Source organism: Dipodomys merriami, unplaced genomic scaffold (assembly GCF_024711535.1).
Source record: "Dipodomys merriami isolate MVZ:Mamm:240054 unplaced genomic scaffold, mDipMer1.0.p SCAF_2, whole genome shotgun sequence".
In the NCBI taxonomy this organism is placed as follows: domain Eukaryota; kingdom Metazoa; phylum Chordata; class Mammalia; order Rodentia; family Heteromyidae; genus Dipodomys; species Dipodomys merriami.
This window is the reverse complement of record NW_027203381.1, coordinates 313,744-454,840: the sequence shown is the minus strand read 5'-3', so window position 1 is coordinate 454,840 and position 141,097 is coordinate 313,744. Positions and strand designations below refer to the sequence as shown.

Below are 141,097 nucleotides of genomic sequence, written 5' to 3'. Positions count from 1 at the left end.
TGCTGGTGGCCATACTCCATGGCCATAGTGATATAGACGAGACACTGGGGCCTGTCCTCTGAGCAGCTCCTGGCTGGGCTCACGGCTCACTGCCGCACGTGGCACACCCCAGCGGGCCTGCGCTCATGCACTTCCCTCCCTCCCAAGTCTGTTTGAGTGTGCAACCCTGCCGGCCTGCTCTTTGAATCGAGCACGCTCATCTGCCTGTGCATGTGTCTTAGCTGTCTGCTGTGTTGTTAAGAACAAGCTGTCACCTCACACTGTGAGCTGCACTGCCTTTGTTTATCTGGAGCTGGTTGTCTTACTGGTTTGTAGGACACTTTAACTTTCAAGGAAATTAGGCCTGTCTTTATTAATTTTACATCTATCTTTGTTGTTACTTAGATTTGTTTATGTTTTTTTCTTTGACTTCAGAGTGGTAGGAATTTCTAATGACAGGGTTACAGATGGAGAATGACAAGATCTCAGGAAGGGATTTAAAGATCAGAGATACTGGAGTATGAGAGAATTTAAAAAGAAAAAACTTTTTTTTTTTTGGGTCCGGTCGTGGGGCCTGAACTCTGGGCCTGGGCACTGTCCCTCAGGTCTTCAGCTCAAGGTTAGTGCTCTACCACTTGAGCCACAGTGCCACTCCCAGCTTTTTTCTTTTTGCTTATGTGGTGCTGAGGAATCAAATCCAGGGCTTCATGTATACAAGGCAAGCGCTCTACCACTGAGCCACCTTCCCAGCCCAAGAAAAACTTTTTATATGCCTAAGTTATGAATCTGCTGAGGTTCCCCCCCTCCCCAGTCCTGGGGCTTGAACTCAGGGCCTAGGCACTACCCCTGAGCTTCTTTTGCTCAAGACTAACACTCTACCTCTTGAACTACAGCACCACTTCTGGCTTTTTCTGTTTATGTGGTACTGAGGAATGGAGCCCAGGGCTTCATGCATGCCAGGCAAGTACATTCCCAGTCCAAGAAATTTTTTTTTTTTTTAGGCAAAGATTCAAATATTATTTCCATTACTTGCAAAACTATTGGTAGGCAGACTTCTTTTTTAAAATATGTATTTTATTGTTTCTGTAGAGGTGATAGTAGATGAGACAGGTTATGGAATATTTTTGGATAGTGAAGCTTAAAAGTTTTATTTGGCCACATTTAATTAGAACTTAGTAATGTATTATTTTTATTAAGATGGTTGTAAGTTTTCAAATGGTAAAATTTATAAATGCATGCAGTTTAAAAGAAAATCACTTAATTACAAATGGTTTTTGGACAGGCATGTTCGCATCCATACTGGAGAGAAGCCATATAAATGTGATGAATGTGGGAAGAGTTTCACGGTGAAATCTACCCTTGATTGCCACGTGAAAACACACACAGGTAAGGAGCAGCTCCTGTGATATCGGTAGATGCCAGGTGTGTCATATCTGAACAGAACTTTGCCTGAGTATTTTCAAAAATTATAAAGTGTAAAATTCAGGACCTACAAAAATATATATGGGAGACTTTTTATTCTTGACAAGGAAAATGATCTAACTAAGAAAAAGGGAGTAGATCTCAAAAGTCAAGTTGCAAATCATCTTCTTATACAGGCTTACAGATTTTCTTTTCAAACGTGACCTTAGGCAGGCAGTCGGCTGTGGTTTTGTAGAATCTGGGGACGTGGTAAGTCTGACAGTAGTCACTGGGCTGTACACTGTGAGAAGAAAATCTTATGAAGGGAGAACTCACCAGTCATTTTCCTAGCCTTTCTTCCACCGGATTTGAGGACCTACGAGTCAGTTGGACCCATCCAGATGGCATCCTCCGTGCTCGAGTCCACCCCGCCGTGCGTCACTGTGGTCACAGAGTGGCTCTCCTCCTTCTGACGAGGGACCCATCTGTGAGCCTGATGCGGGTGAGGCAGGCTGTGTCCTGAGCTGTAGGCTCCTGCTCTGAAGGGGCTCCGTCACTGCTGCTGTGATGCACCAAGACACACGTGTGACACACGATCCTCAGAGAACATTAGAGAGGGTTGAGAGGATCAAACGGTTATTAACAATTCAAATTGGAACAAATGGAATCTGTGCAAAGTTCTACAATACTTTCCTGATGGGCTCGTTGGAACTGTATGAACAGACATGGGAACATTTAATAAGATTCTTTATTGTAAGTTGAGTGCTGGTGGTTCACACCTATAATCCTAGCTACTAGGAAGTTGAGATCAGAGGATTGCAGTTTGAAGACAGCCTGGGCAGGAAAGTCTGGGAGACTCTTAATCTCCAATTAGACAGCAAAAAAGCTGGAAAGGGGAACTGTGGCTCAAGTGGTGGAGCATCAGGACAATGCCCAGGTCCTGAGTTCAAGCCCCAGGCCTGGCACCACGGAAAGAAAAATTCTTTTTGCAGCTGCTCTAGTCAGTGCTTGAATCATACTATGGTTTCCAGATACTGAAACTCAGAGAGTTGTGAAAATTCAGAATTACAGTTGTGAACAGCTCTGGCAGTTTCCAGAGCTGCCAACATCCCGCTGTGATGGGTCTCTACCGCACTTCCTGGTGGTGTCTGAGCGTCCACTCGCCTGCCAGGGTGTCTGTGAGGGGCCAGTCACCAGCCCTCACTCATTCTTGTGGCTTTTCACAGGTCAGAAGCTGTTCAGCTGCCACGTGTGCAGCAACGCCTTCTCCACGAAGGGAAGCCTGAAGGTCCACATGCGCTTGCACACGGGAGCCAAGCCTTTCAAATGTCCACACTGTGAGCTACGCTTCCGCACGTCAGGGCGGAGGAAGACTCACATGCAGTTTCATTACAAGCCAGACACGAAGAAAGCCAGGACGTCTGTGGCACAGAGCCCTTCGGAAGGACTGCGGCCTGTGAACCTCCTCAGTGCTTCCTCCCCTGACCCCAGTGTGTTCATCATGAATAACTCGGTTCTGACAGGGCAATTTGATCAGAATTTGCTTCAGCAAGGGCTGGTGGGCCAGGCTATCCTCCCTGCCTCTGTGTCAGGTGAGGGCTCTGTGGGGGGTGGACTGGCCACTGATAGTGCATGTCCCCTCATCTGTCTCTGGACAGAAGAAATACCACTTGTAGCAGCTAGACAGCTCCCTTCCTTGAGCCTTTCCTTTGCAAGGCAGCAGGAAGAATTCACATTTCATCATTCACCCGTCCACTTCCCATTCCTTTTCCCATCACATTTACTTCTTAACACCTCAACACATCGATTAGCTTTTGTTTTTGTTTTTGTTTGTTTGTTTTTTGTCAGACATGGGGCCTGAACTCTGGGCCTGGGCGCTGTCCCTCAGCTCTTCAGCTCAAGGCAAGTGCTTTACCGCTTGAGCCACAGCACCACTTGCGGTTTTCTAGTGGTTTTTATTGGAGATAAGAGTCTCACGGTCTCTCCTGCCCGGGCTGGCTTTGAACCGTGATCCTCAGATCTCAGCCTCCTGAGTAGCTAGGATTACAGGCGTAAGCAACCGGCGCCCAGCTAGCTTTTGTTCTTAAACTTATTTCTTTTCCATCATCATTCCCCAAAACTTAGTAATGAGATACATACTTTACCCAAATACAACATTTACCACAGTGCCTTACCCAGTTGTCACAAGGGACTCATTGCTTAGAAAGACTTAAATGTATTCACATACTTAGAAACAAATGTTGCAGCCCTGCCAGTGTTTAGACATTCCTTTGTGCCTTCCCTTTGAAAACAGCTGTGTAGCCACTCCTTAGTGGTTATTCTGTTTTAAATCTTGGACTAACTGGTAGGTGCTTTTGAGCCATCTTTCTGATATGTGTAAAAGAGATTTATTTCAGTGTTTGATTTTGTTATGGTTCAGTTAGTTAGCATAGATATTAGTATTCTTTAACTAGGTCATATTAATACGACATATCAGCCTTGCATATTTATGTCAATAGGGAGCTTCTATGAGTTCTTTCAGACTTTAAAGCATTTCTAACACTCGGTCCTTCGCTTCTCTTCTGGCCAGCCGGTGGGGACTTGACGGTATCTTTGACGGATGGGAGCTTGGCTACCCTGGAAGGTATCCAGTTACAATTGGCTGCTAATTTGGTTGGCCCAAACGTTCAGATTTCTGGAATTGATGCCTCCAGCATTAATAACATCACGTTGCAGGTATGACAGCTGCCATACTTTTTTGCTTCAGTATTGCCTAAATTACATAGATGGTGTCACATTTTCAGGACACATGTCTCTTGCTTTTCAGATTGATCCAAGCCTTTTGCAGCAAACTCTACAGCAGAGCAGCCTGCTCACGCAGCCACTGTCAGGGGAGTCAGGCATGGCCTCACAGAGCAGCTCTGTCCCAACTACTCCAGACAGCACTGTCCCAACCAGCGTGGTCATTCAGCCCATCCCCGGCCTGTCCTTGCAGCCCACGGTGACCTCTGCTAATCTGACCATTGGCCCACTGTCAGAGCAAGATTCTGTGCTGACCACCAGCAGCAGTGGTGAGGGCTGGACACTCACACACTCCAGCAGCTGGAGAGTGTTTTGTGCCGATGACTGCATATTTGATTAGTACATAATGTAGCCATTTTCTTTGTAAAGCTAAAGGTCTAAGAATGAGTTTATCTTAATTAACAGTGCTCATTCAGTATGTCTGTAGATTGCTACATTCCTAGATTTACTTTTCTCATGCTGGCTTCCCTTTTCATCCTAAGGCTTTTGAAAATGGTCTTTATTACTTATTAGTCATTGTTTTATTGCAGCACTGGGGGATGAACTCTGTGGCTTTGTGCATGCTAGGACAAATCTTTTTCCATGACGTAATTAGAGATGATTGCTAGTTTATTTTAGCCTTTATCTTTTTGAAGTAACAATTTGTAAATGAGTAAAGAGAGCTGTGTTCCGTGGTGGAGCTTAACTGTGGTTTGCTGTGTCTGATAAGCAGGAACCCAGGACCTCACTCAGGTGGTGACTTCACAGGGCATCGTGTCTACCTCCACAGGCCCCCACGAGATCACCCTGACCATCAACAACTCAAGCCTCAGCCAGGTCCTGGCCCAGGCCGCCGGCCCCACTGCCACGTCATCTGCGGGGTCTCCCCAGGAGATCACCCTGACTATCTCTGGTGAGTAAGTTACAGACTAGATGATCAATGCAGATCATCTTGCTTGGTTCTCTTTTCCACAACACTCATCTCTGCCCAAGTCATGGCTCATTTAATTACTTTCCAGAGTTGGCTACTTAGCTGTTCTTGTTTAGCAAAGTGAGGAATGGCTTTCTGATTCTTATGTTCCATTCATCGAGGAATGTAATTGGTGTGAGCTGGGCACACCAGGATACAATCAAGCATGATGCTTGCCTGCTTAAGTCTTCAGAATACTACTCAGATTACGTGGGAAAAGTTAAAGTACATAGACAGAAAAGCCATTTGCTAGGAAAATGTCCTTAAAACTGGATTCTGCAGGTCAGCCACCTGAGCCTTTGCTGCCCTGTGTCACGAGGCCCAGAAGGGAGCCTGGGTGTGGGCATGGCTCATAGAAGAAAAGACCAGTCCTTGCCTGATATGTCACAGGTTCGTCCTCTCAGCACTAGCTGCTAGAGGAAATATGGAGAGGTTTTGTTGTCCTTTTGAAAGAAAGCCCCTATGTCATACAAGACCTGTTAGCACATAAAAGCTCGCACAAGCTGTCTTTTGGTGGCATGCCTTCCAGAACACATAGGTGTAAGGGCTGAAGGGAGAGGGGGAACGGAGCTTCCCAGGTTGCCCCGCTGCACTTGGAACTTGGTGCCGGGAGTTGTCTGACTTTTCCTCCTTCGTGGTAGCAGGGGTATCATTTCCCCTCTTCCATGCTGCTCTTTCTCTGCCATTTGCTGAAGAAGCAGTGTGTACACACCTGTAGAGCTACACACTCAGAAAACAAAAAAGTGGAATTCTGGTGCTGTTGGATGTGCAGGAGCCGCTGCACGGCTCTTCTCACGCCCTGGGAAAGTGGCTTCCCCACGGTCCAGTGACCTTCCCTTGCCTCTTTCATAGAGCTTAATCCTGCAAGTGGGACCATCCCTTCGTCCACACCAATGTCGCCCTCAGCCATCTCCAGCCAGAACCTGGTCATGTCCTCTTCAGGCATGGGGGGTGATGCGAGCGTCACGCTGACCCTGGCTGACACTCAGGGTGTGCTGTCAGGAGGCCTGGACACGGTCACGCTCAACATCACCTCACAGGTGAGTGTCCTAGGGGACCAGAGGTGCCCGTGGCAACATCAGCTTCTTCTGTGCTAAGGCTATACTGCTTCCTTTCACAATTAATACTTTTCTCACTAAAAAAGTAATATGGTCAATGTAGAGATCCATAAAATTCCAACCATTAATTTCACAGCACAAATAGAACTAGGATGGACGTGTTGGTGAATATGACCATGTATGCAAGATAACCTTTTCCATATTCTGCATAAATAAGGTCATGTGGCACATTGTGACCATCTTCTTTTATGAGTAATTTTAATAGAGCTGAACTTTGTTGGTGGTAGTTGTAGGGCTTGAACTCTACACTGTCCCTGAGCTTTTGTGCTCAAGGCTAGTATTCTACCACTTTGAACTGTAACACTTCTGGGTCTGGGGGGATTGGAGACAAGAGTTTTACAGACTTTTGTGCCTAGGCTGGCTTCAAGCCATGATCCTCAGATCTCAGACTCCTGAGTAGCTAGGATTTACAGACATGAGCCACCAGCAGCCCGCACAAGGCAGAACATTTAATGGCTCTACAGCATTTAATTTTGTAGATGATCCTCATCAAAGGAATAGTTATTTTGGAGTTTACTAAGTCATACAGAATTGTGAATTCCTGCCAGGTAGGCGCCATCAAAAGCATGTATCTTTTACTATCCTGCCCCAGCTGAATGACTGGAAAGTTTTCAGAGTCTTAACCTAGAAAAATCATGGTAATAAGTCAGCTTCTCAGATGTTCACCATCAGCACTGAGGTGCAGATGGCATGAGTGGCTTAGCAGTGCTCTGCAGTGGAAGTGTTGCACGTGAGTGTGGAAGCAGAGCCGAGAGAGCCAGAACCAAGAGTCACGACAGGTACGTATCACAGAAGGTCCAGGAAAGAGGGGCTGGGGGTTTAGCCCAGCGGAAGGGCGCCCGCCCGGCGCGCGCACAAGGCCCTGGGGAAAAAAAAAAGTCCAGGAAAGAAAATGGTCCTAAAACCATGTCAGTAGTTTACTTAAATTATGTTTTCCCATAGTTTCTGGCCAACAGGCAAAATTGAATCCATACCAGAGTATTGAAGTCCAGAATTAATCCTAACTACAAGAGCAGCACTTTATGTATTCATGACAGGAATTCTACTTTATGAGTTCTTATAATGTTTTAAATGAAGCTACTTATTGTTACAGATAATTGACCAGGTGAAAATATTTAAAACTTGATATGTAGACATGTATATGTGGCTTTGAGAGCTCAGTAAAAAAATCAGAGTTGTGTTATGGGATGTCAGGAGCTGACAGGTCTTATTAAAGACCTGTGGTGTGACCAGAGCCTGCACTGGACCAACAGCCCTCTCACGGCTTCAAGGACCTGTGGTATGGCCAGAGCCTGCACGGGACCAACAGCCCTCTCACGGCTTCAAGGACTGGGGACGTCTGGTCCTGCTGCTTGCAACAAGAAGCCTCAGTAGTTTTGTGTGGCATAGTAAGACTGCGTGTGTGCCTTAAAGGTGCTCTCTTTTTCACATTTACATCAGTAAATGTCATTTATATTCTCTAGTGTCACCTGTAGTTTTTATGGTGGGGTAATATCCTCTGCTGCCACTAGGTGTCGTGGTAGACTGGAGATAATTACAGAGTCAATAACCCAGGGTGTAGAAAGATAAATACTGTGTTTTGTCTCCATACACAGGATTTGAACACACTGACTTGATGAAGTATAGAGAAGAATATGAGCCACAATGCTAGGAAGGTTGAGGTAGGAGAGGGAGACTGCACATTCAGGTGGCATGCATCCTAGAGTACTGCAGCGTGGCAGGTGGTGCCCTTCAGAGGGAAGGTGGGAGGATCCCCCACACTTAGCTTGAGAGCCTACGTGTTCCTTGACATTTCAGGGTGCTCTGTGCACAGGAATGCTGGTTTATAACCATGCAGCTTAGAGACTCGCATCTGAAGAGGTGAACTGTCCACTACAGTGTGTGTTTGTGGAAATCTTTAAAAATGTAAACAGTGGAAGTGGCGCTGTAGCTCAAGTGGTAGAGCGCTCGCCTTGCGCTGAAGAGCTGAGGGACAGCGCCCAGGCCCAGAGTTCAAGCCCCACGACCGACCAAAAAAAAAATGTAAACAGTTCAACGGCTAGTTAATAGTTCAACGGCTAGTTAATAGGGAATTGAATAGTGCTAGAACCACAATACAGATGGTAGTGTACAGGTGAGTGTTTTTAACATTTTAGAGTTTTGTTCACAAAATCTAGTGCTAGGACATACGATTACTTTGAAGAGCAGCCTGGTGTCACTGGTGGTCGCTCCCACATTCTCCTCCTACCAGGTCTTCCCTAAACCTTGCTTTTAGTTCCAGCTTCTGGCAGTTTCTCATCTCCTTTCTGTCCCTGCAGGTTTGTTCTGGCAGTTGATATAATCGGAACAGACAGCAGGTAGTTGTTCCCAGGTCGCAGGACCCCACCAAGAAGACCACCGAGAGTCAGACTCTACAGCTGTTTTAAGGTTTTATTTAGACGGGCTGCAGCTGGGGCCTAGTTCTACACTCCAACACAGCGTAGCCTAGGAGAGAGCCCCGAGCTAAAGATTTGTAGGGCTTGTAAAGGCACACAACCAACCAGGTGTTTGGATTACCACCACGTGTTGCTCTGCTAGACAGAATTTGCTGATCTTAGGTTTAGTTTAAACAAGCAACAAGTGGTCACTGCCTCAAAACTTTAACCCTTCCTTCATTCCCCGCCCTTGACTTATGGTCCTGAGACACAATCTTGTGGCTCTGGTCCAAAACTAAACTCCAACAGCTCTCAATCTTGACTAGTCCCTCTCTGACCTTAACCATGTTGTCTTTTGCTATTCAAAGTTCCCCTTGTACTGAGTGGCTCCCCGGAGTTCTGCAAATGATCAACAATACCAATAGCAATCAGTCCACTTTTCTTTACACGGAGTGATTGGGTAGGATGCTTGGAGACTTCCCATGTTTCCCCATGGTCGTCCAGGGCAAAGGGGTCAGCTGGTCTGGCGTGGGAGCAGTGGATCCAAGCAGCAATGCAGTCCACCTTAAGGGCACTGGGTGTAGCCAGTAGCACCATGTAAGGTTCCTTCCACTGTGGTTCCAGAGATCTCAAGTTGTGCCTTCAAACAAATATCCAGTCCCCTGGTTTAAACAAATGGGGGGTAGGAATAGAAGCAGAATCATATAATGCTCTAAGCTGGGGCCACATACTCTTATGTACCAGCTGTAAATAGTCAAGCTTACACAGAAATTCAGTGTCATCCAAATGCTAGCAATTCAGTCTGAAGGCTAGGGATAATGGGTGGAGGGTGTCCATACATACATTATTTCAAAAGGAGTAAAGCCAAGCTGATAGGGTGAATTTCTTACTCTAAACAGGGCAAAAGGAAGGAGTGATACCCTGTCTACGCCAGTCTCCAAGGCCAATTTAGTTAAGGTCTCTTTTAGAGTTCGATTCATTCTTTCTACCTGCCCTGAACTCTGGGGTCTATAAGCACAGTGCAATTTCCAATCTGTACCTGGTGTCACGGCTATTCCCTGACTTACTTTTGAGACGAAGGCCGGTCCATTGTCTGACCCGATGGTGGATGGGAAGCCATACCTGGGTAGGATTTCTTCCAGTATCTTCTTAGCCATGACGTTCGCAGTCTTATGCTTTGTTGGGTAGGCTTCAACCCATCCTGAAAAGGTGTTTACAAAAACTAGCAAATATTTATATCCAAATTTTCCAGTTTTAATTTCTGTGAAGTCTACTTCCCAATACACACCTGGCCTATCTCCACGGAGGCGAGCTCCTTTTGTAACCGGTTGATTGGGGACACTGGTGAGCTGACAGGCTTTACAATTTTTAACAAGGCCCTCGATGAGTTGATTTCCTTGCCTAATTTTTACTTCTGAGTGTCAGAGCAAGTCCTGCATTCTTCGGGTTCCCATGGAACCCGATGGATTCTCTTAAGAGTCCCCTTGTCCAATCTTTGTGGCAAGATAAGTTTCCCCTCACCAGTTTTCCATCAGTCTTTGTTTCCTTCTCTGTCCTGGCCATGGGAATGTTCTTTATCCACTCCAAGTCTTCTTGGGAGTACTGAGGCTCAGGAGGCAAAGCTCATGGCCCTGGGTCTACTACAGGCAGTACTTCCGCTCTGGGCTGGAGGGCCGCCTCCTTAGCTGCCTGATCGGCCAAGTTATTTCCTTTGGTTATAGAATCAGTTCCCTTTTGATAGCCAGGACAGTGTATAATGGCAATATTTGCTGGTTTCCATGTGGCCCGGATGAGGCTTAAAATTTCTTGTTTGTTTTTAATAGTCTTTCCTCAGCTGTCAGCAGCCCCCTCTCTTGGTAAATGACTCCATGGACATGCACAGTGGCAAAAGCATATCGACAGTCTGTATGAATGTTTAGTCTCTTCCCTTTTCCCATTTGTAGGGCTTTTGTTAGTGCCACTAGTTCTGCTCTTTGTGCAGACGTTCCCTGGGGGAGTGCTTCTGCCCACACTATCTCAGTGGTGACTGCTGCGCCCGCATACCTTTTTCCATCTCGGAAACTGCTGCCGTCTGTCAACCAGGTATGCTCGGCATGCTATAGTGATGAGTCCAATGAGTCTGGCCTCTTTTCCTTGGCCCGGTCTCTATTTTCACGCTCAATTTCACGTTCTCTGTCCTTCCTTTCCTGTCTTTGCTCCTCTGTCTCTCTTTTATTGTAAACCTTTTCCACCGCGGCTACTAGATCCCTAATAGACTTTTCACCAAGTTTGTCTGAGCCTGCAACTTTCGCTTTATGTCTGGTGGAGCTTGATTTATATAGGCAAACATAATCATCTGAGCCAACTCCTGGGTCTCAAGATCATACGGGGTATATTGACTAAAAGCTTCCATGAGCCGCTCAAGATATGCTGCAGGACTTTCACTTCCTCCCTGTCTGACATCATAAACCTTGGCCATATTAGTAGGTCGGTGAGACCTGCCAACAGAGCCTGGCGGTAGACAAGGAGTCGCTCCCTACCTTCAACTGTATTGTAGTTCCATGTTGGTCAGATCTCAGGAAAATAGCGATCAGGGCAGGATCTGTGATGGGTGCTACTGTGGGGCCAGGGATATGTTTCTGGGCCGCCTCTCGGATACGGTCTCTCTCATCAGTGGTAAAAAGGACCTGTAAAAGCTGACTGCAATCATCCAAAGTGGGCTGATGAGTAAAGAGAATAGTTTCAAGCAAACGAATTAAATCCTGGGGTTTCTCAGAAAAGGGGGCATTTTGGGTGTGCCAATTGTATAGATCACTGGTACCAATATTGGAGTTGCTGTTGACCATCCACATCCACAGGACCTATGGCGTGTAAGGGAAAAACAGCTGCATTAGAAGGGGGGGTTGATCCCCTGGCATCATCGAGTGACTGGCCCCTCAGAAACTTTAAGGGCAGGTGCGGAGGGTTCGGCTGCTGGTTCTATAGCTCCCTCCTCCTCTTGATCATTCTCAGGTTCTGCAAAAGGAACCTGGGAAGGGGAGTATGGGGGAGGAATCATTTCTTCTTCCAAGTTATCTCCCTGAAAAACTGGGGGGGTACCTTTTCTTTTCCTCTTTCTTATTTTCTTTTTGTAAGTCTAGGGGGCTAGATGGAGTGGTGCCCATGGTTTCCAGTCCCATCAGTCGTTCAGTCCAAAAAACAATAAACAGTACAAACAAAACACACGCAGACCTGACAGTAAAAAAAAAAAAAAGCTTACGAAGTGGAGATCTCCCGAATTGGTCCGCTGACTCCTGTCACGGCCAGGTTCCACACCCCCGCCCCACAGCAGCAGGAGCGGACCCACAGTGTGTGACTTGGGCCTTTGTTAGGAGGCCCTCTTGGTCAGTTCCAGCCCAACACCGAACAGACCCACGCCCCACAATTCTCATGGTGGGGTTCCAAGGATCCCCCTGCCCCACAATTCACAGGGCGGGGTTGACCCCCCTCCCCCCACAAGAGGATCTGGGATGTCTCCCAGTTCCTTCAGGGTTGTCGTGCAAGTGCATCCGCTTTGACAACCCTTTACACAATACGAATCAGAGCGGCCGTCCTCACAAAGGAAAACGAAAGTACAATCAGACAATGACAGGAAAAGACAAATTAACAAAGACAGCGCTGTTTTACCTTTGGAGTCTGAGGGCTCGGGATTTTTGGGCGGGATCCTGGATGAGCCCCCACTAATATGTTGTGCTTTGGGGGGATCCCAGATGAGCCCCCACTAATACGTTGTTCCCAGGTCGCAAGACTCCCACCAAGAAGACCACCGAGAGTCAGACTTTACAACTGTTTTAAGGTTTTATTTAGACGGGATGCAGCTCAGGCCTAGTTCTACACTCCAACACAGCAGAGCCTAGGAGGAGAGCCCCGAGCTAAAGATTTGCAGGGCTTATAAAGGCACACAACCAACCAGGTGTTTGGATTACCACCACGTGTTGCTCTGCTAGACAGAATTTGCTGATCTTAGGTTTAGTTTAAACAAGCAACAAGTGGTCACTGCCTCAAAACTTTAACCAGTTTCCAGGTTCATTCGTGTTATGATGTGCTTCTTTCCTTCTTAGTGATTCCTGAATATTTCTACATATGGATATACCACAGTAATGATCCCTTATATGGGTATACTGCATCCTTTAGTTGATGGATGTGTGGGTGGCTTCCACTTAGGGCTATTATAAGTAATTCTGCCATCACCATTTTGTCTACAGAGTGTCCACTAGGCCTGATTCTTTGTTTTCCTTTGGTTGTTGGGTTGAGTAGTGAATCTTGCTTTCCAGAGTGGGTGCACCACTGAAGAGCTTTGAAACTACTACTAGACTTGATAATGCTACAACTTCTAAAATGGTCATCTTTTGCCAGGGTCAGCAATTCCCCACCTTGCTCACGGATCCCTCGGGCCAAGGTGGAGCAGGCTCACCGCAGGTCATCTTGGTGAGCCACACCCCGCAGTCCTCTTCTGCTGCTTGTGAAGAAATAGCCTACCAGGTATGATGGGTCCTTTGACCCACACGGACCTTCAGCGTGGCTGTGGCCTGGGAGGTCAGGCTGCCGGGAGATGCCAACTAGGAAATGTAAAGCGCATCAATGGCATCAATGATGCAGCCGCTATCACAAATCTTCTAGAGGCTTCTGTTTGCCCATTGGTCAGTCTTCACAGAGACAGTTATACCTTCTATGTTTTTTTCTTTTTTTTGTCAGTCATGGGGCTTGAACCTGGGGTCTGGGTACTGTCCAGGTTAATTGGTAAATTAAAGATAAGAGTCTTGCCTGACCAGGCTGGCTTCAAAACATGACCCTCCCCTCTCAGGCTCTTGAGTGGGTAGAATTACAGACATGAGCCACCAGCACCTGGCCTGCATTTACTTCTTTTTGCAGACTTTTCTGTAACACTTTCGCTTGGTCAGTCATGGTCCTTGAACGCTGGGCCTGGGCGCTGTCCCTCAGCTCTTCAGCTCAAGGCTAGTAGTGCTCTACCACTTGAGCCACAGCGCCACTTCCAGTTTTCTGAGTGGTTTATTGGAGATAAGAGTCTCATGGACTTTCCTGCCCTGGCTGTTTGAACCTCAGGTCTCAGTCTCCTGAGCAGCTAGGATTATAGGCGTGAGCCACTGGCACCCAGCTTGCTTTTTTTCAAGTCTCTTTTTCACATACACACATGTGAATTTTCACAAGCACATGGATTTGTGAGTCAAGACCTAGTTCTTGTTTGACTAATTTTTCCTTAAAGCGTGTGTATAGCGATAGACACCTTTTACTAGGAACAAATCACCTGGAGCCAGGGCTGAGGAACCTTTTCTCCTTTGGGGGACATTTAGGTGCTCATCGCATCATTCTTGGGTCATACAGCATTATCAGTATGGGCAGAAAGAAGGGCTGTGGGCAGCATATGAGAAGCACATGTACCAAGTCTAAGGCCCGTGGTCTGGATGATCCCTACCCCTTAAAACTGTTTTCCTTAAAAGAGTCGCGGTTAGGTGTGTACAGAAAGCACATGCCTGTAATCCTAGCGCCTCAGGAGGCTGAGATCTTGAGGATCATGGTTCAAGTCCAGCCCAGGTAGGAAAGTTTGTGAGACTCATATCCCCAAACACTACCAAAAACTTGGAAGTGGAACTGAGATAAAAGTGGTAGACTTGAACAAGAAAGTTCAGGGGCAGCACCCAGGCCCTGAGTTCAAGCCCCAGTACTGGCACACATATACACACAAAAAAAGCCCAGATTAAAGCACAGGTGATTGGTAATCTCAGAATTTATGAAACAAGTGTGAAACTTACTCTCAAGCCAGGCACTCATGGCTCATATCTGTAATCCTAGCTACTCAGGTGGCAGAGGGCTGGAAGATTAACGTTTGAAGCTAGCCTGGTCAGAGTAATCAATCCATCTCCATCTCCAAAATTATAATAAAAAAAGCAAGTCTGGCAGTGTGGCTCCAGTGGTAGAGTGGCAGCTGAATAATCGAGACAAGCAAGCTTGAGGTCCTGAAAACAAACCAACAAAGTTTATACCTAAACAAATGAGTTTTGAGCAAGACAAAGATGTTTTCACAACAGAATTAGGTTCAACTAACACTGCCCAGTCCCCATTTTGGCCTCAGTCACCAGAGTTGAGGCGCTCTCCTGGGGGTACAACTTTAACCACTGCTGTTGGGTTTCCTGGGACTATGCTCCAGCTCTGTGGCTGACCACAGAGACCCGAGGGATGCTGAGAGATGGTGCACCTTCACAGTCGTGAGTCCTGTGTCATAGCAGCAGGGGCAGGAAGGCAAGCAGACAGGTGGAGTCCCGCAGGACTCGGGTGTGCTGCGAGGTCCGGTCGCCTCTCCCACACCCCTAGTGCTGTGTCCAGCTGCCCCTCTCTTGGCCCAAGTGGAGTAGCCAGTCTCTGCTTCTCTCTCTCTTACACAAATGCGCGCACATGCACTGTCGTCAGTGTGGTGTCACTGACTGCGCTCCTCGTCCCAGCAGTGTTTGAGGACACTGTCAGTTGTTGATGGCCCATCGGGGAGGCATGGAGTGCCCTGTAGCTGGTGTGCTGACAGATGGAGGGACACCTACATCCCTGGGCAGCCAAAACCAACTGTTGACTATAAATCAGTGTTACCTGTCCGTCTGGAGTTGCTTGTGGTCGTGTCGGCATTAGCAGGGTGTTTGTGTTAGTGGAAAGTGTGCTGTGTGGAGGAGTGCTCTCAGCCCCTTCACATACAGCACTGTGACTTCTAATTTTTTCTCTACTGAGGAACAGGTAGCGGTGAATAAGCTTATCAGGAAGGCAGCATTGGAGCTGGACTTGAACCTGGTTAGTCTGGCCCCAGAGCTTCCCATTAACCACTCTTGTAGCCAGCACATCCCATAGACTTACGGCTGGGAGCAGGGGAAAGAGTGCGGGACACCCCGAGCTCCGCAAGCCAGCGGCGGCTGGAGGCAGTGAGTTCAGAGACCACAGCACGCCCCTCACAGAGCCCCTCACTCCCCACAGGTGACGGACGTCTCCACCCACCTGGCTGCCAGCAGCCAGCCCGAGAAGGAGGGCCCTGCCCACCAGTGCCTGGACTGTGAGCGCAGCTTCTCCTCGGCCGCGGTGCTGATGCACCACAGCAAGGAGGTCCACGGCAAGGAGCGCATCCACGGCTGCCGCATCTGCAGGAAGGCCTTCAAGCGGGCCACACACCTCAAGGTATGCCAGGAGCAGGCAGGGCCGGCCTGAGAAGCATCTCCTGCTCCTCTGAGGAAAGGGTCAGTGCTGCAAACGCACGTACAAGGTTCTGTCACAGTGTTGTGTTCTTTATCAGTGTTGTGTTATGCACACATAAATTGAATTCCATATTCACGCTCAGTACAGTTAAAAACAACATCAATACCGTCTCTCTCCCCAGGCCACGGGAATGTAAAGGTTGACTATTGTCTGTTGTTGAGGCTATAGTGGTTCAAACTCTTATGACCTCTGGTGACTCCAGTGTGGCAGGATGGGAGTGAAGGGCAGCGCACCCCTGGGGAACCAGCCTGCAGGGGCCCAGCTGCACACGGCCACACAGGATGGAGGTGCATGGGGTTCTGGCTGCCTGGCCACTGAGAAGTGGCACGAAGGGTGGGCTCTCTGGAAGCTCCACTGGGCCCTGGACCCCTCCTTCTCCTAAGGGAAAGCATGTGGGAAGGGACAGAAACAGGTGGACCTGAAGTGGAGAGTCCTGATGGTGACTGGCCAGGTATTGACCAGGTAGGAGGACAGTGTCCATAGTCACATGGTGGGGTCTACGAAGAACATGGCACTCTCTTCCCAAAACTGAACTAGGAGAAAAATGTTGACCAGTCCAGGTTAGGTCACATCCTGCAAAAGACCCATCCAGGTCACCAAAGGCAAGGGTCTGGGGAAGTCACAGCTCAGAGGCCCGAGGAGACACGGTGGGACATGTTGAGCTTGTAAGCATGACAAGATGCCGCTGTGCACAGCCTCCAGGGTCTCCCGTATCCAGCGCCCTCCCGGTGCACTCTTCCTGTCTTCCCCGGCCCTGTGCAGGGCTCCGGGTGGAATTGGAGGGCCTGGGTGAGAGAGCCCTGTCTCTGAGAGCCTGTCAGCAGTGCCTGCAGGCTTTTCATGGCGGGCGGTGGGCCATGGTGTCTGGGTGGACCTCAGTCACATGAAGGGCAGAAGAAGGGCTTCACGGGGCTTCTCTCTGGCCAGCTGCGGGAGGTCTGCGTGTCCAGGCGTCCCTCCTGCCCTGTTGGGAAGGTGCTGCTGCCTCGTGGGGGTCAGAGCCAGCCAGGGCTGTGGGCCTGCCGAGCAGCCATGCTCTGGTGAGACTGGGCCTCCTGTCGCCGCCAGCGGGCTGCCGGCCTGCACGCACAGTCACATGGTCACCTGGCTACTGAATTGCGCTTTCAGAGTGATTGGTTTTCCCTTTGCTGTTGCAAGTGTCTAAGATACTTGTGGTTTCTGTGTATTCTGCCAGGAGCATATGCTGACACACCAGGCGGGGCCCTCACTCAGCTCTCAGAAGCCCAGGGTGTTCAAGTGTGACACTTGTGAAAAGGCGTTTGCCAAGCCCAGCCAGCTGGAGCGCCACAGCCGCATTCACACAGGTAGGAGAAGCAGCGAGCTTCGTTTGACTGTTCTTGAGAAGATAGCATGGGGCGTGTACGTGTGCAGGCATACGGTGCTGCATTATGCAGGCCGGCGGGGGTGGGGTGGGGATGGGGGGTTGGGGTGGCTCGGAGTAGGAACCTTGGCTGTCTCAGCTCAGAGTCAGCTTGCACGCCTGTGTCCCCCAGGAGGTGTTCTGCTCCAGGCTCTGGAACCCTGCCCAGGTCGCCCCTCTGGTCCAACATCTCCTTCAGGTGTCTCATGCTGGGTACCTAGGGCTTCAGTCCTGGCCCCCACCAAGCATTCAGTAGAAGTGTAAACTAGCATCTGTGCTGTAACTTCCTAGTGATTTTAGTGAGAAACAGTTCAGAGAGAGAGAGAGACAGAGAGACAGAGAGACAGAGAGAGTGTTGTGCTCCTGAAGAATAGAATGAAGGCATTGTGAAGATACTAGTGTGGGTTTCAGAAGTTCAGTGACAGCTAACTGGCGTGGGTGCTAGGAGCACAGTGACGGCTAACTGAACTGCTGTGGGTGCTGGGAGCACAGTGGGTGCTAGGAGCACAGTGACGGCTAACTGCTGTGGGTGCTGGGAGCACAGTGACGGCTAACTGCTGTGGGTGCTGGGAGCACAGTGACGGCTAACTGCTGTGGGTGCTGGGAGCACAGTGACGGCTAACTGCTGTGGGTGCTGGGAGCACAGTGACGGCTAACTGCTGTGGGTGCTGGGAGCACAGTGGCGGCTAACTGCTGTGGGTGCTGGGAGCACAGTGGTGGCTAACTGCTGTGGGTGCTGGGAGCACAGTGGCGGCTAACTGCTGTGGGTGCTGGGAGCACAGTGGGTGCTGGGAGCACAGTGGCAGCTAACTGCTGTGGGTGCTGGGAGCACAGTGGGTGCTGGGAGCACAGTGGCGGCTAACTGCTGTGGGTGCTGGGAGCACAGTGGGTGCTAGGAGCACAGTGGCGGCTAACTGCTGTGGGTGCTGGGAGCACAGTGGCGGCTAACTGCTGTGGGTGCTGGGAGCACAGTGGCGGCTACCCTCTCTAGTCTAGAATGGAAGCTTCGTGGTGGCCCCACAGCGTGACTAGTGGAGCCCAGGCTGGGAGTGTGCTGCTCTAGGAGCTGTGTCCGGTAGCCTCCCCCGCAGGTGCAGGGCTCTGCACACCTGCAGCTTCCCTCTGGAGTGTGCTGCAGCGTGCATCTGACTGGTGTGCAAGCTAGCTTCTCCAGTGTTCACTGCTACTCAAACTCTACAATTACATAGTTCAGTGTTTCCATTTGATTTTTAAAAAATACTGTGTGTGTTCCTGTCTCTGGATTTTTCATTCTTTTCCTCAGTACAATGTGGCAATAGCAACCAACATACAAACATACAGTATCCTCTAGAGCTGTGCAAACTGTGGATATTAAACTGGGACGATATATATTGACAGAGCTCTGTCTATCTCTCTATAGCTTTTGGCAGTGCTGGGTTTTGAACTTGGTGTCATGCTTGCTTGTCTTGCTCGCTTAACTGACACTCTACTTCTCAAGCTATGCCTCCAGCCTTTCTTTTTTTACTGGTTATTTTGGAGATGGAGTCCAGTGAACTTTTCTACCTGAGCTGGCCTCACAACTGCCATCTTCTGGATCTCGATCTCCTGAGTAGTTAGGATTAGACTTGAGCCATTAGCTCTCACCTTGAATGATATCTTTAAAGATGCTCCAAGAGGAAGGCATTCGGCTTGAATCCTGTTCTTTAATTAGTGGGTTGCCTCGTTCCCTCCATTACTCCTTTGTGATCACATTTTTGCATGTTCCCAATTTGACGTGGGAACATTGGCCAGGTGCCCTCGTCTGTGAGGGGTAGCGCCCCTCCCAGGTGGCCACGGCTAGGTAGCCCAGACGCTGCTGCTATGCCTGTCCTCTCTCCTGGAGGGTCATAGCAGCCTCCCGGGCTGTCCCTACCCACCCCCTCCATGACCTCACTGCCCGTCTGACCTCCCAGACATTGAATACATTATGCTGTCTACCTTGCAGCAGCATCTGTGTCAGCAGTGTGACCAGCAGGGAGGTTTGCATTCCCTGGCTGGAGCTGAGCTGACAAGCCTCTGCTGGGGTGCTCTGGAGAGGGGTGGGGGAACCCAGGCCCTCTGCCTGTGGCCCTGCCCACAGGTGGCAGGCCCCACCCACACATGGCAGGCCCCACCCACAGGTGGCCAGCCCCTCCCACAGGCATCAAACTTTGCAACTTCTACTTCATTTCCACAGTCTTTGCAGCAGTTAAGTAGCATTAAAAATTTTAGCATATACTTAATTATTGAGTATTTTTTTTCTTTTTCTTTTTTGTCAGTCATGGGGCTTGAACTCTGAGCCTGGGCGGTGTCCCTCAGCTCTTCAGCTCAAGGCCAGCATTCTGCCACTTGAGTCACAGCGCTACTTCTGGCTTTTTCTGCTTATGTGGTGCTGAGGAATCAAACCCAGGGCATCATGCATGCAAGGCACGCACTCTACCACTGAGCCACCTTCCCAGCCCTATTATTTTTCATTAAGATTATATTTTGTGTATTCAATTACATGTTTGTATATGGACATTACATAAATGGGAGCTACATGAGCTAATGGAAAAACCTTATGATCTAATAGAAAGTGAAAAATCAAGAAAATACAAGTTAGATCAATTATGTGTAAAAGATTTTAAGAAAATAGTTATTAGAATGTAAAAAAGTTGATAATATCAAGCTAGGCACTGGTGGCTCACGCCTGTAATCCTAGCTATTCAAGATGCTGAGATCAGAGGATTGTGCTTCAAAGCCAGCCCGGGCAGGAGAGTCCATGAGACTCTTACCTCCAATAAACCACCAGAAAAAGAAAAGGCCCCACAACCAACAACAACCGCACCCTTCTCCCCCCCACACACACCAAAAAGAAGATACACAGTATCATTCAATAATTTGGGTGTGTGTATGTGTCGGTCCTGGGGCGTGAACTCAGTCCCTAGGGGCTGTCCTGAGTTACTGTGCTCAAGCTAGTGCCCTTCCACCAAGTCACAGCTCCACTTCTAGCTTTTGGGTGGTTAAGTGGAGATAAGAGTCTCATGTACTTTCCTGCCTGAGCTGGCTTCAAACCAGACCTCATCCTCTGGAGTAGGTAGGATTCCAGGCAGGTGGCTGCTTGGCTCAATAATGATTTAAATGACATTTTTAAATGATGTAAATAGGCTTTGTATGCAGTGGGTTTGATGCTCTCATGTCCAAATGACCTTCCTGCACAGCCTGTCTCTCTGGATAGTCAGTGTTCCCTGACTCCCACCGCTTTTTTCTTCTTCTTCTTTTACTGGTAGCAGGGCTGGAACTCCAGGTCTTGTGCTCTTGCCCAGTGCTGTTGATCATGGCTGGTGCTCTACCACTTGAGCCATGCTTCTAGCCTCTGCACAGTACGTGTGATTGACGTTGGGTTTGTCTCAGTGCTGAGTGGCTCTGAGCCGTCTTGTGTGTGCGGGCACACGGGTGGAGGACGGGGTGTGCACAGGCACACTGAGCGGGCGGGCTCTGCGCAGGTGAGCGGCCGTTCCACTGCACGCTGTGCGAGAAGGCCTTCAACCAGAAGAGCGCGCTGCAGGTGCACATGAAGAAGCACACGGGGGAGCGGCCCTACCGCTGTGACTACTGTGTCATGGGCTTCACGCAGAAGAGCAACATGAAGCTGCACATGAAGCGGGCGCACAGCTTCGTGGGTGAGCCCCGCGGGAGCCTGCGCTCCCGCAGCCCTTTCCCCCAGCCCGCACCCCACCCTCCAAACCCGCCCTCCTCCCCTTCCCACTCCCACAACATCCCCCACCCCCTTGGGGACTTGGGATCTAGGGTGTCTGTGCCTTGGGGAGGCCTGTGTTGCCCTCTCTGCTACGCAGTAGTTGTGCGTGCCTTACACACAGCTGCACCTTACAGACAGTTGCACCTTACACACAGGACACCTTATACACAGTACATCTTACACACAGAACACCTTATACACACTGCACCTTACACATAGCTGCACCTTGCACACAGCTGCACTTTATACACAGCTGCACCTTACACACAGCTGCACCTTACACACAGTACACCTTATACACAGGACACCTTACAGTACACCTTACACAGCTGTACCTTACACACAGGACACCTTATACAGCTGCACCTTACACACAGTACACCTTACACACAGTACACCTTACACACAGCTGCACCTTACACACAGGACACCTTACACCCAGGACACCTTACACAGCTGCACCTTACACACAGCTGCACCTTACACACAGGACACCTTACACAGCTGTACCTTACACACAGTACACCTTACACACAGGACACCTTACACACAGTACACCTTACACACAGTACACCTTATACACAGTACACCTTACACACAGGACACCTTACAGTACACCTTATACACAGGACACCTTACAGTACACCTTACACAGCTGTACCTTACACACAGCTGCACCTTACACACAGGACACCTTACACAGCTGTACCTTACACACAGTGCACCTTACACACAGGACACCTTACACACAGGACACCTTACACACAGGACACCTTACACAGCTGTACCTTACACACAGTACACCTTATACACAGTACACCTTACACACAGGACACCTTACACACAGTACACCTTACACACAGCTGCACCTTACACACAGGACACCTTACACACAGGACACCTTACACACAGGACACCTTACACACAGGACACCTTACACAGCTGTACCTTACACACAGTACACCTTACACACAGTACACCTTACACACAGGACACCTTATACACAGTACACCTTACAGGACACCTTACACACAGGACACCTTACACACAGGACACCTTACACACAGCTGCACCTTACACACAGGACACCTTACACACAGTACACCTTACACACAGGACACCTTACACACAGGACACCTTACACACAGTACACCTTACACACAGCTGCACCTTACACACAGTACACCTTACACACAGCTGCACCTTACACACAGGACACCTTACACACAGCTGCACCTTACACACAGGACACCTTACACACAGGACACCTTACACATAGTACACCTTACCCACAGCTGCACCTTACACACAGGACACCTTACACACAGTACACCTTACACACAGCTGCACCTTACACACAGGACACCTTACACATAGTACACCTTACCCACAGCTGCACCTTACACACAGGACACCTTACACACAGGACACCTTACACACAGGACACCTTACACACAGTACACCTTACACACAGGACACCTTACACACAGGACACCTTACACACAGTACACCTTACACACAGGACACCTTACACACAGGACACCTTATACACAGTGCACCTTACACACAGTACACCTTACACACAGTACACCTTACACAGCTGTACCTTACACACAGCTGCACCTTACACACAGGACACCTTACACACAGGACACCTTACACACAGGACACCTTACACACAGGACACCTTACACACAGGACACCTTACACAATTGTACCTTACACACAGTACACCTTACACACAGTACACCTTACACACAGTACACCTTACACACAGGACACCTTACACACAGGACACCTTACACACAGCTGCACCTTACACACAGCTGCACCTTACACACAGGACACCTTACACACAGGACACCTTACACACAGTACACCTTACACACAGGACACCTTACACACAGGACACCTTACACACAGGACACCTTACACACAGCTGCACCTTACACACAGTACACCTTACACACAGGACACCTTACACAGCTGTACCTTACACACAGCTGCACCTTACACACAGGACACCTTATACACAGTACACCTTACACACAGGACACCTTACACACAGTACACCTTACACACAGTACACCTTACACACAGGACACCTTACACACAGTACACCTTACACACAGGACACCTTACACACAGTACACCTTACACAGCTGTACCTTACACACAGGACACCTTACACACAGCTGCACCTTACACACAGGACACCTTACACAGCTGTACCTTATACACAGGACACCTTACACACAGGACACCTTACACACAGTACACCTTACACACAGTACACCTTACACACAGGACACCTTACACACAGGACACCTTACACACAGGACACCTTACACACAGTACACCTTACACATAGTACACCTTACACACAGGACACCTTACACACAGTGCACCTTACACACAGTACACCTTACACAGCTGTACCTTACACACAGGACACCTTACACACAGCTGCACCTTACACACAGGACACCTTACACAGCTGTACCTTATACACAGGACACCTTACACACAGGACACCTTACACACAGGACACCTTATACAGCTGCACCTTACACACAGTACACCTTATACACAGTACACCTTATACACAGCTACACCTTACACACAGTACACCTTATACACAGTACACCTTATACACAGCTACACCTTACACACAGTACACCTTACACACAGTACACCTTACACACAGGACACCTTACACACAGGACACCTTACACAGCTGCACCTTACACACAGTGCACCTTATACACAGTACACCTTACACACAGTACACCTTACACAGCTGTACCTTACACACAGTACACCTTACACACAGGACACCTTACACACAGTACACCTTACACACAGGACACCTTACACACAGGCCACCTTATACACAGTACACCTTATACACAGTACACCTTATACACAGTACACCTTACACAGTATACCTTACACACAGTATACCTTACACACAGTATACCTTACACAGTTGCACCTTATACACAGTACACCTTACACACAGTACACCTTATACACAGTACACCTTACATACAATACACCTTACACACAGTGCATCTAACACAGCTGCACCTTACACAGCTGCACCTTATACACAGTACACCTTACACACAGTATACCTTACACACAGTACACCTTACACACAGTATACCTTACATACAGTATACTTTACACACAGTACACCTTACACATAGTACACCTTACATACAGTATACCTTACACATAGTGCACCTTACACAGTATACCTTACAGGAGGAAGAAACCTGATTTGGAGAGGCCATGAGTGGGGGTGGAGGGTTAGACCCCAGCTGGATGCCTCTCTTCTCCTCTCCCCTCCTAGACAGGGTCTTGTGATGTAGCCAGGCTGGCCCGCCTGGTGACAGTGGTGCTGCTGGCACAATCCTGGGCTGACGGTGTCCACAGAACTTGTGGACACCCCTGTGTCCTCAGCACTCCAGGCTTTCTCTGCAGAGAAAGTGGTGGATGGGGCCGCTTTGGTGCAGCTCCTTCCCACCCTCTGCCTCCTCAGCACAGACCACATGTGGCGTCAGTAGTCTTGGCTGGTCAGCGAGTATTGGTGCGTCCAGGGCTGACTGTCTGGAGGGATGTGTTCCTTACATGCCACGGCTCCGGCTCCTCCACACAGCCTAGCAGCAGGAGGGCTAGTCAGTACCCCGCCCTGCACGCGGGCCCATCAGGGTCGAGCACTGCACTGTGCCGAGCGTTCAAGGAAAGGAAGCAGCTCACTTCTCCCCGTAGGCTCCTTGCTTTCCTTTCTGTTGGAGAAGTCAGCTGCGTTGTTGACCTGAATTATTCACTGCTGGTCATGGGTTCACAGCCTTTACAGGAGTGGGCACGTGGAACAACACATCCTCCTTACCTGTGCAAGTGGCGGTGTGGCCGTGACACGTGGCCAGGCTCGGGGTATCACTCAGTGGCGGGGTACACGGTGGGCTTGCGAAGGCTCCTCTCCCACAGAATGATTTACCTGGCTTTGTCCCTGGAGTGGCAGGGCTTCCTGTTTGTGCCCTCTCTGAGGCCTGCTTTCTCTGCTGCCCCAGGCACCCTGCAGGCCACCGCCGTGGTCCAGGAGCAGGACGGGGAGGAGCTGAGGGCCCTGCGTCTGGAGGAGGCGGTGCAGGAGGCGGCCGGCGAGTGGCAGACCCTCACCAACGTGTTCTGACGCCATGGTGGAGCCTGCCCGGAGCCTGACCGGAGGACCGCGAGGGTTAAAAATCCACCACAAACGATGTTTAGCTAGACGATTATCTAAAGAATCATTGTCTGTCAGAGACTCACAGGAAAAACTGAGAAAGATGGAAATGTGTTGTCATTTGTCTACAAATCACTGAACTCAGGTACTACAATAGCTTCCTCTCCTCCATGGCCAGTGAATCTAGTTAACAGGAAATTAACTGGATCTTCCTATCATTGTAGTGTGATTTCTTTGTATTAGCAAAGACAGGAGTTAACAGGAAAGGTATGTAAGGTTTCCTTTATGCTTTCTGTGATAAGAAGCCTTGCTTACAACGCATAGGGCAGGTGCATGAAGTCCTCGGCAGTGTCATTACACACAGGGTGTTTCCACTTTTTATTCTGCAGTTCGAAGCTGGTAGCAACTGACTTTTATTCTACCCTAAATTAGTATAGCGGATGCCTTGCGAGATGGCTGGACCCATCTACCTCCTCACAGCATCTCACCCCTGGTTGGAAGAACGCAGGATCTGGGCGCTGGCAGGGTGGGGGCTGCCCCACAGCCTCGGCGGCGGGTCTTCGCTGCGCGGGGCTACGCAGGCCGTGGGCTGGATGCCTGCAGAAGCACAAGCCATACACTGCAAACAGGAAGTGGCAGGCATCCCTTGGGACAAGCTGTCCCTGTCCATCTCTGCAGGTGAAGGGTGAGGACCACAAGAACCCATGGCTTTTTCCTCCTCCCTAGAGACGTAAGTTTTCATTTCAGGGAGTTCTTTATTGTCACCAATGGCGCCACACAGGACCTGTCTCAAACCAAATCCCTCCTGTACTGGGCAGCGTGTGTGCCAAGCCCACAGCATTCCAAAGACGGAAGGTTCTCCACTTGGTGTTAATCCCCTTAAAACTATTTATATGTTCTATATGTAAATACATGTGTACATAGACAGCTGTATGGCCTCCATGTGGCTGAGTGGTGTATTTGTAAATAGCAGTGAGTCCTTGCCGTGGCACGCATCCAAGGCGGCTCTCCGCACACTCAGGCGGACTTGTGTGCGTTTTATTAATAAATGGATATCTTTTTCACTGTAACAGACAGCTGGGGTCTATTTTTTTCTAGGGATGATTGCTCTGTTTTCTCTCTCGTGGCCTCGTCCATTTCTGAAAAGCAGTTTTATTATGGTGTCCAGACTTGGTGCATCGGGAGGGACGCCACCGGGCCCTGCGGTGGGTCTAACCACATCGCTAGCTTTGCGGTGGTCCCTTCTGGCATCTTTACCTAAGTAATGCTGGCAGTGACCGAAACATTTTTATGTACAATATTTAAGTCAGAAAGTTGTTAAATAAGATTACCTTTTTTCAAACAGCTTTGTGTACTGTATATTTTTTTTTTTAAAAAAATAAGAACCTTATTTGACCCCTCGTGATCCTAGACTTGTGTGAACCCCCAGGCCCCTAAATGTCAGCCTTCACGGGCTGTGGTCGTGTTTTCACAATAATTGTAACTGTGCAAGGGCTTTAAGCACTCTGCTTTTAATGCACTTTTCTTTTATGATTGTGTATTCGGTAATTCAGAAGTGCTGGTTCATTTTCACGAAGAGTATCTCCAGGGTCGAATTTACTGGCATTTTACAAAGGTGGTGGTGTCGCTGGGTGGTCATTTTTTGGTACGTGGAGCGTGGTCTCAGGTCGTCGGGCAGGGGTGGTGTAGAGCGGGGTGACAGCGGCTCGCCGCCTGCGGAGCGGGTCCTGCCCGAGGCTCTGCGTTGTCTCTCCTGGTTGCTCTGAGAGCGCACGGCGGTGTTGTTCTGATCACTTCCGGTCCTAAAAGCTGCCTGTCCTGTGCGAAGCATTCCCGGGGAACTCGGGGCCTCCACCGCGGGGTCCCCGCCACGGGGTCCCCGTCTCTGCCTGGGGTCTCCACTGTGGGGTCCCCGCCCCGGGGTCCCCGTCTCTGTCCTGGGGTCTCCACCGCGGGGTTCCCGCCACGGGGTCCCCGTCTCTGCCTGGGGTCTCCACTGTGGGGTCCCCGTCTCTGCCCCGGGGTCCCCGTCTCTGTCCTGGGGTTCCCGCCACGGGGTCCCCGTCTCTGCCTGGGGTCTCCACCGCGGGGTTCCCATCTCTGTCCTGGGGTCTCCACCGCGGGGTTCCCGCCCCGGGGTCCCTGTCTCTGCCCTGGGGTCCCCGCCCCGGGGTCTCCACCTCCATCCCCGTCTCCATCTCGGGGTCCCCGCCTCGAGAACTGGTCGGAGGTACGTGTCGCACGCGGTGGGGACACTGGCCTTCGGGACTTCAGGGCCAAGTCCCCGCTGGGCGGGGCGGCGCGGCCAAGCATGCGCAGTCCCCCCGCGGGGCGCGGGCGTCGGGAGCGGGCCGGAAGCAGGCGGCGCCCCCAGGACTGGTACAGGGCCCGGCCGAGGTGGCGCGGCCCGGCGTGGGCCGGACAGCGGACCGAGGGACACGGCGCACACATGTCCCCTGCGCGTCCCCAGTGCCACGTGGAAGTGCGTGCGCAGGCACAGGCAGGCGCTGTCTGCACGTGCCGGCATGAGGCCGCGCGGGCGGTCCTCGCTCTGCTCGCGCTCGCCTCCGCGCCCTGCTCCCTCCGCGCACGCGCAGTCCACCCTCAGGAGAGCCTTTCCTATGCGTGGTTCATCTGCGCGTGCGCTTGCCGCAGCGGCTGCGCCGAGAGCCGCCAGCCTGCAGGGGAGCGAGCGCTGTGTTCACCGCGGCCTCCTGGTCCGATTGCACATCAGATGGTGAGTACTTAGTTCAGATTTGTATTGGAAATGCAACGTTGGGCCAACAGCCGCTGAGCTGGCTCGGAGATAATAGAGCAGCTTTGTATTGTTTTCGGCCTCAGGCTCGGCCCCGGGAGGTGGGCCCGGCGGGCGGCCTGGCCCTCGGACCCCGGCTGGCTGCGGAGGGCCTGCAGCCCCGGCAGGCGGCCCGGCCCTCGGACCCCGGCTGGCTGCGGAGGGCCTGCAGGCCCGGCCCTCGGACCCCGGCTGGCTGCGGAGTGCCTGCAGGCCAGTCACTGCGCGGACCTCAGCCAGCATAGCCAGCATAGCGGCGGGGCTGGCTGCGGCTCCGACCATCCATCACCTGTGCGCCTTCTCTTCCTGTGTGTCACACTCTGGCCCGAGGACGCATCCCGTGTCATCCATCTGAGGAGCTAGGGCTGTAGGCCGCTGTCGACCTGCTGCCTAGTGCGCTTCCTTTGTAGGAGGCCTAGTTCTGCTGGCCGAGGGGTTCCCACTGTGGTGTCCCTCCCACCCACTCAGGATGCTTTCCCCAGTGAGCCTTGCAGAAGGGCTGGCTGCTGTGGAGCACCGAGTGTCCTTGTGTGGACACAGGATGGAGGGGGCAGCGCATGTGCACCACAGGGCCGAGGTGCCAGGGCAACCTTCTGACCGCCGGGCGTGGCTGCCTGCTCACCTCTGTAAGTTCACACACCAACGATGGCCTCTTTTCTGTGAGGCTCACAGGAAAGCTGCCAGGAGAGGACAGACTTTTCATGCCAGTTGGAGCTCAGCGCTGTGGCACCCACAACCTCTGATTCAAGCAGACATGGGGTGAACAAGTTGTATTTTAAATTGTATCTGTGTAACGGTGCATGTAGGCATGATGTACAGATGCTGCGGTCGAAGGGGTCATGTGGGTTCTGTGTAAACACTAGGCCCTGTGAGTGCAGGTTTGGGCATGGGGGGTGTCAGTGCCATGTGAGCACTGAGTGCTGCTGCCATGGCCCTGCAGGCCCCCAGCAGTGAGCACGTGTTGGAATAGAGGCCCTAAGCCCTTACAGCCCACTCCTCGGGCCTGCACGCCACAACAGCCCCGCCATGCCTGAGCCCCGCAGCTAGGGGTTTTCAGTTGTCTCCCCTGCTGCGTTTGTTGGCTGTGTTCTACTTGAAGGAAAAGCTTCCTCTTCTCCCTCACTTGTTCTGGGCCTGTTGGTTTGAGCCGGTGGCTTCCTGTTTCACCTGGCTGCAATCTGTTAGCATCCCACTCACTCCTGCATGTGTCACAGGTCAAAATGGCATGGCATAGGGAGACTACATGCGTACCGCGTCCACAAAGCCTTTTCCTGTTTGCTGGCAGTCCTGGCCCCGGTCCCCTCCCCCTTGGAGGGGGCTGTGGGGCGGCCCTGGCTCTGCCAGAGCGTGGGCGCTCCTGTTACTTCCTGTGATGTAGCTGTGCCTTCACCACACCCACTACCAGCCAGGACACACAATGAGACACCTGTGCCAGCTGGGTTGCAAGTTTCTTACTTTATTTCAAAATTCAAGAACAGGGTGTGCTCCCTTGACCCGCCGCGCTGGGCTAGGGCTCCTGGAGAACAATTGGAAGGGTTTTGTTCTGGAACCTGGTTCCGGTTTCATTCTGGAACCTGGTTCCTCTTTTTTATGTTTTTCTTACTTTCGTCGTTGATACTATGTATTAATGTGCATTACTTAGACCCACACTGAACATTCAGAATTAGCAGGGGATTAACCAGGGAGGGGTCTGGGCGATCTTTGACAGGACCGGGGCTTATGCCGGTGCTTCAGAAGGTCTCTTGAAAACATGCCGAGTTGCAGGGTGAGTGAGTAGGTTAGGGCAGGGTGTTGGTGGGTGCTCAGAGCTCTTTTCCCCGTGGGGTCGGCCAGGCCAGCCCTGAGTCTGGGTTAGCGAGTCAGCGATGGGCAAGGCCTGATTCATTCGCTAAGGACAGGTGACGTCTAGGGGAGGAAGGGACTGTTAGCTCCTGGCGGGGGTTAGTGTGTGCTGATGGACACTGCCACTGCCAGCCGCTGCCGCTCACCCCGGCAAGAAGAGGTCACCTGAGAACTCCCACAGTCCCCATCTGAGACACGCCCTCTCCCTGGACTCTCCCTGGGCTCAGAGGAAACGGGGTCTCCGCTGTGGCTGCTCTGGCGCCACCTGTTCACCCGCCGTGACCCAGCAGCCGCACGCTCATCCCCAAGCTCCCGTTTCCTTGCGGGCCCACATGGGCCCGCGCATCCCTTTCCTGCCCTCTGCCACACTCAAAATCAGCCGGTTGGTGCGGGGGCCGCTCCCTGCGCAGCCCACTCCAGACTCTCACAGCTGCCCAGCCCACACTCACGTACCGAAAGTCCCACTGTCAGCCCCCCCGTGACTGTCTGATCCCGTTAGGAAACATAAGGCTGAGGAGAGAGGTCGGGAAGAAACAAAGCAAGCCTGGATCAGGACAGTCCCGCGCCGCGTTCTCTGGTGCCTGGGTGGCCAGCCTGATGGCAGTGCCCACAAAAGCTGGGGAGGGGGTGCTGCGCGGCAGAGTCCAGGGTGGGGTGGGGTGAACTCGGAGGGTTGTCTGTGCACTTGAGTCTGCAGAGACCGGACCGGGGTGCATCGGGGTGCCGTGCAGGGACCCCGAGGAAACGCAACTTCCAGCAGAAAAGGATCGTGTGAACCATTTTAGTTTTGATTTGCTCTGTTCAGATATTGGCTGGGGTGGTCAGGGAGGTGTTGTGGGTATGGTCCCCCCGACCCCCAGGTCCAGGGGTTAGGAGAGAGGGCATCTGCTCTAGCTAGCTAAGTGAGGCAGGGGATTAAGGTTTAAGGCAGTTATATTAAGAAGCAAAGGGCAGGGTTTCTAGGGGCGGGGTAGGACTCAGCGCCTCGCCATGGGTGACCCGGAGCGGCTGTCTCTTCCACCCTGGAAAAGGAAGGAACAGATATTAGCTGAGAGCACTGCATCCTGTCCATCCATCCCGTGGGCTGCCGCTTCCCACACCAACGTCCTGGCCACGTCCCATCCAGAAATAACGCTACATGGAATTGATCCTTCCACTCCAGTTGTCACCTGTCCCTTAGCAAGCATTATCTAAGATCGCATACTGTAAGACCATGGCCCCAGGATGCAACTGGACTTGACTCTGGAAGCTGCTGGAAGGCCACAGCTAGACCTACCTCCCGGGTTGCTTTACTGAGTGCCTTAGTGCTTCAGCACCCTGCCACCCACAGACCCCTGCAACCCTGGGAGGCAAAGGCCATGTGTCCCAGGAGGCCTCCTGCTGACAGCACCCCGGGCCAGGTCCCCTCTGCCATCGACAGCCCACCTCACGGAGCCCAGGGGGCCTGAAAGCCGTGAACTGACAAATATGATTTGAAATCAAGAAGATAAGATGAGGCAATATGACGGAGAGGGACCCCAGGCTGCGAGGCGGCAACCTGAAGGAAAGCAGCTCAGGGGACATTTGTTACAAAGCACGTCCACCACGCATGCCTGGAGAGCTGCCGGCACCTGGGGCTGGCGGCTTGTGGACAGCCCAGGCAGAGGAGACCTCGGTCAGTTCAGGGCAGGTGCTGACATCACCCAGAGCCACACACTTCCCAGAGAGACCCCCACACTGGCAGGTGTGGGATTGAGTTTTTGACACTCAGATTTGTCTCCGAACAAACCTGAGGTGTGGCTCCTGTGGACAGCAGGCGGCCCAGCCTGCTTTTCTCCATTCGCCTCATGGGTGTGAGGTTTTTCCTTGCCCCCCCTTTCCTGGAAGTAACGTGCACGCCCCACGCCCGTCCCGCAGAGCCCCCAGGCACAGGGCACTGGCCAAGGACACAGAGTGAGTAGCACCCCTCGGCACCCTGCCCACAGGAGAGTGCAACAGCTCGGGGGCCATGTGACTTTGGATCGGGTGTTGGGTCTGTGAGCATCTCTGTGGTCTGCAACCACATTGTTGCCCACGAGCCAGGAAACCGTGGTGCTTTGCATGGCAGAAAACACACATAAGGTAAGTTGCATCCAACAGAAAACGTCTAGGTTAAATGGAGTGGCTGGGGTGGGGTGTGCGACAGCCATTCTTGAAACCAAAGGCCTGGTGTCTGTTCTTGGAGAGTTAACCTTCCCTAGACTTGCACCCTCTGGAAAGCTGTGCTCTTGGCCGAGGGAGTCAGACGCTGGGATCACCAGCCTGTGATGGTGTGGCTGCTGTGGTGTGGATCTGCCCCTCACGTGGCCGTGGCTGCTGTGTCCTGTGTGCATCCTCAGAGCCTGTCCTGTGGGAATATCCACCTGTCACCCCAGAAAGACAAACAGAAAATCTTTGCTGACTCAGCGCGCCATGGATGGAGTGCGGTGACATTGTGGGGTTCGTGTCTTCCTGTCAGCCGATGGCTCCCATGATCTGCCCTCCTCACTGCCTGCCTCTGGGCTGGATAGGAAGCCAGAGGGCCGGGTGAGCCATTTCAGCAGGGTCATCGTTTGCTCTTGGCATTGGCAACATCCAGCGGGGAGCAGGGTGGCGATGTTTGGAAGGAGGAATGAGAGTGGTGCGTGGCCTCTTCTTCCCGTGGGAGGGGAGAAAGTCATCGGCTTAGACGATGGTGGCACTGTGGCACTGGCTGTGGGGACGCGTGAGTGCCGGCAGAGCCTAAACCGGTTGTGGGGAAAGATGGCCAAAGGCACCCAAATGGAGGGCATGGCGGGATGCTTGGCGCATTCAGCAGATCCAGGGCATGGAGCTTGGCCGCCGTCCGCCCAGTGACTTCCTAGTCTGCCTCCGTTCTCCTGAGTCTGGGCCGGTGGTTGGCACTTCGTCATCAAGACGCAGGGCGCCTGCCCCTCGGCGCTGGGCAACTCCAGTGCCTCCCCCAGAGTGGAAGTGGAGCGCCTCTTCCCAAAGACGTCCTCCTCTGGGGCCAGGCTGTGGTGACACCCTGCTGCCCTCCCACACCCATCCTCGCCGAGTGGGTCTGGCCCTGGGGGCGTCCCCGCCGCCCCCCGGCTCCTGCCCTCCTCTCCTGCAGGCCCAAGGTCGCTTGCTTCCAACCCCAACCCCTGATTACACATGCGTCCCTCCGGTTGTCTCTTCTGTCTCTCTGCTCACCTGGGCACCCGGGCACCCAGACAGCATGCAGGGGATGCTGGGTAAACTCCACTTAGTGGATGGCAGCCTGGGGGGTGCGCCAAGCTGTGGACACCACAATGCTGGCCTGGCCACTGAGGACAAAGCTCCCCTGGGTCCCTCGTGAGGCCTCTACCTGCAGGGACAGGGGTGGCCTTAGTTGGCCCTACCCTGGCCCCAGGGACACGAGGACTTGCTTCGGAGGATGCGTGTTGTGCCCCGGACACTTCACACCAAGTCCGGAGGCTGTGTCTGACCAGGACTGGCCCCTTAGGGGGCTGCAAAAGGCCTTGGGTGGGCTAAGTCTGGCCCTAGAATGGCCTAGACACCAGTGCCTCGCACTGGAGCTCACACCTATAATCCTAGCTACTCCACAGGCCACAACTTGGCAATTCAAGATCAGCTAGGACGGAAAAGTCTGCTAGACTCTATAAGAATAACCAGCAAAGAGCCGAAAGTAGGCCTGGGATGGGGTTCAAGTGGCAGAGCACCGGCCAAGCAGGCAAGCGGAGCAAGCTCAAGGCCCTGAGCTCCGACCAGCCCGAAACGGGCTGAGGCTGAGAACCTCAGGGGTCCATGCACGGTCTGGACGTAGCGCTGCCAAGAACCTGGTGCTAGGGAGGCCAGGGTGCAGGCTGGCGTGGCCAGGGCTGGCCCCGGTGCCCACTGACCCCAGCCTTGAGCCAGCGGGCCCCGCCCCGTGCAAGGCTGTCACAGCCATGCCCCAGGGCAGCCCGCCTGGCCCACACGGTGCCCAGGGACAGACATCTGAGCTCGTCCCGGGCTTTCTGGGTCCCCTGCACAGCCGCAGCAACCCCCTCCCCTCTTGTCTGCTTGACCCCTGGCCATTCCTTGGGACTGCTCCCAGGTACCCCAGCAGAGCTGCCTCCGTGCCCAGCTGGGTCCTCGGCCGAGGCCTGAGGTCACAGCCACCTGAGGTCTACTCCAGCTCCAGACAGCTTGGTCTAGACCAGCACCGTGATGGGGCACCTTTCTAAAATCCTCTTGCTCCACACTGACTCCCCGGGCAAGCCGGCATGGAGGCCGGGGCGCCCCGCCCCCTCGGGCCTCGGCTGGGGGCTGAAAGAGGCTGGGGGCAGCGGGACTGTTAACTAAGCTTCTCAGAAATGAATCCGTCTTCTAACTGAATCAGTGAATGAATGAATGAGCTTTTCCTCTTCCTGACCCCTGCTCTTGTGCTGGGCTCGCTGCTCGGCCCGGGGTCTCGGCACGAGGCTGGAGACCCCGCCTCCCCGCGGAGGCGCCCTGGTGTGTCCCGAGGGTGAGGAGGTTACGTTACCAGCTTAAAGATTTTGGAAAGCGTGCCCTGGGCGTCGTAGGCCCCCTTGGGTCCCTTGTGAGCCGATCTATAGTCAGAAGCTCTGCCTCCATAGCCCACTCCTGGCTTCTGCCCCTCGGCCCCCTGCAAGAGAAGACCAGAGCTCAGAGTCCAGAGCAGATGTCAAGGGGACCCTGGCAGCACCTGTCCCGCCCGGTGGTGTTGGTGCGCTGCCCGGGCCGTGCTGGGGCGGGGAGGTGGGGCAGGCAGGCGCCTGTGGTTTCCCAGGTCCGAGCTGTGGGGTGCAGGTGCCTACTGCCATGCTGGGAGTCTGTGTGAGAAGACAAGGCATCAGGTGAGTAGGGCCCAGGAGCCGTGGCCTGCACCCCGCCTCTGGCAGCTGTGGGAGGGCACGTGGCCCCTCCCCGGGGCCTGGAGCGCGGGGTCCTGCCTCTCCCCAGCCCCTTGAGACAGAGCCACACACTTGGAGCTCTGCTCCCAGGAGCCTCATCTAGAGCAGAAGGCCGATGCCCAGGTCCAGAGTGGAAAGCCACCAGCATCCTCAGATAGCTTGACTCCGGGCCAGGAGCACACACCTGTGACCACTGGTGTCCTGGCTGGATGACCTCGGGGAAGGGTAGCAGCGTCTTTGAGCTTCTAAGCCAGGCTAAGAGGCTAAGGGAGGGTGTGCAGCTGTGCAGTTGTGCAGCCGTGCTGCTGGCCACCAGGGGGAGCAGTGGGGGCGGTCACGGGAGATGTGGGGCCGCATCAGAATCTGTGTTCCAGGACCGGCTTGTGTTCAGGCAGGAGCCTCCACCGTGAGCCCCATGGGATGTGGAGAGGCCAGGGAAGTCCTGCTGGCCTCCGATCTGGGGTGGGCTGCTGAGGCCCCAGGCCTCAGTTCCCAGGACCCAGCCAAGTTTCCGCCTCCTGCTTTTCCAGCAAGACACGGGAGAGTTCAGCGACAGAATCGCCATGTCCTGGCCACTGCCCCCACCCCCCAGTCCCGTGTACCGTGGCGCCTCGCGGGGAACAGCCTGGCCCATTGCCTCCACTCAGGCAGCCTGGCCTGCACTTCACCGCAGAGGTGCTGCCCGGGGAGCCCCGGACCCTGCTTTCAAAAGAAAATTTGGTTTCCATGCGCTCAGATGGAGTAAGAGACAAAGTCAGGTGGCAAAGAAGGTCCGAGCCCCGCCCCGTGAGGCATGGGCACGCGTGCCAGTGGGCACGGAGCTAAGCGGAGAGGCCAAGGCTCTCAGCCTCCCTCGGGTCTGTTTTCAAAAACATGAGATTCTGCAAACGGCCTGCAGGGACCGGCTTTTGGATGGAGCGTCTCTGTGACTTTTCTCACTTCAACTTCTTGCCGCTTTTGCCTCTGGAGAGCCTGGAATGCATCCGAACACATACAACATAGTTTAGGAAAATCAAGACTTCCCCAAACTCCACACACACAGAGGGCCCTGCAGTCTGAAAACAGAGAAACCATGGAAGAAAATATGGAGAAGAGAGATGTGCTTTGAGAAAGGAGAAATCTGAGAAACGCTAGCAGGATGGAAGTTGGAGAGGTTCCAAGGAGAGGTGGCGTCCTCTGCTGCGGGCTGTGGGCTGTGGGCTACGGGCTGCCGGGCTGGCCCCTCAGCACACACATGTGCTGGTTTCGCCGAGTCTAACAGTCCAGGCCCCAGAAAGCTGGGCCAATGAAGCTGCAGCTAGAAAAGAGTTCGGGGTCAAAGTGCATGTCATTCTTTAGTGTTGCCTTTGCATCCTGCTGGCGCAGAAAAGTGGAGACGAACGGGGCTGATGACTGCCAGTCCAGGTGCATTTCCTACATTACTGTCATCGGAGGAAAGGTCGGCCCAGTGTGATCTATGAAACGTGCCAGCAAATGTCTTGGTTCCTAATTCCAATTGATAAAGGGCTGGAATCACCCAGGAGGGTCACAGCATTTCTTGTCTTTCTCGGAAGGGATGATTCCTCCCCTGCCTCCCTTTTCTTGCCTTTTCCTGTCCTTCCTTCTTCCTTTCCCTGCTCCCTCCCCCCCTCCTTCCTGTCTTCTTTCAAACTCCGTTCATCCACTTGTACGTTGCTGTGCAGGTGCAGCAGGCCCCAGACCGTCCTGAGCCCCTGGGCCTCCCCGGGTCTCCAGAGAGCCGCTCCTCACCCACAGACTGGCATTTGTTCCTCCATTGTATTCTGAAAATGCTAATTTATGCAAAGTAAAAACACAGCTACTACTGAAACTTAGCCTAAAATTCCTAAGGAGCTTTTCCCAATGCTCAAAATACCAATTTTAGTCACAATTCAAACAGAAGCAAAGCCAAGAATCCTTAGATTAATGGGATTATTGCAAATTAGCATCTTTTACTTCGACCAGTGGTATTACTTTTCTAGCATTTGGCGTTGTTATGAGGGTGTGGGCCAAGGGGGTCTTTCCTGCCACCTGTGCCTCCTTCCCGGGCAGGAGCTTGGGGGGCTGGCCGGGCACCCCTGAGCATCCAGCAGCATTCAGCAGACCCAGGTCCCCAGCATAGCACGTTGCAAAGGGACGAGGAAGCAAGCCATAGCCGCACAGGGCAAAGAGGTCTGGGGAGGAAAAGAGGCTGGATCGTTAAGCAACTGAAAGAGAGCGGCACAGAAAGAGCAGAGAGGAGAAGGAAGCTGAGGACACGTGTGTGTCACCTACCCAGCTGAATCTGCTCAGGGACAGGCCTCTGCCCTGTGTGGGGAAGAGAGAGACACTGTGAGGGGTGATCGCAACGCACAGACACGGCAGCAGCTGGCGCGTGGACGGTGGACGTGTCCCCCGCCCTCTGCCCCGCGCTGGAGGCCACGGCGCAGCCAGTGTGCGGAGCCCTCGGACGGACCAGGCCTCTCTGTGTGGCCTCGGGACGGCGCCCGCTGGGGCCCGCACCCCGCTTTGTGAGGGAACCCCAGGGCACACGGTCTGAGGGAACTTCCTCTCAGCATGTTCTGCCATTTCAGGGAAAGTCGAGGAGCAAAGCGCTGCTTGGTGAAAACATCCAGAATCTTCCTTACCTTGCCTTGCGATGGGGGTGGAGTGCGTGGAGTCACCTGGAACAGAGAAGGGGGAGCTGCAGGGAGGCGGCCTGGGGTGCTCTCTGCTGCATGGGGGTCCTGGGGCCCTGGGGTCTGTGAGCTGCGCTGTCTGCCTGTCCCGGGCCCCCACCAGTGCCTCCAGGTTGAATCAAGTGCCCCGGCCTGCCTGGCACAACCGGATGGCACGCGCTGCCCCTCCGCCAGCCCGCGCCTTGCTTCTGTCTTTACAGATCTATATCTGTAGCTTTGTAGGAAAACCACGGGCTGTGAATTCCACCTTGCACATGCACTTACCATCCCCACACACCCTGCTCCGCTTGCCACGACCCATTAACTCAGGACTCGTGTTTTTAATCATTGCTAGCACTGTGCTGTTGTTACTATTATTAAGAGCTAGTGTACCCTGGCGCATGCCGTGTCGCATGGGCACCTGCATCTGCTCCGTGACGTGGGACAGATGATGCACGCTGTCCTGAGAATGCCCCGGGCCCTCCCGTCCGCTCCCTGACGTGGCTGTAGAAAGGCTGTGGCTCACACACAGCATGGCCACAGCAGAACTGAGCTGGGCGCTCGACCTGCAGTGCTCTAAGCGGCAGACTAGCCAAGACTCACCGCCTCCCCCCAAGCTGGGACCCAGGGCCACGGCCCCTGCAGGTCAAATCCCGATGCCAGCGGCACCCCAAGACACCCGCCTGAGCCTCGGCCATGCTTGGAGGCCCCTGGGGCCCCCAGGACGCCCCCCTCGCAGCCTCCAGATTCCCGCACCATCACTCACGATGTTCTTGAAGAAGTGGACTACAGGGTTTTCGTCTTGGGTCCGCTTCTGCGGCAGGGAGCCGTAGTGCGCCGTTCTCGCTGTGTGGTGGGAGTCCTGGAAGAGAGAGGCCTGGGCTCAGGAGGAGGCCGGGCCCGTCCTCTCGGGGAGGCCGAGTCTCGAGTCCCAGCTGCCTGGGCACAGGGCCATGTTCAGAGTGACGGCCGGGGCACCCACCAGCCTGGGACATGCGTGGGACACGCCCAACGCAGGAGCTAGGCTCGATGGCGGAGGGGGAGGGAGGGCTGTTTAAGGGTGAGCGCGCTCAGCCCGCACAGGATAAGCAAAGCTGAGAGGGACGCGCTGGTCGCTGTAGGCCTCTGGCTGGGAAAGAGGAAAAGCTCGGGGGGACACAAACCAACCCACCACAGCCAGCGCATCCGCTCATTCGCAAGGCCTCTGCTTTCAGAGTGTGCTGTAGCCCCCGTGCACTACGGGCTCCGGGGCTGTGTGTGTGTGTGTGTGTGTGTGTGTGTGTGTGTGTGTGTGTGCATACATGTGTGGTGAGCATACGTGTGTGTACGCACCTGTGCTGGGACTGGGGTTTGAATGCACACAGGGCCTGGGTGCTGCCCCCCAGCTTTTTCCCTCAAGGTTGGCTCTCTACCATCTGAGCCACAGCTCTACTTTCAGCTTTTTGGTGGGTCATTGGAAGAGTCCCATACAGAGTTTCCTGCGCAGGCTGGCTTTGAACCTTGACCCTCAGATGTCAGCCTTTTGAGCTGAACTAGGACTGTCAGTGTAGCCTCCAGCGCCCAGCTTGCACATTGGTTTTCAAGAGATACCGTGAGCCCTCCCACGGCTGGGAGTGTGCTCAGCTTTTCCTCACATGCCCCGGCCGGCCGCTCCCCTGCACAGAACACACCTTGTCACACACACCCTGCCATACCACAGACACACACCCTTCCACACCAGGCCTCTCCAGGTCCGAAGTTCCCTCCCTGAGCCCCCCTCCTCCTCTGCTGCTATGGTCTCTGGGCTCTTCTGTCTGCCACCCAGTGCACCGCTGAGCTCACTGACCCCCAATCCCCCCTCACCACCCCGGCACGGCACCCCGTCTTGTGAAGAGGTGAAACCAGGACCGCTCCTGAGGGCAAGGCCCAGCAGGCGGAGCTTCCGCAGCACAAACTTCTCCGGATGGCGCCTTCCACCTGGGTTTCTAATCCGAAAGCATCTCTGGCCGCGCCCACTGGAAAAGCCCTGGATGCACAAATGAATGCTCGTGCATGCGGCGCAGGCTTGTGCTGTGAGAAATCTAACGAAACGCCGGCACCACACATCTGTTACCTGTTTTCATAATGAATATATCGCCCATCTGACTTCTCAAGGGGACGTAATCTAAGTCTCTTCAGGAGCTCACCAAGTCTCAGCTCACCAAGTCTGTGGCTGCATTTCAGCTCCCAGAGCTACAAAATCTGGGGTAAGCGCACCTGGAGACAAGGTCCAGGTACACCAAGACCACTGGCAGATGAACAGGCAGACTGCTTAGATGACTTGCCCTGCGGAATCTAACGGAACTATCACAGATAACTCCAGGTAGTCACATAATTCCAACAGATGTAATTATACCATGCAGGCATAATGAGGGTGGATTTCTAATTGGAAGAACATTTAAGCAATCCTATTTCTGTAGATCAGCAGTGAGCAGGACATCATCCTCCAGTGCCTAATAGCACAAAAGAAAGGAGGGATAAAGGCTCGCTCCACCCGACCTCCGCTTGCTACATCCTGATGCTAGTGGGCAGAAAAGAAAGCCAAGCCTTAACCAGAGAGGCACCATGTTCATGGGCTGGAACGTTACACTGGTGCACAGGTTCAGTGCCACTGACAGCAGGGGTTTGATTAGTTCTGGACAAACTTCTGAGCTGGCTGACAATGCAAAGGAATCAAACCAGCTAAATAATGCCAGAGAGAAGAAAACTTGTATTGTTTGCTTTCAAGTTTTGCTGTGCAGACCTAGTAATCAGGCTGAGCATCTCAGCATCTGGGGTGGAGCCACACACATGCCCCTGACTGATTCTTGCAAGGGCACAAGCACAGCTCAGTGTAGAGTGGACTTCTATGCAGCCAACAACACTAAAACAACTAGACACCCTTTTTTCTGTGCAAAAATAAGCCCTAACCCAGTTCAGGGGTCATGTAAAAGTTAAAATGAGACCAAGTCTGGGGTTGCCATGTAATGTTCTAAATTTTTAGAAGACAGACAAACCTTCACAATTTGGTGTGCAAAAAGCTGGCCCAGGAGGAACAGTGGATAAACTGAACCTCATCAAAGCTTTAGACTTCTCTACAAGAAGATTCTCCATTAAGAAGGTGAACAGCAAGCTACCGACTGGAAGAAAATAGTTAACAATCACGTTTTAAGATAATGGATTGAAACGCAAAAAAGTTGCCACCACAGCAACACTCAGCTCTTAACAATGGACAGACAGAAATCACCTTGCTAGAGGAGGGAGAGAGCACTAGGATGACCCTTCACTGCCCTGACTGCATGGGAGCAAATCTGCATGTCACAGGTGTGCAGCCCGCAAGTGGTTAAAAAGCACTGGCCAGAGTGGTGGGGCAGTAACAGAGCATGCGCAGGAGATGCTAAGCGTCGTCAGGGTGTGGAGCACCGGTTGCTCAGCATGGCCACAGCCGTGGCTCAGGAAAACAAGCTGCTTCTGATGGAGTCAGGTCTGCCTGCCAGAGGCTGTGCAAGCCCCTTTCCTGCTTTGAGTGATAGAAAGCAGAAAGGATGTTCTTCAGAAGTGATTTTTATAATGAATATATTGACCATGTGTAATGTATTTTATATATTTGTGTATATACATATATATATGTGTATGTATATATATATTGGGGGGGTCAGTTGTGGGGTTTGAACTCAGGCCCTGGGTGCTCTCTCTGAGCTCTTTGGCTCAAGGTTAACACTCTCCCACTGTGAGTCACCAGTGCCAGCTTTCTGGTAGTTAACTGGGGATGAGTCTCCTGGACTTTCCTGTCCTGGCTGTCTTCAAATTGTGATCCTCAGTTCTCAGCCTGTTGAGCAGCTAGGATTACAGGAATGAACCACCAGCGCCTGGCTTATTTTAAAAATATATGTATTGTTTATATATTATTTTTTCCAGTAAGTGAGGGATCAAACCCACCGTCTCCATCATGCCAACGAGTCACTAGCCTTTCAGAGGAAAACAATTTAAGTTTTAAAATAAAAGCTTATGTTTTCATGCAGACTATGTGTGAATGTAACCACCGAGTGTGTTGTCACTAGGAACTGCAAACAGCCCGAGTATTATTTCAGTGGACAAATGAACAGGCACTCTGTGGTATGTGCGTGCAATCGAATTCTGCTCAGCAAGTAAAAAGGTACAGTGTTTGATATACATAGTAGTTCAGTCAGTGGGCTTCCAAGACCCGACGTGTAGAAAAGCCATATGGAAAAGATTCCATACCGTGTGATCTTAGTCCCGGGGGCGTTCTGAAGAAGATCAACAGCGTGGGGTGGGTGGTGTGAGGCACGAGGAGGCATGGCCTGGCCAGAGCGGGGCTCCTGGTTTTGGGGGTGACATATTCTGACAGCAGCAGTACCACGCAAGTGTGCACATGTGCTAAAATCCACACACCTGCGCACAAAATACCCTCCATATTGTAAGCTAGCTCACGTAGTAAAATACATAGGCACTGCCCGCGGACCCGCATTAGCTTGCTCAGAGTCGCAGGCTTGGCATTGTGCCTGCCTGCTTTCTAGGGCTTCCGCCTCACAGCTCCTCCCGCCTCTCCCCTTCCAGTCACTGCTGTTCGCTAGGTATTGCATTCAGAAAGTGCTGTTGGGGGCTGGGAAGGTGGCCCAGTGGTAGAGCGCTTGCCTTGCATGCACGAGGCCCTGGGTTTCAATTCCTCAGCACCACATAAACAAAAAGAAAAAAGCCCGAAGTGGCGCTGTGGCTCAAGTGGTAGAGCGCTAGCCTTGAGCTGAAGAGCTGAGGGACAGTGCCCAGGCCCAGAGGTCAGGCCCCATGACCAGACACCCCCCCCAAAAAAAAGGAAAAAAAAGGAAAGAAACTGCTGTTAAAGCCATCCGATCCACTTCCCTGCTGTTTCCAGAGGAGGCCCTGGGGTGGAGGACTGGTGGGGTGTCAGGTGGGTATCTGGAGTAGCAGGTGGAGTTCAGAGGTTGGGCTCCTTACCAGGCTCTTGCTTTACTGCAGATAGGACCAGCCTCCAGGAGGAGGAGGGAGGGCTAGGAGGGAGGGCAGGGTGTGGAGGGGGTGGATATGCTGAGGTGCGGGGTGCGGGACAGGAAGGCAGTTGAGGGAGAAGGCTGAATCCGGCTGACGTTCCTCCTCTTGCCGGGCAGTTGAGCAGCAGATTTGACTACTGGGATACAGAGATGTTTCTTTGCTGTCCGTTTCAGGACAAACGCGGGGTAGTGCTCGGATGAACTCTAAACTAACAAAAACTGAGTGGACCGTTCTCCGCTGCTTGCCTGGCTCCACACGCCAGCGTCTCGGGGCCTGCCACAGGGGAGGGGCGCCCGCCAGGACCCAGCGGCCAGCCGGCCTGGCCCGGAGCCCGCCGCCCGTGCAGAACTGGAGCTGGGGACTGGAGACCACTGAACACCAGAAAGACGATCTGCTGTTTAAAACGAGGCACACTCCTAGGAAGGTGTCGGGCTTAGCGCTCAGGATAGCTCTGGGTCTCATGGGCATGCCTGGCTTTCAGACCTGGCTTCCCGCAGACACGCAGGTGAGCACGCGCTGAAGCGACCCTGCCGCGTATGGTGTGCGCCAGCCTGGTTTGCCTCTTTCCCCAGCAGCCTGTCACGTGCAGCTGTGGCCTGCAGTTTTTGAAAAACTGTTTTCCCTCAGCTCACACCACTGCCGGTGCCCAGCAGGGGGCGCTGCACACAGCAGTCAGGAAGGGATTCCCGAGGATTTCCACTCTGCTGGGTAGGCGGCAGGAGGTCAACCTAGCCATGGGTAGCAGAGGTCGCTCCTGCGGCCCAGGTCAGTGCCCTCAGAGCGCGTGGAGACTTGTTCCTTGAATGTGGAGGCTGTTCCCAGACAGCAGCAGCGAGACCGGCGTCCGTACTCCTGGGAGAGGGTTTGCTCTGCCATGAATCTGAAATTGGCATCTCATGGAGATCACCAGCCTGGGCTTTCTCCCCCCAGCCCCCACCCCACTCCAGGGGTGGTCTGCACCACGGCCACAGCGCCTCAAGCACACACCTCGTCCGGGGTGTGCAATTAAATGAGGCCGCTGGTTCACTGAGACAAAGGAGTTGGGTAAAAGCCCCTCAGGGATGCCCTCAAACCAAGGTCCCCGGTCTCAGGGTCCCTTGGGAATAACCTCAACCCAAGGTCCCTGGTCTCGGGGCCTGAGGTGACAGTTTTCACATAGCGTTTTCTTAGTCTAGTCTGCCAGGTTCCTTGGATGCACAACTCACCCCAAGTCTTGAAGACAGTGGTGATTCCCCTTGGTTCCTTGCCCACAGGGGAAACTGAGGCTCAGCACTGCACTGTCCTCAACATCAGCTCATGGATGCAAAGTGTTGCAGGAGTCCGCAGGCCTGGCCTCAGGACTGTAGTCAGGGCTCAGTTATTTAGTATGTGTGCCAGTCCTGGGGCTTGATTCAAGACCTGGGCACGGTCCCTGAACTTCTTTGCTCAAGGCTAGCACTCTACCACCTGAGCCACAGCTCCACTTCCAGGTTTTCTGGTGGCTCTTTGGAGATACGAGTCTCATGGACTTTCCTGCCCGGGCTGGTTTGAATCGAGATCCGCAGATCTGAGCCTCCTGAGTAGCTAGGATGACAGGCGTGAGCCACTGGTGCCCAGCAGAACCCAGTTCTTTAGACCACTAGAGCACGGGTTGGTGGGCAGGACTGGAGGGTCATCTTACAAACTAGACTGGGCAGCAGCCCGTGGACTCACTGGTGGTCATATGGCAAGGGGGCATTTTGTCTTCAAATTGTGTTTAATTGATTAACTCATTTCCGAAGGTTGTCAGCCTACCTTACACTGAGCTGTGATCTAGAAATAAGAATCGGGTTTATCTATGAGAACAAGAAATCGGCAGCTGTTGGCGGAGCCCAATAGACTTGTCAGTTAACATCTGGGAAACTGCAGAAGTTTTATTTGCTAGTTACTGATTAATTTGATAAATGTGGGTAGACCAACAGATGCGAGCCTAGTCAATGCCAGTGTTGTTTAAAGGACGCGTTTCTGTGTGATGGAAGCGAGGGACCCGGCCAGGTCCCGCTTCAAAGGGCCAGTCAGGCCTCAGGGCTAGCAGGTTGGCCCTTCTAGTTAGCATGGTGGGAACCAGCCTGCCAGCACATCTCCAGATATTTGTCCCTTTTCCTGGAGGGACACCGCCCCCCCCCACACGGTGCAAAGCAACTGTTCTCCCCTAAGCCACACCTGCCCCCCAGCCTGCCCCCCAGCCTGCCCCTCTGGCAGGGAGCTTTGCCTGCCACAGGGAGCGCTGGGAGGCTGAGGAGTTCATTCTCCCAGGCGAAAACTTCCACCGTCACGGTCCTCCCTAGAAACTCAGGGCTGGGGAGGCCGAGGATCGGGGAGGCCGGGGAGGTCTAGGGAGGCCAGAGGCTGAGGGTTCACACCCTCAGCTGGGTATAGGAAGGTGTTGCCAACCTGTGCAGCCTGCTTGGTTGTTACATTTCATAACTGCTGATTAATAAAACAAAAAACCCTAAAACAAGCAAAAAATTAAAATCCCAACAATAACACAGGATGAAGCTTCGGATAAGAAATGATTTCTTTTAGTGGGGGTGAAAATAAAACCCTACCTTCTTCCTCTGTTCTTCATATGTGATAGCCACAAGAGGTCACACTGGAAGGGACACAGCCTTTCCTTTCCCTCCAGACTCCTCATGGCTTACGAAGAGCCTCTGTGCCCCTCAGAAGTCTTGTTTCAGGGTGTCTCTTCCTTCAAGCCTTCCTGCAGGGGGACCCTGGCTCTGCCTGCCTGCCTGCCACCCCTGCTTTCCACCCGGGAGCCGGGAGGAGCTGTCCACGGCCTGCCTGCAAGCCACTTCTGAATTGTGGCTGTGGCATCTTTCTGCGCACACTGACAGGTGCGATCAAACCAGCTTCGATCAGGCAGAACAAATAGAGAGCAGCTGGCGCTCTCTCCTCGCTGCTGTTGCCTTTCGCCCTGGCTGCGGTTCTCAGTGGAATTCCACCTGTGGGCTTCTCCCCTCCTCCATGCTCTGGCCTCCCGAGGACGCCGGCTCAGGAGGCAGTGGGAGGACGGGTATGCTCGTACATGCGTCGGTGTGCACACACGTGTGTGCATGTATGTGCTTGTGTGCACGCATGTATAAATGTGTGCATAGACACATGCAGGGTGAACCCCTTCTCACCAGCTCTGCACACAGGCCTGGCCTGGAGGCAGCTACGGCCCCTGCCCCGCCCAGAACAGAGAGGCGTGGAGGCCAGCGACGGCCCTGGGAGACAGGGCGGGACGGAGGCCTCACCCTCTCCCAGGGAGGACTGTGCCTGGGGTGTGTGTGCCGGGCAGCGTGGGGAGGGAGGCGGGGCCGCTGGCGCAGGGCTCCTGCTGGCCCAGGAGCCTGGGCTGTGTGGCCGCCCGGGGGGCCGGGGGCATGCCCTAACTCCCACAGTGCCATGCAGCCGCTGGACACTGCCGTGTGGCACAGGCGGCGGGAGCCCTGTGCCGTGGCCCTGTGGGGTCAGCCTGCAGCCTCTGAGAAGCCTCTGCTTTGGGGCCCGAGGGCTGGGGCTGCCCCCCTTCCCCGCGACCCACCTGTCACTTGCTGAGTGGGGCTCACACCCCCACCTGCCTCTACCGCCCCGCAGAGGAAGCCTGGGCCATCCATCCCCGATGCTCGCCTCGCTCTGGAGGCCCGCGGGGCCCCAAGGCCTCCGGAGGTCCTGAGCCCTGGCCATGCCGGCCCCGGCCTTGCACGCCGCTTGCACACTGGAGGCTGGCAGGCGGAGCGGTGCGGTCTTACCTTGTACATGTTGCACAGCCCAGGCTGGCTGCGGGTATGAGCAGGCAGGGGGCTCCGGCTCTGCTTTAGCCAGGGTACCTGCCGAGGACACAGAGCGGCCGGTGAGTCCACCGTGGTACCACTCACTGACCCACCAGCTCCAGCGACTCTGGGATGGGTGGCCACCCTGGTGGGGCAGGGCAAGCAGGAGATGGAGGGTCAATGGGCCAGAGGCCGGGAGAGAGAATCCAGAAGATGGATGGATGGATGGGTGGACAGACAGAAGGACAGATGGATGAAGGGTGTTTAGAATCAGATTATCCAAGGAGGAGGCAGTGCAGTAGTCGGAGTAAGAAGAAGAGGAAAGACAGGTTAGAGGTCCTTTCTTCTGCCGCCCTAGAAGCGGCAGTCAGGAAGGAGTCTGGTGGAGAAGGGTCGGCTCTCCAGTCTGGGCCGAGGTGTAGAGTAGGCTAATTTGCCTTTGCAGTGATTGCCCCTGTCTGTGCTGGATTTAGAAGCAGAATTACACCTGCCCCGTGCGGCTGTGTATGGAGGATATGGAATCAGAGGAGCCAGCGCTCCAGCTCCCCGGCGGTGAGGGGGAGTGGTACTTTCCTCCTCATACTGGCGGGGCTGAGGCCTTCGGAACACAAAGCAGTGTTCAGAGAACTCCACATTCATCAGCGAGAGCCGTGCTGGGCACAGCGCCCGGTACCAAGCCTGCCAGGTGGCATTTGTCCCTGCTCAGATTCTCCGTGTTCTAGTAGTTACAGGAGAGTGTCTGCCATGTGAATGAAAGCCAGGCTGAAAGACTAGCATTGCAGGGGCGAGGTGAATGGTGTGTAGGAAGTGACTTTTTGATAGAGAGAGAGAGAGAGAGAGAGAGACAGACAGACAGACAGACAGACAGACAGTGAGAGAGAGAACTTACTTTAGTAGTCAAGGAATGAACCCCCAAGAGCAGTCTTGTGCAGGTTACGGGTGGAATGGAGTCTGGTTGGGCCGCTGGCAGTGGCTGTGGCCACGTGGCCGGCGTGACGGGGTTAGCATGGAGACCACACCGGGGGTGTGCATCCCGCAAGGCGTCTGCCCACGCCCAGAGGCACTGTCTCTGGGCTGGAGGGAACTGCTTCGACCTTATCTCCTGATATCAGGCATCTCCAAGAGCGAGACTTGCAGTCTCTGCTCTGGAGTAAGCCTCTGTGGGCAGGCTGGGCAGAGCAGCCAGACCCCAGGACAGCGGGCCAACCCCGAGAGCATGGAGCGGCCCCTCCATGGACGGTCCGTGGCCACAGTGGCCACTCTATGAAGAGCACCACCGCGGGGCGCTGCCCGCAGCTCTGCCAGCTGGTGAGGCCTCCACCACTATACCCTGGCCACCCGGGGCTGGGAGGACAGACGGCCGAGGTGGGTCTGAGGGGACAGACAGCCGAGGGGGGGCGTGTAGCTCACAGGGCTATGCTGCCGTGGGCGTCTGCGGGTGGACTTGGTGGACCATAGGGAGGCTGTGCTCCACGGCCAGGGCGGCCGCGAGGCTGGGGAGGTGGGAAGGGGATCTCACGGGGCAAGCAAAGGTGTGCGGTTCCCAGTAGCGAGTTCCCTGCCGCGCCCTCCCTTGCCCGCGGTTCTGCAGGAAGCGGGGTGGGTCGAGGCAGCGAGGAGCGTGGTGACACTGCAGAGCCACTCGGGCGAGCGAGCACCACGCACGCCACGCACGCCACGCACGCAGTCAGCTGGAGGAATCTTGGCAGTGTGTGAATGTGATGTGCACGTCGTGGTGCTTCCCATAGGAGCTGGGGGAGGGGCTCCCCCCAGAGGGCATCTGCATCTCCAGACGTCCAGCTGCATCCTCCGCCGCTAGTGCTTTAGCCCCAGGGACAGTCAGCAGCGGGGAGGCGGGCGTAAGCGGAGAGTGCGGGGCTGGGCGCGCTGGGCGCTGTCTGCAGCCGTCTGGCAGCGCCTCTCTCCTTCCCCACATCCCGGGGGGAGCCCTTCCCCTCGGGAGGCCTCACCCCCTGGCAGGAGCCGGCCTGCTCCCAGACGCCCTCTGAGCACAGCCTTGCCGGGGCTCAGAGCGTGGCCCGTGTGTCCCGGCTGGGTTCCCTGGCCTGCTGTACTCAGTCCTCCTCCTCCCCCACCCTCGGCAGCACGGTGGCAGGAAGATCAGGACAGCGCATGGTCCGAGGCGACGGCGGTCCACAGCCCCCGGCAGCCCCCGTGCCCCACTTACCTGCTGGTGTTTCACGGGCCGAGGGAACCCCGTGCACGTGCCACTTGTTAGTCAGGGGCACCAAGAAGAAACTTACAACATCCACATGCAATTAGTACACCACTCTCGTGCTGGTCAACGGTTTAATAAAATTCACAAAAGGAAACAATGTACACAAAGCGGGAATCAACAACAAACTCAAACTTCCCTGCAGCCCCCGTGGCTGAGGGCAGCCACGGTTAAATACAGCACAGCAGACAGGGCCTGGCTCTCACGGAGGGCCGCAGCACATCCCCCACACGACACCACAGCCTGCGAGGCCACGCAAGCAGAGGCGGCCACGGCCAAGGTGGCCACAGAAAGACAGTAAATAGTGGGCACCAGGCCGACACATCTGGCCAGCGACTCATCGGGGCACGGACCTTGCGCAAGGAATTCCTATGAGAATCGCAGACAATCCTGGCTGGGGCACAGTGAGCAAATACGCTCGCGGCACTTGCATGTCTCCAGGGGACTTCTGTCTCGTGACCCCGAGTGGCAGGGCCACTGCCTCCAGTCGGGTTTGGCTCCACCTGTGCCTCTTCCCTGGGGGGGGGGGGAGGGGGGGAAGGGGGAGCGCACTGTGGCCCAGGCAGGGCACAGCTCCTCCTGGAAACACTGCTGGTGCCACACAGGTGCTACTGTGTCCTTCGTGTCACCCCTGAAGCTTACGCTCCCGAGGGAATGCAGCCACAAATTAGGACAGCAGTGTTAGCAATGAAGAATGAACTGGAAGACGTTTAATAAGATTAAAATGCAATAAAAACCTAACGGGAAATAAACATGGTGGTTAATTGGTAAGTCTGATTGGAGTGAGCGCAGTTGGTGTCCTATGCTGTCAGAGTGGCGGAGCAAGGCCGGTTATAAATGAGCCTTAAAGGAGAGCGGGCAGGGAGAGGCTGGTGAGGACACACACCAGCAAGGGGCCTCGCTCTAAAAACCCCAAAAGTAGAACGAGGAGAATCGACCCAGCGCCGGGCCGGGCGCGCTCGCTCTGGTGTGGCTGTCTGGCTGTGTCAGCAGTTTGGGCAGCTTTATTTCCTCCCACTGAGTCCACGCTCAAAGTTCTGGCCCTGCGCTGAGCCCACCGAGGGACAGCCCGGGAACAGAGGTGGGGGCGGGGGGGTCTGCGTGGGTATGTTCCTTCCAGTCTCCACCCCGAAGGTCGGCCCCCTCCCATAAAGCCTGATAATCTGAGGAAGGGGAAACCTGCCCCTTCCCAGCAACAATGCAGCCCTTCTTCTGACAACAAAGGAGAAAGGGCTGTCAATGCACTTTTCATTTAGGGCTCTCAGAAGAATATGCCTGCTCAAGGAATGTTCTATGCACTTCCCTTGAAGGTCAACTGCCAGTGCGGGAACACAAAGGCTGGTGCTGTCCGTGCGTCCCCTGGGGGTGGGCGGGAGCAGGGCCAGCGTGTGCCTGGGAGGGAGGGGAGGGGTTGGGACAGCAGCCATTTGTGTGTGTGTGTGTGTGTGTGTGTGTGTGTGTACGTGTGCACTTGCATGCATGTGCTTGGCATTCCGTGTCTTGCTACATTCTACCATGAAAGCCCCATTTGAGCAGATGATGCAAGCTGCATTCCTGTGTCCCCTCAGGCTTGAGCCTGGCCTGGGAGGAGCATTTTGGGGACCAGCACCATGGCATGGGCTTTGTCTGCAGGCTGGCCTTGGGACCGCTTTCACCCCAAGTGTCTTAAGCCCATTCCAGAGACCCAAGACACCTGTAAGAACAGGAGTGTAAAACAGGGAGGCTCATCGAAGCAACATTCAAAGTGTCTCTCCAGGGGCCTGTGTGCACAGATACCCGGATGTCCAGGGCAGCTGTAGGTTTGCTACTCAGCGTGGAATGCCTTCAACCTGCATCTCCAGTGTCTAAGAACACAGTGCGCACAGGAAGCGACTGCCCGCGGCTGGCCCCGCCTGCCGGCTGGAGCCGGACCCTCTATGGCTTCATGTGCAAACGCTAAGGGCATTTGCTGCTTCTTTAATGCACTAAGGCTTCTTCCACTTAAAAAAAATTATGGGTTGGTCCTGGGCTTGAACTCAGGGTCTGGGTGCTGTCCCTGAGCCTCTTTGTGCTCAAGGCCTGGGCTCTACCACCAAGCCACAGCACACTTCTGGACTTTTCTGAGCAGTTTTTAGAGATAACAGTTTCCTAGACTGGCTTGGAATTGCGGCCCTCAGACCCAGCCTCGCGGGCCTGTGTCGCCGGTGGCCGCTCACTTAACACCTTTTGTGTTTGAAACGTCTGGAAGTGAAAAAAAAATCTCAACTTCTTTTTCTTAAAAACCCGAATAGTGAAAGTTTGTTTCAATTTTTTAAAATCCTGTGACTTCTTTGTTTCACGCACCTTGCTAGGCTGCAGGCGCTGTGTGCTAAGCGTGCCCCTTCTGAGCACGAGGCCTTTCCCCCCCAGCGCCTGACGGCCAGAGGTGGCTTTGTGCTGTGGCGGGGGCCTGGGTGAGGATGGGGAGCACCGGAGCCTGTCCTGCTGGCAGTGCTCACCGTGAGTGCTCTCTCACTCAGCCCGAGCCCTGGCACTGACCCGAGCCGCGCTTCAGAGCCAAGCTGCCGGGCAGAGCACTTCCCGCGGGCTTCGGATTCCACCCGGCTGGCGAGCCTGGCGAGGCTGACTGGTGACAGCAGCTGGGCAGGCAGCCCCGCCTACAAGGGAGCCGGGAGCCACGCTACCCAGGGGCTCCACAGCTGCCTAAAGAGGCGCCCCTCAGGGAAACTGGCTTTAGAAATCAGAGACTGGGATTTCAGGCACTAATACTGCTCAGAAACCAAGTGAAAGAAAATGTCTGTGACTGCAGCACCGAAGGAGCCAACCAGATCGCCAAGCCCATACAGAGATGCCAGGATCACACCAGTGTTAGGTACACGAGTCACCAGCACGTGTCCCCGCTCACCCGCCGCCGCTGCTACCCCCGCAACTCCACAGCCATCATCACCCAGAGAACTGGGGTGGATTACAGAAAGTTCCCGGAGCTTCCAGGGGGCCAGGGGAGGAGTGTCCCTGGGCGGGGCCTCTGCCCCACAGTACCCTGAGGTGGGGAGGTCCCAAAGGAGCCACCCCAAACGAGCGCAGCACGCAGGCAGCAGACACCTCAGAGGTCTGTGAGACACCCGGTCACCACAGGCTGGTTCTGAAGCAGCTTTTTCTCTCTCCAAAGTCACCGAACCCTCCGACAGAGTACCGCTTACACACAGTGCCCGGGTGCAGGTGTGAGTGCAGGACACGAACACCTGTGGCCCCGCCGGCCAAGCACGCTGCCGCAAGCCCGCCCTCCGCAGGACGCTGCTCCTCCCACATGATTTACCCCCAGAACATTTGCTTCCCAATAATGACATTTCCAAGAAGCTAGATTCCAATCACTGCAATTACACAATAAGCAAAGTCCCGATTGAAAGACATCCGTTCATTCCCTCCACCATTCCCCAGACACATTTGGACAAAGAAAAAACAGAATCAAGTTTTCTCAAGGCAAATTGACACAGCGGCCCCTTGTCCCCAGCGCCCCGGAGCCCTCCGTGGGGTCACTACAGCACGGCAGACTGACACGGGCAGCCCTGACCCACAGGTCCACGCTGACCCCCCAAAGCAGGAGACCTGCAGAGGCAAAATCTGTCACACCCCAAGCACCGGGGCACAGAACACCGGAAATGTGACCTGAAGATGGCCGGGCCCTGGGACAGCCGAGGAGCCTCGGATCCTTGTGTCCCCACCGCACCGTGCCGGTCTCTTGAGGAGGAGAAAGAAGGCAAAGCAAGCCGCCGCAGCCACGAGCCCCGGGGGCGCCCCCCAGCTCCCCGGGGCGGTGAGCGCGTTCCGGCCCAGCCAGCGCCCCGGCCGCGGGCACGCCCTGGGACTGCCAACCCGGCCGGCTTTCTGCGCCGCGGGGAGCGCACCGCGCTCTACTCGGCAGAGCTCACCTTGCCGGAGCCCCGCTTGGGCGCGCCCCTGTCGGCACCAAAGAAGCGGCCGATGGAGTCGAGGATGCCCGTGTCTCTGTGCCTGGGCAGGAAGTGCCTGGCGTGGTCCATGGTGCTGGCCGAGGCCAGGTACTTGGATCCGTGCCTCTGGGAGGGTCTCTTCTGCGACGCCATCACGTCCGGGGGTTCACAGGCTGCGGTGCTGTCTTCTCGGATGGTCTGGAGCTCGTCGGACTCGGAGGGCCTGTCTTTGAAGGTGTTGTCCTCCCTTCCCGGGGCATCTCGGGAAAAGAGGCGGATCAAGTGGGGGCGGCTCCCCGGGCCGGCTGGGTGGGCACTCCGCCAGGCATTCTTCGGGTCCGCTGTGCTCTTGGAGTCTGTCACCGCCGCGTCCTCGGACGAGGTCCCATTGTTCGGAGTCCCATCTGCCTCGCCTGCAACAACAAGGAGATGTGAATACGGGCCTGTGCCCGGCCACGCAGGACAAAGCCACTTTCTTCCTGGGGGCCTGAACGGGCCGGTTCCTCTAAAAACCACAGGGCAACTGCGGGGGCCCCGGAGCCACGGTGAACCGCGAACGGCCTCTGGCGGGAGCTAACCTGCCCGCTGCACGGTCCACGCAGCCCGGTACCCCACCAAGTCCAGGGCCGCCCTCGTGACCCCGGGCTGGACCCTGCCGCTCAGCGTGGAGCCGGGGCTCCCAGGAGCACCGGTACCTCAAGGCCAGCGCTGGGGCTCGGAGCGTCCCGTCCTGGGAACGCTCACTTGACAAAAGCTGTCTTTAACAGTCTTGGCAGAAAGTGGAACTTCCCACATCTTTTTGTAATGTATGCTTAGATCCCAGAGAAGCCTCTCTTGTGGGAGAGCTGCTTGCTCAGGACATTTCCTCCGGCCTCTCCCCTGAGAATGGGGACAGTTTCCACGTGGAGACGGGTGAGGGGTACTGCGTGCCGTCTGCCGCCATCTTGTCGCCTTCCCCAGACGACACACCTGTCTCACAGGCGGCAACGAGCCACCCATCGCCCTTCCGTCCATTCACCCATCGGCTGGCATTTACCAACAAAACCTACCTGGCCGCCCCATTTATCCATCTGCCATCTGCGAGCCCCTGTCACAGATGCACCCGTTACTTACTGAGCACTTGATAAGCACAGTCATTGCTGAGTTCTAGAGACCAGGCCCTTCTTCTCCTGAGGCTCACATTCCGGTGCATGACCACACAGGAAAACATGCCTTATGTGTCGAGTAGCACCCCTAAAATGTAGCACCCCTAAAATGTAGCACCCCTAAGATGCCATGTCTAGTCCTACTTCTCTTCCTACGAGTGTGTCCGTATTGGAAGCAGGGGTCTTTGCAGCTGAGACCAAATGAAGATGAGCTCCTGTTGCAACACGGTGGCTTCATCCGATGAGCGGGGTCTTGTGAGACAGGGAACTCTGGACACAGAGACACAGATGTACAGGGCCGCAGGATGATGGGGAGGCAGAGACTCTGGTGACCCAGCCACACGGCCCCAGGCACCTAGAAGCACTATTTCCGGAAGGCTGGTCTGTCCTCCAGGCCTCTGGAGTTAGTGTCTCTAAAGCTGTGAGAATCAGCTCAGTGTCCAGGTGTAACCAAGTGCCACACGCCACCCGCTGTCATACAAGGCGGTGACATGGGGACCGAGCACACGGAGGTCAGAGTGGTCCTTCGGAGGTGATGCTTGATGGTGGGCCTGGGCTGGGGAGGGGAGTGCGCTACCCAGAGGCCTGGTGTACTGTGCTGAGCCCATGGGACGGGGTCTGGGGGGAACAGGGGGACACTGTGCTGAGCCCACGGGACGGGGTGCAGGGGGCACGGGGGCCACACTGTGCTGGGCCCACAGGACGGGACCCAGGGGGCACGGGTGGGCACTGCAGGAGACTGGGGTGGGTGTCATGGGCTTTTCATGTAGGATGTGGCTCTCGTGGCGCGCTGGGCAGGTGGTGAGGGCAGCATCGGGCTGGCCAGGGGCTCAGGGTCCCCACCACAGGGCTGAGGCATCGCCTCGCCCCTCCCGGAGAACGAGAGCCACACTTGGGATGCGGGTGAAGGGCGGCGGGCGGCCCGCTGCCCTCAGAGGGGGCTCCGTCTGCTGGCCTGGCCCGCACGGCCGCACTGGCTCTGCGGCCCCCAGGTCTGGCACCACCCGCTGCGCAGCGCGGCACACCGCAAGGTCCTGCTTGCAGGCCCTCCCGAGCCAGGCGGGCACGTGGGAAAGGCTGGCGGCTGGGGTGTGCCCCTGCTGAGGACGTTCTTGGGTGGCCACCGCCCTGTCTGGCGTGGACGGAAACGCCAGAGCCTGCAGGACGGAGCTGCCTGGGACAGGCCCCACGGACTGCCCTCCTCGGGGAGCAGCTAGAGGAAGAGCACTCCCGACACCCGGTCCACGGCCCCCAGGAAGACACCGGCCGGAGAGCGCTCCTGCGGTGCGCCCACCACGGCTCTTCAGGACCAGCAGAGCCCACTACGTCCCCTGACAGCTGCACCTAGGCCGGTGAGGCCCCCGCTCATGCGGGCACACGGCATTCTCTAGCTCTCCACTGGCGCTCGGTGCTGACCGAGCAGGCCTCACAGAGGAGGGGCTGCCTACGGCCGCTGCCTGCGGCACGGCGCGCTCCACGGTGCCATCGGGAAGCCTTCTGGTCCACTCGGCCAGGAGGACCCCGACCCAGGGCGGCCTCCTCTTCACTTCTTCATGTGTCGCCCAGGGCTTCTTGAGTAAATGGAATAAATGATCTATTCTGCACGTGTCTGAGCTCACAGGGCTCAGGCCAAAGGGCCACGGAGAAGATGGGTCATAGTTCTGGGGGACGATGGCTGCCTGTGAAGGCCGAGGTTGGCAATTTCCTTTGACATAATATATATATATACATATACATATATATATATGTATATATATGTATATATATACATGTATATGAACATATACATACAGGTGTATGTGCATATGCACATACATACACACATATACATACCTGTATATCACACATGAAAGCTTGTACAAACCTAACACACTGGATTTCAAACATCAATATCATATGGGTTTAGAAACTGCCCTATCCAAGCCTAAGAGCAGTCAGTCAGTCCCTCAATGCACAATTGATAAACAGCCAATATCAGATCTTATGTCCACTCACACACATGGGTAATATTTATCAGTGACCAAGTGCAAGGCAAACAGACAGCAGAGCCCAGGGCTGCATGCCGCATGGTTTTGCACAGGCTCCTGATAGTGCTTGCAGCTGCTGGGTGTGTTCTGCGGCCACGGTGCTGCAGAAACAGCCGCCCAGGGGTAGAGTGCTTGCCTAGCATGCACAAGGCCCTGGGTTCCATGCACAGCACCCCAAAAGAACTTTAAAGCTAAAACCAGCAACTTGGTGTTAGAGGAAAACACAATAGGCCACAGGATGAGCGAGAAAGAAGGGGTGTGTGCGGAACGGGGGGTGGGTGGGGAGGGGGAGAGGGGAGGGCTCAGGACCACGCGAGAATGCTGATACTCGCGGCACCGTGCTCCGATGCATCGCTGCCCTGCAAACAACCTGAGCATGGTACAAGCTGCAGCTTTCACAGGGATGCAGCGGTGATTTATCAGCGGCAGCAGCAACTGACAAGTCTGATTTCTGTGGCTGTGCTTTATGTTCTGTGGCTGGTATAAAGTAATGCAAATGGGCAAGGAGACAATAGCTCTATTATACGTCATTACATGCATTAACAAAACACAAGAGCATCTGAATACTAATACTTCTACAACAGTTGGCCTTTGTGTCCCTGAATACAGCTATTTGTGGGGCACAGAGAAGGCGTTTTGTATCCCCAAAGTAGCTTCTCCCAACCGGTGGAGTCTAGATCTGGGGGGCGGCGGCTGGGTGGACAAGCCCTTGCATGTGCCCCCAGGCCTGCCCTGACAGAAACCAGAGCAGCACAGAGTCCTCGCCTGGAAGACGATTCTAGAACGGAGCACTTAGGACATAAGCAGTGACACCTGCAGATCTGATTTCTCCAGAATGGGCACCTGCAGTGTTTTTGGTGTTAGTGACTCACTTCTCCAAATACAGGAAAATTTACTTAGCAGGGCCCGGGTGGCTCACAGCTCTGATCAGGAGGCTGAGATCCGAGGATCATAATTCACAGCCGGCCCAGGCAGGAAAGAAAGTCTGTGAGACTCTTAGCTCCAATTCACTTGCAAAAAGCCAGAAGTGGAGCAGTGACTCGCGTGACAGAGCTCCGTCCTGGAGTGAACAAGTTCACGGGACAGCACCCTGGTCCTGAGTTCAAGCCCCAGTTCCAGCATATGCACACAAATGACACTTCAATGTTGCTGCTAGAAGAACTGTAGAAAGCCTTCCGAAGGTATGAAGCTAATCATTTCTTAGGGACACAGAAACATCGCTGGATTTTTAGTGGTGTCTGGAGACAGAAGCACACAGGGCTGTGGCATGTGCGGGTGGCATTTGCTACTCACCGATGTGGGATGCTGTGACCCCAGGGCACCGTCCACACAGGCCATGGCTAGGCCCGTGTGTCAGACGCATGGCCTGCTTGCCGGTCCAGCCCACCGACTACTGCTTTTTCCTCTAGATTGTTCCTATCTGGGTGATGCCAGCCTCCTCTTCTTTCCTTCCTATTTATTTCTGTCCACGTGCTGGGCTTTTGCCGCCTTTTTCCCAGCACTGAGGTTCTCAGGAATGGGTGTTTCGAGGTTCCCCATCTATACACCTGCAAAACGATTCATAGGAGATCTGCCACGAATAGCCCCTACCTCGTGCACCGTTATCAGAGCCTGCATCTGCTCTGCCTTTTGCCCCACATTTGAGGCCCTGCTTGGACCAAAGCTCGCTGTGGTTGCCCCGGTGGCCACGCCGGCTTGCTGTGTGCACCTTATCCCTGCTCAGTGCACGAGGCTCTGCGGGCTTCCTGTTCGTGGCTTCCATTTGCCAGGCCTCTCCCCTGTGGGCAGCCTCCTCTTGGGGGCCAGGACTCTGCATTTGTGTCTATTCTCCAATCTTTAGGACAGCTTCAGGGCCTTGGTGAGGCACAGCCAGCATAAAACTGTTACACAGTGGAATATGCTGGCATTTCCAGAACCTTCTCTCTCCAGAAGAACATAAGATCCTTCGCGGGGAGAGCCTGGAGACTGACACGGTGGCTGTCAGGTTGCTTCTATGCGGTCACTTCAGGTGGGAGCTTTTCTTCTGTCTTGAAGGCGTCCATCCGCTGCGTCAGGAGCTGGGTCGGATGCCCTCAGGTGTGCAGTTCTCTGCGACTGTGCCCAACGCCGCAAGGCGTTCTGCTCATGGACACGCGGGCAGAACAGCGGTCCCCTCTCCAGCCCTGTCCCTGCTCCACTGGCAGCTCTGAAGGTGTCGGCAGGACCCGATGCAGCACGGGCGGGGGCAGGGGCTCAGAGGCCCTCAGGGAGGGTGGGGGCAGGTGCCCCAGGGGCCCGGCGCCCGCTCAGCCTCCTCAGAGACCACATGCTGGGCACCTCTGCTCTGGTAGAGGCCTGCTTGCAGAAACCCCGGGGTTCACAGAGGGAAACATAGCAGTGGGGAACAGGCGTGAGAGGCCCAGGGCAAGCCTGCGGCCGCCGCGGGTTTCAGGGTGGGCTGCCCCCACCTTGACCTCCTGTTCCATGCACCGCCCTGCGGAAGTGCTCCAAGGAGACCCCAGGCTCTGTGCAGTGGACGTCGATGACTTCTTGGTCTTTGAACACATGGAGCTGTTCCTTTGCTCACAAGACACACAAATGGACGACAAGGGGGGCACAGGGTCGTCAGGGGCGGGAGCAGCTCTAGAGGAACACGCTGTGGTGCTCGCCCGCACGCAGGAGACTGCCGAGCTACCCAGAACTCGCCAGAACAAGCACCTGAAGGGACTCTCGCCAAGAGCATGGACGTGTGGATGGAGCATCTTAAACACTCTACGCGCCGACGCAGCGCCTCAAAGCACGCGTAGAAAAATGAATAGAAGCAGAAGGAAGCCAAGGAGCAAGGAACGTGAGGGTACTGAAGCCCAGCAGCTCTGGCTGGAGGAACTCGCGTGGCGAGGGGGCCAGCAGGACCCGAGCCGTGGACCTGGTGCCCGCGTACGCATGGCATCAGTGTGCAGCTGAAAGGCCATGGCGCGCTTTTCAAAGGAGACCGAATTCCTCCACTCCCACCTGGACAGGAGGGCCGCACGGTACCCGTACCTGCAGGTGGAAGGCCGCCCACCCCCTTGGGCCCTGGAATTCGGAGAGTGGGCCGGAGCAAGGCCCTCCTCTCTCGGAATGTTCCTGCCCTTGGCACACTGCTCAAGGTCACTGGGGAGGGCGCAGGAAACAAAGGGGCCATGGTGCGGCCCACAGACTTGCTATGGCAGAAATTCTGCATCAACGAGAGGCATGTGGCCGCACGCCAGGTTGCCCGCTGCGATTTCTGTAAAACAACTCCACAAGCAGGTCTTGTCAACCCACTCGCCTCACGCCAACGCCTCCTTTGTGTGCCTAGAACATATAGTTTCTATTTGCTCTAAATAGCTCAGCCCGGGCCCTCCCACAACAGAAGGGGTCATGGAAAGGCAGGGCTGTGCTGCGCTCCGGGACTCGCCCCCCAGGGTCCAGCTGTGTGCTAGCTGATGACCGCCGTGCACCTGCATCTGCATGAGTAGCGCGTGCTAGCCGCACACGCCCCTTCTCCCAGCCCAGGAGTAGAGACAAGAGAAAAAGGAACTCATGACGGTCAAGATACATCACACACATAAGTGGACATGTTAAATTGACCCTCTTTGTACAACTGGTTGAAGATGACAACGCCACCACCACCAATGATAATAATAAAAGGAGCTTGCTATTCATATGGGTTCTGTTCCTGGGACGATGGTCGTAGCGACTCTGAACCCACAGCGGGCAGACCCAGGGCCGTGCGGGCCCACGGCGCTAGCATACCAGACACCGCCATGATCGCTCCTCCTTGGGAGCGCATGTGGCAAAAGTCAGTCCCAGGTCTCAGTCAATGTTTTGGAGGCCCTGTTCAGTAAATGCAAACTGAAGGCCCTGGCATGGTAAGCATGCCCGCAGTAACTCGAGATGGGGGCTAAAGCAGGAGGCCCTATCTGAAAAACAAACGGAAAGCAAAAGGGATGGGATTTGTGGCAGAGAGCTGCCGGAGGTCCCAAGTGCCTTTGGACGCCCCAGTACCAAAAACAAATGCATAAATACATAAGTATATTTTCCATCCTTCTTCCTGCCAGCCATCCAATCACCTCCATATCCACGCAGCTACTCATGTTCCCATCCGTCTACCACCTACGCGTCCACTGCTCATCCATCCTTATCCGTCCACCTACCTACCCTCACGCTTGCACACGTTCACCCTATAGCCCCTTGCCCCACCCTCTCACCACTTTCTAGCTGACATCTTCTGCCTCTTGCTCCCCAGGCCTCAGATCTACCTCAGATGCCATTTTCCACCCTTCAGAACAACTGCGCCCCGGTGCTGCTGCCCGTCACAGCATCGGTCCTCGGCGTTCCTGCAGCCCTCCAGCTCCCCTGACCCTCACAGCCACTGCCGCCGCCGAGGAGGGCGGTGTCCGAGTCTGCGCTTCCTCTACCATCCCTCCAGCTCGAGCTAAAGGGAGACCTCGCACACACTCCCTACGACACAGCGCCGGTTCTTTATGGAAGCGGATCTGAGATTTCCCCACCACTGCCCTTCTCATATGAGTGTGCAGAGCACGGTGGGTGTAGCCCCCCAAGCTCACTCACGGGAGCGGTGGAGGCGTGCTGACTGAGAGGCAGCTCTGGGAAGGTGGCCTGCACGGGCCCAGCATGGGCTCCCAGTGAAGACAGGTCCCTGGGAGAGGACCGAGACCGAGATGCGCAGGAGGGGCCACCGGACCGCACTGAGGTGGCCACAGCGGTGTCACGGGCCTGGGTGGGGACGGCCACGCTGTGCTCAGCACCGAGAGCTAGGTCAGGGGCGTTGGGCGGGACCGTGGTCTGCAGGTGCCGGGCTTTGGTGCTCGGCTCTCACATCTGCTACCTTCTGCTCCGGCTGTACCCCCAGGAAGCTAACGGAGCGGTGCTCTCCCTGGGCCCACGGAGACACTCCCCGAGGGGACCCTGTTCATCTCGCGTCAGTTCTGTCCTGCGGGGACAGAACTCTGCTCCTGTGCCCCACGTCCTCAGGTACCAGTGCCCTGCCCACGATTAGATGCTGCTCTTCTGGACCAACGCCGCCCTGTGGGGACGCTGCAGGGAGGTCTGTGGGCCCTTTGGCTGCACACCCTGCAGAGCCCCTGGAGACCCACCGCCCATGGAGGACAGGTCCCAGGGGCCGGGCGGTGGCGGGCTCAGCCCCCACATCCCCCCCCCCCCGCGTCCTCGGTGCCGGCCACGTGCGTCTCCCACTCACCCTCCTCAGCCTCATCCCTCCCGCTGTCAGACCTGTGAGCCCCCGGGCTGCTGCCCTCCAGTGTTCCGCACTCCTGCCCTGCCCTGTTTCTTTCCCTAGACACACCAGCGGGAGCTCACCAGGCTTGCGCATCTCCCCCAGGAGCTGTGCACACAGCAGGTGAACACAAGTGCTTCCAAGCGTGTTCCTCGCTCTATACTGAGGATGGTGACGGCACCACACGTGTGGCCATGCGACTGTTTGTCTAGAAATGGGTACATCCACGCTATGCACATAGAGATCCTCGTCCCTGGTCAGGAAGGGATAGGCAGCGGACATGCTTGCAGCAAAGGCACCAACACTACTACAGCATTCTTGGTCTCCGGTGCCAAGAATCTGCAGGTCAGCTCCTGGTGACGGAGGCCCTTTTCCCAGCTAAACTGTGACCCATGTGGCTGTGGAGTCCTGAAAGCAGTCTGTCTGCTAGCTGGTCAGAGCACTTGTGTCTTTGGTTATGGTGGACAACAGTTGGAAACTAAGAGCCTCTGAGCGCCCTTCCAGAGGGAAGCAGATACATTCACGAGCGGGCTTTCGGCCGCTGAGTCTGTCGGAGGGGCCGACAGGGCGGTCACAGGTCAGCGTGCAGCATCTTGCGCGGAGCCTCTTGGGGACAATAGTGTCAAATGTCCAGCCCCATGTAGCCCCGGCCGTGCACAACGCCCCCTTTCAGGGCTGGAGCCGCTCCCTGAGGAAGAGCCGGCCCAGCCCGGTACCAGCCGGCGCTGGCCCCGATGTGCGGACGCATAAAAACAACGTCAAAACGCTGTGAGCTGTGAGCCAGGGCTCATTCTGTGAAGTCCTCAAAACTCCTCAGGCGATAAAATGCGGATAGGAGCTAATGGGATTCAAGATGACACTCTGAGACCCACTCTCACCACCGCCTCCAGCTGCTTCCCAACATGACTTGCTTTGGGGAATGTCTGTTAATTTCTGGAGGTTTTTTTTTTTTTTCTCCATTGTTAAGTGTTGGGAGACAATCATGGTCAGAGACTCAGACACCACTTACGTGATCAGCGAAGGGCACTGAACTGAGGGCTGGAGGCAGGCGCTACACACACCCTCCCTGGGAGAGCCAGGGGTACAGACCAGACAAGAACCCATTTTTATCTTTTGCTGAATGAACCGTGAATAAACGGATGATTTCTTTTACAAGGAATTAACCTAAATGTCAACACAATGCGGGGCCTGGACATCAGCCCTGCAGTTCTCCAAGGCTGGAGTGAAGCCGACCTCCTGGACTTCCCTTGGAGAACTCTTGGTTTTTATTCCCGAGTGTCCACCCCCTCAATGCAGGCTGGTTCCCAGGGGTCTGGAGGCCATGGCGGTGGGCAGGGGGCCGGGCCACTCCTGTTCCTCTGTCCTGAGGGGCAGGAGGGGGCTGCTGTGGACTCCAGGCCTGGCACGTGGGCCGCAGGGGGGATGTGGCTGCCACGCAGACGCCCGGGGCCTGGCCCTCTGCGAACATCCAAACCAAAACACAGCACGAGGAAGGTGCCCTGGAAGCTGACTCCCACGTGACAGGGCTCTGCTGTCTGCGAGGTTGCCAGGGTTGTCACGGGTTGCACTGGTGCCTGATGGGTAATTCAGCACAGGCTTTCCAACACGACCCAGAGTCCAGGGACCTGGGCACCGTCCAGGCCGCCACTGCACCAGCTCTGCTCGGACTTGGCCCCGGGGCCCCAGCCCAGCCTTGTCTGATGGGCTCCTGCCAAGGGCAGCAGTAGCAGGCACACCTCCACCTACGGCTCTTGTCCCACTGTCCCCCTCCCTAGAGAGCATGCGAACCTGCTCCTGCGAGGATGCACCTCTGCTGCCCACGCAGCGGCCGGCACACGGGACAGACACCTACATTTCCCAACCTCAGGCTGAGAGCCGGTGCCACTTCCCTGGAGATGCCACGGTGCCCAGAGCTGCACAGACAGACTCAGTGCTCAAGTGCATGTCAGAGGTAGACTCCCTGTGCAGACCCAGCCCTGCAGGCCCCCAGGGCATGGCCTCCACCTGCATGGTGTCCCAGCTGCGTGGGGCCCCCAGAGCATGGCCTCCACCTGTACCAGCCCTGCAGGCCCCAGGGCATGGCCTCCACCTGTACAGTGACCCAGCTGCATGGCCCCCCAGGGCCTGGCCTCCAACTGACTGGTGTCCCAGCTGCGTGGGGCCCCTAGGGCATGGCTTCCATCTGCACGCTGTCCCAGCCCTGCAGGCCCCCACCCAGCCCTGCAGGCCCCCAGGGCATGGCCTCCACCTGACCGGTGTCCCAGCCGCGTGGCGCCCCAGGGCATGGCCTCCACTTGACCGGTGTCCCAGCTGCGTGGGGCCTCCCAGGGCCTCTGCCCGGCTTCTGCGATCGCCACCCACCCTCACCTTGCACTCAGCATGTCACTTCCTGTCCCCTGTGCAATGACTGACCGGGGCTGCACACACACAGGGTCCACCCTACCCGTAGTGGGCCTGAAAGGCTTAGAGCAAATAACTCTCCACAGGAGGGCACCCGGGGAGCAGGAGCTCTTTTTTGTGTGTTCTTTTTGGAAGTGTGTTCCTTTAATAGCAGTCATGAGCATGTGTGTGTACCTGTGTGTGCCATTAGTGTATGACAAGGCACACATGGACATACTGTGTACAGGTGAGTGTGGAATCTCGCTCTTCCCGATCAAGGCGGCTGGCTTACTTGGGGACTGGCCAGGTGTGGCAGGTGATCTGCCTGGCCAGCAGGTATTAGAATGCCCATCAGTTAGGGGGCATGTTTATGCCACCTGGAGAAAACTAGAGCCAGACGCAGCAGATAGACAGAGACTCTCCAACCACCAGGGCCACGCCAACCACTAAGTAAAGAAAGAAAGCCCGCTCACAAGTGGTCTGCCAATGAGCTGACCAGCTGCAGTGCTGACCTGGGTCGAGGGCCACTGCCTCTCACGGCCCTCTCTGGAGTTACCTGCGCAACCCTGACGTGACAGGAAGTTCTGGGACCTGAGGTTACTGAGGTGCCATGAGTCCATGTGAGAACAGAACAGACGAGACAGACATGGCCCTGGGGTCTGCCTGAGACTCACCCCGGACACCAGAGCAGCACAGTGCACAGCCGCGGGCACAGAAACCCCTCCACATCCCACGTGCTTGTGGACTGGGGGGACAAAGCGTGGCGTGTCACAAGACACGGTGCTGTCCAGAGACAAAGGGACGGAGCAAAGGCCTGTGCTTCCCGAGTGGAAGAGGCCAGGGGGCTGGAGGAAGACCAGTCCAGAAACACCCGGAGGCAAGTTCGCAGCCACTGAAGGAAGGTGTGCTCAGGGTCGCCCGAGGCCAAGTGGTGGAAGAATGGAGGTGAGTGCCAGGGGTCTGAGCTGTTCTTGCTGGGGCGATGAGAGTATCTTGTGCAACTCTGGCTACTCAAAATCCCATTAACTAGCACACATACAATGGCACGCAAGCCCACCACAACAAAGCTGCTAAAAATAGAAAAAAAGATGGTGGCTCAGGCCTTGAGCACACGCATGCACATATGCGCACACACAGAGCAATTAAGGAAGTTCCTACTTCACTGTGTTGCTTAAATACCACTTTTCAAACAAACAGGAAATGAGTCAGGACACAAAAGGAAAGGTACAGGAAGGGCATTCACTAATATTCCACTCCAGGGCCTTCCTAGTACACATCAGTGATTATGAGAAGAGTTGGGAAGGAGTCAGACTTGTCTGCAGAGACAGATTCTGCCAGGATGTTACACTACCATCAAAACTCATTCACTAAAGAAGTGAAATTCTTAGAGCCGACATGTAGTAGACAGCAGTGCAGGCTGGGCAGCCTCCCCTCCCCCCTCCGCCCCCTGTGCACCTTCACCTGACAGGCAGGAGGTGCCCCAGTGCCCATTCCCGCCCCCAGCACTCTGAGCAAGCCTGGGCCCTGTGGCATTCTGAGGCTGACCAGAGAGTCCTGAGGAAGCAGAAGCAGAAGCAGAAGCAGAAGCAGAGCACTGTCACAGGAAATGGCTCTGAGTCATGATTAAGGAGGCGGGTGGAAGAGGAGGAGAGAAAAGAAAGTTTATCATGAAAAGGCAGCTCACACCTGATGTCCTAACTACACACTCAGGAAGCTGAGATCCAAGGATCCAGGTTCAAAGCCAGCCTGGGCAGGAAGTTCTTTAGATTCTTATCTCCAATTTACCATCCACAAGTCAGAAGGGGAGCTGTGGCAGAGCACCAGCCCTGAGCAGAAAAAGCTACAGCTAAGGAACAGTACTCAGGCTCCGAGGTCAAGCCCCCACACCGGCACCCCAAACAAGACAATCTGCAATGGACTTTTCGCTTTTGCTGTGTCTGATCGAGTCCCCGTGTCACAGGGAGCAGGTGTAAAAACAGAGGCTCCTGCACTGGGCACGCTGGGTTGGGCCTGGAGCCTGCTCTGATCCGGAGCCTCAGCCTCACACGGAGCCCTGCGCCCGCTGGGAAGAACTGCTCCAGAAATATTTGCAGAATGAGGACATTCTCTTTCTCAGCACTAGAAAGAAACCTTTGTGCCGGGACCCGAGCGCTTTGCTGGGACGCTGGGACGCTGAGCTCTTTTCTGCATCTCTGCAGAAAAGCTGAGTTGAATTTTCTGCTTCTTTTCAAATTCCTACAAGTTCAAGGTGAAACATTATGGAAGGGGCTCTAGGGGACCCCAAGAAAAGACCTGGGTGGGGGCGGGGCCAGAGCGGAGATCCTGACTCCTGCCTTCTGGGTGCTGACAGTCACTGGCAGGTTTAGTGCACGCGTTCACTGCTGGGCACCCTGCGATGCTAGCCCCCAATGAAGCACACCCCTGAGCTACAGAACACAGCCATGGCTCACTTGAGGTTGAGTATGGATGGTCAGTGCCTTTGTTTTAAAAACAGAAACAACACACATTACAGAGTCTCCCTAGAATCACCATGACCCAACTCCACCCCTAACCTGTGAACCTCGAAGCCCCGTCTTCACGGGGGTGTCTTGCTGGATGGAGAAGCGGCTGTGGGGGGAAGAAAGATATGAAACCCATGACTTAAAATAATTCACCCTCGACTGTTACTATCAATGTGAATCCCCCCACCCCCGCCACCCCCTCAGCTCCCGGGAGGCTGCAGTGGCTCCAACCGCTCTGTGGTCCTTAGTTTTCTGCTCACCGGAGAGCCCTGCCCTGGTGGAGGGCGAGCCGCACACTCCCGGGCAGCTGGTCAGGAGGCCTGGCACTCAACGCGCGTGCTGGGTGAGTCTCGCTGCCCGGGCCAGGCAGTAAGCTCCTCCAGGACGGCCCCCACCTCCCCAGTTCTGAGCTCTGCAGGCTCCCGAGGCCCACAGGCTCCTCACTACTTAGTGTGGCAGGGCCGGCTCTGGCCAGTGCCTTCCCTCTGTGGTGATAAATGTGGTCTGCGGACGCCCGGCACCCATCCTGCATGCTGCACCGCTGCTGGGTCTGGGCCCAGCCGTGCGCAGATGAGCGGGCAGTGAGGGCAGCGTGGCCTGCCGGCCAGGCCTGGGCCCAAGGCTCCCTGCATGGTGCTCCTCTGGTGGAGGAGGATCGGGGTTCAGGCGCGGCATGGGGTGGGCGTGGGGAGCAAGATGCTCCCGAGGACCCCAGGGCCCCCTGCCCAGCTCCCGCTCACTCACAAACCGCCGAGCACTGCGTTGCTTCCACGTGGGGCCGGCGCAGGCCTCTCCCAAGGAGAAAAGGAAAAGGAGAATGAACACAGCGGCCCCGCGGAGTGGACAGCCCCAGGCCGCGAGGTCCCGGCGCGAAGGCTCTGTGTGGAGGGGCGAGGCCCACCTGGCCCGCGGGGCTGCGCAAGCTCACTTCCCTCCAGCTCTGCATTGCTTCGGGAAAGCCGTACCAAACAGCCCTGGCAGAAGGGGGCTCCTGTCCCTCGGGGTGCACCTGAGCAAGCAGGAAGGGGGGAGGCATCTGAGGACGGTGATGGGGGGCCCTCGGCATTGCGGAGGAGAAGGAAGGATGCACTGGAGAGTGGGTGTGCCTGCTGCGGTGGCGCGGCGTCACCTGCTGTCACCCGCCGGGCCCCCCCCCCGCACGTCAGGCCCACAGAGGGGCTCCTGGTCTCTGGGTGTGGGACAGTCCCTTGGGACGCCTGAGCCACCGCGACCGGTGACAAACCTGGGCTGGACAGAGGCGGAGAGCTGAAAACAGCAGCGTTTCCCGGTGAACCCCAAATGGACCCAACCTTACCCCTGTTCTACACGAGATGGGCTCCTGAACTGGGGTCAGAGCCCGTGGGTCTGCACACTCAAGAGGCCCCCGAGGGACTCAGCCCCGCTGGGCCCGGGGTGGACACACTGCTCGCGCACGGGCGAAAGCCCACGACAGCTGCTGTTTGTGCCATTGTGCGCTCTCTGTCTCTCTTTGTTCCGAGCCCCGCTGTCCTATTGTAGCTCTGCTGACCCGGAGTGACTCTCTGCAGCCAGCTCCTCGCTGCGGAGGCCCCTCGGGCCCAGCCGCGCCAGGGACCACGGGGCCCCTGTGCTCGCGGGAGCAGCTCCCCTGCACCCCTTCCTGTCTGTGTCCCCCCTCCCTGGGACGGGCCTGCCCCAACACCTACTCCAGGAACTTGTGGCCTCCTACGGCAAGTTGTCCGCCAGCCCAGGGCTCACCACACTCGGCCCCATGGCCGCCGGCGTGTCCTCTCGGTGACGACCCTCAGCACCAGCACTACGCCTGCTTTCCCTCCAGCCGGGTCCCCGTGGGTGCTAGATGCTTCCTTCTCCACCTGCTCTGGCCTGCAGGGATAGGTGTGGGGAACGTGGCCGCGCCCATGCCCGAGGCATCTTGCCTGACTCTTTAGAATTTGAAAGTAGGGGACGTTTGGTTTCCCGCAGATGGCAGCTGTCCTGCAGGAGTGTCAGCGGAGGCCCGCGCTGCCACCGGGGCCCAGGGAGCCTCGCGTCTCCTGCCCGCTGGGAGGCGGCGGGACAGCGAGGCCGGGCCCACGTCCCACGCCTCCCCCACCTGGCACGGCACGCAGGGCTCAGGTGCACTGGGGTCCCAGACCCCGGGAACCGCCCGCCCCACAAACAGGTTAGGCTGACCCGGTCAGCAACAACAAGCCCCACCGAGGACACCCACTGTAGCAAAACGCTGGAATGAAGAGGGCTTCTGTTCCCAGGCACAAAAGCTACCCAGGTTCTGAGACAGGTCTTTGGGTGAACCAGCCATTACAGATGCACCGCATCACATGAGTACATGCGTGTACTGGCCTGTAGAGCTGCACATGCTCCTCCTCCTCCTGTCACCCCTACGACTGTGGCCTAGTGACCCCATGCTGCTCTGTAGCTGGGGTTCAGCAGGAACAAGGCTACTATCTGTTACTGGGCCAGCACGAGACTAGCATTTCACGACGGGGCGAGGCAAGCCGACAGGGAGCAGCCCCTCCTCAGCACCCCCGGAACGGGGTCCCACGGCACCCCAGGCCAGAGGGCCAGGAGGGAAGCTTTGGATGCCACCTGCTGTGGCCTTGGGCTGCCAGCCCAGGCCTGTTCCTGTGTGAGGATCGGGTGGATCGGGGCTGCCAGTGTGGGCCTGCTCCTGTGTGAGTATCGGGAGGATCAGGGCTGTCAGTGTGGGCCTTCTCCTGTGTGAGGATTGGGAAGATCGGGGCTGCCAGCATGGGCCTGCTCCTGTGTGAGGATCGGGGCTGTCAGTGTGGGCCTGCTCCTGTGTGAGGATCAGGGCTGTCAGTGTGGGCCTGCTCCTGTGTGAGGATCGGGAGGATCGGGGCTGCCAGTGTGGGCCTGCTCCTGTGTGAGGATCGGGGCTGTCAGTGTGGGCCTGCTCCTGTGTGAGGATCGGGAGGATCAGGGCTGCCAGTGTGGGCCTGCTCCTGTGTGAGGATCGGGGCTGTCAGTGTGGGCCTGCTCCTGTGTGAGGATCAGGGCTGTCAGTGTGGGCCTGCTCCTGTGTGAGGATCGGGAGGATCGGGGCTGCCAGTGTGGGCCTGCTCCTGTGTGAGGATCAGGGCTGTCAGTGTGGGCCTGCTCCTGTGTGAGGATCGGGGCTGCCAGTGAGGGCCTGCTCCTGTGTGAGGATCGGGAGGAGCAGGGCTGTCAGTGTGGGCCTGCTCCTGTGTGAGGATCAGGGCTGTCAGTGTGGGCCTGCTCCTGTGTGAGGATCAGGGCTGCCAGCGAGGGCCTGCTCCTGTGTGAGGATCCCGCAGGGCAGCCAGGTCCTTGGTCAGGAGGGGGCGTGGCTTTCACCTGTCTGACCCCAGGGCTGTGGGGCACCCAGGTCTCCCAGAGAGCACAGAAATGCCAGGCTCTGGTCCCGTCTGTGTCACGAGCACAGAGGGCTGGCATGTCCCATTGCCCACCAGGTGTGCTCCAGCCCGGCCTGAGCGCCAGGAGGGGCGGGAGGAGGGGCAGGGGCGGAGCTCCCTCTGCTTCTGGTTGAAGTAGAATTTGCACATTGGAAATGATGTTGACTTATGAGGGTGGGGGTGCACACTGTGTACATGACACCCAGCAACGTGGCTGTGTCACGGAAGCTTCTTGGAAATACAGTTTAAAGACGGTCTGCTCCCCTGGTGACCCGGGGGACTGAACCCCGGCCTCAGGCTTGGCAAATGCTCTGCCCCCTGGGCCACACCCACGTTGTTATTGAAGATCATGTCCATGTGCCCCCACCACACTCGGCTGGCAGAGCGACTGTCCAAGTGACTGTCCTGGGGGACAGGCGGCCAGGGTGGTGGACACGCTCTCTCTCTAGCGACCCCTGGTGGGGAGGAGGTGGTGCTGCCCGCCCCTGGGCGTCCACACCAAGGGACTGTGCTCCCTCTGAGCCAGACGTCATGCGGCTCGGCTGGGCTCAGCTCTGCTCGGCTGGCTGGGCCCTGATCTGCTGGGCTCGGCCTGCAGGACGCCCCCCAGGGAACAGCCCCAGGCTGCTGTGGAGGCCCAGCTGCCAAGGCAGGTCTGCAGAAGGTTCCGGGCCTTGGACCACGGCCTGCGGACTGAGAGCAAGAGAGGGGGCTGAGCTGCGCGGCCCCGCTGGTCAGAGTTCAGGAGCCACGGGAGCTTTATCAGACGGCGAGCGAGGGGAGCCGGCAGCCCCGGGGCGCAGCCCAGGCCCACAGCGCCGGCCGCAGCACCCTTACTACCCATCGCCTCTGCCGGTGACTGCTGCCGAGCGTGGTGCGGAGGTCTGCTGGCGACGCGTCCCAGAGCGTCTCTGAAGAAGGGACAGAGGACGGCGCACACTGTGAGAATCATCTGCTCCAAGGCCAGGGCTCCGGCTCTCCAGGCCCAGCCCGGTCCCCCGGGTGGCTCGTGGAGCTCTGTCTTCTTTGGACCCACATACTAAGGGCAGATGGTACCGGTGTCATCACAGCCCACCTCCACCTGTCTGTGCCCAGAGGCTCCCCTTCCCCATGTGCCCATGCCACACGGGCCCATCCTCCACCACACAGCCTCCCCCAGCTGAGGCTCCATCCTCCACCACACAGCCTCCCCCAGCTGAGGCTCCATCCTCCACCACACAGCCTCCCCCCAGCTGAGGCTCCATCCTCCACCACACAGCCTCCCCCAGCTGAGGCTCCATCCTCCACCCCACAGCCTCCCCTGGCTGAGTCTCCGTCCTCCACCGCACAGCCTCCCCCCAGCTGAGGCTCCATCCTCCACCACACAGCCTCCCCCCAGCTGAGGCTCCATCCTCCACCACACAGCCTCCCCCCAGCTGAGGGCCCGTCCTCCACCACACAGCCTCCCCCCAGCTGAGGGCCTGTCCTCCACCACACAGCCTCCCCCCAGCTGAGGGCCCGTCCTCCACCACACAGCCTCCCCTGGCTGAGGCTCCGTCCTCCACCACACAGCCTCCCCCCAGCTGAGGCTCCGTCCTCCACCACACAGCCTCCCCCAGCTGAGGCTCCATCCTCCACCCCACAGCCTCCCCTGGCTGAGTCTCCGTCCTCCACCGCACAGCCTCCCCCCAGCTGAGGCTCCATCCTCCACCACACAGCCTCCCCCCAGCTGAGGGCCCGTCCTCCACCACACAGCCTCCCCCAGCTGAGGCTCCATCCTCCACCACACAGCCTCCCCCCAGCTGAGGCTCCGTCCTCCACCACACAGCCTCCCCCAGCTGAGGGCCCGTCCTCCACCACACAGCCTCCCCCCAGCTGAGGGCCCATCCTCCACCACACAGCCTCCCCCCAGCTGAGGCTCCATCCTCCACCGCACAGCCTCCCCCAGCTGAGGCTCCGTCCTCCACCACACAGCCTCCCTCTGGCTGAGGCTCCGTCCTCCACCGCACAGCCTCCCCCCAGCTGAGGCTCCATCCTCCACCACACAGCCTCCCCCCAGCTGAGGCTCCGTCCTCCACCACACAGCCTCCCCCAGCTGAGGCTCCATCCTCCACCGCACAGCCTCCCCCAGCTGAGGCTCCGTCCTCCACCGCACAGCCTCCCCCAGCTGAGGGCCCGTCCTCCACCGCACAGCCTCCCCCCAGCTGAGGGCCCATCCTCCACCACACAGCCTCCCCCCAGCTGAGGCTCCATCCTCCACCGCACAGCCTCCCCCAGCTGAGGCTCCGTCCTCCACCACACAGCCTCCCTCTGGCTGAGGCTCCGTCCTCCACCGCACAGCCTCCCCCCAGCTGAGGGCCCATCCTCCACCACACAGCCTCCCCCCAGCTGAGGCTCCGTCCTCCACCACACAGCCTCCCCCCAGCTGAGGGCCCATCCTCCACCACACAGCCTCCCCCCAGCTGAGGCTCCATCCTCCACCGCACAGCCTCCCCCAGCTGAGGCTCCGTCCTCCACCACACAGCCTCCCTCTGGCTGAGGCTCCGTCCTCCACCGCACAGCCTCCCCCCAGCTGAGGCTCCGTCCTCCACCACACAGCCTCCCCCAGCTGAGGCTCCGTCCTCCACCACACAGCCTCCCCCCAGCTGAGGCTCCGTCCTCCACCACACAGCCTCCCCCTGGCTGAGGCTCCGTCCTCCACCACACAGCCTCCCCCAGCTGAGGGCCCGTCCTCCACCACACAGCCTCCCCCGGCTGAGGCTCCGTCCACCACACAGCCTCCCCTGGCTGAGGCTCCGTCCTCCACCACACAGCCTCCCCCCAGCTGAGGCTCCGTTCCTCCACCACACAGCCTCCCCCAGCTGAGGCTCCATCCTCCACCACACAGCCTCCCCCAGCTGAGGCTCCATCCTCCACCACACAGCCTCCCCCAGCTGAGGCTCCGTCCTCCACCACACAGCCTCCCCCCAGCTGAGGCTCCATCCTCCACCACACAGCCTCCCCTGGCTGAGGCTCTGTCCTCCACCACACAGCCTCCCCCCAGCTGAGGCTCTGTCCTCCACTGCAAGCCTCCCCCAAGCTGAGTCTCCGTCCTCCACCGCACAGCCTCCCCCAGCTGAGGGCCTGTCCTCCACCACACAGCCTCCCCTGGCTGAGGCTCCGTCCTCCACCACACAGCCTTCCCTGGCTGAGGCTCCATCCTCCACCGCACAGCCTCCCCTGGCTGAGGCTCCGTCCTCCACCACACAGCCTCCCTCAGCTGAGGGCCCGTCCTCCACTGTACAGCCTCCCCTGGCTGAGGCTCCGTCCTCCACCACACAGCCTTCCCTGGCTGAGGCTCCATCCTCCACCGCACAGCCTTCCCTGGCTGAGGCTCCGTCCTCCACCACGCAGCCTCCTGCCCCCTTGTCACAGTACGAGGTACAGAGGGATGGCAGCAGGGAGGTGAGACCTGGTTAGACCACCCTTGCCTGAACACCTGTCTAGTCCGACTACATTGTGTGTGTGCATGCGAGTGTGCACACGAGTTACGTGTGTACACGTGTGTGATATTCAGCCTCTCAGTGCTGGCTTTAACCTCCAGCCCAATGGGAAGAAGCCACCACTCCCACAGCGCAAGAGCGCCCTCTTCTGGAGCCCCTCGGTGTGGCTGGCTTGTGCTGCTCCGGGGACCCCACCAGCTGGCCGGGTGGGCGGGGCTGGGCACGTGCTTCCTCGCGCAGGCCTCCACATGACAGTTCTGTGTGGGCAGAGGACGGGGTGTGTGGCTCGGCAACGCTTTGCCACGGGCCCACCACAAAGCCCCCTGCTCCCCCAAGCTGGGCGTGTGCTGACCAGGCTGCCCCGCCCGGCGGCATCCTCCTCTTGAGAGCCTGCGAACCATCCTGACAGCAACCGCAGTTCCGTAGAGGAAAAGTACAGCGAGACCGAGGGCACGGGCCAGGTCCTCGGGTGGGATCTTTCCCAGGAGGTGCGAACTCCGTCAGGCTCGTTGGCACACGGCTACGTAGACCTCTGGCTGAGCGCAGGCACACGGAGAGCCAGTGTGAGCTGAGTCTGACTCAGTTTGTGGCTTGAGGCCCGTCCTCCCGCACCTGTGCCCGGTCAGGGTCAGTCTCTGCCCAGAGTCGGCCTCTGTCTCACAGGTCCAGACTGAGTGTGTGATTTTCCAGTGAGGAGAGCATTTTCCACACTAGCACACCTCCCCATCCGTTGCCAGGACAAAATGTTCAGCAAGAGCTAAAAGATGGCCACGGGATGGCCATCAATGACCTGCAGGCTCAGGGAAGGCCCGGACGTGGGGAGCAGCGGGGTAGGCCTGAGAAGACCTTGTAAAGGGGAGGGGCGGCTCTCCCCAGAAGCCACTTGTGCACCACACCACACAGCCGCTAAGGAATCCCTCCGACACCTTCCACCGCCACACTGCACTGCTGGGATCCAGGGGAAAACTAACCATGGTCAAAGCCAGACACCCAAGCTCACAACAATCCTGGGGCTGAGTCACTCTGACTGTGGGGTGCACAGGAGGCCTCCCAGAATTCCCTGACTTACGGCTGAGCGAACTGAGGATGTGCGTAGGCTGTGGCTGCCGAGCCCAGCCCTGGGCTCCGACTATATAATCCTGACAGTGTGTGGCTGGCTGTAATCCTGACAGTGTGTGGCTGGCTGTAATCCTGACAGTGTGTGCCTGACAGTGTGTGGCTGTCTGTAATCCTGACAGTGTGTGGTTGGCTGTAACCCTGACAGTGTGTGGCTGTCTGTAATCCTGACAGTGTGTGGCTGCTGTAATACTGACTGTATGGCTGACTGTAATCCTGACAGTGTGTGGCTGTCTGTAATCCTGACAGTGTGTGGCTGCTGTAATCCTGACAGTGTGTGGCTGTCTGTAATCCTGACAGAGTGTGGCTGCTGTAATCCTGACAGTGTGTGGCTGCTGTAATCCTGACAGTGTGTGGCTGCTGTAATCCTGACTGTGTGGCTGGCTGTAATCCTGACAGTGTGTGGCTGCTGTAATCCTGACAGTGTGTGGCTGCTGTAATCCTGACTGTGTGGCTGTCTGTAATCCTGACTGTGTAACTGGCTGTAATCCTGACTGTGTGGCTGCTGTAATCCTGACAGTGTGTGGCTGCTGTAATCCTGACTGTGTGGCTGGCTGTAATCCTGACAGTGTAACTGGCTGTAATCCTGACAGTGTGGCTGCTGTAATCCTGACTGTGTGGCTGTCTGTAATCCTGACTGTGTAACTGGCTGTAAACCTGACTGTGTGGCTGGCTGTAATCCTGACAGTGTGTGGCTGCTGTAATCCTGACAATGTGGCTGCTGTAATCCTGACTGTGTGGCTGTCTGTAATCCTGACTGTGTAACTGGCTGTAATCCTGACTGTGTGGCTGTCTGTAATCCTGACTGTGTAACTGGCTGTAATCCTGACTGTGTAACTGGCTGTAATCCTGACTGTGTGGCTGGCTGTAATCCTGACAGTGTGTGGCTGCTGTAATCCTGACACCGTGTGGCTGCTGTAATCCTGACATCGTGCAGCTGGCTTCTCCCTGCATCCCAGTACCAGGAACAACACAGCAGGCATCAGGGAGCCGCTGGCCCAGGCTTCTTCCCGAGGAGCACACACCCACCCACGTCTGTGGGGAGCCTGAGCGCACGCTCTGCACTTGCCTGGGTCTACACCTTGAATCACAGACAGGAATTCTCCCAACTGCGGAGGTTACAGATGCCTTGGAAAGAAGCTTCGGAAAGCATCCTGTCTGCTTCATTCGGGGAGGTTCCTCAGGCTGGGGGTGCAGCTCGGGGGGTCGGGGAGGACCTGCCTAGTATGCACGAGATCCTAGGTTCAATCCCCAACTCAAGAAAGAAGAGAGAGGGTCCTGACAGACCATTTATGTTGTGTGTACACATCTGAGCATGACACACGCGTGCACTTACATGCTAGGATGCTAACAAGAGACTGTCATTGGTACAACAGCCCTATACGCAACCAGCTAGGAATGAAAACAAAACCTCACATCTGGCGTTTGTCTCTGTCACTCTCTGCATGTGCTGGTGTGTTCTGTGTGTTCTGCATGTGCCTGTGTGTTCTGTGATCCTCTGTACGTGTGAGCTCTTGGTGTGCACTGGTGACCCATTCTACACACGGCTGACCGTGCACACGGATGCCCCCCTGTGGGCCCCCTCCTGTGGGCCTGGCCCCGCCCCCGCCCAGCTGCTTTCTGCTCCTCCCTCTGCCCGAAGATAGCCACTGACAGCGGTTCCCGAGGACAAGCGCGTGAGCGCTGGGTGGGTCAGCCGCGTCTCTCGGCCATCAGAGGAGGCGCCCTGGCTTGGCCATGCGTGGGAGAGGCTGTGTCTGGAAGCTGAAGAAGAGGGGGTGGCCGGGACACAGCTGTGATTACATGTGCTCGCTCTGGAGGGGAGGGGGCAGAAAGACGGACTTTGAAAAGAGCGAGTGAATCAGAGCAACAGCAACCCATGGAGCCTGCTTTGCTAGCAAGTGAAGTGGACAGGAGCTCAGAGGCTGGGCTTGGGGCGTGGCTGGAGGTCTGAGCCCCTGCAGGCCGGTGCGGGGATGGGGGGGGGCGGCGGAGGGAGGCCCCGCAGGCCGGTGCGGGGATGGGGGGGCGGCGGAGGGAGGCCCCGCAGGCCGGTGCGGGGGAGGGGAGGGGAGGACCTGGAGTCCTCAGGACCCGAGCCGGCTGCACCGCGACACCATGGGTATGTTCCACGAGGCATCGAGAAAAGCCACGGCAGGCACAGCAGTCACGCACCAACCCCCGGCCCAGTCCCCGGCCAGCTCGCCCTGGGGGGGCCACAGCGGTGGCTGATGCCCCACCTACAAGCAGGGGTGAGAGGAGGCGTGCAGAGAACACGGGGCGGCGCTGGCCGGGCTACGGGAGATTCCCAAACAAAACAACAGAAACAGCAAGACAGGGCCCGCACGGGGGTCACGGCGCTCCGGGCTCTGCGATCACTCACGCTGTCCCAGCCAGCGCGGTCGCCACGTGACACACGCGTTCCAAGTCTACATCACACGCCAGACACGCCACACGCCACACGCCACATACCAAACACGTCACTGTCTTCTGAGGCCATCGGGGAGAGCTCGCCACGACGTCTTCTCTTTTCTGGCTCTCCTCCGTCGCTCATTTTGCCAATCTGTAAAAACATGACAAAATCCTTTCTTGAGAATCAGCATCGGCGCGAGCGAGCGAGCGACGGCGCGAGCGACGGCGTGCACGTTCCTCGGCCCTTGGACCACACTCTCCCCTCGCCTTCATGTGGAGAGGGAACTAAGCTCAAGGGTGACTCTCTGCAGAAGGTTCTGGATTTCGGTTTGTCTTCCCTGCTGAAGTACTCGGCGCAACGCTCTGGGGGTGCAGCTCAGGGTAGACTGCTTTTACTGCGAGTGATTGGGCCGGACGCCAGGCCCGCCTCCCTTTGGCCCAGCTTTGGCTAGTGAGAAGCCAATCAGAACTCTGGGGACAGATGGCGAAGGTGCCATCCCACGCTGCCTCCCGGCCCTGTGCTTTGAGTGGCCAGCATGGGGAGCCCCCCCCCAGGGCCCTGCAGAGTGGCTGGGACTCTCCACTCTCGGAGGAAGCCCCGCCCTGTGCTTCGCTGGGTCCTCAGCAGCGCAGGGGGTATCTACTGTGGAGTTTTAAGTTCTCCTTTCCCAGTCTCGTCACAAGCGCGGGGAGGGGCTGTGGCTCCCTATCCTCAGATTGGTGCCATCCAATCACTTGGTTGTGTTACTAGGTCACACTTTCAAGTAAATTAAAATCCAAAGCTCATGGCTCATGCCTGTCATCCTACCTACTCAGGAGGCTGAGATCTGAGGATCACGGTTCAAAGCCAGCCCAGGCAGGAAAGTCCATGAGACTCTTATCTCCAATAAACCACCAGAAAACCAGAAATGGTGCTGTGGCTCAAGGGGTAGAGTGCTCGTCTTGAGCTGAAGAGCTGAGGGACAGCACCCAGGCCCCATGACCAACAGAAAAAATAAAATTCAACAGCCCGGCAGGTGGCCAGCAGCCACATCTGCTCCCTCCTGCTGCGCTGTGGCCGCCCCGGGCCTGCACTGCATCCCGCGCCTCTCCCTCTGTCACCCCGCGGGGGGTTGATTGTCTCAGCACACAGAGCTAGCTGCTCATCAGCCCACATCTGCAGGCCGTGGTCCATGTCGTGAGGGCTCTGCCAGGCTTGTCTGCGTCGCGATGACCCCTGACCATCATGCCCCAGCAGGATAGCCCTGGGCCCAGTGAGTCAATGGGAGCATGCTCCGGGCCTTCCCTGGGGCCTTGGCCTGCAGCGTGCTGCTGCCAGGTGCATCTCCCTCCTTAGCTTCTTCCTCTGGCCCCCCACTCATCAGGAGCCTGTCGGTTCCTGAGCGCCCCTGGCCTGAGCCAGTGAGGTGTGTGCGGCCCCCAGCTCCAGAGGGCAGGCAGAAGTGACAGTCTGGGGCCAGGCTACGGTGCACACTGGCGTGTGGCCTGTTAGCTGTGTGACCCTGGGCATGCCTCCCAGCTGCCCTGGGCCTCCATTTTCTCACCTATCAAAGGCAGGAAAAAGGCTAGAGGCCTCACTCAAAGGAATAGAGCTCCTGCCCAGCAAAGGGTACAGCCGTGGGTTCAAGCCCCCATGTTGCCATAAAACACAGAAACAAACCAAACCAACACGCAAACGGAGGAGGAAGTGCCACTGATTTCTGGCGTGGTCTGGAACACGCCTGGTACATGAACACAGCCACGCGTTCCCTCAGTGAATGGGAATCCTGAGGGAAAATCCTGGGCGTGGTTGGTCTCCCCTTGCACCTCTGTTCTGGGCAACAGGCTGCTCCTCCCCGCCCGCTCTACTTCTCTTCTGGCGGGCTCCTCCCTCTGGGGGCTTCTTGCTCTGGCAGAGCTGGCAGGCTCTGAGCCCTTGGTGCCTGAGAGCAGCACCCCGCATGGGCCCAGCCCCCCCTAGCCTGGCCCGCCCCCCGCATGGACCGTCACACGGGGGCTTGGTAAGAAGAGCAAGCTGCGCCCCCATGGGGAGGGACCACGCGGTGCTGGAGCAGCCAGCAATGTGGCCAGGAGCCGGGGCACTGGAGAGCGGGACGGGCCCGCAGAGGGGCTGCCCTCCATGATGCAGGTAGGGAGCGCTTGCTGCCCAAGTTGCCACCTGATTCTCTGCAGTAGCCACAGGAAACTGACCCAGTGCCTGGAAAGCTGTGGAGCTTCACATGTACAGTCACGATAACCAACAAAGAAAACAAGGTGCACTCATTGTTATAAACTAGTACTAAGTCTCTTTCTCTGAGAGTAGAACACAAAAGCAAACGCCCATCACTCAGCCTCCGGGAGTCAGAGGGGCTCTGCGCCAGCCCTGAGTGGTGGTGGGGGGAGGAAGGCTGGAAGGCCCCCCTGTCGGCCCCAGGACCTGTGGGGCAGCTCAGCCTTCACCAGACACAGCGGAGCCAGAAGTCGCCTACACCACAGACAAGATGAGACTCAGCACTGAGTCCAGCCACGCACTCCACGGAAACGAGTGCTCCGTCACCCCGGCAACACACCTACCCGCGGGAGATTAGCTACGCAGTGCACCTACACACACACCGAACACACGCGCGCACACCTACAGGAACACAGGGCGCTTGTGGATACAAGGCACACACACGCACAATCTGCACACACACGTGTCCACATGCATTATGCACACAATGTGCAGGCGCACAAGCACTGTGCACACGTCCATACACACCTCTTGCACACATGTGCATACACACGTGTATATGTATACAACACACATGCAAATACCCGCATTCACATGTAGTGCACCTGTGCGTGACCACATTCTTGCAGTTTTACAAGACCGGGGCCTGGAGTTGGCAAGCTTTGGGAGGCGTGCCCCGGCCAGGGGGTTTGCTCCTATTCACCGTAGAGCATTCGGTGCAATTCCAGAACTTGTAGCAACGAGTTCTCTGGGGAAGGGAAACATGCTGTGGCCGTGTGGGGCAGGCGGTATAAGGTGTGCTACCGAAGTTCTGATTCAGACGAGAACACACTAAACAAGAGCGAGAAGAGGCTGAGGCATGTCTCGAAGTGCTAGGTCCTGAGTCATGCCCCCTCCACGCTGCTGAGGGAAACACAGGTGGGGGCCGGAGGCAGGGTGCATGCTTTAACCCAGCTGCCTGGGAGGCAGAGATCAGGAGGACTGGAGTTTGAGGGTGGTGCTGCAAAAAGTCAGCGAGACCCCCATCTCAACAAGCAAGCCAGCATAGTGGTATGGCTCTAGGACCCACCTGTGCGAGGGGCAACGTGGTCCGAGACCTTCCCCAGACAAAGCACAGGGTTCAGCAAGAACAAGCTGGAAACCGGTTCTGAAGGATGGGCCCAGGATCGGGATGCAGCGTGTGCTTCCCAAAGCCGGATGCAACGAGCGCATGGAGAGATGTGCGGCACACACAGCCCAGCATGGTGCATGCAGGCCCTCCGGGGCGGCTGTCATAACCACTGCGATGGGGCAGAGTGTGGGAGCAGGCGGGTGCTCCCCAGAAAGCTCGGCAGCAGTTAGCGTGACCGGCTCTCGAGGTGATGCCAGGAAGGCGAGCGCGTCTGCACCACACCTGCACAGCCAGGCCCACAGCTGCATTCCTCACAATATCTGAAATAACCTGGAAATGATCCAAATGCTCAGCAACGAATGAAACGTAAATTTAAGTGTGAGTGTTCGTCTGGAGAAGCACCACACAGAGAAACTCAGGTCGAGCACACAGGCGCAGTCTCCCTGCCCCACGGGGCGGGAGGGAGGGGAAGGGACAGTGAAGGGACAGGGAGCTTTGAGGCCAGTGGGCGTTCCCAAGGAGCCGCTGTGATGGACGCACAGCCCAGTAAATGCAGTAAAAGCACAGCAGCACACGCCGTAAATAGGTGAACTGTAGGCATGAACTAGGAACCTCACCTCAGCAAGGAAGCCAAGAACAGTCCGTTGGGGGGGGGGGGGTGGCTCAGAGAGTTCTTTCGGCAATGGCCTTTACCTGTTCGGTTTCAAGCCCGCCCTGCATGAGAGCACTCTGTGGTGGGATTAGGACCAGAGCGATCTTCAAGCAATGAATGCCTAGAAACGTGCTCAGGACTTCATTTCAACGCCACCCCAAAACACCTACTAGCCGGTGTCAGAGTGCAATGCTCACCTGGGTTTCTCACCTAACTAGCTGCCTGTTGGCTTCTATTCCAGGATCTTCTATTTAGAAGGTCTCAGCTTTCCATCCTGAATCCTGTTTTGGCAATTGACCCTCAGGGAGGCAAGGTAGACCCAGAGGCAGACAGCTGGTGAATTTTAACTCTGATGCAAACGCATGAGCATCTAAGTTTATGTGAGGGCATTTGTTCTGTTCAAAAAAAAAAAAAAAAATCCCCTCACTAAGAATAGAGCAAGGCCATAGAGAGCTCCTGGATGATTCTGAATGAAGGTGAATACATTTCTTGTAGCTTTGCATGGTACAAGACTATCCCACTCGATTTCCCTGAGGTGTTACTCTGCTTCCATGCGAGTCTTTATTTAATAATCCCTCCCTGTGGGGTGGAGGTCCAGGGTGGCTTTGAAGACCACGTGTCTTTGCTCAAGAGAGACAGAAGTGGTTCACAGCACAGTCAGTCTCTGAATAGATACCCAGCAGTGCCAACCTCTCCACCAGCTGCCACACAAGCAGGCCCCGTGGTGCTCGAATGCGTGCGTGCTGGACCGGCTCAGGCAGCCGGGGCGCTGCGGGTGCAGCCCTCAGTCCCCGCCGACAGCCACTCACCTTCAGGATGTCTCTACACTCACGTCCTTCGAAAGGTGGAAATAAATTCTTTTTTTTTTTTTTTTTGGGTCCGGTCATGAGGCCTCAACTCTGGGCCTGGGCGCTGACCCTCAGCTCTTCAGCTCAAGGTTAGTGCTCTACTGCTTGAGCCAAAGCACCATTTCCGGCTTTTTCTGTTTATGTGGTGCTGAGGAATCGAACCCAGGGCCTCATGCATGCAAGGCAAGCGCTCTACCACTGAGCCACCTTCCCAGCCCTGGAAATAAATTCTGTTTAAGCAAAAACCAGGTTCTGTGGTGAGTGCTGGAAAAGGAGGGAGAGTCTCAGTGGAGTCTGCTTGTCACACGGGCAGGTGTGACACAGGTGTAAAAACTGTCTTCTTATGGAGTATTCCACTGGTTCCTGGGCAAGCGTGTGTGCGTGCGTGCCGAGGGGGAGGGGGTGTGACTGAACAATCACCCTCCACCTCCGGGTCTGGTTTAGTCCACATGACCTCGTGCTCAGGAACAGAGCCTATAAGAGGAGCCCGCTTGGGAGGAGAGCACGTTGCTCTCCCAGGCCGAGCGCAAGGAGGCCGGACTTCAGCTCGGAGAGAACACTCGCTTACACCAACCTGACCCGATGCCCGCCGTTCCCGGGAGGTTCCGACAGAACCCCCGGCCAGGCTACGCCACCCTCCCATGCACACTGACCGCAGGATGGTGGGGACCACAGGTGCGGCTGACCAGGGTGGCCTTGGGGAAGGGCCAGTGGGTGCGGCAGCCCTCCGGGGCCGCAGAGCTGCCCTCCTCAGAGAAGGTGGCACCCTCGTACCTGCTCCTCCCGTTCCCTTGCAGCTGTTCCTGCTGCGGGGCAAGGAAGGAGCCCGGGGCTGACAGTGGGCTTGGGGCGAGCTGAGGACACAGAAGGCAGGAGGGACGGATTCCGTCCATCCTCCCCAGCTCAGGGCTGGGCCAGCAGAGACAAACCTCTAACACACAGGCGACGCCGTGGCAGCTTCCTGCATCTGTGTCGGGGAACCAGCCTCGTGCGGTGCCTCGATGCAGCGAGGAGGCGGAGGCAGGCCGGACCACACCCAGGTGGGTGGTCTCGCCCCAGCCAGCCAGCGCTCCTTCCGGACCGGCCTGCCCGGGCCTGGCTACGTAGGACTTGACCTTGAGTGCCATCAGGAGGCATTACATAAGGGGACTTGAGTCCAGATACCAAACGCCTCAGAAACATAATTATACTTACAGTAGATGGTAATCAGATTCACGCAGCACCAAACTGCTAGTAGGAGTAGGCAGGACAGAACACCTAGGTACAGAGCCTATAGGGGCTGGCTGAGCACAAGAAGCACTTGCTGCAGCCAGCCCCACATCGCCAGTGATCGGGTATGGAACACAGAGCCTTGCCCAACACACGTGTGCATACAGACACACCAAACACATGCATGCAGTATGTATGCTAGTGATAAATGTGGAGCACAGAGCTTTGCCCAACACATGGGCATACAGACACGCCAAACACGTGCTTCACTGCATTGCTAGTGACCAAGTACGGCATGCCACGCTTTGCCCAACATACACGTGCACATAGACACACCAAATGCACACATGCAGCACACACACTCAGATCTGCAAGACGGCGCCCAAGGCCGGGCAGAGCGACTAGGAATCCTTCAGGTGGCATAAGGAGGAAGGAGGGAAAGCGTGTCGAGTCCGGCCGCAGCAGCAGCTGAGTGAGGCTGGTCAGGTGGAGGACCAGGCTCATTTTAGAACGCCAACCTCTTCTCCCACAGCCCAGGAGGCCTAGGAACGAGCGGCCCTTGGCGATGCAGAGACCGTAAAATTTCTCTGCTCTATGGCCGAGAATCGCTTCCCAAACCCAGGCACGGGAAGCCTGTGTGCATTACATACGGTGCTCATATTTAACAACTTTTCTGCCTCCAAATTCTGATGAATTCTAGTTGCTTACAAGTTCAGTCACAGTTTCTATGAAAACCTCAAGTTTGAAAATTACACTCTACCCCAGATTTAAAAAGGCCCGCAGCCCAGGTGAAAGGCCAGGGGATGTGTTTTGCTCCAGGGGGCTCCTGAGCTAGGAGTCTGACCCTCCTGGGCCCAGGCTGGAGCAGGACCTCAGCATGACCCTGGGACTCACGGCCTGGCCTTGCTCTCCTGGGTGTCCAGGAGGAAGGAGCAGAGCAGAGGGGTTTACTACAGGGTCCCTAACAGCAGCATGAGATGGGGGTGGCGGCCTGGAAGTGAATGGCACACAGGTCCCTCCAGAGCCCCTACAAAGTGAGAGCTGGCTGGGTTTGTGTTGCCTGAGGCCCAGCGCCATTGATAAGAGGGGCTGTTGAGGGCGTGGCTTTGCCAATTACATGACACCATTAATAATACACTCCTCTGGTGAGATCTGAACCAAGGTTTACAAAGACATCTGTGTTTTCAAACATAATGTCCCTACCTTGCCTGTCTTTACAGCCCGAGTCAGCCTGTGCTCAACTGCTCCACAGGACGCTGGTCAGAGGATCTGCTTTGAATCTATCCCCAAAGTGAAACGTTTGTGACTCGACATGCTAGAGAACCTCCAAACCACAGAAAAAAGTTCTGCATCTCAATCCGCGGCTCTGCTGCCACCCCCTCCTGTAGGCGCTCCCAGAAGGTCTGGATGCTCTAAGCACACCAACAGACAGACGTCTGAGGAGCAGGGCCCGGGAATGATCGATGGAAATGTGCCCTGGGGTGCCACCGAGTCCCAACAGACATGGCAGGCATGGTTCATGGAGTGTGGAACGAAGCCAGGTGCCTTGAGACCCTTCTGGACCCTTCTGGAACCTTCTGTGTCAGGAATTTACCTTCTACACACAACAGTGCCTCTGCTCACCACTGTAAGACTCCGGGGAAGACTGCAATTGGTTTTCCTTGACACATGGAACTAATACCAGTAGGCAGGGCTGTGAGAACTAAGGACACCCATGGTCAGTGTCCAGGAGAGCCCTGCTGTCCATCCAGCCACTCACAACACGCGGCTCTGTCCACCTAGATTACTAAGCATCTGTGACACTAAAAACGCCACGAGGCTCCACGTGCTGTCGGCCCCAGGGCCCTAGCAGAACACGGTCACGGAACGCTGTCACGTGTGGCCCCCAGAGGGGTGTCAACGCAGAGTGGCGCTGTGCTGTGCTGTTGCTTTGGGCACTATCTCCTTCTAGATGATGGTCTATAGGTGAGGTCCAAAGGGATTCCCAAGGAAGTGTGTTGTGTGCCCCCCCCTACACACACCTCTAAAACTGCTCAAAGTAAGGTGCAGTAAAATATCTGTCCACCTCCCCCACAACCCAAGCGTTTTCAGAGCATCAGCGGGGTGTTTCTGTCATCGGCAAGTGTTACCCTAGGTTGGTGAATGCCTTTACCCTGTACCTTGCAGTTTCTCTTTCTCCTCCCTTCCATCCTCTTCTCTGCCTCTCATATTGCTGGGACTGAAACTTAAGACTGTGCACATACTAGGCAAGCACTCTACCACATAGACCACATGAGTAACTTAAGAAATGCCTGATTATTAAAAACTGTAATTTTCCTACAAAATTAAAAAACATATAAATTACATAGTGACTTCAGGGTAAAATTCCTGACCCACTCACATTCAAAGGGTAGGGTCACCATGCAGCAAGAGTCGGGCTGCAAGGAGTGAGTTTCTGCAAGTTGGCTGAGGCACCAGTCTTGGAGGAGGAGAAGGTGGAGGGGCTTAGCGTTTGTTTGTTTTTTAAATAACAACAGTTGGGAGTGAGTGACAATGAGCAGACAACCCACAGGTATCGCCTGAGGCCACAGTGCTAACTCCTGAGGTCTACAATCACTTTAACAGTCCACAGCAGCCCCTGCCTGCCCCCAGGGCAGTAGGGATAGAGGAGTTAGAATCACATTAACCCTCCCACTGCAGCTCCTGCCTGCCCCCAGGGCAGTAGGGATAGATGAGTTAGGTAACTCACCCAAAGTCATTAAGCAGCTGGTGGCCAGCCAGGGTTTTCTTGTGGATGGCTGGCTGGAGGTAGGAGTGAAGGAACCAATTACAACCAGTAGATAACCTAAGAATACAAACCACCAGAGCCTGCCCTACAGCATTCAAGGTGATCCACCTTGGCAGGTGTCAGCCCTGCAGAGGGCACCTGTATAGAGGGTCTGTCCTGTGGGCGGGGCCTCCTGTAGGCGGGGTCTGCTTTGTGGGTGGTTTCCCTGTGGGCAAGGCTTTCCTGTGGGCGGGGTCTGCTCTGTGGGTGGAGCTTCCCTGTGGGCGGGGTTTGTTCTGTGGGTGGGGTCTGCTCTGTGGGTGGAGTTTCCCTGTGGGCGGGGCTTTCCTGTGGGCAGGGTCTGTTCTGTGGGTGGGGTCTGTTCTGTGGGCGGGGCTTTCCTGTGGGCGGGGTCTGTTCTGTGGGTGGGGTCTGCTCTGTGGGTGGAGTTTCCCTGTGGGCGGGGCTTTCCTGTGGGCAGGGTCTGTTCTGTGGGTGGGGTCTGTTCTGTGGGTGGGGCCTGTTCTGTGGGTGGAGCTTCCCCGTGGGCGGGGTCTGCTCTGTGGGTGGAGCTTCCCTGTGGGCGGGGTCTGTTCTGTGGGTGGGGTCTGCTCTGTGGGTGGAGCTTCCCTGTGGGCGGGGCTTTCCTGTGGGCAGGGTCTGTTCTGTGGGCAGGGCTTCCCTGTGGGTGGGGTCTGCTCTGTGGGCGGGGCTTTCCTGTGGGCAGGGCTTTTCTGTGGGCGGGGTCTGCTCTGTGAGTGGAGCTTCCCTGTGGGCGGGGTTTGTTCTGTGGGTGGGGTCTGCTCTGTGGGTGGAGTTTCCCTGTGGGCGGGGTTTGTTCTGTGGGTGGGGTCTGCTCTGTGGGCGGGGCTTCCCTGTGGGCGGGGTCTGTTCTATGGGTGGGGTCTGCTCTGTGGGTGGAGCTTCCCTGTGGGCGGGGCTTTCCTGTGGGCAGGGTCTGTTCTGTGGGTGGGGTCTGCTCTGTGGGCGGGGCTTCCCTGTGGGCGGGGTCTGTTCTATGGGTGGGGTCTGCTCTGTGGGTGGGGCTTCCCTGTGGGCGGGGCTTTCCTGTGAGAGCATCACCGCGGGCCTTCACGTCACCTCTGGGTTCACTGGCTGAAGGCCGAGCTGTCTCCAGAATGTTCTACAGACTGAACTCAGGGAGAGTCCGGGTGGGGGAGGCTGTTGGCGGAGGGGCCCTGGGCTGCGACTTTCCCAACACCCGCAGAGCCAGCGGCGCCCTCCCCCGCGGGCCCGCCGGGGCCTGAGACCTGAGGAGCTCTTGCGGGCACGAACACCCCGGCGAGGGCTCCCTCCTGAAAGCCTCTGGAGAATGGTCCCTGGGTAGGTGCTTCTTTGCCCCCCCGCAGGTAGGCGCTTTGTGACTGCGTCCCCACAGCTCTCCAGGGCAGCCGGCACCACACCCTTCCAACTCTGCCCCCCAGTACAGCAAGGTGGAAACCAAGTACCAAACGGACAGACTGACAAAGAGCTGGTAGGTGAGTGAGAGGGGCCCTTCTTCCCAGACGCACGGCTCTGATGGGAGAATGAGGGGCAGGAGGGGCTGCTGAGTGTCTGCAGCAGGACAGAGCAGCTGGGACGGAACTTCAGGTGGGTTTCCTGAGTGTCACCACCCTTCCGGGGAGCCAGCCCAGCCCAGGGCGTCCCCAAGGCCAGTGTCTCCAGCACAGGGGGCTGGGGTAGCATAGGATCTAATTACTTCTTTAAATGACAGAGCTGCTGCTAAGGCCTGCGGTGTGCCAGCCTGGAGACTGAGCCTTTCCCGTGAGTGTGGGCCCCGGAGGGGGGGCGCGGCCCCCCGGAGTCTGTAACTCCTATCTTCTGTACTGGGAACAGGAAATGCTTCTTTCTCCCTCCTGTAACCTGTTCTCCTAAAACCCTTGCTAAAACTTTCACCTTGCAAGACTCTGCTTTTTGTGAGACACCTTGAAATGCTTTTCACACGTGGACCTCAAGGACCTGTGATTTTTCACAGGAACTGGGAGCTGGGGGACGCTGAGGGACACCTTCACTGCCCGCCCCCCAACACTGGGCCAAACTGGATTTCAGGGCAGCCACATGGCCCTGTGGGTGAAGAAGGGAGCGGCCTCTCCCTCAGCCTCCCGGGGACCTGGACAAACTCCCCTTGGTGAGAAGCATCCCCAAGCTCAGCTGCAGACACACAGCCAGCAGCGGCTCGGAGCGCAGGTGACTTTCTGCTCTGGTTCAGGCTTACACACTCATGCTTCATGGAGAGTCACAGAACATTGATTCTCAATGGCACCAACTAGTTTCTGTAAGTTTTTAAAGAAACAGCTGTTGATATGTAAAAACTACCCACAGGAACTATGGCTTTTAGGGTTTCAGGTTTTGATTTGTTTTTCAATCATCAGAACTTTACAATTTAAGTTTTAGGAAACAATGACATAGGACTAGGCTTCATTATTGCTCAACAATCTCACTCTTTTAGAATTAAGCTCAGAGTTTACTGTGGTATTTTACAGTGTTAAACAACAGGAAATGGGACTGTGAGCCACAGAGTTTTTAGAAACTAGAGTTGCAAACCAGTTATTCTGAAACCCAAAATACCACAGCCCGCTCTTCTCCCCCGCAGCCATCTTCCTGCTTTATCTTTGGTGAGGCTAGACCCTCATTGGGCAGATTCCTTTCACAGGGCTCTGTAGGGTCCAATGCAATTGCTAATTAAAACGAATGATCAGTGGCACAGTTCACATGCACGTTAACGTGATGAGTCACCCTCCTTCGATCTCTACAAAGCCATTTAGATGTTTATACATCGGTAGTTAGGCAATGCTGTTCATAACCTTAAATAAGGAGGGATCTGGGCAGAACACTTGCATTATTGAGATGATCTGAACACACGTGTTGGACAATCATGTACCACTGACATGGAACGTGAGTGCAAACACAAATCAAGTCAAAGATGGGTTACTGCCCAGTTCACTGTTAATTCACGAGTCAAGGCCAAAATCCAGGTCAGTGCCTTTGTGCAGGGGGTGGGACCACTGTCTTTTGAATGACAGAGCGGAAGTCTACTGTGTCCTAATAAACGAGGCCTTTCCCTCCCCACCACCCAAACCAGGGCAGATCGCCAGGCTGGTGCAATGTGGGACACATTTCCTCACATCCTCATCTTCTGAAACGATGCTCAAGAGCTGAAGAAAGCACAGAAAGCGAGTCCCCCCCCTGCCCCCATATGTGTGGCCCATGGAAGTGAGCGTGTGAAGCGACTCGGGCAGAAACAGCAAGAGCCACAGGGCGGAGAATGCTGGGCCCACAGGAAATGCTCAGAGAGAAGCTCACGGGGCCATGTCTGGTGCTGTGCTCAAAGCGCAGAGACTCTACTAGGTCAGGGCTGTGATGCGCTTTCATTTGCACACAACCCCCTCTTTGCTTCTATGTACTTAAGGTTTGGTGACTAGTTGAGGAAGGATAAGAAGGCTGTGGAAGAAGATAGAACTGAAGGTCAGTCACCACATGGCCATCAGACTGTGTGGTCAGGAGCCACGGAGCTCCCACGGACCTCTGTGGGCAGAAGGGACAACCCCAGACCCAAGGGGTGTCCTGGCTACACAGACAGGAAACAGACAGAGAGTGGAGCCTGTACCTCAGCATGGAGCCTGACTTCTGGGAAACAGTGCCACCGGGGCTGAGTACAGCCAGGGAGAGGAGCCTGGAGAATTCCTCGGGACAGCGCGTCCCGGCTCATTCCCGCTCCAGCTGGCTGGCCTGGAGGCAGGTGCGGGAGGGGCTGAGGCAGCCCGTGGGGAGTGTGCCCTGTGGTGCATTGTGGGGTGAGAACAGGGGAGGGAGGGAAGTGGAGGAAGGCATCTGTGTCAGCACCGAGGGGAGGCAGGCACTCGGAGGACCAAAGTCCCTACTACGCACCTCCCGTTGGTTTTCTGTGGAAACGAAGCTGCCCACACCAGCAGTGACCCTGCCCGCCACCTCTGCTCGCATGCGGAGTGGGCCCAGAAACAGTGATGCGCCACTTTAACCTTCACACTCCAGCTCATGACCTTGAGCCTGGCCTCGCCCTCAGGGACGTGTCTGCCATCATTGCCTCTTGAATTGTGACTTTAGGAATGTGCCAACCCCACCAAGGCTTTCCTGCCTGAGTCCGAAGCTCACTTTGTGGGAGGAGGGCACTGGGCTGCTCTCCGGACCTGTGGCACGCAGCAACCCACCTCCATCCCTTTGTCTTTGGGCTGTGCATTCTGACTCTGCTCCCTCCTCAGCGTCTGGTTACCTCACCAGTGGGAACTCTGACCAGGTCCACTGATCACGCATGGGTCTAAGTTCCCATGCTCTTCAACACAGCAACTTAATTAGGGGGAGATTTGGGAGTACAACTTAAAAAAAACAAACTGGAAATGCTGGAAAGTCAAAAGTACTTTTGAGTAAGAATAAAGAACTTGTATAATCTCTCTTCTCCGTCTGCACGCCCCTGATTCAAGGATGAGTCGCGTCTGACATGGATGGGGTCGGCCTCCTCTCTTTCCCACGTCTCTCCCAGGCCAGGACATGCCTCCGGACGAGCCATGTTCCAGATCACTAATAGTAACAAGGGATCACAGACCGGGCCCAGCCGCCTCTCGGCGCTGCAGGTGGTTATGTACCAGCTCAGAGCCACCTGGGTCCTTGGGCCCAGGGGACCTTGTTTTACAACCCCCTCCACACTGCAGGCTCGGTGCGTTCTTACCTTACCAACCTTCTCGGCCGCCACCTCTCGCTTTCCCGCATGGTTGCCCATCCTGAGCTGCGTGTGGGCCCTTCAGAAGCTGAAATGAGAAGAGAAACTTTGAAGCAAGAGGCTAGTACTTGCATGGTTTTGCGTGTGCTGTTTCTATCATCAGAACAATCATCCTGTATAACATTCACTGCGCATTTTGGAGAAGAGACAAACAACCATAACCATAAAAACTCAAGAAACACCTTGAAGTCACCCCCTTGTGACTGCGAATTTGGAGCTCCTGGGAAGATCCAGAAACAAAGACAAGCTCAGTGACAAGCACACACACACAGGTTTGCTCATCTGTGAAACGCCAGCCCACCAGAAAATCCCCACAAGGCAAACCCCCTGCCCTCCCTCACAGACCCAGGCAAATGCGGGCCGAGGAGCCAAGGTGCAAGAAAACTGCTCCCGGCTCTTCCACCGAGTCTGGGATCACAGAACAGCAAAGATCAGACAGGCCGCTTATCAGACAGGCATCCAAAGAATCTGCAGAACTTGCAGGGAAGATAAAATTGGATAAAAACAACCAGGACAACCTCATTTTTTTCTCTTTTCCGGTACCAGGGCTGGAACTCAGGGCCTCACACTCCTGCTTAGCTTTTGCGCGCTAGGCTGGTACCCTATCACTTGGCCTTACCTCCCCTTCGGCTTTTTGTTGGTTAAACGGAGATGCATCTCATGGATTTGTCTGCCTGGGTTGGCTTCAAACTGTAACCCTCAGATCTCAGTCTCCTCAGTAGCTAGGATTATAAGTGTAAGCCACAAGTGCCTAGCTCTCCTGTTTATTTTCTAACCCAAACCTTAGCAGCAAATACATGTATATTAAACCCTCTGAGGACAGCACGTCCGATCTTCTGTGTGATTGATCGCCACCACAGGGCCCTTGCACCAGCAATCTGACTCTGCCAGGACAATGACAAGGTGTCTTTTCACACGATGCATTCTTTTACAAGATGTGAGTACCCACCTCTGCTAAACCCAGGAAAGGTCGCACCATCCATCAGGCCCCAAACAGAGGAATTTCTAACATACTACATTGCCTGAATACAAGGCACACTTTGTTCTGTAAAAGTCACTTGCTAGTCACCGACTACACGTCTCTTCTTACCAAGTGTCCATTGGAAACCAAGGAAGACAGCCAGGCCTCTTCCCCTCAGGAATGAGGGGGGGGGAGTGTCCTTGAAAGGAGAAGAGAAGTCAGAAGGTACAGGTCCACACAGGGTCCCACAGCCCAGACTACAGCCCGCACAGGGTCCCGCGGCACAGACGACAGTTCAATGGGGTGCAGCGCTGACCTTCTGGCTCCTGACCCGAAACTGCACTGCTATCTGACTTTCAGGAAGGAAGAGATCAGAGCTGGCATCCCGGAGGGAAAGGTTCAGCAGCCCCTGGCTCCGGACCTTCAGTCCTCCACAGGAGGTAACCGAAGCGTCCTGCGATGGCGCAGTCGGCACGGATTCTCCTGTCCTAGCTCCCTGGCTGTATCACGCGAGGAAGGAGGCTGTGAAGCGGCCCATGGCTCCTTCTTTTATTGGGAAGTGGAAGTTTTAGGGTCCACAACAGTGACTTAAAAACAGGTTGCCCGGGGGCCATTGGCTCCTGCCTGTCTCCTGGGCCTGGGTGTTGGCAGCGTTCCGGGTACCCAGCTCTCCCCACCACGAGGGCGACAAGAGCTGTGACCTGTGTGCCCCCTGAGAGAGCACCCGGCCGGCACAGCCAAGGAAGGGAGGGGCGGGGAGGCCAGGGCTGTGGTGAGGGAGACCCACACCCAAAGCCCACGAGGGCTCCGCACCCCACCGAGCCCCACGGGAGCCAGGAGAAGGGAAAGGAGAGGGGATGGGGACAGGCGCTCCCAACCCCGTCGAGTGGCAGGGGCGTCTGGAGCGTGACCATCCAGGCCGGGGCACTGGAACAGACAGACGGCGAGGGGCAGAGCCTCACTCGGTCATCCCAGACAGCTGGGCAGGGACTGGCCATCCACCCGTCCTGTCGAGTGTGAGGAGCAAACACTGCCACCTTTGCAAGCCAAAATCTATGATGGGGAATGATTCGGGAGGTTGGCCCAGCCAGGCGCTGAGTCGGCAGGCCCGCTCCCAGCACGGTGGTGCGGGACGCGCCTACAGACCCACAGCCAATCCGCAGTGAGGCCAGCCATCCCGAAGGACTTCACACAGATCTGCGCTGCCCACTGCATTTCTATAAATTTCCAAGTTGTGACGTTGTAGTAAAAATTCTGTAAGCTGGTTTCTAGTCTAGTTGAGAAAGTGGGGTTTAGAAGGATCTAGCTGTGTATCTCTAGATTTTGCCGGTGAGTGTGCTTCTATCTCTAGAGTCTACCCACAAGCCTCCAGCCCCTAGCCATGCCTCTAGAACAGTCACGAGACTCCAGTCCAGCACAGCACACCGCACAGCGCACCTCTAGAAGTCTCTTCCATTTGAAAATGGTGGCCTGGTGGCGTTCACCTTATGGATGTGTCGTGAGGGGAAGTCCTCACTGCACCCATTCCTAACAGCACAACGAGAAGGGCCGACAGTCAGCAGCAGCCTGGGGCAGGAGGAGAAGGGTGCAGCGAGGCACAGCTGCACAGGGCAGACAGGGGGCTCTGCTCAGTCACTCCCCAACTCCTGTCCATAACCACGGGAACATCCCCGGCAATGAGGTTCAGGGTTTGGGTCTGAGCTCTCATCTGGAAAAGGTCCTGGGTAGTATTGTAGAGAGAAGGAAATTGAGGCGACAGATGCCGGCCCCAGCTGACTTCCGAGGGCTGAGCCTGGCTCTGGAGGAAGAGGACGCACACAAGCTCAAGGCCCGGAGGTCGGGCTCCAGGACCACAAGCCACACCAAAAATGAACAAGAAGGCCAGCTACCCGGAGCTGACCTGCCATTACACCATGTCACTTTACAAGAGTCCAGTACAATCTTCTTCAATTTATATCTACCTCAAAAGACAACAATTACCAAATGCACTACTGCCTGAGTGTGACTCACACGAGCACCCACACAAGGGTGAGCCACACACACAGTCACCTGAAATTCTGCACTGGCACCAAGTTTATACCTAACGTGTCACATGAATTTATTTCTGTTTAAGCCAGAACGCCAGTCATCTTTTTGCTCTTTTCTGCAGCTCCTTTCCTGGTACCACAGACAGCTGAGTCACGGCACCGGTGGCCTGAGGCCGGAAATGTTCACCACCCCCTTCTAGAAAGGGGGTTCCCCATCTAACACAATTAATAGCGACCTCTGGGGATCTCCTAGCCATTTGCATAGAGAACTTCTGTTCGGTTTGAAGACTGGACCCCTCACTGTGTGTGGCAGAGAGCGCCTCCTTTCTTCCTTCACCAAGAGACTCGCCCGCTGGGACCTGGTTACATGAGGGCCATTTCCCAGCAGGCCTTGCAGCTGCATGTGACCATGTCCTGTGGGGAGGGCTTTCCCGACTCAGGAGGTGATGATGGAGTGCCTGGCATCAAGTAAGTCAGGCAAGCCCTCCCCTGGCACGGGACGGTCTGTTAGACAATATGGAGGGAAGATGGGTTTCTGCGTCTCTCCACGGGCTCCACGGATAGCGGTGCGCAGGTGGCAGGAGGGCTGACCTGCACGCACACCAGCAGCACGTAACGCTCCCGCCTGGCAATACTTCTCTTCTGCTTTTGTAATATACGAGGCAACCGTTTCGGTACTCCTCGTGCTTTGCCATGAGCCAGTCCCGTGCCAGTTCGCTGCCTTCGCGGTGAGGGCCTCCGTGTCCCGAGGCCCCGACGTCCCGACCCCGCTCCCCGACCTCCTGCTGAAGGCTGGCGGTCTCGCGCCTGTGCCTAGACCTGGCCTTGTCGCCCGAGGAGTGTGGTCACCACTGGACAGTGACCAGCTTCCCGGCTCTGGACGCAGGAGTCACCGAGCTCTCTCACCAGTGTGCTCTGGCACTCGGGGAGATTCTAGGTAAGGGGGTGATGAAGTCAATCTGCACTTCAGAAAGGATTCCCTGAGGGGGAACTCTGCAAGCAGAACCCTGCCTGGTGGAGAGACCAGTGTTTCAGAACGGGGAAAGCAGAATAAAGGTAATGAAGGAGGAACAGGGAACATTCTAGAAGGTCACCATCAGGTTCCTTTGTGGCAACAAAATGTCGATGGTAAGGCAATGAACCTGAGCAGCCAGGGACTGTAGCAGGAAGACCACAGGAGAGAACCCCGGGGTCCCAGCATCCTCCTGTGGACCCCGGGCAGCCTGGCCAGCCTCAAAAGCCAGGGAGGAAACCTGGAACCGCAGACTGCTGGGTGGCTGCAGGGCTGGGGGCAGGCGGACCGGCTCTGCGGGCGTGCGGCCCAGCCAGGGGAGTGGACTCCGGTCAGCCTGCAGATTGACAGTGCGTACAGTGAGGGCCCCTGTGTGTATGTCGGGGGGCAGCTCTGCTTTGACTTCCAAAAACACCAGGAACAAATTTAAAAAGCAAATGACTCATGCATAAAAATAAAAGGCCTGAAGGAAAAAAAATGAGTCAAGTGAAGGGGTGTGTATGCCTGCGTCATCCTGGCCTCCCGCGCTGCCTCCCTCCCTCCCCCTCCCCCCTCCCTCCCTCCCTCCTCCCTCCCTCCCTCCTCCCTCCCTCCCTCCCTCCCTCCCTCCTCCCTCCCTCCCTCCCTCCCTCCTCCCTCCCTCCTCACTCCCTCCCTCCCTCCCTCCTCACTCCCTCCCTCCCTCCCTCCTCCCTCCTGCCCGCAGCTTCTCTTCCTCTTCCTCTTTTCTCTACGAACAACAATGCACTGAGGCCTGCTCCAGTCTACACAAGCATCTCCGCTCAGGTCAGAAGCATTCTGGTAATAACACCCTGTGTTCAGATACAGTAAACAGCTGCCTGTCTCACCAAACAGCAGCCCCAACACACACACACACACACACAAACACACACACACACACTCACACTCACCGGCATGCACACACGTGATACGGAGAGACATCTTGCATGGCTGCATGGGAGCAGGCTCGCTTCCTCCGCCGGTGGAGGGCAGCTGACCACCGCCCTGAGCCGACCCCTCTCTTGCCTCAAGATGTCTGCGGTCAACAAGTGCTGGGCAGGCCGGGCCCCGCACCACTTAGGGCTGCAGGAGAGCTCTGGGGGTGAGAGGAGAGGAGGTGGGGGTGGGGCTCCCACCCCGTTTCATCCCATCCCTCGTCTCTCGGGGTCTCCCCCAGGTCCTCTCGTGGCCAGCCACCCGGGGGGTTTCCCTGCCACCCCCGTGTCTCTCCCCTGCACCACGTGTGGGTGCAGCTCTCCCCTGCGGGCCAGGATCCAGGCCACCGCTGTGAGGCGCCTCTGCTCTCCCCTCTTGCTGTCCCCCGGCCCTGCAAGCCTCCGCCCGCCTCAGGATCCTGCTGCGGACCCTCGTGCCGCGTACCTCACCCTCACCCCCGTCTGGAGAAGAGGCGCCGGTGTCCCGCAGCCATGCCTCACCGTGGGATCCCAGCACTGTCCAGCCCTGCCTCACCGTGGGATCCCAGCACTGTCCAGCACTGACCACCCTTAGGATCCCAGCACTGTCCAGCCCTGCCTCATGGTGGGATCCCAGCTCTGTCCAACCCTGCCTCACCATGGGATCCCAGCTCTGTCCAGCCATGCCACCGTGGGATCCCAGCACTGTCCAGCACTGACTACCCTTAGGATCCCGGCACTGTCCAGCCCTGCCTCACCATGGGATCCCGGCACTGTCCAGCCCTGCCTCACCGTGGGATCCCGGCACTGTCCAGCCATGCCTCACCATGGGATCCCAGCTCTGTCCAGCCCTGCCTCACCGTGGGATCCCGGCACTGTCCAGCCATGCCTCACCGTGGGATCCCGGCACTGACCAGCCGCCCCTTCTCGCTACTGCCGGGCCTCGTGGGTTCCTCCTGTAGGACCCCTCACCCTGCTCGGGGCTCCAAGGGCCCTCACTCCATGACACCACTGAGCTCCTGGCATGGAGCACAGCCACGGCCAGCCCCCTGCTCCAGGCCCCCCTGGCACGAGGGTCCTCGCAGGGCTGAGCTGGTGGTGTCACCCGCTTCCAGAAGGCTCCCGGCACCCCTCAACCCCCAGCCCTCGGCAGACCCCTGCACATCCCCAGGACGGGGTCCAAATGCTGCCCACAACAAACAAAGGTTTAGGAGAGGGAGGCGGTGACCAACGGCTCTCCACGGCACGGACCTGAGACCCGTGGTCCTGACGTCGGTGCTGGGAGCTTGGTCCTGGCATGGTGGTGGCGCTGTGGGGACCCTTACCACTGAAGGACGAGCCCAGGCCTGACCCAGGATGCCCCCTAGCTGAGGCCCCACTGGCCTGGACCCCAACACCTGACATCCTTACAGGAGGCAAAGGAACCTGGGACCTGGCAGAAATGGGGGACCACGGAGCTTCAAGGAAGCAACTCTGCCATCTGCGGCCTTCTTGCCAGCGTCCGTGGCATGTCACCCAGTAAGGTAGGGCAATGTGCTCCCCGGGGTGAGCAGGAGGAGCAGGTGCAGCACTGGACAGGCAGGGAGAGGCCCGGGGCCCATAGCCGGGGCTCGGGATCGAGCAACCCAACCCGGTGCGACCACGTGCTGGAAATCCACTCGAGGATCGGCCACTGGCCGATGGAGTCACGATGCCGGTATCCACGGTGGATGCCAGGCATGGAGGAGGCCGGCCAAGATGACCAGGTTCTCCTGGGAGCTGGCAGCCTGGCCTCCAGTCAGTCCCTCAGATTTCCCACTCAAGGACCAGCGGCTGGCTTTGTAGGTAAAGCCCTGGTCAGAATAAAGCACCTGAGATTCACCTCTCTACCACAGCAGTACAGTGTGACTTCTGGAAGGAGTTCCTGCTCAGGGAAGGTTAGCTTGAAGGCTCAGTGTCGACAGCACAGAGACGCATACTCCACAAGTCTGTGATCAGCGAGGACGCTCAACTTCTGTAGCTCTTATGAAGAGACAGGAAACTATGTGAAACCAGCAGGGCCGCAGGGACAGGCTGAGCCTCGCGTCACCCTGGGGCTGGCGTGTCTGGTCACAGGGTAGCAACTCACGGCAGCCCACGTGGGCACACCCTGCCTCCCCTGCTCACAGAGAAGAAACATCTCACCCTACTGGCTGCCGTGAGTGCCACTGCAGGTATTCACCTGCGCCTGCCTGCGTCACCTGCGTCCCTGAAAGAGGTACGCCCCGCCCCCCCAGCTGCTCAGCCCTGGCAGGTAGCAGCCCCGGGCTCAGGGCCGAGCCTGAGGCCCGAGGGGCAGACATTCTTGGGTGGTGCCTTCTGGATCCTTCCTCCTCTGCCTGCCCTGGGGACCTGCCTCCAGTTCCTTCTTATCTGAAACCTCAGATGCCAAACTCAACTTCCTGGAGATGTGGACCAGCGCGTGACGGCCCTGGTTACAAAGCCCAGGACGGCCTTCCTCCTCCATGCCAGCCCCGTGCCGGGCTCAGGCACCTCCCTGTGGCGTGGAAGACGGCAGGGCCTGCTGTGAGTACAGGGCACGTGTCCACCCTGAGCAGGTAATTAGAGGAGCCAGTGACAACACGCGGGAGCATGCTGTCGGAGGAGGCTGACTCCGGCGTTCCTCGGCGGCTGCGGATGCCGCCGTGGCGCAGACCCGGCCCTGTGGGCCCTGAGTCTGTGGGGAGGAACTCCCCTGCGAGCCGGGAGCTGCCTGTGCCTGTCCCCAGAGACGCACTCTGAGCTGCAACTGAACCAACCCGTCCTTTCTGGAAACAGCTGAACCCTGGAGCTGTGGATCTAAAATCTCCAGATTCTAATCAGGCTCGCGGTGCCTGCCAAGGCCTGCCAGGCGCCACAGGAGACGCGGCGGGCCCCCATCTTCTCATCCCTGCCACACGCTCCCCTCGGCAGGCAGCATTTTACTGGGTGACTTCCCTCCAGAACTCCCCAGTCGAGTCGGGGGGCCCGCTAACCCACGGTGTCCCCACCCGAGACAGGGCTGGGAGCTCGTCTGGAGGAGGCCTCATGCCACGCGGGCACTTGGCTCTGGGTTAGTTCTTCACAGCCCAACTCACAGCAGAACTTACAGGAATGCAGCACACGGCTGGGTGTGGCGGTTCGTGCCAGGAACCTTAGCTCCTTGGGAGGTGGAGATCGGGGAGATTACAGTTTGAGGGCAGCCTGGGCAAAAACTTCGTGAGACCTCCCCAGACTGTTCCCGTCCCCCTCAAAAAATAAAAAATAAAAAAGCTGGGCACTTGTCATTTTAGCCATGCACAGAGGGCCTCCTGGGCAAAACAGGGCACTGATTTAAAAATAACGAAACCACAAAGAGATAATGTGTGGCACAAGAGGTGCAGACCAACCTAGGTACCTAAGGCCCTGAGATCAAGTCCCCCTACCACCACCAACAACAACAAATCACAGGCAATGACCAAGCTGCTTCACAGAAAAGAGAGGAAGACAGGCAACGCAAGGCTAGCCACAGGCTGGATTCAGGACTCGGCCACCACCAGCAGCCAGGATGCAGGGGCTGACCAGTCTCACCTCACAGGCAGGTGGTGTAACTAAGCCTGGGGGCAGGAGCCACTCAGGGCGCAAGCGAGCCTTGGCCAGCAGTGCCTGCTCCCGTCTCTCTCTATGCAGCATGTGCATTTTAAATCCTGGGATTTAGGTCCAAGTTCCTGGACTGACCAGATGACTGTGTCACAGAAGGAGAGTTCTGATGCACAGGTGTTGGATTGATCAAGGAGGAGAGCCATCGTGGAGATGGAGATGGGCCACTTTCCCTTCACTTCCCACCTCGTAGCCGAGGCTGTGACAGCTCAGAGGACAGCGACGCACCCAGGAAGCCTTTAAATCTGCAAGGAGGCCACCAAACAACTAAGGCTCCAAGGCACACAGAGGCTACCTTCAAAGGTGGTGACTGAAAAGAGGGGGCTCCGATGGGGAACTGGGGAGAAGGAGCTACTCAAGAGAAGGATGCAGGGGGCATGGCATGCCTTGGCAGCTGGGCTGCTGACAGGCTGCAGCTCTCACTCAGTCGGCATTCAGTGAAGACTGTCACCTCGAGTGTGCACGCACACATCTGGGTGGATGTAAGCCCTGGCGGCTCGGTAAGTGACAATACCCTGAAATGTAGAGAGTCTTCATCTTGTAGGCTCGCCAGAGACACACACCACAAGGAAATCAACTCTTATTTGACTCAGTCATGGGGTCGGGGGGGGGGGGGGTGAGACCTCCAGACAGCCCCAGGGAGACAGCAGGGCCTGCGTTCGGCCTTCCCTGTGCCCTGCCCCGGTATCTGGTGGCCCAGGCAGGTTTGGCTCTCCCAGGCCAACGGCTTTTCTTATCAGCAGGGAGGAGGCTCCCGGGCTGTGCAGCAGCAGGTGTGGCCTGGCTGCCTGTGCCGGGAAGCCAGGGTACATGTGTCCCAGCAAGCTGCCCGTAGAGTAGGGTGGGCGTCAGCTGCAGCACTGCTCCCGGAGCTGGAGGCCAAACGCATGGGGAGGGCTGAACCACACTCAGAGCGGCAGGGTCTGCCCGGGGCTGAACGCCAGAGAGGGCAAAGAGGAACTGCAACCCAGGGCCCCACACAGCACAGGCACACGTGTGTCACCACCTACACGCAGCACACACATGCAGGCACATACCACACACAACACACATGCACACACATATCCCACACACATACATCTACACATACCACTTGCACTCACATGCATACGTACACATATATAACTTATACACACTCACACTGCTCTCACCACAGATACAAATGCACACGCGTTCACCCCTCACAACAGGCAGAGAACCTCACCAACCAGAGCCCAGTGAGGCGGACGCCAGGACGGGGTGGGCAGAGCCTCCCAGGGCTTCACTGCGGCCCCACCAGGGCAGGCCTGGCCCCTCCAGCGAAGGCAGGGAGGCCCAGTGTCTCTCATCGGTGTGGAGCGGGGGTGCTTCTACGAACCAACCACGGCTGTCAATTCCTGGTGCAGAGAATATCTAAAACGTGGACCCAACGTTGCTGAAACCGAAGCACCTAAGATCAAGTCCCTGGGCGCAGACTTGGACACAGCCACCACACGGGTGCCGGGCGGCCTGCAGATGCGTGTGCGCACAGGGGCGGGGGAGACCTCCTCTCCAGGCCCGGTGTCCGTGCTCACCTGCTCCAGGAGTGCGCGTCTCTGGGTCTCCTTGCACAGCCCCCTGAGCGCACGTGGCTCAGCACGTGGTTTGTGAACCCCAGGGTGGGACTGCAGCCTCACGCAGCCGCTCTCTTTGCTCTCTGAGCACCACACAAAAGCCCCTGAGAGCTCCACGAACCAGCCCCCCCCCGAGCATCCAAGTTCATCATGATTTCCACCATCTGAGGGAATCAGAGCAGAAGTAGCACATCACACTCCACCTGCCCCATACCCCTCCCACACCTGCCACGCACATGCCCCGCCACACCACGCACACACACATATGCACACCTCACACACACCACACCCACAACCGTACACCACACATGTACAAAGGCAGCAATTCAAGCTGAATGAACACACCACGGTTCCACAGCTGGCTCCTAATAGGCCGAGGACAGACTTAGACCATCCATTCGGCACAGGCTCGTTGATCCTTTCAGCTGGGTGCGGAATCATAACCTCCCCGCTTAGGCAGCCGGTGTGGGTCTCTACTATGGTAGGTGATAGGGTGAATAAAAGAGACTGTAACACACTCCCAGAAGGCACTGTAACAGCAGTGGTGGAGGGAGAAGCTTGAGGAGAAGAGCCACACTCCCACACCTTTCTGTGCTGGTGGGGAAGGAGACAGCCCAGGGACAGACGGCCAGGGATGACCTACGTACAGGTCCCAGCAGGGCTGTGACCTGAGGTCAGGTGACCTGAACGGGGCCCAGGCCGGCAGCTGTTGGAAGAGCAGGGCCAGCAGCACTGTAAGGCACACAACAGACTAAAAGTATAAAGTCTAGGGCATGACTGAATGAAACAGCAGCAGAGCATCCTTCCTCCACCGGGTGCACTTGGCTTCTGAGGAGAGTCTGCGACTTTTTGTCGCAGAGCAATTAGCAACCCTCCTGTCTTAGGAAATGTACTGTGATGTCTATGAGCTCTAAAGCCACAGCTACTTCAAGAGCAAGAGCTACGTCCATATTCTCCTGACACATCTGAAATGCTCACATAGTATTTGGTTCCCAGGAGACAGAAGCTGAATCTTCTTAAAGGAATTGTGCATTTGTTGGACATGCCAGGCCAGAAACATAGCTCTGTCATGTCTGCTTAGACAGTGAGCTTACGAACTGGGTGAGGTTTCCATCATATAAGAAACCAAATAAGGAACACAAGCATCCATGAACAGGCTCATTAGAGGTAGCAGCACTCACAGACAAGAAGAGCTCATTTAGTAAGCATGAAGGAAGAGTAGAAATAAATGATGCAAATAATACCTCATCAACGCTTTCTTTGTGGGTCCCTGGGAATAATGGGCCATCACCAGCATACCCAGCATCGCACGTCCCTGTGGCTGCCGTGCCACCAACCTGCCATTGGTTGAGATGGAACCTGTCAGAGTTTTATGCCTGGCCTGGCCTCAAACTATAATCCTCCAGTCTCTGCCTCCTGAGTCTCACAGGCTTAGACACATGCATCCAGTTAGGGTTTCCTGATGATTTAAAGCATGTGTTTGTTAGCACACATACCCTGGATGAGCTGTGTGGTCCTAGACACATGGGCCTCAATACACTTTCCCTTCTCTCGTTTACAGCAGCTGTCTGGAGATCACTTCCCAGGCCCCTTCTCTCCCCAAGACTGTTGTGTGGACTGGGCGAGGGCTCTACGCTCATAAGAACCCCGGTGAAACGTGCTGACCCACACTGGAGATGGTGAGAGACAGCGTCCGTGCAAAGAGACCAGCAAAGGGCACAGAACAGATTCAGATAGGAGAGAAAAAGAAACCACCACACTGTGTACATAAGATGTACACAGAACATCCCAGGAAATGCACCTCACAAACCTCCTAGATCTCATGCGGCACCGAGCCAGGGGGGCAGGAAACAAGATCAATGTACAAAACTATTTTCAGTTCTACTTACTAAACTAACCTGTGAAAACTGGAGTTAAAAATACATGCTACTTACAACCATGCCAAGAAAAATGAATGCACAGTAATCTGCTCTGAACTTTACTGATTCCAAAGCTGTGTGCTGAAAATTATGAAACACGAATGAAGGAAGAAAGACCAAGATAACCAGAGCAGCCCCTGCCCGTGGACTGGCACATGGACACAGCAGGCTGTTAACTCCCCCCAGGGTCATCTGTGTTCCTATCAACTACCAGCCATGTTTCTGCAAGTGTCAATGAGCCCTTCCAGAATTTACATGGACAGGCAGAGAACAGACGAGGCAGTTTCCTAAGAGGGGGACAAAGTAAGCATGCTTTCCTCCTGTCTCAACGGAGTAGAACAGAGAACCCAAAAACATGAAGGAAAGATTTCTGGCAAGATGCAAACTTAAGCCAGTGCAGGAAGGACCCCTTTCCAAAGAAGAGTCCTGCAGCTGTCAGCATTTATTGGCAACAAAGTCAAAACCCAGCAAAAACAAACAAAAAAATGAAGCAAACCCTGTGAGTGTGTGTGTGTGTGTGTGTGTGTGTGTGTTACAATAAGTAGAGCACAGGCAGAAGAGTAAAAATGTGAAAATATAAGATGTGTGGAAAGGAAAGAAAAGAAAACCTCAGGACCTCAGATAGGTAAAAGTTCTTATGACTTCATAGCAAAACTTACAGTGTACGAGAGGAAGAATTAATGAACAGAAACACATCAAAAGAACACGCATTTCCTCTGTACAGGCTGCCGAGAAGACGGGAAAACAAGCTACTCTGGAAGAAAATGAATGCCAAAGAACGCAGAACTAAGCGAAGGTCAGTATGGAAAAAACAATCTGACCAGAAAACGGGCAGAAGCCGTGAGTGTGCTTCTCACCAGGGAGGACCTGCGGAGGGCAGAAGGGAGAAGCCTGTGAGAAAACAGAGAGGTTGCTAGGCAGGGCGCAGGGTACCCAGGATGAGCTGTCCCTGCAGCCGGGAGAAAAAACAGCCAAAATCTCCAGATGGTGGCAACAGACCCAGTGTGGGCTGAGACGCTGGCCACTCGGGGCTGGGGGATGAAAGGAATCAGCAGCTTCTTACATTAAACGTGTTTATCAAACGCCCCAACAATTGCCCATCCACCTTCACACGGAAATGCGTGTGAATGTTCACAGCAACTAGAAGAACCCAAGTCCCCTGGGAGGGAGGAGCTGAGGTGATCGGTGGCCCCGTGCGGGGGACTGTGCTGCCCAGCAGCAAGAGGGAGGGCCTGTGTGAAAGGCCACGGTCCAGGCCCCCTACTTGTGCCAACCCATGTACACTGCACCCTTGAAATGACACAGCTGCTGCAAACAAGGACCTGAGCCACGGCCACCGGAGTCTCGGAGGGGACGGAGGAGTCGGTCGGCTCTGACAGTCAAGGCAGACCAGGCAGGCTGCACAAACTGCCCTGAGTCTGGTCTTGACCTCACACTGAGCTAACCCACATCCACACACACACACTCATGTATGTACTTACACACACACATGCACATAAACGCTACGCTGGAAAGCCGAAGGAGGTTCGTGAACTGCTGTGTGGCCGACTGGCCTCAAGCCCTGCCTCTCGAGGGCTGGGATTACAGCCTCAACCACCCCTCCTGACTCTACGCTGCTTAGAGTTGCAGGTATGTCCACAAGTGTCCCCAAGCAGGACGTTTTAACCAATGGCTCTGGTGACACCCACTGCAGGTGGATGTTCTAGTGCCCCACAGAGAACCAGGTACTTGGAAGCGAAATCGCACAGGGGACAGATAACCAACCATATTTGGCTCTTCTAGATTATTCTGCGAAGTATCTGTTCCTGTTTCTATTCTTAATCAATGATGTCAGTTCTCATTTTTCTGAATCTTCTTCAACACTTGGCGAGGTCAGATTATAAGAACTCTTTACACCTGTATGTTTTAACAGTGGCCGAGTGTCGAGTGTCTGGACTCAGACCAGGGGATGGCCCAAGTTCATCCAGGTGGCTATTACCAGCGGCAGCAGAGCAAAGTCCACTTCTGTCCACTGGCCTAAGGCAGCTGCCAGCCATTGCACAAGGCCACGTTTGCTAGATCTTAACAAATCAGCCAAGACAGGTGGGTGCCCTTACGGCACAGCCACTGAAGGAGGGAAACCTGGCGGAGGGACACCTCACCCATCAGGGGTGGACTTTAAGGAGACAGATGAGTACAGAAAATCTTTTCAGGGCCAGGACAGCAGCAAGCGGGAGCTGGTGGGATTCTCTCCCGGACTGAATGCCGCCTCTTTCCAACCGTGCCCCTGGGGTAATTCACCTCACCGCTGGGTGCCTTGTGTTCGTCCACAGCAGAGGCAGTCTGTTAATAGAATAGCGGCCTCAAATGGGAGCCTCCCTGGGCAGTAAGAGTATTGAATGAACTAACAGGTAACCCTTGGAAGAAAGCCTAGGAATTTCCAAGTGGCCAGGGATGCTATTGGTATTTGAAAAGGCAAAGACCGCTGCTGATCTCAAATGCATTCTGCTCTCACGCCTGTCATCCTAGCTACTCAGGAGGCTGTGATCTGAGGACTCTGGTTCAAAGCCAGCCCTGGCAGGAAAGTCCATGGGACTCTTACCTCCAACTAACCACCCAAAGCTGGAAGTGGAGCGGTGGCTTACGTGGCAGGGACAGTGCTCCGGCTCTGGGTTCTAACCCACCCTGCAGGTCTCACTGCTCGGAGGAACTGCGTGACTTTACCAAGATCTCCGAAGTTGATCTGAACCCAACAGAGTTTGTTTAACCCGGAGTTAGCAGAAGTGCTCTTGGGAAACAGTTTAGTGCTTGGGAGGGTGAACCGGCGTCCACCACCTTCTTAACTGGATTCCCGGCCTCTGGGTGCCACCCGCTGCGGCCCCCAGCCTCCAACCTCCTGACACCCTGCCCCGGGGTGCTGTGGGGTCCCCGGCCCCCCGCGCGGCCAAGTTCCTGAGCAGGACCAGCGGCGGGAGGCCTCCCTGAGCCCGGGGACGAACATCTCCAAACCCACAGCCCCGCGGGCAGCGCCGCGCCGGCCACGCACGGCGGCCCCACCCGCCCCGCGCCGGGAGCCCGGCCGTCCCCACCCGCCCCGCGCCGGGAGCCCGGCCGTCCCCACCCGCCCCGCGCCGGGAGCCCGGCCGTCCCCACCCGCCCCGCGCCGGGAGCCCGGCCGTCCCCACCCGCCCCGCGCCGGGAGCCCGGCCGTCCCCACCCGCCCCGCGCCGGGAGCCCGGCCGTCCCGTCCGTCCTGGGCCCGCAGCGCGGCTCGGCGGGCCCCGCGGGGAGGCCGCGGGCGGGGCGGGCGGGGACCGGGCGGAGCCGCGCGGCCGCAGGTGGGCTCGGCGCGGGCGGAGGGCGGAGGGCGGAGGGCGGAGGCCCCGCCCGGCCCGGCGCTCGGCTCCCCCCTCCCCGGCCGGGCCGCGGCTCAGGGGCGGCCGCGGTGGACCCGGCCCCGGAAGGGGCGCCCCCCGGGACCCCGCGGCCCCGCCCGGAGGACCCCAGACAAAGCGCGGGCGCCCGGGCCGGCCACTCACCTCGCCGGCGGGCGCTGCGGTCGCAGGCGGCCGGAGGCTCCTGCTCCTCCGGGTCGGCGATCGGTCCCGGTCCGGTCCTCGCAGGCGCGCGGCGGCCGTGCGCACGGCGGCGGCTCAGGGTGAGCGCGCGCCCGCGGCCCCGCCCCGCACAGGCCCCGCCCCGCACAGGCCCCGCCCCGCACAGGCCCCGCCCCGCACAGGCCCCGCCCCGCACAGGCCCCGCCCCGCACAGGCCCCGCCCCGCACAGGCCCCGCCCCGCAAGGCCCCGCCCCACAGGCCCCGCCCCACAGGCCCCGCCCCGCACAGGCCCCGCCCCGCCAGGTAAACAGGGCGGGCCCTCCGAGCCCCGCTCCCGCCTGCCTCCCGCACTGGCCGGGCCCCACCCTGCACCCTGTCCCCCCCCCCACCCAGGACCCAGCTCCCGGCTGGCCTTGCGGGGCAGGTGCTCCCGGCCCTGGCAGATGTTAGGATAGAGCACCGGCTCAGGGGCCGTGTTTACCAAGGACAGCGGGGTGACCCGGTACCCCCCCCCCCGCCCCCTCCCGTCCCTCTCCCGCCCCCTTTCTCCCCGTCCCCATCCCCCCTGCTCCCCCCCGCCCCCTGTCACCCCCCTCCCCGTTCCCCCCGTCCCCTCCCGTCCCCCATCCCCCCTGTCCCTTCCTGTCCACCCCTGTCCCTCCCATCCCTCCCTGTCCCTCTGTCCCCCTGCCCCCTGTCTCCCCTGTTCCCCCGTCCCCTCCTGCCCCCCAAGCCAACTCCAGAGACACAGGACAGCAGGGTCCCAGGATGTCTGCTCAGAGACTTGGGGATCAGGAAACCACGTGCACAGGCTGGCGGCTTTCACACAGAGACACAGCTGCATGGCCTATACTTCAGGCTGTCCCCAGAGAGCCAGAGGGGAGAGCCGGGGAGGCCAGAGAGGCCCAGGGAGGCGGATGGGGAGCAGGTACTGGCCATGCCAGAGATGGGGCTGGCTGTGACTCACATGTGTGTGTGGGGGTGGGGGGATCAGCCGTGGGGCTTACACTCAGGGCCTAGGCAGTGTTCTTGAGCTTTATTGCTCAGGGCTAGTGCTCTACCACCTTGAGCCACAGCACCACTTTCAGTTTTTAGGTGGTTAATTAGAGATGTGAGTCTCGGAGCCTTGCCTGGCTGGCTTCACACTGCAATCATCAGCCTCCCAGTAACTACAATGACAAGCTTGAGCCACCAGGGCCTGGCTTATGTGTGCTTCAATTAAAGGAGAATCGAGTCAGAAAGGTGCCGGGGACACTTGGAATGGGTGCCCAGAAGACCAGGAAGTCCGAGGGTGGTCTGCAGGCCTGTCTGGGCACCACAACTGCTCTCAGATGTCTCCTTGACTCATACAGAAGGACTCCTGACTGGCCAGGGAGACCTGCCCCCGCTGAGACCAGGAAGTGGTGGCTTTTATTCTTCCGTGTCACACTGGGAGTTTGTAGAAGCAACACACTCAGCCTCCTCCTTAGATGGTATGTGTGGCGAGCTCCACCTCCAGGCCTCTGAGCAGTATTCACAAAGTCATACCTGTGAGCTGTACTCACAAAGTCACACCTGTGAGCAGTATTCACGAAGTCACACCTGTGAGCCATACTCACAAAGTCAAGTGACCCCTGTGGGCAGCACTCACGGAAGTCACAGTTATGTACTTGGTTTACAGTGATGATGTGGATGGATAGCCAAACAGTTTTAAAAGTCAGGAAAATGAACAGGAATGTGGTAAGGATGCTATTGAAGAAAGTAACTGATGCTCATGTAGAAGTCACAGGCTTAGTAGGCCCCACACCACTTGGAGGGAGAGGCCCCTGCCTGTGCTGTCAGACAGCAAAATGGCAGGGATCGGTCTTCCTGAATAAAATCAACCTGCGTCGTTGAGGAGTGGTGGCCAGGCTCCTGGCCTCTTGGGCAGTTTTGAGCAAGCCACATCTCAGTGCTGCCTTTTCTCACTGAAATCCAGGAGCCCAAGGGTGGGCAGCGAGGCCCATCAGCAGCCTTCATACTAGTCACGGCAAGGGATTCCACGCATGACATGTGTTCAATAGATTCCTGTTGTCTAAAGCACCACGTTGCCCAAGCTAAATTGGAAGTAAATGAATCCAAACAATTTTCATAGATATTAGATGCTGGTTGGATTTTGAACTTCCTTTATTTTCCTCATTAACAGATTCACTTTTGTTTTGTTTTGTTTTTGGTTGGTCGTGGGGCTTGAACTCTGGGCTTGGGTGCTGTCCTTGCGCTCTTCAGCTCAAGGCGAGCATTCTACCACTTGAGCTACAGCGCCACTTCTGGTTTTCTAGTGGTTTATTGAAGATAAGAGTCTCACGGACTTTGTTGCCCAGACTGGCTTTGAACCTCGATTCTCAGCTCTCAGCCTCCTGAGTAGCTAGGATTACAGGCGTTAGCCACTGGTGCCTGGCTAGCAGATTCACTTTTGTAATCATATTTGTCTATAAAAGGTCTTTATTCTTGCCTCTGGTCTGTGATGAGCAGTTTGCCCATCATTTTCACAAAGCAGAATGGTTCATCTATGGCTCAGGGTTGGCTGTCAGCCAAGCACCCAGGGGTATGAGCTCTGTTCTGGTCTCTGAATGCAAGAAAATTAGGTTACTGAATTCCAGAAAGTGGAGTATAAGGAAAGGTCCTGTCTCAACAAAGAAAACACCTGGAGCACACACTCATCAAGTGCCACTGGTCACTCTGCTTCTAGTGAAACTCCGGGGGACAAAGAACAAGAGAGAGAAGAGAGGAAAGGGTAGGTATAGGTATAGGTTATTATTGTATTTTACCCACCTAACAAAATATGAAAATGGTATAATATTTTCATTGAACTATTGCTCCATAAATTTTATTAAAAATTAAGGCACATCGCTTTCCATAGAGATGAAAGTCACCTGGAATGATAGAAATACACAAGCAAGTCTAAGTATCAGGAGGAAGTGTACGCGTATTCAACGGACATCATACTGTGGTTGCTAACTACTACCCTGGTGGCTTTTAGAATTTCTGTGTTTTCCAGTGTGTTCTCTATGTAGTTGTGCTGCTTTTCAACAAGCTTCCTGAATTCTTAGGGTGCCTTGTGTACTTACAAGTGGACACCTTGAGGTGAAGGTGAGAGAGTGTGTAAATCTCTCGGTCACTATCCCATTGTCCGAGTCTCCACCACTCCCTCGGGGTGGTGTAGATCCAGAGCTGTGAAAATGTCGCATCTCATCACCTTGTTGTGGGGACAGGAAAGCCAGCTCCTGGGCTCACAGACCCATAGGTGTGTCTGTCAGCTCAGGCAAGCCAAGCCAAGCACCAGCCGCTGCTTTCTCAGTACTCTACAGGCTAAAGTTCAAGATCCAGGTGCAGTGGGGTGGAGAGACACTGGGGTGGTGGTGTGAGGGGGCGGGGAGCTCTGGACCCTTCCCAGCCCATCTAAAGGCTCCAGCAAGGATTAGGATTCAACATGGATTTGTGGCACATGGGCTGATTATGATACAGGGCAGAAAATGGCAGTGAACAACGAGTTTCAGATATCATGCTCATTCCTAAAAGCCCCGCCCTCTGTGTGGGCTGGGCTGGGGTGGTGGTGGGGGCTGCTGGAGCTGCTGGGAACGCGGGTAGAGCACAGCCAGGAAGGATGGTTTCTATCTGGAGGCGTGCCGGCTACATTTGTTCCGGGAACACTGGACACCTGTAACATGCTAGCAAGCAGCCGAGCGGCCAGCAGGGCTTGAAGAGAAGCTGGAGAGGAGAGGAGGAAAAGCTGGGAGCCACGTTGGGACTGGCCTTCAGAGTCCACCTTGAAGATCTGGCAGATGTGAGAGACACCCAGATGTTGTGAAGTTAATCTGAATATTCTGGGGTGGATCTTTTATATATAACTGCTCGCGTAGCAACAGGAGCCAACGCATCAGAGATCTACTTTGGTTAGAAAAATCACACTTTGCTTTTCTCTCGCAGGAGGGCTAAGTGTTATTAAAATAAACGAGAGCTAGCAGTGGGCACCCCCGGCATGGTTCCCGTGTGCACAGCGGCGTGGCGTCCTGGCGTGCGGCTCAGGCAGCTCCCTGGCCGTGTAGACGGTGGTCAGGCTGGCAGGACAAAGAGCAGTCTTCACCTCTTCAGAGCCCAGGGCCCGTCTGCATTGCTAGAGCGGAGGTGCTGGGCCAACTCCCGGGCAGAGATTCTGGGAGCAGAGCTGCTCTCTGCCAGCCCGCCTGCCCCCTGCTTGGATGCTCTCTCCGGGCTGTGAGGCCGGTGTCTGAGGAGGAGGCGAGGCCAGGCAGGGGCGGGGCGCGTGCTCCCGAGTCCCGGGAGGCATGGAACGCTGGCTACCGTGCACCATGCTGCCTGCTGTCACTCCCTCCTGCACGGTTCTGACTTCGGTGAGAAGCCGGACGTGTATCGGCAGCCCCGGAGCAGTCACCGGGCACCATCGGAGCCTGACTTGGTTCTTGGTTTCATGCCAGGGAGTCTCCACTAGGACAGGACGCCCTCTGGGAAGTGGGTCCTCATTCTCGGCCTTCATCCTGTCAGGAGGCGGGTTTAAACCATCTCTGTGGCCGTAGGGAAAGCGTGCGGGTCAGGCTTCTAGAAGAATGGCGAGGGCCGCAGGAGCTAGACTATTGCAAGCATGCATGTGTCCATCCACGGACACATCTCAAGGGCCTGGGTGAGTTTTGGGGACCTGACGAGCCAGCTTCAGGCCTCTCCCGGGAGCTGAGGGTCCTCTCGGGAGCCTCGTCTCTGCTCAGAGGAGGCCAGCCTCTAGCCAGGAGCGTCTCCCTCAGGCTGAGCTGCCTGAGTGCGGGCACCAGTCACCCCAACAACCCCGGGCTGCACATCAGATGGACTAACTGGGCCCGGTGGCCCAGGCAAGCCATCACACAAAAGTTCATCCTGGACAGAATGCGTTTGCAATACTGGCTAACGTCCCATGGGAGCGTGTGCAGGTTTTGTGACCATGCTATCTCCTACAAGGACCGGGAGCACAGCCGGAGCCCTCCCCACCAGCTCTGAGTCATTTCCCAATTTAATGTTTAACTTTATTGCCCGGGAACACATAGCCCAGCGTGGAAAGGCATTTTTTTCATTTGTCTCCCACATGTTATGAATGTTAAGGAAATAATCGCCCTTAGGATAGGAATCGGGCTGCGTTTTAAAATTAGCACTTATTGGAGCTGAAAGATAAAGCATGCATTGCCCAGGGCTCTGAGATCTGGCCGCCTGACACTGGACTGTAACGGGCTTTTTGTGCTAATGTGCATCTCTGAACTTCTTTTTTCTTTTCATCTGTCATGGGGCCTGGACTCTGGGCCTGGGTGCTAGCCCTCAGCTCTTCAGCTCAAGGCCAGCGCTCTACCACTTGAGTCACAGCACCACTCTGGTTTTCAGAGTGGTTTATTGGAGATAAGAGTGTCATGGACTTTCCTGCCCTGGCTGGCTTTGAACTGTGATCCTCAGATCTCAGCCTCCTGAGTAGCTAGGAATACAGGCGTGAGCCACCAGCGACCGGCTCTAATCTTGTTTACAATCCCAAATTATTCATTTTTTCAAGGGATGCAATCAGTTTTCTGCTGACAAATACAGGCAGTAGGAAAATTTCAAATGCTGTTCTACAGAAATTACTTAATCATCTCTGGCCTAGAGAAGACATTGCTGTGAGAGGCTGCGCAGATGTGTGGCTCTGGAGGCCACGTTGGCTGGTGCGATCCTGCAGCCTGCAGAGCAGAAGCTCCTCCTCTACCCCGTCCCCCTGTGCTGGGTCCGTGGGGAAGGCCTTGGACAAGGAAGGGCCTGTGGAGATAGAACCGCAGAGGCCGCTGAGATGCTACCTCCAAATACTGGATCCCAAAGGCCTCTGGGGACTCATATGCCCTTGGGACTTCTTTAAATGCCTTAGTGTTCATTTCTTGGAGGCTAGACAAGGAGAACAGAAATGGAGCTGCAGAGATCTGCTGGAGGAGGGAAGGAAATGGGGGGGGGATCAGGAGTACTGGAGTAAAGGAAGTTGCGACCTGTGCACACAGAGAGGATCTGTCTGGTATATTGGTTTCGTGTCTATTAAAACATGCATGCACGCGCACGCACACGCACGCACACAAAGCCATGTGCTCTTTTCCCCATCGATCTTCTCAGAAATGATGAGTTTCTTAATGCCAGCAGGCACCATGCCCCGTGAGCGTCACTGCCTTTTGGGGCAAATGTGTTTCCTTACGTGCCAGGCATTGTCTTTCTTTCTGTGACTTTATATCTAAAGCACAAGAAGCATCAGTTTACACGTTCCTTCCCGGCGCTCTCTTTCCAGCTTCGGTTCGGTGTTGGGGGTTTGCTCTGCGCGTGGTACCGGTGAATCATGTTAACAACTTCTGCCTGTGAGTCTGTCTCAGGCTGGTCTCCCCTTGCCAGGCATGGGGTCCCCCACGGAAATGGGAGGGAACTGACTTCAGGGCATGACTCCTTTGCTCCCTGGGCTCTTGAATTTGGTGTCTACTCATTGCAGATTCAGTTCCTTCATCACCCAGACCCTCCTGCAGGGGCTTGCGGGGAAGGTCCTTTACTTCAGGAATTTATTTTCAATCTGTATTCTGACAATATAGAGTTTATTTAGTTATGAAAAGGTTGTGTGGAAAGTTGTATGAAAGGGCCATGAGGGGGGGTTTTGGGGTGTAATTGAGGCTGGCCAGGGAGCCGGGCACGCGGTTGGGGTGCTGGGGGTGCTGAGGCAGAGGATGGAGAACATGAGTCAGCCTGGACCTCCTCGCAAGACCTTCCACCAAGAAGCAGCGGCCGATTGACTGATAACATTTATCATCCAATAGTGTGAGCCAAAGAGCGTTAGGACCCACTATTACCTCTGACTAGAGGAAAATCCTCTTAGATGGTACAGAAGTCACCGTTTCCCTCAGTTTTTCTTCTGAGGTACAACCTCCCTGGCACCCCACAGCCTCTGTGGATTCTCCAAAATTCCCTTTTTGGTTACTTAAGAAATACCAGTTTTCACTTATGAGAAAGCCCAGGGTCTCTGAATTACATCTCTTTCAAAGTCATGGATTGTTTGGTTTATAGTAACTCCTGCTCGTATCCGTGTTGCTGCTGCTGCTGCTGTTGCTTTCACTAGGACCTGGGGCTGCCTCCATCTCAGGCAGGTGCACAGCACCGGTCTGGGGTCCTCTCCTGACCCAGCGTTTAAACCTCCTGACCGCTTGGGGCCTGGTGCTCTTCTGAGGTCAGATCTGTGACCGCCTCTGAAGCGGCCCACAGGGCCTCAGGAAGAGACAAAGGACACAGCATCAGGCTTACTTATCATCATTTAATATTTAATTTACTTACCACAGTGTAAAATTTAATTAATACGTGGTTTGTACAAAGAATTTATCATTATTTAATATTTATTTATCGATATTTAAAAATGAGCTAACAAATGTTAATCCTTTTTCACTGAGGGATCAACGCCGCACCTCGTGTTTGCTAGGCAGGCTCTCCACCACGTGACCCCTACCCCCACGCCTCAAATAGTGTTTTTGATGAACTTCACAATTTGACCACATATTTACTCTTTTGTTTGGAAAGTAGACTTTCCAGACTGCTGAATCCTTGTCAGATTTATACATCACTCACACACATATTGATTTATATATTTATTGTAATAAACTCCACCAAATTCCTGGAAATCTGTGGAGGGAGAGAAGGAATGGGGTGAAAAGGAGGGGAACGGGAATTCAAGGTGCGTCAGACACATACATCGAACGAGCAAAATGAAAGCTCCTTGCACCTATGATCATTCAAACATAAATTCAATTGAAAAGGAAAGGCTTTTCTAAGCTGTCTACGATACATCATGGTTTAGTAGACTTCAATTTTGTATGAAATGTATGAAGGATTCAAGCATCACATGATGCGCTCTGCTTCCCGCTTTCCTGGGGAATTTCAAACTCTTTCCTGTCTTCTTCGTTTCATGGCAGTGCAGTTTCTGTAAGAGGGCAGGGTTTACTGGAAAAGCCTAACTAGGTCCTGTGTAGCTGGGTGGAGGGGGGCTCTCCCTTCCTCCCGGGGCAGGGGGGGGTGAGGCTTGGCACCCCCGGCCTGGGGTTGGGCAGAGCACCATAGTGCCTGGGGCTGAATAAGCCCCCCCCAGCCCCCACTGATGACAGGAACGGAGTTGGGCAGAGAGCTGCGCCTGGGGTCCTGGGCAGCTCTTCCTCAGGACACACTACAGTCGTGTCAGCAGATGGCTCCAGCTCTGTCTTTAGCTGTCTGGAGAGGACTTGGTGGGTATAAGTAGAGGCCACGTTGCCCAATTAGGCTATTTTCTGGGCTGTCTGCTGTGATTTTCCCAGTCTCAGGGCAGGAGCCCGATAGAGTTTAATCGGACAATCCTCGTGACCATGTTTCTCCCGTTACCTAATGCCTGTCCTCCTCTCAGATGGACCCCACCTTCAGGGCAGGCATCCTCAGCTTTCCCCAACTGCTGTGCAGCCTTGGCCTCCTGAAATTTCCTCTTACTTTCTCTGATCCAAACTGGTTCTGACCTGATGTTTGCAAACAGCCTGGCGATGTCCTCGGGCCTGCCGAATGCATAATCCTCTCAGAAATGTCTGTGTGGCTTCTCCCATCCAGGGCTGGTGAGCGCAGATGACAGGAGGGAGCGTGGATCACTGACATGTCCTTGTCCCCCCCCCCTTCCCCTCCACATTAGCCTGCAGGGGGCTTCGCACAGAGGGCACCTGGCTTCTGCTTCTGGCACGGGTGTGCTGAGCTTCACAGCTTTGTTTCCATCCTCAACATGCACCTGGTCCTCTTGCACGATCCTCCCGAGCCTGTGCTGGAGTGGGGTCCTCTGCTCTCCCCTCATCTTAGTAATGGCGCTGGCCAGCTTTTGAAGCCTATTTCTGCATCCAACACTGGGTGGCACCAAATTGTAGCAAGAGTTCTACGCAGAAGACGCTCACTGCAGTTTCTGGAGGAAGCCCGAGGAGGACTCGCAGCCTGCAGTGGGACTGGCCTGGGCCCCTGCGGGGCGTGGGACAGGCTGGCTGGTCCCCTGTGGGGAGTGGGCACACCCCAGCAGGACAGCGGCTGCTGCCTCGCTCCTGAATGGGCAGTGTGGTAGCGCCGGGCAGTGTTGGAGAGCAGGGTTGCGCGTGGGTGTGCAGGGTTTCTTGCCCTGGTGGGGGTGACCGTTGGGTCGGGCTGTCCTCTCTGTGGGCCCGGCTACAGTGCAGAGTGAGGAGCCGGACTGAGGGATGCCAGTTCAAAGATGTGCTTTTGAAATTGATCATAGAGAATAGCATTGAGGACGGAAACACCTTGGATGTCCCTCTTGAAACAGGAGATTTTTTTCTCCCCCAGGACCATGAAAGGCTGAGAGCCCCCAAAGACTCAGCATGCATTTGACAACCATGAGACAAGTTCAGGGTGCCCAGAGGGCTTGGGCTGCGTGGCGTCAGGTGGTGGGGAGGTGGTTGAGGGCTGCTGTGTGCCCTGGGAGAATGAGCTCCTGTGCACCTCGGCCCTGGCCAGGCAGAGACCCAGAGGGCTGCCACGCTGGAGAGCGGCAGGGGACCCGGCGAGCAGCCACGCTGGAGGGTGGCCGGGGACCCGTGGGCAGCCATGCTGGAGAGCGGCAGGGGACCCGGCGAGCAGCCACGCTGGAGGGCGGCCGGGGACCAGGCGGGCAGCCACACTGGAAGACAGCCAGGGACCAGCAGGCAGCCGGGGACCGGCGGGCAGCCACGCTGGAGGGCGGCGGGGGACCAGTGGGCAGCCGGGGACCCGGCGGGCAACCACGCTGGAGGGCAGCCGGGCAGGGTGCTGGTCGCCCCTTCTCCCCGCTCCCCAGGAAAGGCCTCGTGGAGCTCCACAGGCTGGCAGACACCACATGGGGAAGGGATGAAGGAACAGGGGAGTTCATGAGAGCGAATCGTCACTGGCTAGGCTTCTCTGCTCGCCTGCTTGGTCCCATGGTAACAAAGACTGAAGAGCTGGTGGGGTTTTAATTGTGGAATCTGCGGATAGCAGGAGGCCAGGCGGAGTGAGCAGAAGAGAGGCCCCACAAGCATTGACTCAGGTACTCTGAAAGAAAGAGAAAACCTGCGGGCCCCCATGGACCTTCCGTGACCAAGGTCTGAGGCGCCTGCAGGAGGGGCCGCAGGGGCTGGTGCAGAGACTCAGGCTTAGCCCCGTCGTGTCCAGATGGAGCTGTCCACCTGCGGCAGGCACCCTGCGGGTGACAGCACTGTGCCTGTCTCCTTCGTTCTCCACCACTGGCTCTCAGGGACCTGCCGGTCCCCCGCTGGTCTCCGGTCCCAGGTCTGGGCCATGTCTCTGGAAGCCAGCAGGGCTCCACGTCCCTGCAGGGAATCCCGGGCCTGGTTGAGAATCACCGGGTTCCCCTCCGGAGACGTGATGGGTTGTGGCTCTGCAGAATCAGCCAGGTAGCTCTGACTGGTGACCAGGTCCTGGAGGAGGAGTTACAGCTTGCGACGGGTCGGTCTGTTATCCGGCAGCTCCATGAACCGCGTCACTGAGGACCTGACCCAGCATCGTTTCTAGCCAAGTCTAGTTTGTTTCCTTTCAGTTAATCTTGTGAGAATCATTTTTCTGAGAAACCCCTGCCTTGGCCCTTGTGAGTTGCACTTTAGTGACCTCCTGTTCCGGCAGCACCTTCATGAACTCCTCATTACAGCCGTTCCTTAGGTCACATCCTCGCAGACTGTGCCCCTGAGCTCAGCCAATGGGAGCAGAGGGGCGGGGCCTGCCGGGCTAGCTTGCTAGCTAGGTGTTTTGCTGATGGTGCAACCATCTGCAGGAGTAAAACTTTGTCTGGCTGGTTTCCTTTTGAGTTGGTGTCCTTATTCCTATGCAACACCTCAACATCCTGAGCTGTTTTTACCAGTAATGGAAACCATCAACCATTACAGTGTATGGAAATGAAAGGGATATTATCAGCAGTAATGACAAGCATCCAAGGCTCAGGGTCAGTTTCATCTCTTCTGAACCCAAGCCTGGGTCCTTCCCTACAGGATCCGGAACAAAAGACAGAAGGAACGGCGCCAGCAAGTCAGATGACCAGGGTCCTTGTTCAGAACTGACTCAGCTCTCCATCCCTGGGGGACGGCCTGGCCCTGGCGCGCCGTCTCTCCCACAGCTCTCCTCCAGCCTCAGCGGAAAGCAGATGCTGCCTTCCAATAAGTGCCCCCAGGCCGGCGGACGCCGCGTGCCTGCCAGCCAGCGTGCCTGGCACCTCCTCGTGTAGACACTCGCCACTCACTGGTGACTCGTCCTGATTCCTCCCTGTGGAGTGCAATCCTTGAGCTAAACGCCCGGCGCCCTCTGCTTCTCGGCTGCCTTCTGGCCTTTTGAGCTTGTCTTCCTCACCCACGCCGTCTGGGCAAGGCCTGCGTGGTGGAGACACTCCAGAACAGGTGACACAGCGTCTTCTCCGCTCCCTCGAACTGGCCATACTGTGGTCTACTGCTAAACACAGGTCGTTGCTCCTCGTAAGGATGCAGTCAAAGCGTTTTACATAGTATCAGGCTGTTAGTGCAAATAAGAAGTCTTTGAGTCCAGCTATATGACAACAGAGGCTGATCTGGGGAGGATTTGAAGGTCATTAACCAAGGCTCTGGGGCCCCGCCTAGACTCCTCTGGTGGGGCAGGCTGAGGAGGCGAAGGGCAGAGGGAAGAGCAGAGGCTGGGTGTGGAGAGCAGGAAGGCGCCCTGCAGGCCCGGCTGGAGCGCTGAGAGGGGACGGCGCTATCTTCTAAGCAGGACAGGTTGCTATCTCGGATGCAAATGAGTAACTCATTAGTGTGAACAGGGAGTGCACTGTGTGCGGAAAGTGCACCGCTGTGAGAGCCATGTGCAAGCGGCGCCAGCGTCCCCAGGAGGCGGGCTGGCTGGAACGGAGGGCTCCGCGTTGCTGAACGCGGAGTTCAGAACCCCGTCACCAGCATACAACTTGCTGGGGGTTTCAGGCTCATTATTTATGGTGGCTCTAGCTGCTGTATTTACGAGAGGAGAAGACCAGGTTGCAGAAACCAAAATGGAGCATTAAAATATTATACCAGTATAATTAAAACCAAAAAAGTATAAGCCTGTCTCAGGGTAGTCTTAGCAGTATCTGTGGAAGATAATTACATTTTTGAATAAAAAACAATCAGTGATGTATGACGTCACGTTTTTGTAGTATCAGTCTTCATGGAACACGGCTGGATTCCTGTATCTATTTCTGCCTTACTTGAGTTGAAATACATGAATTTGGCATCATACAGACATGCCATTGCAGAAGGCAGACTGGTTGAATAGTTTTTCAGGTAGAGCGAGCATTCTCTTTGATACCACATCAAAATTTGGCTGTCCATTATAATCTAAAACCTAGAGCTATGTTGGTAAACCCTTCAAGCTGGGCACTGGTGGTTCACACCTGTAATCCTAGCTACTCAGGAAGATGAGATCTGAGGATCCTGGTTTGAAGCCAGGAGATGAATAGGAGATATGCTTATCGCCATTAATCAGCAAAAAGCTGGAAGTGGAGATATAGCTCAGGTGGTAGAGGGCCAGGCTTGAGTACAAAAGCCCAGCGATAGGCAAGGCCTCAGTACGGGCACAAAAAGAAATCAACTACGGCGCCGGAGATTCTCTGCTTGGATCGCTGCGTGGGAGACTTACTGAGTAGGAATGATCAGCTCTCCATGTCACCCATTCACTCTATGTGACTCAAAGCCTCGTTCCCTAATGTCTTCCCTGGTTGTACCGGGAGCCACGTTTGAAGCGGACACAAGTTCCCAAATCTGAGTTTCTACTCGATCTCAAGCTTGAACTGATTACAGATGCTGCCAGCTGTCTTCTCGAAGCTGCGGCTGGCTTTGTTCCCCTCTGAGCAGGCTTGGTCTGATGCCCTAGTGGGTGGCCAGTTTCTATCACCCGCCGTGTCAGCAGGGATGGTCCACAAGGAAGCTCCTCCTGGGACACCGTCCAGCTCCTGCCCAGCTGCCGTGCATGGTGAACGGAACACGCTCAGAGGGTCAAGGCTGAGGGGAGATCGGCGTCGACAGCTCAGAGGGCCAAGGCTGAGGGGGGATCGGCGTCCACAGCTCAGAGGGTCAAGGCTGAGGGGAGATCGGCGTCCACAGCTCAGAGGGCCAAGGCTGAGGGGGGATCGGCGTCCACAGCTCAGAGGGCCAAGGCTGAGGGGGGATCGGCGTCCACAGCTTCTTCAGCGGGGGGCTCTCGTGAAGAGCGCAGGAGTGGAGGTGAGCCGCCGCCGCAGCCGCAGGTGCAGCTGGGTGGAGGCCTTGTGCCGTGCTGATCTATGGGCAGTCTGCCTGTCCCATCTCAGGGATCTTTGGGACATGCGCCGGTATAGTGGAAAGGCGCAGGACTCCCGAGTTTGGATGCTGAACTCCTGAAAGGTCTTGGCAACAGTGGATGAGGGTGATGATGGAGGAAGAGCGGTAAAGGAGTGTGGAGGCGTCTGGGAGTGCCCCAGGCTCTTGGAGAGGTGTATCGGGGAGGACCATTTGTCACGGGGCAGGAAGGCTTGCTTCCATTCCCCCAGGGTGTGTGCGCCTTCTCACAGGTGTGGCCCCAGCCACGGAGTGGGGCTGTCACAGGAAGATGCTGTGCAGAAGGTGTCACACCGTGTCTTCTCATTACTTCCGCTGTCTGCATGGCCTCTGTCTCTGGACAGCATGTTGGCTTCTCTCGTGCTGACAGCTGCCTCCTGTGAAGCTGTTACAATAGCTGCGGCCCCGGGTGCTTCGTACAGGCGGTGGCTACGTCAGTGTGCCTCTTGATCGCTAACATGCTTCAGCTCCAGGTCTCCACAGGTTTGTTGAGAGTCGACTACGAGGGAAATCAAGCATGCTAAATCTATGCAGCCTTTCACTAGTCTAATTAAAGTGCTCTATTAAAAATGCCCCTTTCCAGCTTGAAATTTAGAGGACCTGGAAGAATCAACATGTTTTTCCTCTGGTAAGGAGGCCCTTGGCTCCAGCGGTCGCAGACTCTGGTCACTGCTCATAGCTGCTCATCCCAGACACGGCTCGATCACTGGTGGCAGCTGCTCATCCCAGACACGGCTCAATGCTGTGAAAGACAGCCTTGTTGTTTAATCCAAAATTCAAATTCAAACTTAATTCAGAATGTGCAAGGCATGCCTGGATCATGCGCTGAAGGTGCTGAAGTGAGGATGTGGAGGTCACTGGAGGAAACCAGCCTAGCACTGTTGGTGGCCTGGTCCAGGGGTCCCCGGTAAAGTCTGGGCCACCAGGGGCTTGGAGACATGGAAGCCATTTTGAGGCAAGACACTAAGACCGGAACTGCAAGCTTCTCACCGCTTTGCAGATCTAGTACTGACTGTCATTAACTGTTTGCATGAGAGGTGATGATGGTGAGGGTGTCTCATTCTGTGTTTGGAGCTAAACCTGAACAATCACAGGAAGCGTTACACTTTAGGGAAGGCGTCCTGCACAATGTCAGCTTCTCAGCCTGTCATTCATGTCCGTGTGTCCTCCACAGTGAGGGGCAGAGTCCCGATCCTGAGCTCCAAGCCCAGAGGCCCCAGGACCCCAGGACCCTGAGCTCCCTGTGGAGTGTTGCAGGTTTCCTCAGACTGGCTTGTAGTTGGCCCATTGGAAGTGCCATGGGTAGAACGGGGCGGTATGCAACACATGTAAGAACAGGGCAGTGCACAACACATGTAAGAACAGGGCAGTGTGTAACACATGTAAGAACAGGGCAGTGTGCAACACGTATAAGAACGGGGCAGTGTGTAACAATGCAAGAATGGGGCAGTGTGCAACACGTGTGAGAACAGGGCAGTGTGTGCCATGTGTGAGAATGGGGCAGTGTGTAACAATGCAAGAATGGGGCAGTGTGCAACACGTGTAAGAACGGGGCAGTGTGTAACAATGCAAGAATGGGGCAGTGTGCAACACGTGCAAGAACGGGGCAGTGTGTGCCATGTGCAAGAACGGGGCAGTGTGTAACACATGCAAGAATGGGGCAGTGTGTAACACGTGTGAGAATGGGGCAGTGTGTAACAATGCAAGAATGGGGCAGTGTGCAACACGTGTGAGAACAGGGCAGTGTGTGACACGTGTGAGAACGGGGCAGTGTGTAACACGTGCAAGACCGGGCGGTGTGCAATATGTGAGACAATGGGGCAGTGTGTGACAATCACAGCACAACGCCTTCATTCCCAGCCTTGCATGATGCACAGAAGTCTGCACTTGGCTAATGCAGAACCGTGTGCCACACTTTGATTGTAAGTGTCCCAGGAGAGGACTGGGCACTGGTGCGGACGGCGCAGGCACAGCTCCATCCTCGGCCCTGGGCCCCTGGGGACGTCCTGTGGCCGGCGGGCTGCCCGCCCCCAGCCCTTGCTCTGCTGCCTGGGGTCTTCCAGGCGCCCCCGTGTGAGCCACGTGCAGAGCTGAGGGTCCCGGGTCACGTTCCCAGATGGAGAACCAAAGGGGAGGAGAAGAGTTAAAAACTTTGAGTGGAAAATTACAGTAGATTACCCCCAAATCTACTTAATGCCAGACCAAGAAAACATTGTGCATTACAAATGAATTTTGCGAGTGACATTTCAAAGATACCTTTCTAACCCAATTTAAGTGCATACCATTGTGATTTGCTACATACCCCTTGTGAACGAAAATCTAATTACTGCAGCTAGACACATTAAAATGTTTCTGGAGGCAGGAATCTTTTCTTCCTTCCTTCCTGAGAAAGCCAAAGAATGTTCCCCGGGTCTTGTAGAAAGCAAACCCTGACTTGTGCCATTGTCCCGAGGGCTGGGAATTTCTGTTGAGCCGCTCCTTGATTTCCTGAGTGATCCTTTCTCTAACACCTTCAGGAAAGTCTTGGTATTGCAGGCAGACATGTTTCCCTTAGAGGACATGTTCCAGCATTTTGTGTTGCCAGCAAATTGTGATAAAGAAGCACACTCTGTAGCAGTAAGGTAGAGTCTAGAATCACGCGGAGTTCCTGAGCCTTTGTCAAGCAATGCCTGTGTTCATCCTTTAAAATCACAGCCAGAACGGGCTGTGCTGCATCTTTCACATACCAGAAATCAAGTAAAAGCCGGGCATCGTGGCACATGCCTGTCATCCCAGCACTCAGGAGGCAGAAGCAGGAGGCTGGGAGTTTGAGGCCCGCCTGGGATACACAATGAGACCCTGCATGGAAATCTAGCGAAGTCTCCTCGGCGGTGCTGGAGTCAGCCGACGCTACTGTCCGCTTGCCCTTCGTTGTGAAGTCTTCAGTTCCTCTGAATCTTAACACGCGGGGGGCAACCACGAGGAAACCCTGCAGACCTCCAGTCCCATCCCTTCCAAATGTGGGGGCCTACTGCGTGCCCCCCAGCTGTGTGCACGGACAGCCACCTGCCTGTGTGCACGGACAGCCACACTGCCTTCCCTCCCGCGGGGTCTGACCAAGGTCCCACCACTGCCTCTATGTTCTTTTCAAGCTGACTCTCCAATGGAACTAGAAGAGTAGCACCAGAAGGCAGCAGGAAATCAGATTGCATTTTAAAATACCAAAATGTAGCAGTAGGGGAAAGTCTAGAAGCCTCCAGGCGACAGTGGCCTAGCCATCTCTGCTAGGCAAGCACCTGGAGGTGGTGTAGCTCCAGACAATCGCTGCCAGTGTTCTACAGTCTCTGGATATTTCCAGACATCACACAAAATCCGGATGCCTTCATTTCTTCTTTCTTTATAAAAATCGCCCCGCGTAGCTCCAGGGCTGGGACTGTTAGTGTGCATCACAATGCCAGGCTTTGCTCTTTTTATTGAAGCCAAGGCATGAGTTGTGCACACTTTCTCCAGCAGGTTAGTTTATTAGAATATTTCTTGGAAGACTTTGAGTACTTGCCGCAATCCTGCTTCATCCTGTTGCAATAAAGATACAGGCTAAAATAAATATGTGCTTGGTAAACAAATGAAAACAATTGCATGGGTTCCAGGCCACAGTCACAGGAGGCCCCGCTCTCTGGGGACCTGCCCTGACTGACCTGTGACCTCTGCCTACTACAGTTCTGCTGGAAGGAACCTGAGACTCCAGAGCACACATCTGTCTCTACTTTTTAAAAAAACGTGCAGGTTTAGACATGCATAGACTCCCTGAAATAAAAGGTTAGTGTTCAGTCTTTATAGGCTATATACCCTAACACTGGACGCTACTTCCCTACGAATATTTTAGCTTAACATACTCTTTACTGTTTCATGTTACATCAAAATGTTCCTTGAACACTAGGGTCTGAACGTGGGACCCCATATTTCGCTAGGCATGGGTTCTGTCCCTTGAGCCACTCCACTGGCCCTTTCAGTTTGGGTCATTTTTTGAGATGGGGCCAGACTGTATGCCTGGACTGCGATCCTCATGTTTATGTCTCCCTACATCACTGGGATGACACGAGTGTACCACTGTGCCCAGCCATTGTTTGAGATGACATCTCATGGATCATAACAGCGATCCTGAGTTGTAGTGGACACACCATGATATTCATCCTTTAAAGATGACAATTCTCTAGCTCTCAGTTTCTTCAGAGTTGTGCAAACACCGCCTCTCTCTAGGTGCAGGACTTTGTCTTTCTGTACCTGGCTTTCTCTGCCCCTTCCTCTAGGCACCCAAGGGTTCACTTTCTGAACGCGCCGAATCATACAGCATGCAGTCTTTGGAGACTGGATTTCTTACAGCCGCACGTCCAACACTCATTAGCTGTGGCATGCATTTGTCTTTTGTTCCCTGCCATTACTACATTACTTTCCAGCATATAGGCAGGTAACATTCTGGTTATCCTTTCTTACGTTGGTAGACACTGTTGTTAAGTTGAATATTGATGGAGTAAGTATTTATGTATAAGCTTTGTGTGGGCATATGTTTTCAGATCTCACTTTACTCAGGAGTACAATTGAGTCATATGGAATCTATACAGTTAACGTTGTGAGTTAAACTCAAATTACACTTTGAAAATCTGTCACTAGTGGCTCACACCTGTAATCCCAGCTACTCAGGAGGCTGAGATGTGAGAGTCGTGTCTTGAAGCCATCTGAGGCAGGAAAGTCTGTGAGACTCTTATTTCAAATTAACCACTGGAAAATTGGATGTGGAGCTGTGGCTCCACGTGGTAGAGCACTAGCCTTTGAGCAAAAGAGCTCAGGGACAGTGCCCAGGCCCTGAGTTCAAGCCCCACAAACAACAATAAACAAACTACAGTTTGGAAAACGACTCACCGTGCTACCACAGTGTGGAAGCGATCCAGCTCCTCAGCTTCCTCACCTGTGCTCCTCGGCCCTTGTTTAATCATCACGTCCACGTGTGAGCCGGGGTCTCATCATAGCTTTGATTTGCTCTTCTCCGGCTACTAGAATTCTGACGTTGCCTTGTCTTTAGACCCTCACTGTATATCCATTTCCTTTGGAGAACTGAACGTTTATAACAATCCATTTCCAATGTGCACTGTCCTTTTACTGATAAATTGTAGAAATTCCTTATATATTCACAGACTTGGCCTTCATTGCATATACGACTTACAAACATTCTCTCCCTCCTCCCTGTCTTCACTTTCTTGGCAAGGCATATCAGAGCCTTTTGGGGAGATAGAAATTATTCAAGTTAGTAGCAGCAGTCTCCCAATCAGTCTTTTGTCCAAGCTCGTGAAACTCTACAATTAGAAGTCTGCGTTTTACTGTCTATAAGTTCCATTTCGAAGAGCCTGACCTGAATGTGTGTTTCTTGATTTCCCTTATCTCCCCTGAACAGACATAGCCACCTTCTCCTAGCGCCAGCCCTGCGCGCTCAGGAGCAGCAGGGCCCAGTGGGGCTTGTTACTTCCTTCCCTCCAGCCCAACTTGTCTTGATTTACAAGATACAAGCCAGCGGACCGCTGGGCCTGCTTCCCCAGAGCCTGGCTCAGCCACCATGTCTGTGAACAGTTGCACTTGGAAGCTCCTGGAAGCTCTGGCCAACTCCTGTGCAGGGGCACCTGGTTCTGGGGCACAGGGACACGGAGTAGTGAGCAGCTCCAGGAGGAGCGGCGGGGAACGGGAGGGAGTCATGATTAACACAGGGTCTGAGGACTTGATTTCATCCCTCGGCCCTCTAAGTTAGACAGGTCTGTGGGGAGGTTGAAAGCATGGAAACGTGCAATGGCACATCAGCATTGTGTGTGGGGCTGGGAACACACTGAGACACCATGTCTGAGAGACAAGACACAGAGGCTTGGGACGAATGGGACCCAAAACTACATCCCCAGGATGAGAGTTCAGAGCAAGTGCAAAAGCACGTTCTAAGTTTCCAGGACAAGCACTGTGATCCAGGCAGGAGCTAGGTTAGAAGGGACGGAAAGCAGAAGCAAGGAACCACAATTAGGGCATATTTGAACGTAATGAAGTCAAACTTCTTGGAAAAGTAGCTTTCCTATCTATTGTCACCGATGCATGCCGCACACACCCATTGTGCAGACATGCCATGGAGCTCAGTTACGAAGTCAGAGCTGAGATTTCCGTCCGTGGGGTTGCGGCGTGGTCTGCTGCCTCCCTGCGGGGCTGGGAGCCATTTGGAGAGCCTCTGGCAGGGTGTTTGGCATTGTCTCATGTCGATCTGCAGGTACAGCCGATACCACACCTCACGAATTTCAGGTTCTGGTCAGAAGCTGATGTAATAAATCCCGATTTTCCAGAAGCCGATCTACCATCATGCTAGACTGTTCACACAAGAAAAGAAGCTGGAAAGGGGTCGTTTCCCCGGGGACTGTGGGAAAGCCAGTGGCTGTGACTGGAAGTCCTGCTGCAAATCTATCAGATGGGCAGTGTCTGGACTGAGCTTCATACTAACCTTCTGTGAGCAAGCAGCTGAAGGTGCTGGACGGAGTTGGGGACTTGGACATGTTTGTTATGACCAAAGTCACGTAGGATGTACTAAAAAAATTAAAAATCAATGATAACTTTTGCCATATCCCAGTGTGATTAGCGTTTTGTCTTAAAAACACAACAGTGTGGGAATCTAGCTCTATAGCCAAGTAATCTACTTAAAATTTAGCATGGCTTGGGCTGGGAAGGTGGCTCAGTGGTAGAGCGCTTGCCTTACATGCCTGAGGCCCTGGGTTTGATTCCTCAGCACCACATAAGCAAAAAGAAAAAAGCCGGAAGTGGCGCTGTGGCTCAAGTGGTAGAGTGCTAGCCTTGAGCTGAAGAGCTGAGGGACAGCGCCCAGGCCCAGAGTTCAGGCCCCATGACTGGACCCCAAAAAAAGAAAAAAAAATTTAGCATGGCTTGGCTATATTAGATCTCAATTTCGATATTAGATAGTGTTAGTATGGTTAACAATCCAGGTCAGGGCTTTTTATGCATGTCTTCATGGTGGACAGATTCAACAAGCCAGTTGAATGTGAACGCTGTGGCTGGGAGAGAAGAGCCAGGGGCCAACGAGGAGTGGATATGTGGTTCTGCGGGTGCTTTCCCTGGACATGCAGCATTGTGCCACTGGAAAGAGCAGAAACTCACACTCCAAAGCGTCTAACTCCCTCCCTCTCCCTCCCAGAGGCCCTGCTATGTTCGACCTGTAGGTCCAGCACCCTCTGTGGGTCCAGCACCCTCTGTGGGTCCAGCACTCTCTGTGGGTCCAGCACTCTCTGTGGGTCCAGCACCCTCTGTGGGTCCAGCACCCTCTGTGGGTCCAGCACCCTCTGTGGGTTCAGCACTCTCTGTGGGTCCAGCACTCTCTGTGGGTCCAGCACTCTCTGTGGGTCAGCACCCTCTGTGGTGACAGGTCTCTGTGGGGACAGGTCTCTGTGGGGACAGGTCTCTGTGGGGACAGGTCTCTGTGGGGACAGGCCTTGTGGAAGCTCTGGAGCAGCTGACACCCGAGTGCCTCCCTCTGGCAGGGACCCAGATTCCAGACACTGTTAGAGGATGAAGACCTCCCCGTGTGAGGGGGAAGAGAGTCCCGTCCTGTCTCACAAGAGGCCTGATGCCAGGCTTCGTCGTCAGACATGGGGTCCAGTCAGCTTCCAGTGCAGCAGGGCTCATGTGGCAGGGCTGGAGCAGCGGCCATTCTCCCAGCCCCAGGGCTTGGTGAGCCCCCATGTTCTTGACAAACCCACATGGTGGCGACCACAGCTGCTTGCTGGAAAGAAAGAGCTTGTGGTGAGTCACATGCAGAGCCACAGGCTGGAAAGCATAGTCACAAATGTGGTTACTGTGACGATGGCAGCTGCTGCCCCCTGGGATCCTGGTGGAGGCTAGCAGACCACAGGGCTCATGGAAAGCCTTCCAAGGTCTGTTTACGTCGGCTCTGCCCAGGTAGAAGTGCCTGGAGTCTTCTGGAGCAAAGGAGACTCACCTCTAAGGTGTGACCACGTAGAAGATATACTCCGTTTCTATTTGGACTGAGACATTTCTTTCGGTTAATAGTGCTAACTTTAGGTTTTTAGAAACATCCACACCTGTGGAACCAACTGAATTGTGTCATTGTTATTTTTGCTTATCTTTGGTATTTTCATAAAAAATGAATCTCCTGACGGTGTTAAAAAGCTGTGATCTACAAGGAATCTGTGTGTGTGTGTGTGTGTGTGTGTGTGTGTGTGTGTGTGTGTGTGTGTGTGTGTGTGTGTGTGTGTGTGTGGAGGGGTGGTAAAGTGCAGCTGAAGGCATCTTCGTCACTGACTGACGACAGGACTGAGGACTGCTGAGGATCTTGTCAGCTAGGCAAAACCTACCCAGGCCCAAAGTCTTTTGTGGTTACCACGTGACCTAAATCACGAATTAAAAATGTAAATCACAAAATATCAAAATTAACCTCACAAAATATCTGCTCAATAACAACATTTTGTAAGACTAACCTAATGCTATATGAGCAATAAAAGTTCCTTGTCTTTCCCTCCCACTATGTGGCAATCAACATGGAGCCTACATTCGGCCACTCCCAGCCAGCCTAGCACCTGCGTGTATATAGATTAGTGTTCACATGCGGCCTGAGGAAGCCTGCTCCTCCTGCTTCGTGTCTTAATTTTATTTCCCTCTTAAGCTACTCTCCTCCATTAGTGCAGACCTAGTGACAGGTCACCTTGGCATTTTTCCGTGTACTTCAAAACTCATGTTATTCTTTTCACAAGATGAAAAGAACAGATGTATCACAAATTATACGGTGCAATTTGAAAAGCCATCACACAGTCAACGATGTACTTACTATCACGGTGAACATCGTCCGGCATGATTCCATTGACATCTCTGCCCCTGGGCGGTCCGGCAGGGAGGACGGCCATCTTGATCACTGTGCATCCCTGATTCCTTACTGGCTTGTGGCAGAAGACATGACGGCCATCCCCACAGTCTGTCCTTCCAGGCGACTTCCGTGTCTTCTGTCAGGTTCTGCCAAGCGTGATTCCACAGCCCTGGCGGGACGGGCAACAGCAGAGCCCAGGCCGACCCTGGGCTCCTTGGAGCAGTGCTGTCATCACTGTCCCCATTGGCTGGTCGGTTTTGTTTTTTGGGTTTTTTTTTGGGTCCGGTCGTGGGCCTGAACTCTGGGCCTGGGCGCTGTCCCTCAGCTCTTCAGCTCAAGGCTAGCGCTTTACCACTTGAGCCACAACGCCACTTCCAGCTTTTTTCTTTTTTGCTTATGTGGTGCTGAGGAATCGAACCCAGGGCCTCAGGCATGCAAGGCAGGCGCTCTACCACTGAGCCACCTTCCCAGCTCCCGGTCAGGTTTTTGTTACTTCATATTTCTTGATATTGTCTTATATTGAACTATTGAGCTCATTAATGTTTATGATGAGCTCATTAATTTTAGATGTTTCCTGTGAGCACTTAGCCAGTCATTCCCTATTCAAGGGTGAGTTTTATTCTTCTTTGTAATGTTTTTAGCTTCAGGATTTTTTTAAAGGATGCATTATCAAAATCTTTGTTTACTTGGTTAATTTCTTTTCAAGACAGCATCTCTTTTTATGACCCACACTGGTCTGGAACTCTTCATATAGTCTTACCTGGTCCTGAGCTCTTCATCCTCTTACTCAGCCTCTCACATGCTGAATACAAGGACGTACCTACCACCACACCTAACTCTGCTTATTTTCATTTCCCTCAAGGTTCTGATAGTATTTAGACTGCCGGTCTTCCTTCCTGATGTTGTTAAAAGTCTGACATTTTCAGCAGTTTAGGAGAGATTTTATTAGAGACTGCAAGCAAAATGTATTTTCATTATTAGACAAAAGTACTAAATGCTTGCTAAAAGCACAGATTTTCTATATTCAAATGAGTCAGGTTGTTTACAGGTGTGGCACTAGAATTTGCCATTAGTGCAGGTACCTCTGAGGCTGCTATTATCTGGGTTGGTTAAAAGTGGTGATGGAAGGGCAAGGAGGCAGTTTTAGGGAACAGGTACAGACAATTGGAGAGGAAAGAAATTAAAATGTAATCTTCTGGGCTCAAAACTCCTTTGAATTATGAGGATTTGATTGTCTTGAAATTGTTCATACACTAATCTGTTTAGCTGGGAAGACCAGTCCACATGTGAGTAGTGAGTTTTGTAATAAAAGAATGGAGAAGAAATGCTTCAGAATATATTCAGATTTATGGGAAAATCACGTCTGCTAGTGGCATATCATCTCTATGGAGCTAAATTCATATCACAGGATGAAGTGAACAGTAGTAACATTTTTGAAATATTTCTCCATCAAGTGTCTGGAAATGCAGAGTTTGTCTTGGGGGCGCCCTGTACACCCTGACTCTTGAAGGTCTTGTTCCTTCTGGTTCCAGCCCTTGGGGAAATGTGAGAGCCATGGTTACTTCCAGTGACTTAATCAGTGACTTTCTAAAACATAGTGAGGTTATTGGTAAAATTTAATAACCAATTAATAGTAGATTATAAATCATTAATACTAATTATATAATTTATTAATATACATGATTAATATTATAAAATATTGATTAGTAATTCAATATTAATATAAATTATTTCATTATAGATAATTAAAAATGACTTGTTCAGTAGAGCTTATAAATGGATCAAGGCAATTCCATGGAACAAGGGCAAATCACTGTCCAGGACAATGTTCAAATATATATGCTTGATTCTCAGAGGTCAACATGGTCTCTTTTTCCTTCCTCCCATCTTTTCTTCTTTCTTTCTTCCCACTCTGTCTTTCCTTCCCTCTCTCTCTTCCTCTGTTTGTTTGTTATTAACTAGGTTGATATATAATTGTTTTGCATAAGATTACACACGTTTAAGTGCACATCTCAGCAAATATGGACTTCCGTGCACACCTATGATTTCATTATCGCACACAAGCGCCTGAACAAAAACATCTGCTTCAGAGAGGTCCTTGTTTTCTTTCGTGTTGTGTTGATGTGTGTGTTTAAGGAGCATTCAACAGAAACACCATCCTTTTAAAATGCTTTCAGGTGCACAATATGATGTTAGCTGTAGGGTACCACATTTTGTTCCATGAACACACGCCCCATCCCACGCTGTCCTTGGCTTCTATGGGTGTTTCAACTGCATGTGAGTGAGACTGGGTAGAAAGTGTCCTTCTGAGACTTATTGATTCCACCTGGCATCATATCCTCTAGGTTTATGAACAATGTCACAAATGGCAAAATTTCCTCCTTTTTAAATGTTCCATTACATGTACAAATCACACTTTCTAAATCCATTCATCCATCTGCTAATAGATTCAGATTTATGCATAGTGGACAGACCTCTTTATTAAACCATCTTGAAATTATAGTGTTACTTACATTAATTAATAGAAAAAATATGGCCTGGAGAATATCAAAAGCATGAGTCAAGTCATATGCCTCATAGCAGCGGCATGAAGGCCTGCGCCAGCCTGCTGCTGTCTAGTGGCTCAGAGAACAGGAAAGCCTGGCTGAATTCCTCCACGGGACTGTAACTGCAGTTCAATTGAAAAATTCACACTTGTTTTGATTTTATTTATTTTATTATTTTATTATTTTTTTTTTGGGTCCAGTCATGGGGCCTGAACTCTGGGCCTGGGCGCTATCCCTCAGCTCTTCAGCTCAAGGCTAGCGCTCTACCACTTGAGCCACAGCACCACTTCTGGCTTTTTCTGCTTATGTGGTGCTGAGGAATTGAACCCAGGGCCTCAGGCATGCAAGGCAAGCACTCTACCACTGAGCCACCTTCCCAGCCCCTGTGATTTTATTTTTAATCTTATATTACACATTGATTTCTATAAACAACACCTGCCTCTTCTCCTGGAAAGCAGATTTGATGGCGCTAATGCCGTCATGGAGTCTGTGCCTTGTGCAACTTATGTAACCTTAAACCTGCATTGAACATGATGACAGACGGCGGCAATTCAAGGACCTTCAACTCCAAAGCCACTGTCTTGTTTTATTTTTTGGGGGAAGGGGCAGGGGGCAGGGGGCAGGTTAAATGGTTTGCCCAAACATGTACACATGAACAGGAGCCTCAGTGTGCAATGGAGATTCCTCCCTCTATTGTGCCCCACATCACAGCCTCAGACAACAACAACCAGACACTAGGAGCCAGCACAGCTGCAGCAGGGCAGCCGCACCCTGTGTCCCTTGTGGTGGTCAGGCTGCTGCGACTGGTGTGAAGGGTCTCATGGAACCGACTGGCAGCCAAGAGACGCTGGAATAAGAACACACTAGGCTGTCAGACTCAGCAGAAGGAAAGGCAGGCAAGGGAGAAGTCCTCCTAACTGCTTTGCATGGACAGTGAGTTCTGCTACCCACTTATATTTTGATTGTTTGACTGTTGGTTGATTGTACTGGGGTTTGAACCCAGTCTTCAAACTTTCTAGTAGGGGTGCCACCAGTTGGGCTATGCTTCTAGCCTTGCTTTTTGCTGAGTATTTTGGAGATGGACTGTAGTGAATGTACCTTCTTGGACCTTCTTACCAGCTTTCAGATTTCAGACTCCTGGTTAGCTGGGATTACATCTCAGGCATGAGCTACTGGCACCGGCCTATGGTCTACATTAACGCAAAGCATAAAAATAGAACACAAGGATTAGAGGGTATTTATAAAAAGAATTGGATAGATAAAATCAATAGTCCAATGTCGGACTTTAAAGAAAGAAAATAATGAAGTAAAAAACATTGTTCAGAAAGAATATGTCTTCTCAAGGTATTGGTGATGTAAGCATAGCCAGGCCATTTCTTCAGCATGATTAGCCAGGAGGCGGGGCTACGTCACAGGAAGCAGCAGTGGTGTGGCTGTACTCGTGAAGTTCTGGAATGATCCACATCAGCCTTCCCTCTCTGGGACTCATTTGCAGTGAAGATTTAGGACTAGTTCACCAACCGCCCTCACAGTTGTTTTGTGGGAATATTTTGCTTCATGTGATAAGATTAATGAGGGCCATTGTGAGAGAAAGTCACATAATTCATGCTCTCTGCTCTGTGTTACTTCTCTTCTAGAAATGCAAAAGAGGTTAATTTCAAGGTGACTTCTTGTAGCACCCATATACAGGAGAGAAATAAATGTCGCCTTCAGCAACCAGCAAACCGCATTTGAAATTGTGTGCAGCTGTAGATGATTTACAGTTGGTGCACTTTTGTCACACACTCTAGGGAAGACACACTTGTTTAGAAAAAGCTGCGTCAAATACTACTTTCTTCTTGTGAATACCCTGCATTTCATTATTAAAGGAAGTAATTGTATAGCGAGTGACTGAAATTTAAATTGGTTACTTCAGTGCATGAGGGAATGGAGTGAACCAGCACCACAGAGGACTCTGGGAAGGCTGCCTCTGCTGGTGAACGCTGCTTGCTTTGCGAGAGCTAACGGTGTGCTGTGCTGTCCTTTGGGTACAGGCTCAGCTCTGTTCCCAAAGGTATAGCTCAGTGCGCCTCCAGAATGAACACAGAATGGGATTTCCATGTCATCTAAGCCACAAGGAAACGTGTGTGCTTGTCCCTGCAGCTCCCTCACAACCCTTCCCGAGCTGCGGCTCAGAACTCCCTGCCTTACCTGTCCATGTGCAGCCTTTGGAGGAGCCTGGCTTCCTACATGATTCTCCATTCACATCTCTCGTTTTGGTTGATCCTAAACCTTGTCTCTCCCCATGGCAACTCTGTGATTGCTCCACTGGCAGCTGGGCTCTCCCTTTCCACATACCTCTCAGGCCACAGCCCCTGAGCAAGGCCACAGGATTAGTTATGGCCAAACAAACACCAAAGGAAGAGACAGTCCCACTCCAAGTCACAGTGGGTCCTCAGAGAGGGCCACTCATAGGGGCCAGCTTTCTTAGTCTCCCCGAGTCACATGGAGAGGGCCTTGTGTTTTATGTGCATCAGTGACTCAGCCCTGATCATGCAACACCTTAGTGGGACTAAGACAGAAACTTCCTCATGAAGCCCTTGTAAGTCTGGAGATCTCTCCTGGGTTGTAGAAGAGCCCGGAGGAATGGTGTGACTCATCTCTGTCCCTGCGAGGAGCTCTGAGAGTCAACAGGGATGGCAGGGTGATAGGTCCTACAGCAAGGAGAGGGCACATGCCTGGAGGGAGCCAGGTGCCTGAGGTGCCCTTGAGAGAACCAGGTGTCAGGGGAGGCCCGGGAGGAAGGAGCAGGCCTCTCGCGAATCCGTGCCTGGATTACTTCTCTGAGCAGGTGCTAGAGTTGGAGCCAGCCTCTGTGTGTTCCAAAACACAGCTTTAAAGTGCTGGGTTGATGGCACTGCAGGGCTGATGATAGATGTAATTGAACATATTTTTTCCGGGAAAGTACTCTGAATGTAGGGATCATAAAGTTGTCACAGATACACTTGGGCTGAAGAAATCTGCAGGACAAAGTTTAGAAACAAAAGCAAAAGCTGTAAACAAGAATAGGACTTGAGAGAAATCATAAAACCACAATCAGGCTCCAAGGAGTTCAGGCATTAATATTTTCAGTATATGATACCAGCACACTAAAAGAAAGAAGAGAAGTAATTAGAAACATGAGCAACGAGGAGAAAAATATTAAGAGTCTTGGTACATTTGTCAAAAAAAATCAATTAGAAATCAAAAACAAATGTGAAAAGGAGGGCAAATAGCCGGAGAGGTAGCACTAAAACAGCTTAGATGGAAACCAAGAGATCTGAAGGAGCACATAGCTCAGGGAGTCAGGATCCCAAGAGCATTTCAGATTGAGACACCGCTAACCAAAGAGAAAATGGCCTAGAAGCATCTGAAACTGGGGGAAAATACGAACCCTTAGTTTCTGAGTCAGAAAACTAAAATCTTCACAAACCTAGTGATACAAATTTAAAAATGGAGAGATTCAAAATATCTACAAAAGAATGTCTTGGGACAAAACTAAAGACAGAAGAAGGTGAAATAACTCATTATTCTGAGAGAAAACTGCTGTCTGTCTGCAAGGGCGAATCAATTTCACAAGAAAAAGGAGCCATGTTTTTAAAAAGCATTGAGACACACTGAAGGAAATTTTGAAAGCAGAAACAAAGGTTTGCACTGGACATAGGTGAAGAACACAGCTGGCCAGGGGTTGGATGGGCTAAACCAACCCTGGCTGTGCTGCTGTGCGGATATGCTGAATGGGAGGGGAACTGAAAAACTAAATTACTACTGAAAATGACTTTCTGATCCTGGGAGAGTGGTGGTGACAGCAGTTGATCTTCTAAGTACATGTCTGTCTCCAGGTCTGAGCTCTCCCACTAACTCAAGACTAATTCATCCATGGGCATTCCTGTCAACTTCGTCTCTACCGGTTTCCTCAAGTTTAGTCTAGTTCCCACCCCTTCACTGTTTCTTCCATCCTCCCCCACTCATGGAAGGAGTTAGTGTCAATCCTTTTGGGTTGTCAGGTAAAACCATGGGCTCTTTCTCCCAGCTTGTCTCCCTGGAGGGGGAATAAATAAGCACTGCTTTTTATAATTTTTCTGGTTACTCTTGGGTGCCATGTACCAAACACTTCCACAGATTCTGGAGATTCAAAAAAAAATGTTTTTATTAAAAGAGATATTAAAACTATAATGTAGGCTGTGGTAAACGCCCCAGAGAGGAAAGCAGCAAAGAGACCCTGTAATTTGCCAGCAGGATGACAACATCGGATAACAGGGGAAACTCCTGCCAGAGAGTCCCCAGCTGAGCAGGATCCCCTACTGCCACGTAGGCAGCCTCTGGGTATGGCTTGGAGAACATTCCAGAGAGAAAACAGCAGGGAGAGCCACCTGCAAAACCCAGAAAACACACGCAAAGTGGGATTAAATGTTCACAAACACACTGAGATAAGTGTGCAACAAATATAAATGAACTAAACTCGGCTGTTAAGAAATAGGGACTGGCAGATTCACGTTTAGAGTAATGCAGTTATGAGCTGTTCTGAAAAGACCACAGGAGAAGGGTGAAAAAGACACCACAGGCAAAAACAGCGCTGGGGACGCAGGCCCAGGCCCGGTGACAGGCAATGGGCAGCACAGAGCTGCTAACCCTCACCTAACCCGACACTAACCCAGCCCTCCCGAGGCGCCCCAGTGCTTTTAAAGAATCAACGCACCCGCCATCCCTGCCGAAGGAATGGCTGGTTGGCCGGAGACCGGGTCTGAGGCCTGGGGGCTGGAGCTTTGGGACGCTCGGAAAAGCGACTTCCATGCCGGCCTGGAGGGTGCTTGGTAAAACGTGCTGGAGGCGGGCGGTGAGTTGGGAGGCGGCGGAGGACACAGGACCCGCGGCAAAGCATTCCCAACCACCGCGCTCGCCTCAAATGCTGTTGTTAGTTGCGCTCCGCGGGCCAGCGGCCGGGGTGCGGGCTAGGCGGCCGGGGTGCGGGCCAGCGGCCGGGGTGCGGGCTAGGCGGCCGGGGTGCGGGCCAGCGGCCGGGGTGCGGGCTAGGCGGCCGGGGTGCGGGCCAGCGGCCGGGGTGCGGGCCAGCGGCCGGGGTGCGGGCCAGCGGCCGGGGTGCGGGCCAGGCGGGGCCGGGGGTGTTCGAGCGCAGCGCCCCCACGTGCCGACCCCGTGCGGGGCGTTCCCGCGTTAGACGCCGAGGGCGACCCTAGGCCGCGGGCGGGCTTTCGGTGAGCGGCCTCGGGGTCTGGCTGGGGCGCCGCGGTGGTCCGCGGTGTCCCCGCTCCGTGCCCGCGCCCCGTCTGCGCCCTGCGTGCGGGGCCCGGGAAGGCGGCGCCCACGCGCCTGTGCTCCAGTGCCCATTGCCGCCTCGTGCCCAGCGCTCAACGGACGCCGAGTCTCTAGGGGCGAGGGTGGGGCCGCGCCCGCCGGTGCGAGAGGCGCGGGCACCACGGGCGCGCGGGCCGGGCCGGACGGCGGGGCGGCCGGTCCTCTGCTTCCCGGGCGCGGGCCGGTCCCAAAGGTCGGGCTGGGCGTGGCGTGCGGTGTGCGTTCCCTCTTCCCTCCCTCCGTGGAAACCCAGCCCGCGGTTCGAGTCCAGCTCTTCCAACTCACGCAGGGCTGGGCTGGCCGCGGCCTTCCGGAACGGGGGCTCGCGGGAGCGTGGGGCGGGCGCGTGGCGGGGAGGGTGTGGCGAGGTGGGCGCAGGGCGGGCGCGTGGCGGGGAGGGCAGGGCGGGGCAGGCGCGTGGCGGGGAGGGCGCGTGGCGTGGCGGGGCAGGGGGGCGTGGCGGGATGGGCGTGGCGTGGCGGCCGGGGAGGGCGGGGCGGGGCGGGCGCACTGGCGGGGCCGCCGTCGTCTCGGTGACCAGGGCGGGGTGGAGTGAGCGCGCGGCCGCCCCGGAGCCCAGGGTGCCCGCGGCAGCGGGACGCGGCGGCGCCCGCGCGCTCGGACTTCCCGGGGCCTGTGCGAGACCCAAAGAGGGCGCGGGCCGCGGCCGCACGAAGTCTTCACCAGGCCCGGAGCCGCCGACCGCGCTCCTCGCGCGGAGCCCGGCGCGCGCCCGGGGACCCTCCGCACCCCGGCCGGGGCTGGACGGCGGCGCGCGGCGGGGCGGCGGGGCGCGGCGCCGGGGAGACCCGCGGAGGCTCCGCAACAGGTGCGGCGCGCGGGGCTCCGGAGCGGCGGCCGGTCCGCTCAGCCCGCGGATCCCGTCCTCCCCGGACCTCCGCCGGCTCGCGGCCGCGCTCCCCGCCCCGTGCCCGGCGCGGTTCCCGGCCGTGCGCCCGGGCGGGCGATGGAGCCGGCGCCGGCCAACCTGAGCGAGGGGAACGGGAGCGGGGCCGCGCTCCCCGGGCTCCCCGCGCCCGAGCCGCGGCCGCTGCTCGGCATCGGCGTGGACAACTTGGTCACGCTGGTGGTGTTCGGCCTCATCTTCGCCCTGGGCGTGCTGGGCAACGGCGTGGTGATCGCGGTGCTGGCGCGCAGCCGGCCCGGCCGGCCCCGCAGCACCACCAACCTCTTCATCCTCAACCTGAGCATCGCCGACCTGGCCTACCTGCTCTTCTGCATCCCGTTCCAGGCCTCGGTGTACGCGCTGCCCACCTGGGTGCTGGGCGCCTTCATCTGCAAGTTCACCCACTACTTCTTCACCGTGTCCATGCTGGTCAGCGTCTTCACCCTGGCCGCCATGTCCGTGGACCGCTACGTGGCCATCGTGCACGCGCGGCGCTCGCCCGCGCTCAGGGTGTCCCGCAACGCGCTGCTGGGCCTGGCCTTCATCTGGGCGCTGTCCATCGCGCTGGCCTCGCCCGTCGCCTACCACCAGCGCCTCTTCCACCGCGGCGCCAACAACCAGACCTTCTGCTGGGACCAGTGGCCCAACAAGCTGCACAAGAAGGCCTACGTGGTGAGCACCTTCGTCTTCGGCTACCTGCTGCCGCTGCTGCTCATCTGCTTCTGCTACGCCAAGGTGGGTGCCCGGCCCGGGGGCGGGGGGACGGGGCCACAGCAGTTCCTCGTGTCCCTGAGCTGGTGACCGGGCTCCTGCACTGCCTGTGGTGCCCAGTGCTGCAACGAGGCTCCCAGCGCTGCCCCATGGCTCCCAGCTCTGCCCCGTGGCTCCCAGCTCTGCCCCGTGGCTCCCAGCCCTGCCCCGTGGCTCTGATCTCTGCCCGTGGCTCTGATCTCTTCTCCGTGGCTCCCAGCCCTGCCCCGTGGCTCCCAGCTCTGCCCCGTGGCTCCCAGCCCTGCCCGGTGGCTCCCAGCACAGCCCCATGGCTCTGATCTCTTCTCTGTGGCTCCCAGCCCTGCCCCGTGGCTCTGATCTCTGCCCGTGGCTCTGATCTCTTCTCCGTGGCTTCCAGCACTGCCCCGTGGCTCCCAGCACTGCCCGGTGGCTCTGATCTCTGCCCGTGGCTCCCAGCCCTGCCCCGTGGCTCTCAGCTCTGCCCTGTGGCACTCAGTGCTGCCCTGTGGCTCTCTCATCTCTGCTCCATGGCTCCAGTGCTGCCCTGGTCCTCACTTGGCCCCTGCACACGGAGGCTTTGGGAAGATCAGTAACCTGCTGCTTGGGAGCTCTGGATATAATTTTGTGCAGTTTAGCTTTGTGGAGGGAAGAGCTATGTTGTCAGAGGCTGGACTAAGGCTCCAGAGAACCCAGGGTGGGAAGGAGTCGGGGTTTCCCGTTTGGATCAGTAGGAGGGCGGTCTGGACAGTGTCTAGTTAGTGATGGACATGTGCCCCGCCCTGAGGCATGGAGGACCCTCGGCTGCCCCGCCCGCCTCCCCTGAGCTAGCTGTGATCTCGCTCCCGCAGAGCCCAGCAGTGGTCTGAGACTCGCTCACAGATGGTGTCATTAATCACGGGCTTTGAAGTTTATGCTCGTTAAAAAGTCTTGAACTCTTGGCAAACGTACTGACGTACTGACATTCCAGTACTGACAGACATTCCAGTAACGTTGACCTGTTCTGTCTTGTCAGTTCTTGTAGCAAACGCCACTGTGCCCAACACCCCCCCAACTGTTATCATCGAGGGAACACACCTATGACACACTTCCATACACTCATTCCCACTTGTGCATACACACATTCACATGCATACAAGCCCATTGTCACACACACATGCACGTTTGCACACATGTGCACACACACACACTGGAAACCAATTTCAGAAATTTTCACCTATTTCCATCCCTTCCTGTCTCTCGTTTTATTTCTGCTGAGGTGAGACTCAAGAAATAGTATCAGTAGTGTTTGTAAGATGTCTGTCCCTAGCAAAAGCATTTAAAGTGAGCTGGCACCTTTGCATTCATAGCCTCTGCACGGTGGCCTCTGCTGTGGATGGTCGCGTTTTTGGGTAGTATCTGGAAGAATGGACTGCGTGGGCAGTTGCATGTGCTGCGCAGTTGACACAGGGTTTGATAAAGAGCCAGAGTGCAGCAGTTTGGAATGATTTAGTTTCTGCACTGTGACGCAGAGGCGGTGGCCCTCAGCAGTGATGTGATGTGTGTGTCCTAGTTTGTACAGTCACCTGCGGTGGAGACCCGGCCCCTGTTTTAGGAATCAGGCAAAGCTGCTGCGGAGGCGTGAACCCCAGACCAGCTTCGGTAGATGGTAAATGACTCAGGAAAGGTTCTCAGGGAAGGGCAGTGGATGGGGCTGGAAGAATGGGAGGCTTGGTGCTAACGGGATTCTTAAAATACGTGGCTATTCGATTGCTAATTCCTGCTTTAGAACATTAACTTCATTTCCACAAAGCCTTCAGGAAAACGATCTGGAAATCTATGGGAACAAGAAACTGTTTGAACTACATAGGCTGTCATTTAAGAATTTATAGAAGTCCCACAGAAGGAAAGTTTCAAAAGTAATGTTTAAAAATGCAATAAACACACCATCATTTGGGTATTTTTCATATGGAAAGAGGCTGTTTCTAGGCACAACTGGTAATCTTTCCTGTTCAAGTTAATATTTGCAAGTTCATTCTTGGCATGAATAGCTGGAGATGAGTTCTTTCAAGTGCCTTTCCTTGGTGTGGACATTAGTGTGTGCAATGCCTTGATACTTGAGTATTATGTTCAGCACTGGTTATCTAGCTGATGGCCTCCGGGGAGGAGGTAGAGAGCCCGGGAAAGTGGTTAATATTAGAGTGTGCTTTATTTTAAACTTCTTGAGAGAATTGCTGAGGTAGTGTGCTGTGCTTTGCAGGGCTGGAGGATGTGTCTTTGAGGCTGACCCAATCCTTCCCATCCCCCCACCCCAGTCTTGTCTCTGTGAGGCTGCTCCCTCCTTGCTTCTCTTATTGTGACATGGGACACACCCCTGTGGGCAAACCCACTCCCCTCCACAGCCCAGCCTGCGCCCAGTGTGCCCTGGCTTGGATTGGAGAAGTTGCCTTCTTTCACACACTCTGAAATGTACAGAATGGCCACCACAGCCCATCATGCTGCCTGCGCACTCTTCTTCCTGAAGACGCATCCCAAGATGGCTCCGAGCGCTTAGAGCCTGAGCTACGAAGAGAAATGGAGCTAAGGAGAAGAAACGCCCGGGATACTTTTCTCTGTTGGGCATTGGGCGGCGTTCAGTATTCTGAGGAGCTGGGAAGTTGTTGAACTGTGTACAACAGGAGTGTAGAAGCTAGTCCCCCACACTGGTGTCCCTCTCTGGCTTCCTGTCACAGCCATTCCTCTGGCAGCTTCTGTGCTCCTTGATCTCAATGGCCAGTGTTATCCTGTGGTCTACAGGGCAGGGAGCCGCTGGCCGGCTTGCTGGTCTTGTCCCTTAAGTAGTGTCTTGCCTCTGCTTGTCCCCCCCCCTTTCCCATCTTACTAGATCATCTCACCCTGTGTAGAAAAGCTCCTTTCTGATCTATTCTCAGTCCATCTTTATGCCTCAGTGTCTGCTGGCAGAAGGCAGCTTGTTGTCTGTGTGTGAGGACTCACCCCGAATGTCCTGTCCAGCTGTGCACGATGCGGGGCATTGCGGAAAGCCGCGTGGTGGCGCCTCAGCCGGGAGGAGGAGCTGAGGGGAGCTCACACCCGCATGGCAGCCTCAGGTCGAGGCTGGCAAGAATACTTGTAGCTTCTCCATTATGACAGGACTGATGCCGAGCAGTGCTGCTGCTGTCTGTGGAACAGGCTTCTCAGCCAGGCCAGTTGAGTTGAGTTATTTCCATGCTGCAGTGCTAGAGAAAAGCAGAGACGGGGCTGGAACTGCCTCCAGTCCTGCCATGGGCAGTCTGAAGCCCTCAGCCACCCGGGCCCAGAATCTGCTTCAGGTGTTCCCTCAGGGCATAGAAACAGGAGTCCTGGCGTGGGTCCTGAAGGGTTGGCACCATGGCTCAAGCTCATGTTGGGGATTCCTGTATGCAACCAAGAAATCTCACGTCGTTTCTCTGGAAGGGTGCACTGGCAAGAGAGGACAGCCTCCTCTCTTAAGAAACCAGCCTGCCTCCTGATGGGGGATATTCATAAGCCATCACTGATGCTAGTCCCCAGATAAAAGCTGTCTAAATACATGGCATGGGGTAGAATTTGAGTACCAGATGACAGGAGGTTGGTGGGTGCATGGGTGGTGCTTGGCTTTCTGGAGATTTGCAGTGGAGAGGGGCACATGGGAGGAAAGGGCTCATATAGGAGGGGAGGGCTCTTAGGGTCGAATGGGAGGAACACATTGGCCCTGCTGAAGAAGGATGTCTGACAACATTTTCTGCTTGTTCGTTGGGCTTTCCACATTGGAGGGTAAACTCTCAGAGTGCAAGCCTTTCATTTTCATGAACTCCAGGGTAGTATTGTGTTCAGCCCACAGCAGAGATGAGCCAGAAGACAGACCAATAGCATGTAGGAGCAGGTCCTGGGGTAAACCTTTCTGAAAGAAATCCCAGTTCTCGGCCTTCCAGAACTTTACATGGCTACATACTGGCTTGGGTGGTGACCAGTCTTTCTGGGATAGTCTAAATGTACCTGGTGATTCAGACTCGCGGCTCCTTTACCCCATGACTTTCATCAAACAGTGATGTTACCAGTTCAGCATGCCAGTAATTGACAGGGCAAAACAAACAGGTGATTGTAGTGGGTGTGAAGCAAACC

At 55.4% G+C, this 141,097-nt stretch overlaps 3 protein-coding genes and 1 long non-coding RNA gene across 16 annotated transcripts in view; 3 read left to right on the top strand and 1 right to left on the bottom strand.

Moving 5' to 3' along the window:
• Znf236 (zinc finger protein 236) overlaps positions 1-26,305 on the top strand; it is an 86,778-nt gene extending 60,473 nt beyond the window's left edge. For 6 of the 9 annotated variants that reach the window (XM_070028928.1, XM_070028931.1, XM_070028930.1 and 3 more), the window contains 11 exons: positions 1,262-1,365; positions 2,607-2,972; positions 3,950-4,095; positions 4,187-4,430; positions 4,871-5,053; positions 5,963-6,150; positions 12,996-13,121; positions 15,612-15,809; positions 17,083-17,212; positions 20,751-20,927; positions 25,084-26,305. In XM_070028928.1, the coding sequence (XP_069885029.1) occupies positions 1,262-1,365; positions 2,607-2,972; positions 3,950-4,095; positions 4,187-4,430; positions 4,871-5,053; positions 5,963-6,150; positions 12,996-13,121; positions 15,612-15,809; positions 17,083-17,212; positions 20,751-20,927; positions 25,084-25,205 (1,984 nt within the window). In that variant the 3' untranslated portion in view covers positions 25,206-26,305. The other 3 variants (XM_070028929.1, XM_070028934.1, XM_070028937.1) reach the window with 3 other exon arrangements.
• A 3,160-nt stretch (positions 26,306-29,465) lies between these two features.
• Positions 29,466-105,324, bottom strand: Mbp (myelin basic protein). 5 transcript variants are annotated; one of them, XM_070028923.1, is made up of 10 exons: positions 105,223-105,324; positions 89,593-89,671; positions 76,155-76,245; positions 52,378-52,811; positions 46,213-46,290; positions 38,196-38,291; positions 37,400-37,435; positions 37,047-37,079; positions 34,385-34,507; positions 29,466-30,893 (listed from the first exon to the last, which is right to left on the bottom strand). In XM_070028923.1, exons 2-10 carry the CDS (start codon positions 89,641-89,643, stop codon positions 30,849-30,851), a joined length of 987 nt encoding a protein of 328 aa, XP_069885024.1. In that variant the 5' UTR covers positions 89,644-89,671; positions 105,223-105,324; the 3' UTR covers positions 29,466-30,848. The 5 variants fall into 5 exon arrangements, with proteins under 5 accessions (XP_069885024.1, XP_069885027.1, XP_069885026.1 ...); XM_070028926.1 differs by lacking the exon at positions 34,385-34,507; XM_070028925.1 differs by lacking the exon at positions 46,213-46,290 and having other exon boundaries at positions 105,223-105,322.
• On the top strand, positions 85,995-88,650 carry LOC138831536 (uncharacterized). The gene is made up of 4 exons (XR_011373364.1): positions 85,995-86,368; positions 86,605-86,654; positions 86,866-87,077; positions 87,973-88,650. It is a non-coding gene; the product is annotated as an uncharacterized lncRNA (long non-coding RNA).
• A 30,985-nt stretch (positions 105,325-136,309) lies between the features above and the next one.
• Galr1 (galanin receptor 1) overlaps positions 136,310-141,097 on the top strand; it is an 11,691-nt gene continuing 6,903 nt past the window's right edge. Inside the window, exon 1 of the mRNA XM_070028604.1 lies at positions 136,310-136,984. Coding sequence (XP_069884705.1) covers positions 136,310-136,984 — 675 coding nt within the window. The remainder of the gene's footprint in view (positions 136,985-141,097) is intronic.

Bases quoted from the DNA above. Each gene is read 5' to 3' on its own strand.
- Mbp (XM_070028923.1), bottom strand. From the start codon at position 89,643: ATGGGCAACCATGCGGGAAAGCGAGAGGTGGCGGCCGAGAAGGTTGGT. The intron at 76,246-89,592 runs GTAAGAACGCAC...ATGTTTTTACAG, and splicing joins CGGCCGAGAAGGTTGGTAAG to ATTGGCAAAATGAGCGACGG. The intron at 46,291-52,377 runs GTGAGCTCTGCC...TGTCCTCGGCAG, and splicing joins CCAAGCGGGGCTCCGGCAAG to GTACCCTGGCTAAAGCAGAG.